This window comes from Apodemus sylvaticus, chromosome 1, assembly GCF_947179515.1.
Source record: "Apodemus sylvaticus chromosome 1, mApoSyl1.1, whole genome shotgun sequence".
Lineage (NCBI taxonomy): Eukaryota > Metazoa > Chordata > Mammalia > Rodentia > Muridae > Apodemus > Apodemus sylvaticus.
In genome coordinates, this window is record NC_067472.1 from 16,809,171 (window position 1) to 16,951,994 (window position 142,824).

General features: G+C 49.8%; 1 protein-coding gene across 9 annotated transcripts; it reads right to left on the minus strand.

Moving 5' to 3' along the window:
* Positions 1 to 10,173: 10,173 nt before the first annotated feature.
* Positions 10,174 to 89,812, minus strand: Pax2 (paired box 2). Of its 9 annotated transcripts, none has more exons than XM_052172304.1 (11): positions 89,755 to 89,812; positions 85,894 to 86,062; positions 85,070 to 85,267; positions 58,499 to 58,584; positions 56,693 to 56,812; positions 50,894 to 50,962; positions 30,620 to 30,795; positions 28,135 to 28,261; positions 13,161 to 13,262; positions 10,922 to 11,008; positions 10,174 to 10,428 (listed from the first exon to the last, which is right to left on the minus strand). In XM_052172304.1, the coding sequence occupies exons 1-11, from the start codon at positions 89,795 to 89,797 to the stop codon at positions 10,307 to 10,309; spliced, it is 1,299 nt and encodes a 432-aa protein (XP_052028264.1). In that variant the 5' UTR covers positions 89,798 to 89,812; the 3' UTR covers positions 10,174 to 10,306. The 9 variants fall into 9 exon arrangements, with proteins under 9 accessions (XP_052028264.1, XP_052028260.1, XP_052028259.1 ...); XM_052172298.1 differs by having other exon boundaries at positions 10,308 to 10,447; positions 85,894 to 86,059; positions 89,755 to 89,797; XM_052172297.1 differs by having other exon boundaries at positions 10,308 to 10,447; positions 89,755 to 89,797.
* Positions 89,813 to 142,824: the final 53,012 nt, after the last annotated feature.

The following is a 142,824-nucleotide window of genomic DNA, read 5'->3' on the forward strand; positions in this document are numbered from 1 at the left end:
GCGATGACAGGGCTGTCTAGCGTGCACTTAAGCATTAAATGACCAATTTCTGTCAGACTAACTTCCCCAGCCTCCCCATCCCCTCCCCTGCCACCCACCCCCTGCCTGCACCCCCTCCCTCAGCTCTTTGCACTCTGAGTTTTTCAGCAACTGATGGCTCCTGGTTCATTTCTGTGGAATTAATTGGTCCCTGAATGAATTCTGTTGACAGGGCAATTTATCATGTGTTTGGGCTGACAGTGCTGGTGTCGGGGGTTAGGGGGTGGGGAGATAGACTGGGAAGGGGACTGAGATGGGGGAGGAGGTTCTGGGTTCGGGTAACTATTGGCTACACATAAGGGCCCAAGAGGCACAAGTCTAAGGGCTTGGGGTACCATAGAGCACCCCAATCATGGCTCCATCCTTTGCTACACATCTTGGTCCCACAAGCTTGAAAGGAAGCTCCAAACTGGAGAGGAACTGTCAAACTTTGGCTTCACTTCAACCCTTCCATCACTTAAAGTTTGGGTGCTTTCATTGGGAGAACTTGGTATGGTATTGCCCTATACTAACCCTAATGTCTGCTACAGGGCTCTGAGAGAGAGAGAGAGAGAGAGAGAGAGAGAGAGAGAGAGAGAGAGAGAGAGAGAGAGAGAGAGAGAGAGAGAGAGTTAAACATTCTCATGCACTGGAGTAGCCAAGGGCTGATTAGTCTCAGGGTTAGCAGGCTAGTCCCCAGGGAGTTGGGCGCTCAGCCGGCCTGGCTAACAGGGACTGCTGGGACCAGCTAATTAGGGTACTGTGGACAGGTAGGCAATGGGGAGAGGGTGAAAATGTAGTTGGCCCCAAATAGCTGCTTCCTTTGTCCTCCTCCCTAAAGACCCTACCTTGTACCCTTAAAGGTCCCCTCAGGTCACTCTCATTTGCCTTAATACTTATATTCTTGATCCCAGAGACCTCTAGGCAGACTCGAGGAAGAAGGATAGGAAAACGCAGATGGAAAATGGGAATGGCAATTCAGTCCCCTTCTGTCCTTTGCCTAGCTGACCTCCATGAAGCCACCAGAGCATACTAGAACTTCTCCTGGACACAGAAATTGCTAGAACACCTGCAACTAAAATGGAGAAGTGGGAGAAAGACCTGTAAGTTGTCAGCTTTTATTAGGAATCAGAGGTACAGAGAGAGGGAGGAACTTAACACTCACACTGACCTTGTGGGTGAACTTCTGAGTCTCTTCTGCCCTTGACTCTCGACTCAGCAGAACCATGTAACACATGGTGTCTGCTCTGCTTCTAAGTCAACATGTGTGGATGGGAAATCCTGTGTAAAATCCTTCTTCCACACATGCGGGCAGAGGCCATGTCCAGGCCCCTGGCAATGGACAGTCGTGGTGTCCAGATAGGTCCATGATGATGCTGGGGAATCGGTTCATTAGGGAGGTCACATAAAGGATGGAGACACGGTGGGAGGGTGGGGGCTGGGCACGGGAAGGGAATGAAATCCTGGGAGCCTCGACGTTGTGTCATAAAGGATGGTACCACAGTGAGCCAGAGATCGGCCACCGGACTCCTGGTTCTTCTGCCCTTGCAGATTTCCTTTCCAATCTCTAGAAGAGAATTCCCATAATCCTCTGGCTTCCTCAAGGCTAGATCCAGCTTTGTTCTCTTCATCTGAGAGACAATCCTGTAGGCCAGAAGACCCTGTCACAGGGATTGCCTAAGACCACCAGAAAACACGTATGTTTACATTAGGATTACATTATGATCTCAACCCCCTCTCCAACCCTCCCCTTACTGTGCCGCCTTTCCTCCCCCCCCCGCCCCCCCCCTAGTGTTCTGTAAGCCCCACTTACTGCCTGGCAATAGGCTCCACCCACTGCCTGGCAATAGGCTTCACCTCATTCATTCAAGCTTCTTTCCACTCATCCCTCATACCCACGTTGGCAAGTTTGTCCACAAAGTCCTTAGCTGGAAAAGCGTCCATTTCCTGAGCTCGCTGACCACACCACCTGGCCACCGTTCTCCCTTTCAACTTTTCTAAGGATCCCTTACATTCTGCCCCCTACGTCCTCAAGTTCCTTACCCTACACCAGTGCTTCTCAGCTTGTGGTGGAGACCGCTTTGGGGGTCAGAAGACCCTGTCACAGGGGCTGCCTAAGACCACCAGAAAATACGCATGTTTATATTATGATTCATAACAGTAGCAAAATTACAATTATGAAGTAGCAAAGAAAATAATTTTATTACTGGGAGCCACCAAAACATGAGAAACCCTAATAAAGGGTCTCAGCATTAGGGGGTTGAGAACCACTGCCCTATTATACCCTTTGAGAACACACTGTGAGGTCTGCGCACTCAAAAGGTCACCAAATGTCTCCTTGCAACAAACCTAGTGGCCCCTCAACCGCTGCAGAATCAAAAGAGCTCCATTTGACTTCCTCATGAGGCAGTCGTGCTTCCGTGCCAGGGACCTAGTTGTGTCTTTACTTTTATTTTCTTTATTTTTTTATTTTATTATTATTATTATTATTATTATTTTTTTTTTTTGGTTTTTTGAGACAGGGTTCTCTGTGTAGCTCTGGCTGTCCCGGAACTCACTCTGTAGACCAGGCTGGCCTCGAACTCAGAAATCCACCTGCCTCTGCCTCCCAAGTGCTGGGATTACAGGCGTGCACCACCACCGCTCTGCTTATTTTCTTTATTTTTAATAGACTCAAAACTAGACTTTGAAAAGTACACTCAAGTCCAACTTTTGCTTTGGCCTCACCCACACTGCTCTCTTTTAGAGACGACTGCTTCCGTTAGAGTTATTTTGCTTTCATATATATATACATATGTATATATATGTGAAATATATACATATGTGTATGTGTGTGAAATATATACATATGTGTATATATGTGAAATATATACATATATGTATGTGTGTGAAATATATACATGTATGTATATATGTGAAATATATACACATATATGTGAAATATATACATATATGCATACATGAAAATTTCTTGCCTTCTCTTGCATATAATGTGTCCTCTGTTTTTAATAATAATAATAATAACAACAACAACAACAATAATAATAATAATGTAAGCTTGTCAGGGCCTGGAGAGATAGCTCAGTGGCTAAGAGCACCTGCTTTTCTTGTGGAGGATGCTGATTCCCAACATACACATCAGGTAGCAACTGCCTGTAACTCCAGCTTCAGGAAATCCAGTACCTCTGCTGTCACATATTGTATGTATAGGCATTCACATATTAAGCATAAAAACAAACAAACAAACAAACAAACAAACAAATAAATAAATAAAAGTCCGTATAGCTTTGCCATATCTCCGTCCTGGCTTCCTTGAGAGACCATCTGATTTTCAGGTTGTCCCCATCCCTCTGGCTTCCCTGAATTACCAGTTTCACATCCTCTTCCTCCTTTCACAGTCTCTCCTTATGGCCTTGCCCATGCCATTGGCAGATCACCCTTCCAAAGAGCAGACACATAAAGCTATTCTTTCACCTGTAGGGAAAAAGAAACTTGTAAAAGTCTTAAAAGGGTTTCATGTTCTCAGAATTTCATGGTCAGAGCTTCATGGTTGCAAATGACAGACCCAAATACATTTGTTTAAACCCCTGTATTGGCTTCTGGCTCTGGACACCCCCAAAATAGACCTTATTTCAGATCCGGCGGGATCCAGAAGTTTGAATTGCATGTCCAGGGCTCTCTGGGGTTACCCCATGAGCTCTGCTAGTCTCGGCCTGCTTGAGTGAGCCTCCCCTACAGACAGGCAGTCCCTGCACAGTGACACATCGGAGGGGCTTCTTATGGCTTCTGCACCGTTATCATTCCAGCCCACAGTCCAGGTGGAGACCCTCATTCCTCCAAGAGCCAGTGACAGCCCTGCTGAGAAAAAAACACTTTCTTTCTTTTTCTTTGTTTCTTTCTTTGTTTCTTCCTTCCTTCCTTCCTTTCTTCCTTTCTTTCTCCTCTTCCTCCTCTTCTTCCTTTTCTTCCTCCTCTTCCTCTTCCTTTTCTTCCTCCTCTTCCTCTTCCTCCTCTTCCTCTTCTTCCTTTTCTTCCTCCTCTCCCCCTCTTCCTCCTCTTCTCTCCTTTGCTCCTCTTCCCCTCTCCCTCCTCCTCTTCCTTCTTGTCTCCTTCTTCGAGACAGGACCTGCATGTCCTGAAACTCACTATGTAGACCAGGCTGGACTTGAACTTACAGAGATCTGCTTGCCTTTGCTTCCTCAGTACCGTGATTAGCGGTGCTGTCTTCTGGAACCTTTTTTTAGCGACTCAGCTACTCCCTCTTTGGCCACTCTCTTCCTTCCCTCACCTGTTCCTAGTGCCTGCCTCTACCTCAAGCCTCTTGCTTAGACATTATTTTCCCACATCACCTCATTCTTGTTTTTCTGTCGTGTTTGTTGAACAGCCATTGTCTGTCAAGCACTGTCCTTGACATCCCGATGGACACCTGCCATATAATAAACACAGAGTTGCCTGTATCTCTTTATGCTTGCATTCTATTTGCAGATGATAGGAGATAGACAAACATAGCACAGCCTGCTGGGAGTGGCACTGCACACCTTTAATCTCAGCACGCAGGAGGTAGAGGCGGGCAGAACTCTGTGAATTCCAGACTAACCAGGTTTATATGGAGAGTTTAAGGCCACTTGAGGTTACATGGTGAGATTTTGTCTCAAAAGCAAAGAAACAAAAGTCTAACTTCCCAGGTCCCATTGAAACAATCTGAGGAGGCATGGAAGCGAACAGAGAGCGTGCGGCGCTGTATAATTTGTTTATTTATTTATGTCAGCACAGCAGATTAAACCTTTGGTCTTATGTGTATTAGGCAAGTGCTCAACTACCGAGCCACATCCCCGGTCTCTGTGCGCTGCTTTATTTATTTAAGGTGGTTAGGAAGCCTCTCTGATGGGTAACACTGGGGTAGAAAACATTAGGAAATGAGAGAACCAATCATGGGCTTATCCAGGGGAAGAATTTTCCAGGCAATCAAGTGTGTCTTCAGCAGACAGGAGGCACATGTTTGGTATGACTGACACAACCCGCAGGCCAGCAGAGAGAACAGTGAGCCGAGAGGGCTGTAATGGGAGGGGACCCTTGGTGGCCGTGAAGGTAGAGCGTCAGTGAGCAGCCAGAGAGTGGAGAGCCTGGAGCTCAGGCAAGACTCACTCTGAGCAGCGGGTTGGGGTGGGTGAGTGGAGTGGGGATGGGGGTGCTGGGGTGCAGGGGGTGTGGGGAGGGGGGGAACAGAGAATCAAGTGAGGGGTTTGAAGGAGCAGAGTCATGGCCTGAGTGGAGTTGGGAGGGTCCTGACTGCCACTGGGAGGCGAGCATGGAAGCAGGAAGATCAACTAGGGTTTCTTCCTTCCTTCCTTCCTTCCTTCCTTCCTTCCTTCCTTCTTTTTATTTCTTTCCAACTTCTGGTGACCCGGACAGTATGATACAGAGCAGAGAATAGGAAATGGACTTATTTTGGGCATTTTTTTTCTTTTCTTCCAAGACGGGGTCTCACCCCTGGCTGTCCTGGAACTTGTTCTGACTGCCTATGCCTCCCAAATGCTGGGATGAGAGGCACGCACCACTACCGCCGGGCTCTGGGCCTGTTTTTAATGGAGACTGATTTTGCTGGTGGATCAAACGAATGAATGTGGAATGAAAAAGATTGGAGTCTGGGAAGTTTGGGGCTCTCGGCTTGAGCACCTTATAGAACAGATACAGCTTGACTGATCCGATGAAAATCAGGGGATCCTCTCTGGGCCTTCAAGAGGCTTCACCTCTCCTGGGAAACAGCCTCGTTTTCTCCATGCTGCCTGACTCTGCTTTGTGAGAAAGTAAGAGAGATTGGCTCGGTGTGGACTTGGTCCGATATGCTGTGTACATGGGCAGGATGTGACTGGGTGACCCAGCTTTCTTAAAATGGCAGGTGCCATTTTGACATTCTCACCAGTATCCTAGGTACCAACTAAACTACTTTTAAGGTTCATCACTCTGGGATAGTCTCATGTCTTTACCCCCAATGGTTTGCCTAGCTTGGGCACTTTCCCCCACCCCTCTATTAAACTGTTATATTTGGTGACCTCACTTGGGAGTCTATGCCAATGAGATGGGGCCTGGCTAGCAGGCAGAATTCTAGGGAAAGCAAAGTGAAGCCGGAGAACAAATCCTCTCGGTGATTGGATGGGTGGAGGGGCTGTGGTTAGACTAAGCAGCTGGCAGAGACTCCAGAACATATTTGTGGGCTTTCAGGCTGATTTCCAGAGGAAACCAATACTCTAGGAAGGAACGTTCTCTCTGGAAACAGCCGCTGTAACAGTGTGACCTCCGCTGTCTACGTCAGTGGGAGGGAGACCAGAAGTAAACAAGACGAGAGACTCTGAGGGTGTTCATGAAAATGTCTCTGGCTTTCAGTTTGATGTTTGTTCATCAGGGAAAAGCAGGTGCCTGTGTGTTTGGCGAAGGCAGCATCTTGATAAACCCACTGAGCCTTGGTCCAGCCCTGTGTCCTGTCAGCTTTCAGGAGTCCCCTCATTGGGCATCAGATGATCAGCAGGAGTTCTGTGCTGGGTGTTTGGAAGTTCTGAGTAGGCATTCTAGAGTGTATGTCTTCTAAAGGGCTCAAAATGTCTTCCATTTTCATTCATAATGTACACAAGTACATTATGGGAAGTGTAAATAAATAGATATGCTTAGATTTGGAGTGAACTTCCAGAATTCTTTTACAGATGTGTTAGTACAGCCAAAGAGTTTGAAAGACTTTTTTTTTTTTCCTTTCAGGAGACTGGAGGCCAAGAGGGGAAGCACCAGGCTGGGTGAGGTAGGATTGCTACTCCTTGGGAAGGAGAATGGGGATACAGGTGGGGGCAGGGGGGGGGAAGTTGATGGTTTGCTGTGTTTCCCCCTAGTGACACGATGTGGATAAGCCTGGGTGACAGACTATGAAGATGCATTAACTGCTCTGGTGCAAGGCATGCTGGGGAGGAGGAGGTGTTTGGAAGGCACTGTCCCAGCCAGGGTAGATGTGTGTGTGTGTGTGTGTGTGTGTGTGTGTGTGTGACTCTCTAGTGTGCTTAACATCAGATCCTGGAAAGTTAGAGTCTTTCAAATGGGCAGTGGCTGAGAAGGAAGATTAGCTACAGAAACTTCCAGAGTTGAGCAGGAAAGTCTCTCAGGGCAGGGGGCAGATGAAAGCTGGGTCATCAAGGCTGTGCTGGAAAGGAAGAAAGAGACAGAGTGGACAGGAGACTGAAGAGACAGACAGGGGCCATTTCTAAGTTTCTCCAACAGAGTATGATCATCAGGGACAATCAAGAAATCATTTTTTTCCTAAGCATGAACAGAAACAAGGAGAGACATACAACCTTCACTCTCACCCAAACTCAAATACCAGGTGTTTAAAAAGATCAACAACACATTTCCTTCTTCCCTGACACATGGATCCACACAAAAGAACAAAAATCCTTTTATATGGAGGAGCGGACTGACCCGCCCACTCACATTCCTCCTCTGCAGGGGCGAGGGGGGGGCACCTCCTAAACTGCTTTTCCTCTCTAAGTATACCCAGACCCTCCACCTGAGCCACTAGTCCCAGCAGCTGATGGAGAGGTCACCAGGCAACATCTTGGTGGTCCAGAAGGTTCCATGAGCCAGCTCTCAGGGTCTAGAAATAAACGCTGCAAAAGAACCTCTGTGGTCTCTTACACATGACACACTTACGATTGTGCCAATGAGCAGCTGAACCCACCGTGGCATCTGCCACCAGTGAAGAGAGGGCCCCAGACGTCGCTCATTCTGGGAACCTGCGCCCCTAGGTATGGTCACAGGACACTAGCAATAAGGCAAGGCTGATTTGGTAGACAAGGCAGTGTCAAAGTTACTCTGAAGTTCTGGAAAGCCAAAACTTTTTGGCCTAAGGCCTGGGTAGGTTGGAGAGGGGTAGCGCTGAGGGACAGCTACTGACAGAATGCAGTTACCAAGGAAATATCCATTTCTAATTCGACTTCCTCTCAATTCTGGGCCTAAACGCCCCTGGACTGAAACTGAACTCTGTCAGTGAGGTCAACCCGTGTGAGGACAGGCCTATCCCAGAGGCAGGGAGAGACAAACCTGGAGCCATGGGGAGGGACATACAAAATTTTTATTATTATTAGTTATTATTATTATTATTATTTATCATGTGCACAAGAAGAAAAAAGAAAAGAAAGAGAGAAGGAAAGAAAAAAGAAAAAAAGAAAAAATAATCAAAACGAACCGACACGTTGAAAGTGGCGGAGGAGCCCGGAACTTGTGGAAGGCTAAGCCTTATCCTGGATTCCGCGCTCCTGGAGCGCGGCCAGCTCCACACAAGACTGGGCTCAGGCTGAGCCTCGAAGCTGGGACCTCGTCGCCCTCGCCAGCCGGCCCTAGCCACTGGAGCCCAGTCGGGCGCCCGCAGTTCCCTTAGATTGTTCTCTTTTCTAGCTTTCCTTTTCAAGGCTCGAAGGGAAACGCAATCTGGGCTAGGACTCCAAGCCTTTTCAGATTTGTTCAAGGATTTTTATTTATTTACTTATTTATTTATGTACTTATTTTTTCACTTTTATTTACTTTGTTTCTGTTATTTCGAGTCGTCACGATCCACGGTTGAGGAGACATGCAGGGAGCATCGCCGCTACCGAGAGAGCAACTACAGGGAGGGGCGGGATAGGGTGGCCTGGTCGGGCACGTGGGGCGTGGCCACAAGGGGCCAAGCCCCGAGGTTGGCGCTGCCACCTTTGATGTAGCCTTGGAGGCCTGGGGCAGAAGGGACGGAGACAGAGACAAGTGAAGCAGAGAAAGAGACACAGAAGGGTCGAGAGCAGCAGAGAAAAGGGGAATGAAGTGGGAGAGATGGAGGGCGGTGAGCGCGAAAACACGGAATTACAGAGAAACAGCCAACAAAACAGGCGAGAGGTGTCCACGCGACCATGTTCGTCATTTTGCATAGAGATTTCTTTCATAATTTTTTTTTGTAACGTAAAAAATGCCCCCCTCCCCCAGGACGTGCTGTGCTTTAGTGGGCATGTAGCTGTGTCCCCCCTCCCCCCCAGCGAGCGGCGACTCTCACAGCACGGACAGAAGGGTGTATCTACAGGCAGGGTGGTGGGGGAGGACAGGGACTCTATGGTGCCCGGCGGGGCGGGGCAGAGAGGGAGGAGATATGTACAGAGAGAGGTTCGCCTCCACAGCACACACCGTCTTTCTACAAAGCAGCCTGTTGGGTTTTTGTTTTGTTCATTTTTGCAAAGACCATCATCATATTAAATAAGTGTAGACCTTTTTTCTTTCTTTCTTTCTTTTTTGCGGCTCTGTTCAGCTCCTGCCCAAGGGAAGGTGGGGTGGGGTGGGGAAGGAATGGGGCGGGGAGGCCCTGGTTTTCATCTTGGGGCAGCTCGGTTGACAGTTCCCTCCAGGCTCCTTGCGCCCGCAGGTTGGGAGTTTGGGATGGGGGTGGGGTGGGGGATGGGCGTGGGCAGCACATTACTGATGGGAAAGAGCAATGCTCGCAGCCGCAGCCTGAGGACACGGTTCCCGCGATGGCCCCGACGTGGCTGCGTGCTTGGGACCAAACACAAGGTGTCGTGGGATGAGCCAAGGAAGCGCAGGAGGGAAAAGTGAGAGGCCAGCAGGTGGAAGAGGCGCTGACGTAGGGGCAAGGCGGGGCGGAGAGTAGCGTCACTGCAGGAGGAGATCCCGGGCCCTGGGGAACTCGGCAGTTCAGGTGGATGAGCTCAGTTGGCGTCTGCTCGCCTTGGGTACCAGCCTTTGAAAACGCTGTCGCCCCAAACGCTGTCCCTCGAGTCCGACCCTTGGTCCCAGCGCCACCGTCTGGGGCGGGGCGCAGACAGAAGGCGGGATCAGCCTGGCTTGCACAGGGGGGTGGGCAGGATTTCCCCCCAGGGTCTCGCCGGCGGCTCCTCCTTCAGCACAAAGTCCTTTCCTTAGCTTCCCTCGCTCAGCTTCTCCAGCGAAGCCTCCCGGCTCCCGGGCGTCCGAAGTGGGCTGCCCCCGGGTGGGCCACGCTGATTGTGTGTCACAGAAACGCGTCCGGCGCGCGGGCCAGAGGTGGGCGGGCTGCCGGGCGGCGCCGCGGTCCAGACAGACGGGCGGGGAGGGGCGACGGGCGGGGCTGGGGCCTGAGGGTCCCACCCGCGGTTCCACCTGTCCTGTCTGGCCATCGACAGGGTGACGTGAAGGGCTGCGGGGATGGGGGGATGTCTCGAGGTGGGGTTGGGACAGGGACGGTGGCCGAGAGGCAGCGCGTCGCTTCGGTCCTCCCTCCCTCTGGGGTGGGCGGTCAGACGGGGACGATGTGGAGGCCGAAGCTGTCTGCCTGAAGCTTGATGTGGTCCCCGCGGTAACTAGTGGCGGTCATAGGCAGCGGCAGCAGCGGCAGGGGCGGAGCCCCGGGGGGCGGCACTATAATAATAAGGGGAACCTGGAAGTTAACACAGGAGAAGAATGGGCTGGGTGAGAGGACAAACAGGAGAACAAAAAAGGAAAGAAAAGCAAAGAAAAGCCCTCCCCGGGTCCAGCGGGAGCAGGCCTGGAGGACTGTGGCTCAGCCCCGAGGCTAGATGCCCAGGAGGAGTGCTGCGTCCACGGGGCGGGAGAGGGACAGGACAGGTGACGCCCGGCTGCGGACCCGCCAAGGGGTTCGACGGCCACTGTTGGCTAAGAGCCTTCCAGTGATCAAGAAGCGGGGGAGGGAAGAGGCTGGAGGCGCAGGCGTCCTGGAGGGATCCCCAGGACCCAGCGCTGCTCTAATGGGCCTGTCTCCCTGGCCCATCCGGGTGCCCAGAATTGGGGTGGTCCTGAGTGGGATCCGTATCCCGAAGCAGCCTGCGCGCCCGAGCTGGCCGAGCGGGCAGGCGACCTTGGGAGCCGCCGGCCTGCCAGGTGGCGTACTCACTTAGTAAGGCGGGGTTGCTGAATCTCCAAGCCTCATTGTAGGCGGTGTACTGGGGATGGCTGTATGGGTTGCCTGAGAACTCGCTCCCTGTGGGAGGGCGGGGAACTGGAATTAGAGGCGTTCAACGTGTCCAGTTGGCCTCTTCTGTCCTGTCCTCACTAGTCCCAGTCTTGGGTGTTTCAGGAAAGGGCCCCTGGGAGCAGGCCAGAGGCCAAGTAATCCACGCTCCATGCTCCGAATGGGGACAGCCACCATAGTCAAGACGTATTCAGATCCCTGCACACCTAAGCATGGAGGGAATCTGTGGGCAGGTTTGTGCCTGGGCTCCCCTGCGAGGCACTGATCGCTGCCAAGGAAGGGGTTGGCTTTGGTCTGGCTGCTCCCACTTAAGTAACTTGGGAGCTGAGAGCTTTTACACTGGACACTTGCTTTAGGGATTCCACAGCAGGAAAGAGGGGGAAGGTGGAGAAGGAAGGCTCCTGGGACACTTTGTCCCAGAAAGCCCTAAGAATGGCATCTCAGAGCTGTGCCAAAGCTAGGCAGGTGGTAGTGGCGGTACTCTCCTGGGAAATAACCCCTCCCACTTTTCCCTCCTGAGGTTCAGTACAAGGGCCACAGCACAGGGGCGGGGGTTGGGGTGGGGGAAGGAAACTGCTGGAATCCACTGGACTGCCCGCAGGCTCAGGAGCAGTGACGGTGGTGGAGGCCACGGTGGGTAGGGAGCCCTCGGGAGCTACCTCCCTCCCTCCAGCAGGAGAAAGGTCAGGCCTATGGGTTTCCCCCTCGCCCTTTCTCCTGTGTGATGACCCCAGACTGTTTACAGTGATCCCTAACCGCGGGTTAAGTAGAGGAGAAGGGGCCCCACTCCAAGAAGGAGCTGGGTGGGGGTGGGGGGATGCAGCCACTGGAAAGCCTGTTTATTGACGAGGAGGGAAAGCATGCGTGCAGCAGGATAATGAGCTTCTGAGCTCAACTGTGACCAAGAGGAACTGAGCTATCTCCTTCCCCATCGCTAATGAAACAAGTGTAATTTCCTCATCAGCACTAGATTCTGTTTAACGACTCCCCCCTTGCCACCATGAGCTCTCTGCGGTTCCCCTCATCCCTACCTCCCTGTAGACTCCCCATCCCCCACCTCCCCCTCTTTCCTCACCCCCCCCCCCACCTCCCTAAGATCTCCTCCAGCCTCCACCTGCTCACTGCTGGGATCTTACTCCAGAGCCACTCCTTGCTCCCTTCCCCCCACCAACGCCTCTACTTCCCTTCTCCCAAGGGTGAGCCCCAATCCCTTCTTCCACACCTCCAGCTTCTCTCAGCCAGCTGCAATGGGCTCCCTAGTTTCTCAACCCCATCTCTGCTTACTCAGGGCTGTGCCCTGATGAATGAGGCCGGTCGCCCTTTCTGTCCTCTCTTTCCCCTTCTGCCAGTGAGGGTTGAACTTGAGGAGTGGGGCAGACAAAAGGGCTCCAGAGGCAGTGGGCCGCAGGCTGGGAGAGCCTTGGCCACTTTAAGGTGAGGGGTTTTGTGTTTCTGCAGAGAAGAACTTCAAGTCTCTTTGACTTTAAGCCACTTCCATTGGGGTGAAGGGCGGAAAGGATGGTCACCAGGCTGTAAGAACAGCCTCTGCCTCCTGAACCCCAAACTCTAGCCCAATGCCTCTCAATTAAAGGATACACTAGAGACCCAGAGGAGCACAGAGGGCCTGGGTCATCTGAAGAGGTGTAGAGGAGTCGTTGTAGCTAATTTGTCTCTCTTGTTCCCTCCTATCCTCCCTCTACTTTGAGACTAGCCTCCTTCTCTCTCTAGATTGGGATTGGTTCTCCACAGTGGGCTCCTCCCCTGGCTTGGTGTGGACCAGCATGGCTTTGTCTGAATGACTGCCATGCCCCTGAAAATGGTCCTTGGTTCCAAGTTTCCATGGAAACCAGGGCAGGCTCTTCCAGGCAGTGTCAGCTAGCTGAGTTAGACTGGGGTACTCAGGCGGGCACAGGCTTGGCCGGATGGGTGCTGAAGAGGGGCTATAACCTAAGGCTGTGTTGACAAGGGGACATTTCTGTATGGTTCCTCCTTGCATTTGCTTCCAAAGAGTCAGCTGTGGCCATAGACAGACAATGGTTTGCAGGACAATGGCTCATTGGTTCTCCCCACCCCTCCCAGCCACAGACTACAGTCCTTTAGCAGCTTCCCCACAGCTTAGTCACCCCCACCCAGAAGAGACATCTACAGCACTGTCACCTACCAGGCACCATTCCTGCCAGGGTGGAGGTAGGGTAGCTTCCCTGGCCAGTGGGGGGCACATGAGGGGGGTAACCAGGTAGAGTGGTGCTTGTCATGTCACGACCTGGAAAAACAAAAAGGGGAAGGAGTGAGGCCTGGAAGAGAGGGGCCTGCCTCAGTTCGTCCTGGGTGCTCTAGGAGGAGGACATTCTCAGAGAGGAAGGAGATGTGCACCTGGGCAATCGGGCTCCTGAGTGCCTGGATGTGGATCTAAATGGCTAAGTGTGTGTGTGTGTGTGTGTGTGTGTGTGTGTCTGTGTGTGTGTGCATGCGCGTGCATATGCCTCTGTTTTATATTGTACATTGTGTATCTGTGCATATGTGTGTGTCTGCCCTTGTCCATATCTCCAAAAGCCTCAACCTAGATGGAGATGGGAGATGACCTGGTTTTACTCCTTTTCCATAGATGCTTGGCTATGATTGTTCTAGTGGACCTCCGTCATGTCTACTCTCCTCTACGTCCCCTCTTCCCTAACCCCTGTTTTTCCCTCAGGCTTTGAAGACACCCCACTACGGCCTTCTACGAGGGTAGGTGCTTTATTCTGAGTGGAACAGTAGATGCTGGAGCCATTAGGGCTGGAAGACAGGGGACTAACCAGTGGGCTATTTTGCTATGATTGTAAGCATTTACATGATAGAAAGCCATCTCTGAAGTGAACCAGGAACTTTGAGGACGAACAGATCAAACAAAGCTCCAATGTGCAGAATTTGCTCCCCCTTCCAGCAGCCTCCCTGGAGACTAGACCCCCGTTATACAGAGCCTAGAGAATGGGAGGCAGGCTTTCCTTGCCGGGAGCAGGGAGGAATGGCAAAGCGAGCCAACATTAGGGAAATGCTTGCACCCCAAGACATTTCTTCACCTTAGCTGCATGTGACACACTCCCCTTGCTTGTCTGCCCCCCCATTTCTGTGAAGGGGACACCTGCTAGCATACTCTAGTCTTCATGGACAGTATTTGCTCCTTCCTGCCTCCCACACACCCACACACTAGACTCTGGCCTCTTCTGGGGCTCATGGTTCTGCTGTCCTTCTCACCAGACAGTCATTCTGCTCCTTATGCCTCCATCTGACCCCGAGAAGGCCAGGTGTGGCTGGAGGACTTCACAGCACTATGCACATCTCCCCTAGTTCACTCCTCCAGCCGCCCATGAGTCGGATCCTAGTCATGGTCAGGTCTGTGGGACTTTGCATGGCTATCCCACAGCACCTCCCCTCACCACTGTCCATGTGAAGACATCACCTCGTTCACTCCTCAGACATGTGAGCTTTCTCAGCCCCATCTCGACCCATCCTTCTCTAAGAGTGCAGAGAGGCAGCTTAGGCTGTTTCATTTCTCCCCACAGTCTGAGCATCCTCAGTAGCTGACCCTATTGAGGTAGTCACCTCAAACTCAGCGGGAACAAAGTCAGACCCATCTGCTCCTCCACCGGAAGCCCGGTCCTTTGGAAGATGTACCTAGAACTTCAGAGCCCTAGACACAGCCTCCCTCCCCTGTCCCTTCCGATCTGCAGTCGACTCTCCTCATGTTCTCTTATGGTCATCTCTATTTCTCCGTCACATTTATGTGACGTTTCACTCCAGAGTCCCGGCCTTTGGCTTGCTGCAGTGGTTTTTCTTTTCTCGTATTCCTGCCTCTACATTCTTCCCTCTTACCAATCTAAAACTTGGCCACTAGCTCTTTGGACACATTGCTTTCACAGGACCACCTCCTTGTAAATACTGCCATTGAGTCCCTGTAGGCTGCAGTTGGATGGAAACAACGTTGCAGACGCTCGGTGCCCCCCTGGGACTCCCCCACCTCGGCTTCTCAGTGCTGGCTGTTTCTGCCTCTCTGTGTAAAATGCCCGAGCTCTGATGTGACCTTCCCTTCTCTCTTGCTCATAGTTTTTTCTTACAGCTCAAGCCTCAACATCCCCATCCTTCTACTCATCTCGGATGTTTCTTTCCCATCACGGCTCCCATGACATCCGTGTTCTATGATTGACATCATGCATTATCAGGTCTGCTGCTTCATGCCAAGGCTTTCATTTTCAAACAGACCATAACTCACTCAAGGGCAGGACCCACATTCTGATCTGTCCTGCAGAGTTGAGAACACAGCTGACTCTCAATAACTGCTTGTTGATCAATTCTTACCCCCGCCCACACACCCCATTGCATGCACAGCCAATTCCTGATGGATTATAATAGCTTCCTAGTTGTTTCACATGTGTTGATCTATACAGAGAAGCAAAGCTAGAATAAAATGTGCTTGAATATTTTTCTTTAAAAAAATCAATTGAAACAGGCCTGAGAGTTGGCTCCATGGTTAAGAGCACTGGCTGCTCTCCCAAAGGACCCTAGTTCGATTCCCAGCACCCACATGGCAAGTCACAATGGTCTGTAACTCCAGTTCCAGGGGATCTGATACCCTCTTCTCTCCTTTTTGGATACCAGGACTGAGGAACACACACACACACATACACACACACACACACACACACATACGCAGGCAAATCACCTATATACATAAAAATAAATAAAAGTTTAAGAAACTAAAAAATAAATAGAAAGAATTTTTAAATACAGATATTTTCAGTTATAGATTCCCCTCTGCAGTGATAGGTTGACTCATCATGCAAGAGGATGATTTCCTTTTTGACCTGTGGAGTGTGGTTAACACCTTAGGTTTTCTGAAACTCACTAGTCAGAGGAGAACTAGCATAGAGGAGGTCACTTTCAAATTCTAGGCAGTGGAAAAATCTGCATTTGCTTTCTGCCTGTTATATTCTGTTTTGTTTTGAGACAGTCTTGTACCCAGCCCAGGCTTGCCTCAGACTTGTGATCCCTCTGCCTCAGACTCACAAATGCAGATGAGCATGCCACCATGACTTGTTTGTGTTTGCTTTGTTGTAGCTTTCCTTGTACTGACTTTGATTGCCAATAAAAAAAAAAAGTACGCATCTCCTGACCCAAAGTGCACATTGAGAGGACATACCTATTAGTTCCTTGAGAGAGATGAACAATATGGCATTTATTGGTCAAAGGAGACCTAGATGAGAAAGGGATTGTGGGAGATGTGGAGTTTTGAAGCTAGCGAGTCATAGAACTCAATTCCTCCGGGTCCTGTGATCTTAACATTTACAAAGCATCCAGGAAGCAGAGTACATCCCTCCTCTCCTTCTTTACCTGTTTTCTCTGATCTCCCTCTATTTTTTTTTCATCTTGGGCATCATGCCTCTTTGTTGATGACAGAAAAATGGAATGCATTTGAACTTGATCTTCACTGCCACTATAACTAGTTGAACAAAAATACCCTATAATGGAAGGTATTCACAAACAAACAAACACAAAAATACAAAAACAAAAAAAGCTTAACTACATTTAGAAGAGACAAAGAGAGGGTGGGCGGCTCAGAAGCTGTTTTCTCCCAGCTAACTTGGAGGCAATCCTCTTGCAAAGTTTATTCCCACAGCTATCTCACCTGCAAAATGGTATGTTCAACTTTCAGCAAGTAGACTTTGCCTACTGAGAGCCGCTCCCAGAACAGTTGGTTGGAAGGCAAGTTTTCAAATTCTACTTTTTATATATATATATATATATAAAATGTATCTGCAGGTAGTGATTTGAAAAATGTCGGGGCAGAGGCCCATGTGAGAGAAAGAAAAAAGCATTAGAAATGTTTAGCGTTTGTCATACGTGTGTGTGTGTGTGTGTGTGTGTGTGTGTGTGTGTGTGTGTGAGTGTGTGGTCTGTCCTGTAACAGTGTCACCACAGAGAGGTACCTGTTCGGGACCTCTGAGTCAACAAGGTGCGAGCCACTGCATACAAAACATGCTCAATGATTTCATTAGTACACAGCTGACACCTGAAGAGCAGGGAAAAATTGACCAAAGTCTTGCCAGAGCCGTATATTCTCCTGGAACGCCATTGTCAATAATGGAAAGTGTGCGATGCAGGAAGTTTTCAAATTACTAAGACTGTCATACCATCTGCCCAGCAGCGATCTTTGAGCAAGCCTCCTTCAGTAGGGAATAGCAATGGGAGATGGGAGAAGGGACCCAGCGCTGGGTGCAGCAGTGCTACAGCGAGATGGGGGCAGGAGGACTCTGAAACTCTAAGATGGCTCGGCCATCTCCTTTACACAGACAAGCAGAATCACAGAAACAGGAGAAAAGCCGCTTCACAGCAGAGCACGTCAGTTATAAAACATGTGCCATTCCGTGGAAGACAGGAAGCAGTAAAACATTTCCTTTACTCACTGACAATGCCAGGAACATAAAAACAGTACCAGGGATCAAAGCGGATAAAAACTCAACGTTACTAGGAGAGAGTGGGCATTTCATGCTGCCTACTTGCTTTCTGAGGTTGTGAAGCTTTCAAAGATGAGTCTTCTGGAGGACCACACCCTCATTTTAAAGGTAGAAAGATGGAGACACAGAGGCATAATGACTCTCCTGTGATTCCACGGCCAGTAAACGATAGCACCACCATTAGAAGCCATGTCTATGCCACACTGCCTTTAACGACAACATGGACCCAGATTCTTCCCCCAAAGAGCCAACGAGAAGGTAAAGTTTTCCAGCAAGCAAAGCCTCTAACCACCGCATTGCTGTTAAGATGACGCAGGGAAGGAAAGGGACACACGGAATGAACAGGTGCGTGGAAGGTCTGTAGTAAAACTCTATGGGGTGTCGTCTTCAGCTCCTTTGAGACTTTTCTAACACCAAAAGCATCCCTGAGAAGCAGGAGTAGTGGAGGATCTTAAAGTACCCAGAAGTGTTGGAAGAGCTGCACTTGGTGAGATGTCTTCACAGTTCAACTGCAGGAGTCCCTGAAGACTCCAAAGCCAATTTTTGCAGCAGTTGCTCCATCTGAATCAGACAGTGCACTTTCGTCAGGCATTCCTTAGCAAATGGGCCAGAGCAAATCAACTGTTCTGGAGGCTTCTAAGTGCAGCCTCTCTCCAAAGTACAGACAGAAGCAAAGCGCCAGACTTTATGGAGAAAGTAGAAATTTTGAGTCATTGGATCATGTGTGCACCTTGTTGGGTATTGGGTCAGCAATCTCTCTGCTCCTGGTCTCTCTAGAATGCACTGAACAACTGTCGGGTGCTAGGCACTGCCTCCAGTATCTTACATGTTGCCTCCTTTATGTCTTTTACCAGTTCTCTCAGTTGACCTATTTTTAATTCCTGATTTTTTCAGATGAGAAACTGAAACACAGAGGAGTTAAGGATTATGGTCCAGGTTCACAGATCATCCACAGAGGAGTCTGTACTACAGAAGTCATAGACCAGGAAATTGATACTGAAATGATATCCCCAGATACGACAGACCTTAAAACGGTATTTGGTCTGGGAAAGTAACCTGGGGTTATGCTATACAATCTGTCTTGTGAGACAACATCTTAGGCTGTTTCATTTTTTTCTTTTCTTCTCTCTCTCTCTCTTTCTTTCTTTCTTTCTTTCTTTCTTTCTTTCTTTCTTTCTTTCTTTCTTTCTTTCTTTCTTTCTCTCTTTCTCTCTCTTTCCTTTCTCTCTCTTTCCTTTCTCTTCTTTCCTCTCTCCTTTCTCTCCTTTCTCTTTCTTTCTTCTTTCCTTCCTTCCTTCCTTCCTTCCTTCCTTCCTTCCTTCCTTCCTTCCTTCCTTCCTTCCTCCCTCCTTCCCTCCCTCCCTCCCTCCCTCCCTCCTTCCCTCCCTCCCCCCCTCTTTCTTTTTGAGGCAGGGTTTCTCTGTGTAACCCTGGCTGTCCTGGAGCTTGCTCTGTAGACCAGGATAGCCTCAGTCTCAGAGATCTGCCTGTTTCTGCCCCTCCAGTGCTGGGATTAAAGATATGTGCTACCACACCAGGCTTAAGACTGTTTATTTCTTGTGTGTTTTAGCTTGCTTCATTTTTGTACAGTGGGGGGAGGAATTTGAGATTGAGGTTTACAGATCTGATAAGGCACCACAAATATATTTCAAGAGACCCATAGAAAACTTACTTATTATCATATACACCTCTTCCTGAGTAGAAGGTACACTTAAAAATTGTGTTTTCAGAACTAGAGAGATGGCTCAGTGGTTAAGAGCACTGATTGTTCTTCCAAAGAACCCAAGTTCAATCCCCAGCACTCACGTGGCCACTCATAACTGTAACCCCAAGAGCTGACATCCTCATACAGACATATATGCAGACAAAGCATTAATACATATAAAATAAAAATAAATTTTAAAAAATTGTATTCTTGGGGCTGGAGAGATGGCTCAGTGGTTAAGAACACCAACTGCTCTTCCAGAGGTCCGGAGTTCAATTCCCAGCAACCACATGGTTGCTCACAACCATCTGTAATGGGGTCTGATGCCCTCTTCTGGTGTCTCTGAAGACAGCAACAGTGTACTCACATACATAAAATAAATAAATAAATCTTTTTTAAAAAATGTGTTCTCAAAAGTATCCATTATTCCAAAGTGAATAAGTTATGTTTATAAAACAAACAAACAAACAAGAAAACCTCTGCTCTTTGGTATAAGAAGCTGATCTGTGTGCAACTACTCAAATAACATTAATAAAACTATATTTGAAATAGCAAAAAAATGGGCTGGGGAGATAGCTCACTAGTTAAGAGCATATACTGATCTTCCTGAGTTCAATTCCCAGCACCCACATCAGGATGCTTCCAGCTGCCCTGAGCCAGAAGGCTGAGCACCCTGGCCTCCGTGGGCAATGCATTCATGCGCATGTACCCCACACTCAACATACACACATACACATGATTAAAATAATAGAAATATTTTAAGAAACAGCCAAGTGTGAAGCATCAGACTTCTCCCCCAGACCGGGCCAGTGCTAGCATTGAGAAGATCAGCGTAGGAAGAAGAAGGCAGAAACTGCTGCTAGTTATGGCTTTTGCAACTAGGCTTATTAGACACAGATTTATACGGCAGAAGTTATAGCCACGGAGTTTAGAGATGCTTTTTCTTGGCACCTTTCTCTGAAAATAAGCATTTTTGCTCTCCATTTGACACCGTGCAGGGCCCTAAGGCAAGAAAACATAACTCTTGTTTTACTATCCTCTCCACAAGTTTGTCTGCCTCTCAGAAAATGAGGTCTTCAAGGCTGGAGGTCTGTGCTTACGTGGGACACGAAGCATTTATAATATACACAAGAATATAGTCACCAACTTTTTAACTGCTGCCTACATATATTTTATCTTTGCATTTGCAAGTTGTGTGTAGTACATTAAAGCAGTGATCTTTGAATCTGCTTTCAAGAGACAGGAGAATGGTTTTCTATCTATTTCATTTGGGGTCTTATTTCTAGGACTCCCAGACTCTCCCAAAGTTTGCCTTCTGGAACAGAGCCCTGTGCCCATGGGAGGAACCCACGGAGACCCCTGTTTTGGGGTCTACACTCAGCCCTAGGCTCTCCTACTCCAGGCTCCAGCAGAGGGGGCTGTGCTCATATTCAGGATGGCTGTAGCAGCTGAGTGGCTGTCCACTGACAGCGGACCTTCGTCCCAGGTTGTCTTAGGCAGAGGTGCTAGATCTGCACGGGCTCAGTGAGGTCTGCCCCTTGACCACAAACATCTGGGCACAACTAGTCTGACTGTTTCCACCTCCTCCCCTCACACCAGGCCTTTGTGGGGCTGTGTACTGCAGCACAGGGACCCCCAGGAAGGGGCTTCCTTTTGAACAGGGTCATGAATGAACTGCAGCCTCAGTCTGAGAGAAGGCTGGGAGAAGAGTGCTATTGAGTGTGAGTTCTGCACACTCAAAGGGCCGTGAGGAAACTTGGCTCATTTACAGAGGTAGAAACTGAGACTCTGTAAGAGAAATCTCCAATACGCTTCTCAGCTTGCTTCCCTGTCCTGTTTTCTCTGACTCCAAGTGAAGCACGGAGCTGAGCAGGGGCTGGCTGGCACTGAGGAGGTTGGGCCAGGGACTTACTAGTCCATTGCACAAGAGACCCTCATGCTGGGTGGCAGAGGGTAAGCCTGTTTGCACAGTCTCCTGATACTCTGGGTCTCCTAGGTCCTCTCTGGCTTTATTTTGTTCCCGGAGAGCAGAGCGCGCTGAATTGTCAGCTCTAATCCTTCTGAAAGCATAGCGGTTTTTCAGGCGCTCTGTGTAAGTGAAACCCTAATCCCAAGGAAAAACCGGCTGCTTAAGCAGCCGGAGCATTAGCCTGCTTTCGGAGCACACACTGGATTTCCTCTCTGCCAGGCAGCACAGCCACCACTGGGGAGGAGAGTGGAGGATTGCAAGCTGAAGGCAGCAAAGCCCTCCCAGAAATGACAGTAGCTGGTGCAAAGCTGGGGTCAAAAAAAAAAAAAAAAAAAAAAAAAAAAAAAAAAAGCAGTGGCTTATTTATCCCGAGGCGACAGCTACGGAGGGCCTTCCTGTCACCTTGTAGGTATCTGGTTCTTTGAGAAACAGGTTTCAAGTCTTGTCTTGGTGGCTTTAAGGCCACTAAGACACTTCTGAGCTATGCCTATGACATTCCTCAGAGCTCCACTGTTCACAGTTCTGGCCATTCCGGGGAAGGTTGTGTTAGCAGCCTTTTCCTTAGGCAATCTCTTCTTAGGAAGTGCCTAAGAGCAGAGTAAACAAGTTAAGTATTGGGGGCCCTCTTTGGGCTACCCCTAAGCTTCTCTAAATAACATCTGGTATCATTGTGAAAGGTTTTTCCCTACTTCCCTTATTGTGAAAACAGGGCCTTTGCCCAGGCAGCCCTCTGTAACCTGGGTTGGGTACTGTATGCACTTCAAATAAAAACCATAAATTTGTGGAAAATGTTTTGATTTGCATTTCGATGAGCCTGTCTCCCTTGTCACTAAATGAGTCAGGGAGAGTATGTGAAGAAGGAAAAGTGTTTGACACACCCCAAATCTTGGCTTTTGTTTCATGGATGGAAGAGATAAAGAGAAAGGAAGACTCCACGATGCAGACCAAATTCCAGGAAAGCCACAGGACATGTTTGCTAAGAGTCCCCAAACTCTTGTCTTCTCCCCCATGGCTCCCTATGTGGCCCCACTGTCAAATTGTGTGCTTCTGCCCAAGCTCACCCCTGGGGAGGCTAGCCCATCATTCCCAGGATGGTTGGCAGGAACAGACAAGGGTCTGTGTTACAAAAGTTCATCTTTGATTCTACCTTAAGCTGGCCTGCACTTAGTCCCAGAGTGGGTTAATGTCTCTTCTTTTTAACATCTTTCTCCTCAAAAGGTAGACTGGATTAAAAAAAAAAAGAAAGAAAGAAAAGGAAGAGTCTCATCCAACGCCTCCTTAAGCGGCTGGCCCAGGGCGCTGCATATCTGTCAATGTCTCATTGCTATGGAAATGCCTCCATAATGAAATCACAGTGAGGTCTGGGGCTGGGGGTCCTTAGGGATGCAGCCAGAGGCCTCAGAGGTAGCTAAAGAAGGCCTTACCTCTATGTCTCGGGCCTTCTCAGCCTAGATAGAGGTGTAGAAGAAAGCCCTCTGGCTTGGCTTGGTTGCTATGGGTGTGGGCTCTCCTACTGCCACTTGTCTGGAGCTGGCCTCACCCTCTTCTTTCAAGGTTGGAGGGAAACCCTGATGCCTATGCCCTAAATTCCTCCAGCTAATCAGAGGCTTTGAGCCAATAGACAGGAGTAGGAGACTCCCAGCCTCTTTCAGAAACATTTCAGAGCTTTTATTGCCTTCTCCTACCCCTAAGGGGCTGGCCAAGGGCTATGTGTTTATTTTATGGGGGAAATACAGTTGCATTGGAAAGGGGTTGTTAACTACAGGAAAGGGGAGGTCCCTGGAGGCGCTCAGGACTCTTTGAGTAGACAGAGGTTTCCCAGGGTCCTCAACTCTATCTGGCAGAGGGCCACTTTGCTGTGCATTGGATGTGCAGGCAACCTGTGCAAGCCGATGAGCTGCATCTGAATTTGTGCCAGCATTGCTTCCTCTGACTCCCAGGGCTCTAGGGTCACCTCTGCTCTTTAGCTCTGGACCTGGGGTCTCCAACCTCCCCACCTCTGTTCAAAGTTGACAGTTTCTACATCCCCTGTCTGACTTGGGCACTGTCCTCTTGGGTACCATCCACAGACCCTTCCTGGACCTGAGTTGTAGCTTCCCTTGAAACATACACAGCTACACACAGTGGAGGAGGGCACGGTCCTGATCATAAAGTTTCTCATATTCAGTATTATCCAAAATAAATAAGATTCTCTACTGAGAAGACTCTGAATCTGGATAAGCTAGGATAAACTCCCCCACGCCTCCCTTTCATCCATTGACCTTTTGAGTCTCCATTATCCTGGGTCCAGATCTGGCTTAAAATAAAAGTTAGTCTTTCTGTTGGATCTTTTCTTTAATTGATCTTCACTTTGGGGTATTCCACGCTAGCTAGTCCTTGGGGATGCTAATTGTCCTTCTGCTAACATCCCCTCACGATGGCTCAGAGTCACATGGAGTGTGGAAAGTATTCTATGGTGAACTCATCATCTACAGTAGCTTTGTATTTGTTTTTCTCAATGGGAGTCCTTTGCATCTTGGGTCATAAGATGCCATTACAGAGATGGTCCCACATCAACCCAGCTGGCACCAGAGTGAACCATTGCCCCACAAGTGTACCTTCTTGGCTTGAGGTTCCTGCAACTGCTAATGACAAGAACTTGAACTTAGATCTACATCTGAGTTTTCATGTCTTCATTTCTCATAATCACACATACCCCCCTCCCGCCCCGTCCTTTATTTCCCTGGGTTGTGAGGGAGAGCCCATGGCTTTCCAGTTCCTAGATAATCTTGTCTCTGTCCTGCCTCTATTTTTCTTGGGTCCAAGATCACACGCCCTCTCTGATGCATTATACCTCAACATTCTTACACTAGGTTTACGTCTCACAGTGTGAAACTCACTGTGTCTCACATCCTGCTCTGACTCTGGCTCCAGAGCAAGGTGTGGCTGCACATTAACTGCCCCTCTGTTATATTTTACCCAGCTCTGTTGTGCTAAGCTTAGTCCCTTGTCTCTGGGGGACCAGCGTCATTCCCCTCATACCTCCGAGGACTGCATTTGTGTAAGGCTTGCCCAGTGCTTGGCAGCGGTGCCCACTAGAGGCCAGTGAAGCCCGCTCTATGCAGCTGCTCTGGGGACACGTGTGTTCTTGGGAAGCACTGGCGCTTTGTGAGCCCCAACTCCCTTTAGCACCAACTCAGCCCATGACTTCTGGGAAGGAAACTTGCTGTCTGCTGTTGAACAGACTTTGCCCAAGCCAGGGAACCCTTGAACGCCCCAAAGCATCCCTCAGTGACTCGGGGATCCTAGACCTTGTTTTCATCTCCTCCTTTCAGATTAACATCACCTTCAGGGTCTCTGCAGCTCACCTATTGCTGCAGCCCGGCTGAGGTCAGAGAGGAAGCCATAGGGAAGCGGGGCTCTTGTTGCTACTGGTGTTGGGAAACTTAAGAAGTGAACGATACAGCATTCACTTGTAGTAGAGGCCTCCCTGTAGAGTCCCAGACCAGAGGGTCTGTGGAACACTTAAGGGTTAAGGCCATTTCCCTGTGGGCTTCCTTGAAGAGAGTATGAAGGTGGTTGAAGACAGCTCCAAGAAACTGCCTTAAGGAATCCGGAGGCCAGAGTGCTCACCCCCGCCCCCGGCCCCCGTTTTCCCAACTAGTGGGTCCCATTTTCTTTATCACTTAGTTGAGAGTCGGCTCAGTTCCAGACCGGCAGCCTAGAGCAGTGGGCTGGAGCAGAGACACAGCCTAGCTAGAGTGGCCCAGCAGCAGAGGGGAGCGTGGGTGATAAATTTAAATAACCAGCTTGACTTGGCAGCTTGCTGAGTTGTGATGCAGGGAAATTAAAATCTCGGCGGCCGAAGCTCCAAACACTACCCTGAGAGATCAGTGTCCGGCCTTGGTTCCACGCTGGAAGCCGTGGGGAGGCTATCAGGCTGAGTCCTAGCCTGTGGCAGCCACCCTTGCCTGCCATGTGATTAGCTGTGTCCTGGCCCGCTGGCTCCCGCTCTCCCTCCACACAACAGTTCAGGCTCCTGTCTCCTCTCAGTCCTGACCTTGTGGAACAGCTGTATCAAGTGGCTGGTGAAGTCTGAAATCAGCCTCCAGTGCCAGGAGACGGCAGGAATATCAATAAGGTCTGGCTTCTCAGGTTGGCTAAGGCTTTCCCAGCCAGCTTCCTTAAGACCTATTCTCTGGGCTTTAGCTTTTAGGGAGGAGGATGAGCTGGGTACCTGAGGACTTGTAGAATTCCTTGGCACATCCAAGGCTCTAAACACACACACACACCATGGTCTTGCAGCTCCCTGATTTAGTACCCATGAGCCTTCACTCACCTAAATACCTTTTTTTTCCTCTGCTGAAATAAGCTTTTAAAGAATGCTTGTGAGTGGGGATACAACGGTTCTTAACTGAAGCACTTGGGAGGCAGCAGGATAGCTGAGAGTGGGCAGTCTGGGACGCGGAGGGAGATTCTATGGGGTGAGATCTTTGGGAAGAATTCCCGCAGACACACCAAGAGTCTCTCACCTCCTCAGCCTGCTTGGAGCCCCGTTCTCACAGATGTCAACATCTCTCTAGAAGAACTCACCCAAAGTTCATTTGGGCTGCCTGTCCTTGGTACACAGCTTCATGCTTCCTTCCTATCCCAAAAACCACCAGGCTAAACCTGTTCCCAAGACGGCCCATGAAGTCTCTGGGCAATACCTGTTTCTCACCTTGACAGTACCTCCAGCAAACTCTGTCTGTCCCCTCAATAAACACATCATGAATCATTCATCTTTAATAGATTATGCAAATTAGGAGGACATAAAATCAACAAAGATCAATAGCTGTAGCCGTTTAATTGCCAGCAAAAAACCATCTTAAGAATGAGCATAATCTGCATCCCTTTCTCGAGTAATGGCGCTATTAATCCAAACCCTGGATCTTGGCCTAAGTGTAGAAGAAATCATTCCCTGCCCCCCCCCACCCCCTCCCCTCCCCCACCCCCTCCACACTTCTCTCTTTTTTTGGTAATTTCCAGTTTCTGAGCTGGAGTTTCCCCGTCATTACCACTGGTGAACAGCTCCGAATGTTAATGGCGCTGCTTTTGTTACTCCTCGCTTGATTGAAATGTCGCATACAGATTGAGATGTTACTGCTAACTTGCCACCTGGGAACGTCAAGCTGGGTCTGAAATGAACTTTTCTCTCACTTGGATCCAGATGGATCAGCCGGAGATGTTCCCAGGCCGAGCTGGGACCGTTCCAGGGCCGTAGGGGGGAGACTGATGGGGGCTGTTCAAGGTGGAGGCGCTTTTCCACATTAGCCCCCAGTGACCCCTACAGCAGGAGTCCTGCCCGGAAGAGCCATGTGTCCATCCATCCCCGGGAAGTTCCTACCTTCTGGACTGCGGCACTGACTACTGAGAAAAGTCCTTCTTGCTGTTTCACCACTTTTGAGAAATACCCACTGCATCAGAAAGCTGGCCCGGCTTGGGTTAGACGATCAGAGAGCAGCTATATGGGGCTTTGGAAAGCTCATACCCAGCCTGATGATCCGAGACATGTGACATCAGTGGTTCTCAACCTGTGAGTCTCGATCCCTTTGAGGGTCACATATCAGATATTGGATATTTATATTATGATTTATAACAGTAGCAAAATTACACTTATGAAGTAGCAACAAAGCTAAGCTTATGGTTGGGGGAGGTCACTACAATACAAGGAACTGTACTAAAGGGAGGGCTGCACCGTTAGGAAGGTTGAGAACCACTCACTGGTCTAAGCTATGAACTAACTCTGAGGGTCTTCCTAAGGACATCAATCTCCAAAAGCCTAGACACTCTTTGGATTCCTAGCTAAAGACTACGACTCTGTGTTTGCGGGACACAGCTGTACCAAGATATCATTTCAGGAGAGCATAGGAAAGGTAGTGTTCTCAGGAGCCTCCTGAAGTTTGGGTGATTACTTTGAGCCCACCTTAGCCAGAGCTGTCCTCCTACCCACACAAAGTTACCAAGTCACCACCCTGACAAATCACCACAGAGCCCTCCTAGATAGCCTGTTCTCTGTCTTTGCCACTGGCAGTGATGTTGGCTACCTACAGCCTTCCTGTCCCATCCCCAGGCGGTCTCAGCTCACTCTCTGGTAACGCCTCAGTGTCTCCCAGGCCCCACTGAGACCCTTCTCAGTCATCCTGTCTCCCAAGGTAGGAATGGCACATTGGCTTTAGTGCCTCCAGAATAATTGGGTGAATTTTAATAACACCTCAATGTGTGTCTCTCTTACTGGAACACTTTCCTGGCCCGGAAACCCTTCTACTGTGCCAGGGGCCTTCTGAAGCCGGCACACGAAGCTCTACATGCAGAAGCATCATCTGTTAGATCTCCCCCGCATCGTCACTCCAGGTACCTCCATAACTCTCATTCCTGGAAGGTTTGGCCAGGGTGCCTCTCCCTTGGCCAATTTTGACCTCTCCACAATCCAACTCCTTTCATTGGCTTCCTCAAGGAAGCAGTGGAAAGGCTACAGTAACTGTGTTTCACTCTACAGTTTTCTTACCACACCCTCAGGTCCCAGGCCACAGGCATACAAGCTTCCTGGAGAGAGGAAAGCAAAGTCTGTGGTGCTCTTGGAGACAGAGGAATATGAAGGCCAGAGACCTGGAACCTCTCAGCCACTTTCCCCAGATGGCCTATTTGCCTTAACATTCATCTACACAATCCTAACCAGACGACTGGGGAGAGAGGAAAGGAGTCAAGGACAGAGAGAGTCAGCAGCTGGCTCCTAGCCCCTTCCTTTTCAGAATGAAGCCCAGAACCCTGACCACAATGTTTCTATCCCTACATCGGCGCACATCTGTTCAGGAAGACTCTCTCTCTTTCTCTCTCTCACTCTGCAGATACCATGGCAGGGGGCCCACTTGTCACACTGGGGCCCAGATGGCATAGACGGATGCGCCCCCACTGAAAGCAGTGCCCCCACCCCCCCTGGAAGCCACCTTACCGGTCACGACAGGGTACGTCTGTGTGCCTGACACATTGCTGCCCAGCTCAGGGTTGGTGGATGCAGATAGACTGGACTTGACTTCATCAAGCCCAGGGGTCAGGGCTGGGAGAGAGTATTCATTCCCCTGGGAGGAGAGAGAAAAGTGACAGCTCTCTATTGATGCGTACACAGGGAAAGATGCAGGGTGCAGATGGAGAGGAGGACCCCGGAGCCCTCCCAGATGGGGTGGAAGGAGGTGGCTGGGTCGGGCAGGGAGATGGGGGGGAGAGTTTGGTGAGAGTGGGGGTGAGCCTGATATGATGAGTGGAGATGCGGTCTGTATACTGGGGGGTGGACTACGCAGCATCCCTAAAGCCGCATCCTCATCTTTTGCCTAAGATGCTCCAGGAGGGGCACAGCAATGGGGATCCCCTTGCTGAGAAGAGTGGGGTGCTCAAGGTCCTCTGAGTAGGGGCTGTGGCGGACAGAGATGGAGCGGGACACATGGCTGAGGTAGTAGTTGGGGGAAGGACCTAGTGGGGCCTCCAGCCTGGCACTGCTGGGTTGGTTGATGGGGTATGGGCGCCCCTTTTTAAAAAACAAATAAAGACAGCCCCATGGGCCCTTTGCACTCTGCCTGTGCACTGGGGTATGAAATTGGGGAGGGGGAGAGTCCACATGGCTAACAGAAGGGTAGGAGGGGGCCAGCCATTGACTCTGAAAGGGTGTCCTGCCCGAAACACTTGGGTAATTGCCTTTTTATTGCAACTACCACCAAGCCAGACCCCGGAGCCGGGCAGACCAGGAGCCTGCACAAAGCAGGAAAAGTTGCTCTGATTAATATTACGTTAAATTAAAACTGATTTTCTGCTCTTTCGGGTCCGTTTTTTTCCCTTCCGCTTCCTGGCCCCCCCAGAGGACCCCCTCCCCTCCTTGGCTGGACGGGATTGCCTCGTCATTTCCAATTCCTTCTCGTATTGATCTTCCTGTAGAAATCAGTTTTGTAATTAGCTGCAAATTAGGCCTTCTACTGGGGGTGAAGCTGCCCCCTGATTTATCACCAGAGTAATTCGCTGTGATCGGAGAGAAATTAAAATGAACTCAATTAGGCTTCGGATTTGCTTTATGGGCCCTGCTCCGAGTTTCAGGGGGAAAAATGACTGTGCTGGTGTTTAATAGTCTAATGAAAGTAAATAAAGGTTATTCATTGTAATACAGCCAGGGACTTGGGGAGGGTGCACTGAGCCTCCCGCCTTGGCCGGCTCCTCCTTTGTTGGTTTATGGCTCAGGGCACCTTAAAAAGACTTTTGATTTTTGTTTTATGAAGACAAACAGCTTATGGGATAAAAGGACGGGCGGGGAGAAAGGTGAGAGGCTAGGGGCTGTTGAAGTCTTAAAGTCCAACTATGCTGTGTGGGGCCTGAGGCAAAGCCAGCGTACAAGTGTGTGTGTGTGTGTGTGTGTGTGTGTGTGTGTGTGTAGGGTGAGTGTACACACAGCAGACTGTATTGTTCTGCAGTTGGAGGCCTGACCTACGCCATATTTGTAGGCTGGTTGGGGGCTACATTGATGTGTGCTCTACGGTTACTGAGCACCCGGCCTGAGAAACATGTGTATTTATGGGCCCGGCAGAACTGTTGGGCTATGTAGCGTGTATTGTGTGCGGTAGAAAGAGCAGGTGAACGGTGGTGGGAAATGGGAAGTCTTTCTTTAAGTTTTAAGATAAAAAGCTTATTATAGTGCGGGGAGAAGGGCATGCCAAGTCACACATGTGCAAACCAGAAGGCAACTCTGTGGAGTCAGTTCTCCCCTGACCCTTACATGAATTTGGGGACCAAACACAGGCTGCGGGGCCTGCAGTGTTGGCTTGCAGTGCCATTACCCACTGAACTATCTTGCTAGTCCCGAGATGTGAGGGCTTTAGGAATCTGTGTGTGGTATGTTTTGCCGATGTAGTGCATGCTTTGGCCTATGTGGTGTGCTCTGTGCTTTTCTGTGTCTGTGAGACTTGTGGGTGGCTGAGACAGCTGCCAGTCAGCCTGGGTTCACACTGGATGGATGTATCGGGGACAAGGAGGCAGGCGTGGGTGGGCTTTCTTTCTGACATGGAACAAGAGGATTTTCCACAGACTTTCTGTGGGACCTGGTGGGGGCAGGGCAAGGGTCATAGTATGAGGATATTTTTGACTATCCCATACTAGGGTCACAGAACGCCAGAGCTGCAATGGAGGTGGGGGATGAGAGATGACACAGCGCCCTTCATAAGGAATCGAAAACTTTGAATGGGGACAGCATTTCTGCTGTCATCCGCATCTTGCCATCTTTAGTGACTGTATACTGAAATTATTTTTCTTAACCGTACTTTAACGTCTGTGCAGCCATGTTCACATGGTGCACATGTGGAAGCCATACGAACACACGCAGTGTTGTTCATCTGCTGTGAGAGGGCCTGGCTCTGCCCCGTTCCTTTCTGCTCTGGGCGAACAGGAAGTTCCTCTCTCACCTGTTCTGATTTGATGTGCTCTGACGTCTGGAAGACGTCGGGATAGGAAGGGCGCTCAAAGACTCGATCCAAAGCTTCCAGCTGCTGCTGGGTGAAGGTGTCGGCTCGCAGGTGCTTCCGCAAACTGTCCACACCACTCTGGGAGTCTCCATTAGGGACAGAACCCTCAGATACATCTGGGAAACACACAGACACTTAGGTCATGAGCACCAGGCCAGCAGAAATAAGGAAGGATCCATTGGCAAAGGGTTGGGTACTTGGCTCTGGCCCCTGGGACCTCCCAGGTCCCTGGGAGCCTGCTAGGCTTCCTTTCTCTAGTTTACAAGATAGAGGAGGCTAGAGGCCTAGGCCTAAAGGCCTAGGGGCTGGCCCTTCCTCAGAGAGAGTGGGGAAGCCAGAACTCTGAAAGAGCCGGGGAGAGAGAAAGAAGGGAGGGCAGAAGGCCTGGGCTGAAATGGAGGTAGGAGTTCCCATGAGGCTGTCTCCAAGGCTTTCTTTTCCCAGGGCCCCCCATCCCCCAGCCTGAGTCATACTAGGTGAGGAGCTGGCTTCTCAGATATGCATTACTGTGGAGAATTGAACTGGGCTCAGATAAATTTCAGTTCCACGGATTCCAAGGATTGAAAATCATCACATCTCTAAGCAAAGTATAACACAGAGTCTGGGTGAAGTCATTAACTACTCCTGGGGAGGAGGGGCCCTGAGAGCAAAGCTGAGGGACTCTGGTTGGGCTGGACACAGAGCAGGAGGAAAGAAGGGTCAGTCGGAGGGGCTGCTTGGGCATCCACATGGTCAGACTCCGGAGAGCATGCAGGCGGCTATGACCCGGCACTCTTTCCTCCTTGGATGCTCGCTCAGGCTCAGACTCAGGCTCAGGCTCAGTAGGAGCCAGCTCCTGGAACCCCTGGTGTCCACCCAGAGTCAAGGCTTGCTCCATGGAGGAAGGCCTGGTCACCACTGGAGCCTGCTACCTGCCAGAAGCAGTCTGGTCTCAAATCTCCACTTAGGCCACTCATTATCTTGTTTGGCTCTATTTCCCCTGTCCCTGACTTCCAGTGTTTGGCCACTTAGATCTTTTAGAGCACTCTGAAGACAAAGAGTCTGTCCTAGAGCCTCTTTGAACCCTCACTTAGCAACTCTGTTGGCCCTCCAGCCCCAGCCCCAGCCCCAGCCCCAGCCCCAGCCCCAGTCCCAGCCCCAGCCCCAGCTCCAGCCCCAGCCTCAGCTCCAGCCCCAGCCTCAGCTCCAGCCTCAGCTCCAGCCCCAGCCCCAGCCCCAGCCCCAGCCCCAGCCCCAGCCCCAGCCCCAGCCCCAGCCTTAGCCCCAGCCCCAGCCCCAGCCCCAGCTCCAGCCCCAGCCTTAGCCCCAGCCCCAGCCCCAGCCCCAGCCTTAGCCCCAGCTCCAGCCCCAGCCCCAGCCCCAGCCCCAGCCCCAGCCCCAGCCCCAACCCCAGCCCCAACCCCAGCCCCACCCCCAGCTCCAGCCTTAGCCCCAGCCTGCTATTTCTTGGCTTCCTTCAAACCATGACAAGCTAGGGAGCCTTGAGCCCGGGGCCAGCCTGTGCTCTAGGCACCAGGGTGTTCCTCTGGGACTGTTATATATATCAGTTTATAGGTGATTATATGATATGATATAATCAATATTGCATTATATACAGTAACACCGTACAGTATCATTTGGGAGACCATAGAAAGTATTACATATTGATTAACCTCAATCTACAGCCGTCCTCTCTCGCTGGCCTCCCAGAAGGAGTAAAAGGCACTGCTTTCCAAAAGGACCTCCCATCTTCCCACCATACTGTTCAGGAGGAGAGAGAGAGAGAGAGAGAGAGAGAGAGAGAGAGAGAGAGAGAGAGAGAGAGAGAGAGAGATGGAGAGGTAGAAAGAGAAAATATGGAGAGACACACAGAGGCAGAGAAGGAGAGAGAGAATAAGTGAGAGTGTGTGTGTGAGAGAGAGACAGACAGACAGACAAAGACAGACAGAGAGACACTAACACCAGCCTGAGGTGGACAGAGGTGCTGCTCTGGTGACATTCTTATGTTCCTATAGATGGAATTACTAGGTCTGGTAGTTGTGCTTTTTCTGCGTGGTTCTGGAACCATTAATGGCCCTGTAGGGGGACCTGGAATACTGTATACTGATTTTCCCCCTTTGTGTGAGTGTTCTCTAGGCATGTCCATGTGTACGTCATAAACACCTGGATTAAATAAAAAAGGATCTGGATGAGTTTAAATAACAGTAAGAATCTTTTTAAAAGACTGTGGGCACATGAGGAATATGAGCCCCCCCCCATTCCCTTTTTCCCATGAACCCCCCTTTCCAGGATGTATGCATCTCCCTACCTCTACGGTCTGTCACTGTCTGCATGTCCCATGTCCCATGTCTCTGCTTGCAACCCTTCTCCCTTCTGGGGGAATGCTGTGCTGCTAGGAGTAGAATCAAAGGTCTTTGTATCTATTGCTCTACCGAAATGGGCCTAAGGAGTAGAAGGCACATTTGTCTGTGGGCATGTGTTCAGATATGCGTGTGTGAGCACACACGTGTGACAAGATGCTTTTCATGCCTCGGTGTGGGTTTGTGTACATGCTTGTGTGTGACTTGCCTCACCCTGTGACCGTGTGTGTGTGTGTGTGTGTGTGTGTGTGTGTGTGTGTGTAGGAGCTGAACTAAAGCTTTGTCCTCAGGTCACCGGCTGGAGGAGTCTCTTTGCCTTCATTTATTCAGGGGCCCTTCAGATCTTGACAAATCTGTCACTCTAAATTTGCGAGAGATTATGGCGCTCTCTCCCCGGCCCGCAGAGAGGTGATATATGATATCTGCTGCCCCTATTGATTGCCTGATCTGGTGGCAGAGGCCGGCGAAATGAACTTGAAATGAACATCATGCCTCAACTCATTGTGCGTATAATACACTACTTAATCCCACATTTTTCAGCCGCTATGGAATTCAATTGATCAATCATGTTCCACTGATAGTACTGTTTTAGGGGTTATTGCTGCTCCCTCCGCTCGCTGACCTTTTTATTTATTTATTTTTCTGTACACACAGGCCCTGGTGGTAAGACAGGTTACAGAGGCGGCGGAGGGAAGCTGGGGAGGGCTGGAAGGGAGAGAAAAAGGAAACCCTCTGCTGGGAGAGGTGGCGCCCTCCGGGAGGTGGAGGCGGAGGAAGAGGAGGAGGGTGGGGGGAAATGGGGGACGACCGGGGGACCGGTAGTTAGAAAGTGTTAGTGACACAGGGCCACCAAGCTTGCAGAGAACACGGTTCCCAGACCTCAGACTGGAGAAATCCCGAGGGCAGTCCCAAGTGTGAAGAAAGGTGAGGTTCTGACCAGCAGCAACGAGTAAGGTGGGGGAGAATCACGGCAGGAGCGGGGTGGGGGCAGGGTGGAGAGGGGGTGTCAGTAAGTGAACTACAGGACAGAGAGAAGGCAGACAGCAGCCCTCTTGGTAGGGAGACAGGGAGACATTCCTCTCCAACCTAGTCACAGGTCTGCGCTAGGCTCTATGACAGGGATGGTACCCGTCCTTTGGGAGTGAAGAAAGGGGGAGGAGCCAAGACAGAGAGGGCGGGCGGAAGGAAGGGAAGGAAGTGGGAGGGGCCAGGAAGGTGCAAGGAGGTGGGAGATGCTTCTGGAAGAAGTCAGCAGAGAAGCAGAGGAAGGCAGGTAGAGGGAAGAGGGAAAAGGAAGAGACCTTCCATACCAGCAACTGGAAGGCGCTGGCCAGGGTGGGGACGCTTGTCAGAAAGATGGAGCCTGGCGTTGTGGCTGGCCGGTCAGCTATGGAAAGCAACCTGGAGCTAGCAGAGGGTGAACTGGAGGGCTAGGAAGGAGGAGGAAAAGAGCAGAGTAAAAGAAGAAAGGGAAGCCATGGAAGAAAAGTGTAGGAGAGGGGAGTAAAGGTAACACCCTTCCAGAGGTTACAGGAAAAAAAAAACAAAAAACAAAAAACAAAAAAAAAAAAAAAACGCTTAGGCAGACTGCAGAAGAAGCCAGGGCAGGGACCAGCCCCAGTGTGAAGGGCTATCTGGCAAAGTTGCAAAACTACTGTCGGAGGCAAACTTGGGTCCCGACCTAGGTTTCTGAGTGAGGGTAGTTAGGTAGCATCAATTGCAAGGACAATTCCCCACCCAAGAAGCCAGGTTCTGAGCCCCTTGTGCAGGGACCATGGCTGACGCTTGTCTGCAAGGCTGAGCTAGGCATGGTACGTAGCAGGTGCTCACTAATAGTGACTGGATAGTGACTAATAGTGACTGGATAGTGACTAGCTGACTGAATGAGTGGATGAGCTCTCCCAGGTGGTATTCAGTATGAGACCCCTGGCAGACACTTTCTAGCCTGGCCAGAACCTGATTGGTCCAACACAAGGACATCCAGCCATTTCTGGTCAGTCCTGTTAGACTCTGGCAGTATCAGCTCAGACCCCCAGAAACTCTCCTTACCTCAGCAACACCACCCATGCATCCACAGTGCTTCAAGTTAACAGAAACCACTGTTCCTGGTTCAGGGGTTACTTAGCCTTGGAATCAGAGCAGCCACCCAAAGCAGGTGGAAGAAACCGCCCCAGGACAGGGCTCAGAGTCTACCTTAGAACTCCCTGTACTAAGAAGTCTGGATGGAGGATATAGATAGTATCTGTAAATTCTAAACCTTCTGGAACGATCCCTACTTACAATATTCTTTTCAATGTTCAGGTCATGCTTTTAAAGAAAGGTTGGCAAAATATGGTTGCTATAGGCTTACTAAGTCCCTCTCGGTGCTATGAGAAGACAGTGTACTGGGCTAACAGTCACTACCAATGGCGGATTTGATCCTGCTTTTCCCTGGCCCCTGCCAGACACTAGGACCATACAACAATCAAGAGCCCTTTGGATTGAGGGTGTGGCTCAGTGGGAACATTTACATAGTATATTTGGGTCCAGTCTCCAGTATGGTATAACACGCAAACAAACAAAGTAATAAAAAGAATTCTAAAGCTGTACATGGTGATACATGCCTGAAGTTCAGAATTTAGGAGGTTCAAGCAGGGAGGATATTGTGAGTCCCAAGCTAGCAGGGACTGTCTAGGGAGACCCTGTCTCAGAAGACCCAACAAGCAAAAAGCAAGGCGTCCGTTCTTCAGAGCTCATTTAATAACCCTTCCAACAACGCTGTGAAATAAATACTGTGGTACTCACTTTACACATAGGGAACCAAGACAAAGAACGTTAAGTAGCTTGTTAAAGAACACACGCGTAGTAAATGACAGTCAGGGTTTGAGTCCAGGTCTGACATGAGAGCTTGCCTCTTAAATTACTTTCTTCTGTAGCCCAGGTACTAAAGCCAGGGTCCAGCTGAGAAGCACTTGGCCCTCTTCGGGGTGCATCTCCAATTCTGCTCTGGCATTTTTCCTATAGTGAGGCTAACTCTGTGCTGTGTGCTGACTAAGTGCAGCCTGCCCAGATGTCCCGGGCACTAAATTTATTGTGTTATAGCTGTAGAACCTAGTTAGGTGAGTGGGAAGAAAGAGGCCAGTTCTCATAACTGGGAAGTAGAACTTTTAGGCCCATGGCTATTCTAGATGCTCTTTCTACTATAGTGTGATTCTTCTCAAAGCGCGTGGTGTCACCGCAAGCCCTGTGTGGAGCACAAACTATAGATGAATTAATTAAGCCCATAATATCTTCTCTGACTCCTTACTTATTGAACGAGCCTCTGACACAAAGTCTTCATAGATCTTGAGTTATTCGTCCCTCTAAACAACTCTCCAGCATAGGTAGGAACTGTAACCCCCTTCAGCTTCTGAGAAAACTAAGGTTCAGAGTCACTGAAGTGCAGGTTACATAAGGGCGAGTGGCCAGCTCCAGAGCATATTTACCAGAGAGCCCAGCACAAGAAATTTACTCAGCAAACAGTTTAGCTATAGGCTAAAATGGCCTGGCCTCCATGTAGAGAAAGACAACCGTGAGTGCAGAAGGATCATCTTTGCTGAAAATATCGTCCCCAACATGGTCACAGTGGCTACTTCCTGATCACAAGCAAGTTTACCTTCTTTCTGTCTATGCTTTCCCATGCTGTCTAGGGATGCATCACTTCCTGAATCTTAATTTAAACTATCTCAGGACTAGCTGGGAGCTTAGTGATAGAATGTACACTCAAAGCTCTGGGTTCAGTTTCACACATACATATACTCATGTGCACTCGCGTGTGCACAAGTGTGCATGCGCGCACACACACATACACACATACACACATATGTGTACACATCTACACATAGTACATGCAAAAATAAAAGAAAGAAGGAAAATGTCTTACTGTTCCATCTGACCACCTCCTGAAAAATCTTATTTTCTCAACACTGTTCACCCCATCTGTTGCTGGAGCAAGCCCCGCCCCCCCAATACCCGACTCCAGGCCAGAACCCTCAGTCTAGGCAATCACAAATGGGACTTTCCAGTGAGATCTCAGGAACATGGTGAGTGAAAGTCACCAAGAAGAGATTGATTGGGCTATGTGCTCGCCCAAAAAAAGAGGTAGGTTTGGGGAGCAGTCTAAAATGAGTTTTCAAAATCATTTTTATTTTTACTGCCATGTATGCGTGCATTTTCTTTTTCCTGTGTGAGAGGAAGGCCATGAGAATGCAGGCGTCTCTCTGAAGCTAGAGTTGCAGGCTGTTGTGAGAGGTTCAGTTTGGGTGCTGGGAATTGGACTCTTAAGAAGTCCAGAAGAGTGCATGCTCTTAATCAGTGAGCCATCTCTCCAACCTCCAAGAAACATTTTAACACAGAATAAAACTATATCAACTTTAGTATTATAATTTTTTTTTGAGAGGTGATGTTCAAACTCAGGGCCTGGCATGGGCTCAGCAAGCGTGCTAGCCCTGAGCCATAGTTTTCTGAGCCCAAACACAAAGGTGCACTGGTCATGGGAAACCAATGGCGTGCTTTTACTTATGCTTATTAAATCTGTTCAACTTTACTAGGTTCTTGCTATCATCATCATCACCATCATCACCATCATCACCATCCTCATCATCGGTTTTGAGATAAAGAAATAAGTCTCAGAGAGCAAGTTGGTAAGTAGAAAGCCCGAATCTGAAGCCAGAGCATACCCTTCTTCCTAGTAAGCCACGTCTTCTGGCCAGTCTCACTACATCCATCCTTTAACCACTCATGGTCTGCCCTCTTGGCAGACCCTAGGTGCTTGTCAACCTCTGCCTCTAACCCCCCACAGAGTACCTGAAAAAGAGGTCCCATGCAGCCAACTTTACGAATGAGGAAACAGCTCTGGAAAAGTTCAAAATGTGCACAAGACCCCAGGGCCGGCAGGAAGCAGCCCCTGGGGAAAAGCCGAACTTTAGCCTCTGTCAGAAGACTCACCTCAAGAACTTGTCTAGGAGGGAAGGAGAGGGAAGAATGTGGAGGGAATCCTAGCCAAGGTTTGGGAAGGAGCACTGCATCTGATCCTCTACCTCATCTCCACATCCCTCCCCGCAGAGGGCTCACCCCCAGCTCGCCCCCCAGTCTCCCCAGCTGCCAGTTGCTGCTGTTGCAAACTCAATTGTTCTCCCGGTACTGAGGCAAATGGAGTCATTAATTACCTTCTATCTGCTGGGCTGAGTTCAGAATGCGATCAATATCCCCTCTTGTCATTCAGGGCAGCCCGCCCGTGCAGCCCCGGCCCCACCCCCACAGCAGTGGCACAGCGGGACCTGGATGAGGTTTGGGCTGCCATGTGGGCCCTCCCATCTGATAGTGGAACAGGGAATGGGGTCGCTCCCCGGAACTGGAGTGCCTTTTGTATTTGGAAAAAAGATGGAGGGACGAAGGGATGAGGGACGGAGGAGGCTGAAGGAAGAGGGAAAAAGACAACAAGAAGAAAGAGGCCCAAGGGAAGGGGTCCAGATGCAAAGAGAATGGGAAACCAGGTATGGAAGAGAGAAGAGGCTATGGGAAGCCTGGGGGAAGGGAGAAGGAGGGATAGAAGGAGAAGGGGGGAGAAAAGGGGACACTGAGGATGTGGCACCTCATGCTTTCCACCTCAAAGTGACAACCTTGGAGTCTGGTCTTACCATGAACCCCAAATCAAGCCTGGCAGTCATGAAGAAGCCCCTGGAAAGCTGGGTGGGCTGAGACACGCCTTTAATCCCAGCCCTTGGGAGGCAGAGGCAGAGGCAGGCAGATCTCTGTGTGTTTAAGCTCAGCTTGGTCCTCAGAGAGCGTTCCAGGACAGCCAGAGATGGCATAGCGAGACCATGCCTCAGACACAAAACAAAACGACGAAAAAGAATCGCTTGGAAATCTGGACCAAAGCTTCTGCTCTGGGCCATGTTAGGTCTGCTAGCACTGGCAAACCCCACAGGCCACAGGCAGCTTCTAGACAGGTTCACCACAGGGTAGAGGCTGGGCTGGCTGGTAATACACCTCAGGCTTGCTATGCCCACCCATGCCTGCTTACTTCTGGGGACTAGAGACCCTAAAACAAGGCTGGCATACACGTCACGCCCTTAAGCCGAGATTCAGCCCTGGGAAAGGTATAAGGTCCCCAGATCTTGGCCTGTTGTTTGGTTCACTTTTGGGGGGACCTTGGACAAATCCAGCAAGCTTTTCTGTTTCCACCTCAGATACAGGATCTCCCTCGGCAACAGTGTTTTTTTTTTTTTTCTTTTTCTTTTTTTTTCTTTCTCAGTATTCCTGTACTCTCCATCCAAATCTCTGCCATAAAAATAATAATAAATAGGGGGCTGGAGAGATGGCTCAGCGGTTAAGAGCACTGACTGCTCTTCCAGAGGTCCTGAGTTCAAATTCCAGCAACCACATGGTGGCTCACAAGGATCTGTAATGTGGATCTGAAGACCTCTTCTGGTGAGTCTGAAGACAGCGACCGTGTACTCACATACATAAAATAAATAATTATTTAAAAAAATAATAAATAGAGCCAGACTCTGTTAATGATACCAAATACTATCCTCAATATGTACACATGGGTTTAATTATTAGAACAGTGGCAATTAGAACAGATTAATAAATTAGAACACCCAATTTATTAAGCACTGGGTGTAAAATAGACACTTGTGTAAGAAGTTTTACTATGGTAACACAGTTGATTTTTGTAAGAAAAACTTCCTTAAAAAGGAAGCTTCTATTATTAAACCTATGTCATAGGTAAAGAAACCGAAGTTTGGAGGCTACGGGACTTTCCCAAGGTCACACAGAGGCAGCTAATAAATGACTGAGAAGGCAGAGCCAGACCACAGTGTGTGTTGTCTCTGGAAAGTGGGCTCACAACCTGGGGAAACAGAGGACTTTCAGAGAGAGGTGACTTCCTTATGGCCTACAAGTGTCAGAGCCAAAAAGTAAACTCAGTCACATTGCCTTTCTTTACTGAAATCTCCTTAAAAGTTAAAGAACAAAAACAAAACCCACTTGATGTCTTCACTCAACTGTCTCTGAAGGCAGAGGTCCCGCTCTCTCATCTTTGTAAACCTAGCACAGGGCCTGATACTTGTGATCTCAAATGTTGACCAATTTGTTCAATACAATTCTAAAAACAAAGATGGGTGGATCCTGAACCTGCCTCTCCGCCACATTTCACCTTTTGGAAGGAAGAAGGAGTGAGCACAGGGGTCGCAAAGAGTGTCGGGAAGATGATCTAGGGTGATTCCCTCTTAAGAGGTTTAAAATCAGAACAGAACAAAACGCAGCCCGGGAAAGGTAGGCAATGTTTCTGCATGACAGAGATGGTCGCTGTCCTATCCCTGCCAGGGGGGCCTTGACTTTGGTCAAGAAAGAAAAATGGGTTAAAAGGAAGTGATGGGAATCTGGGAAGAAACCAGTCCTGTCTAAAGCTGGCAGAGGAAGAGAGTACTGGGGGTGCCTCACAAGCGGAAGGAACATGCGGGAGACTCCATGTCAAGAGATTCTAAAGGAAGATATAATTCCACAGAAGACAGATGCTCTGAAAGATGAAATTCTGCCTCCATAGCTTAAACAATCAACCAGATGAAGTAGAAGGACTGGGAGAAGGAGGGAGGGAGGGAGGAGAAGAAGGGCGTTTGAGGAAATCACCGTGGCTGCACACGGCTAAGCCTTAAAATATGATGAGCCCAGAATTTAGAAGGCCATGTACATCGAACAGTGGAAGATTATGCAGCCATTAAAAAAATCATGTTTTCAAGGAATATGTAATGACATGTGAAAATGCTACTATATAATGTTAAGTAAAACTAGCAAGGCACAAAGCTGTGTGCATAGTAGCACTCCAGCTTTAATTAAGAATTACATATCTAAAGTTCCACACGCATAGGAGGAAAAGGATCCAAAATATGCCGAATTTCAACACTGGTTATCGCTCAACGAGGAGGTTATGGATTTTTCTTTTTAGAAACATCGGCTTGTCCAAATATTTTACAATAAACATGTATTGCACTTATGGTCAGGCAAAAGCACCAGCCTTCCATAAAGGGCACAAAACAGATGGAAGGGGGGACCGTAACCAGGGAGAGAGATGAGAGAGCACAGCCGGCCAGAAAGACAAAGACTCAGAGGGGCTGAGACAAAGCAAATGAATGAGGAAAGGGAGACATGTTAGCTCAAACCCGGGGAAAAGAGTTGTGGAAGGAAAGGAGAGGGGAGAAGAGAGGAGGGGAGGGAGGGAGGAGAGGACAGGAGTGGACAGGAGAGAGGAAAGGCAGAGTGAACTCCTAGCTTGCCTTTGTCTTGTAGGGAAAGGAAACAATCCCCAGGGAGGACCCAGGCTAGCCCTGAGCTGTCCCCATGAGCTAACTTTCTCAGGTCCCTGTTACACCTCAGGACTGTGAGAGGTAAACCCAGGATCCTAAACCAGCTGTTGCTGAGGCCTTGAGCCCGGAAGGTGGGGGTTTCAGAAGACTTTACAATGCATCCAACAGCTTAAGGCTTTGGATATTTTCTGAAAGAAATGGTCGCACCAGCGATGTGATGTGCAGGGACTAGAGAAGAAACTGTGATCCTCTGGAACCTGAATGCGCTCGCAGAGGATCAGCTGTGGCACATTAAACTTGATATCGATGCTTAGATTAAAGGCCCGCCCCGCTATGATGGCTCGCCCAATTGCCCTGGCTGGAAGATCCAACTCTGTTTTGTTTTATCTTTTAAAACATTCTTCATAGCTTTCCTGGCGTGAGTCACGTTCTGCTTGTGTGACGGGAGGTGCACCTGCTGATGCACGTCTGCCCCTCAGCGAGATGCTAAGCCTCCTGAGGCCAAGAGCTGCTACGCTTACCTTTGTACTGAGTGTGCTTTACACGGCAGCAGGCAGTGCTTAGACTGATATTTCTTCCTTACCTGATTTGTTAAGAAAATCATATGGATACAGTGAGTGTTGACATTTGACGAGGACACTCCCTCCGCTTTCAGAGCTGTAACTGTTGATGACTTTTGAGTTCAACAGTACCTAAAGCACTTGGGTACTACAACTGGGAGTGGGTCTTCACTTGTCTGCCACATGATTTTCTTTATTTAAAAGGAAAATATTGGGGCTGGAGAGATGGCTCAGTGGTTAAGAGCACCACCGACTGCTCTTTCGAAGGTCCTGAGTTCAAATTCCAGCAACCACCTGGTGACTCACAACCATCTGTCACAAGATCTGACTGCCCTCTTCTGGAGTGTCTGAAGACAGCTACAGTGTATTTACATATAATAAATAAACAAATCTCTAAATAAAATAAGAAAGGAAAATAACAACAAAAAGAGGAGGGAGGAGTGGAAGAAAGAGGAGGGAAAGAAGGAGGAGGAAGAGGAGGATGGAGATACGGGGAATAAACAGCCCATAAGATTGCTTGGATGATGTCAGAGAAGACATCCCTGTGACTTTCATCAGAGAGGTAAGAACCTGAACCAACGAGATGGGAGAGCAACAGGGGTAAATGGAACGCCCTATGTTTAGTTTGAAAAAAAAATCAATTACGAGAGTACAGAATGGGTGGACCTGGCTGGGTAGCAATTGATGTAAAAAAGATCTTGAGGTTTTCGTTGACCATGAGCTTAATATGAGCTTGAGTCTGACACGCCTGCTAAAAAATCGAATGTAATCTTAGGAGACGTTAGGAGTGTGGAGTCTCCAGGCGGGCGAGGGCCAGTGGTTCCACATTAAGTGCTTGGCCTTGGCTGGACTGTCCCTGGGACTCAGTGTTCATGAATTCAGAGATAGGTGGCCAGGATGGTGAGGGAACTCCCTCAAGGGTAGGAATTTAATCATGAGGAAAGCTGAAATCCATTCGGGGTTCAGCCTAGAGTTTGCTGAGAGCTTGGTAAATAAGAGTGGAATGATGGAGGGAAGGGGGAGAAAGGGAGGGAACGGGAACGAGGGAGGGGTGGAAGGAGGGAGAGAGAAAGGGAGGGAACGAGGGAGGGGTGGAAGGAGGGAGAGAGAAAGGGAAGGAAAGAGGGAAGGTGGAAAGAGGGAGAGAGAAAGGGAGGGAAAGAGGGAGGGGTGGAAGGAGGGAGAGAGAAAGGGAGGGAACGAGGGAGGGGTGGAAGGAAGGAGAGAGAAAGGGAGGGAAAGAGGGAGGGGTGGAAAGAGGGAGAGAGAAAGGGAGGGAAAGAGGGAGGGGTGGAAGGAGGGAGAGAGAAAGGGAGGGAAGAACAAAAAAATATATCAAATGGAGGTCTTTTTATCACCATCCACTATTCTACTGGTAAATGTTACGAACTCTGAATATTTTAGCTGAGAAGAAACCAAGATTGTGAGAGATACGGTAAATACCTAAACGTCCTACATAAGGTGGACTTCTGTCCTATGCCTGTCCTCAAAGCAGAGAAAAGCATAGCTGCGAACAGAGGCGTTTTTCAGCTACACCCACGTCCATGCACGGGCTGTGGCTCAGTGAGCAGAGTTACAGAGAGAACAGAATAGGCTCTGTGGTAAAGGTAGGCAGACCAGTGACCCCTGAGGAACCTGGGATTCTGATCTGTAGAAATAGCCCAGGGGTTAAGAGCACTGACTGCTCTTCTAGAGGTCCTGAGTTCAAATCCCACCAATGACATGGTGGCTCACAACCATCTGTAATGAGATCTGATGCCCTCTTCTGGTGTGTCTGAAGACAGCAACAGTGTACTTACATATAATAAATAAATAAATCTTTAAAAAAAAAAAACCCCGAATCTGGAATTCTGCCTTGTCCGTCTCCCAGTCTCTGGCTTCCATCCACATGGGAGGTGTCCCTGGAAACAGTCCCTGGAGCACGCCCTATGGCCTACTCACCCTTATTCTCATCTCCCTGAACCCCTCCTGAATGCATAACCATGAGGCTCAATTCTTAATGAGTGGCCACCTATGTGCCCTGTGAAGCCCCGCCTTCCTGATATAGCCTCAGCCCAGCCTGGTGGGCACCAGGGCCCACACTGGCACAAAGCTCAAAGAAGAAACCCGTGTCTTCAGTCCCCTACCTTCCTACCACAGCAGCTCCATTGACTCTCCGGTCTGAAATCTGCCTGAGAACAGAGGGGTAGTATAAAGGGTCATTTAGGACCCTCGGGGTTACCATCCAACCTCTAAGAACAGAGGAAGCCTAGGGCCCCAGAACGCTTTCTTAGCCCAGCTTCTTTGCCCGTTTTGAGCCGTCAGCGGGCTTTCTTTTGCACCCCAGGAAAGCACGCGGGTTACCCACTGCAATGGCACAGCCAGCCCCAGAGTTTGCCACCTGTGTGAGGAAGTTGGAGATGCTTGGTGAATAGAGATGGAGGAGAGGAAGACAGAAGGAAGGGTGAGCACGTGCAGGTAGGTAGTGAGGGAGCAGACAGATCCACTGGAGGGAGGGGTCTTGGGTGTGCGATCTTGTTGGCTTTCCCTCAGAGCCAGCGGGCAAGAGGGGGCTCATGGAATGAGCGATTCCTCTGTTGGAACCCCAGCAATCCTTCCACCCCTCTGGAAGGAGCTGCGGCTTTCTGTCTAGAACAACCCTCAGTGGGCTGTAGTCGGGCCACAACCAGTTAGAAACCTCTCTGAAGCTAAGAGGGAAGGGGGCTTTGTTAGCTCTAAGGACACAAGCAAGGCGAAAAATTACATACCAGGCCGCCCTAAGTATGCTTGTTTAGAGAAACTGCTTGCATTTATGAAGTCTTTGGTGCGGAAAGCAGGGTTGCAAATGACTGCATCAGAGCGACAGTAAAGGCCATTAATTTCCTGTTATGTTTTCCTGTGTTGGGGGCTTTATTAATTTAATTTTACACTGTCGAACAACAGCGAGAGCTGACACTGCCACACCGCCACGGTTGGGGTTTTCTTTTTGTGTGTGTAGCAAGGCTTTGCCTGACATGCAAATCAAGGCTATTACCAGAACCAATAAAGATGTGTGGAGGGAAGAGGGGAGGACTGAGGGGGAGGGCAGAGGAAAGAGCAGCGGACAGCAAGCCAAGGCCATCCCCGGACAGTTTCTGCCTCATTTTGTGCCTGGTATATCCTGGATGCTCTGGTATCCTCCACAATCAGTACACCCCCCCTTCCCTCTTCTCTCCCTTCTGTGTCTTTGTGAACCCTGTCTGTCTTTTTCCGCTGTCCCAGCTTCTGGCAGAATTTGAACGCAAACTCAGGGTGTGTGTGTGTGTGTGTGTATACATGTGTGTGCATGTGTGTATACGTATGTACACACATGTGTGTATGCGTGTGTGTGCATGCTCATGCATGTGTGTATGTACAGTGTGTATGTGTGTACATGTGTGTGCATGCAAGTGTGTATGCATGTGTGTTTGTGTGCGTGTGCATGTGTGTGTGTGTGTGTGTGTGTGTGCACACGCGTGAGTTGATGTCTCATCTGCAGGTCAGAATGAAGGTACTTTTTCTCTCAGCCACTTTCTCCCCATAGTTCCTGTTCCCAAAAGTTAAGGGTCCTGCTTAAACTCAGGGGACAAACACACACACACACACACACACACACACACACACCACACAAAAAAACCAAACAAACCACCATTACAGTATAAGAGAAAAGGGACTGGTCAGGAAGAGCAGATTAGTGGGAGTAAGAAAACATTATGGGGTGAATATAATAACATACATGTACAAGATGCCATAATGAACCCCATTATTTTCTATAACTAACATTTGCTAATAAAAACGAAAACTATAATTATGGAAAAACCAAAGCTGTGGGCTGTGGCCTACTCACCTGTTCCTAGTGCCCATGAGCATGAGCCCTGTGCTGTGCACAGAAACAAACAGGTCTGGAAAGGCAGACTCTCTTAAGTCCCTCTGAGATCTCTCATGGCCTGCTCCTTGTTGGTCCCTTATTTCCTTTGAATTCTCAGAGGAAAGACAAAGGTCTCAAACCATCTTCCCCAAGAGACTACACTAGCTGGCCTCAGTCCTCAGTGAGACCACATGGACACCAGCCAGCATCAGAAGAGGTAAATCTCAAGGAACCTTAGCAGTACCACATTCCAGACCCTTTTGTGGCCACGTCCTCATTCACACTGTCCAAGACCATCCCCAGTATGCCGACCTGGCTCCGGCAAGCGGCTGCCCTGGGTGGTCCACAATGTCTGGTTCAGTTTTCCACACAGCCATGCCTCCCAGTACCCACACAGCCAAGTGTGTGTGCTGACCACACCCCGGGGCGGGGTGGAGGGACAGAGATGGCAGGCTGCAAGGAGAGAGAAGGAAAGAGGACTCCTGGAGACTCTTCCCAAATACATCTCGGTATCCCCCTGTCCCAGCATCCCAGGCTCTTTCTGCCTGCAGCCTGTGTGTGGTGTGTGTGTGTGTGTTCACGAGTGTGTGTACTCGTGCGTGTGCGCCAGTGTGTGCATGTGCTCCTGTATGTGTGTGCTCATGTGTGTGTTCCTGTGTGTGTGCTCATGCGTGCGTGTGAGCATGTCTCCCTCTGTCGCTGGCTCACTCATTCTCCTGCCCACACTTTTGCCTTCTGGACCTGCTTGTCAGACTTGGAGAGGCTATTGGATGGAATCCAGCTCTTCCGAGGAGGAACTCGCAAACTTCATAAACTGCATTTGCTCTCATGCAGATTCCTGGGGTTGCGTTCCTCTGACTTCTCCTTCCTCCCCCATCTTCTCTGTCTCTATCATCTTCTCTGCCCCTCTATGCACCTAACACATGCATACATGGGTGCATAGACACCCATACACACATACATACAAACACACATACACACATATACACATACATACAACACATACACACATGTACACACATATACACACATATAGACTGAACAGAAGGGAAGGGGTACACGTTCTACTCATCCAGTCACGGGAAAAGGCCACAGACAGGGGTCCTCCACAAGCCTCAGGGAATGCCCACGCCCTATCTCCAGTGGGGATGAACACAAAGGGTCCTTTGAAGCTGGCCAGCTTCGGGGAGGGAGGGAGGGAGAGAGGGAGGGGGGATGCTGACATTTCATAAAGATGACCAAATGGGGAACCACCTGGAAGCCAGGCCACAGGGCTGCTGGGAGAGGAGGGAGAGAAGGCCGCAGGCCTGCAGCAAGGTGAGCTTTGTGAGGCCTCTTGTGTGGTGCTGTCAAGGTCAGCAGGTTTGGGTTCATTGAAGGGTCAGGATGGTTTGAATTACTGGCTCTGCTGTAACTGGGCTCTGAGGCTCATGACTGACTCCTAGCTCCTGCGCCAGGCCCCACCCTCTCCCAGCCTGTCTGGCCTTCCCACCACAGTGGGCCAGAAAATGACAGTCCCACACAGTTCCAAAACCACCCGATTCTGAGGAAGGTGGGTTGGGGAAGGGTGAGCCCCCAGGCAGCAGGGCCCAGAGAAAGCTCTGAGCATGACTACTCCCGCCTATGTTCACAGTCTGTTTGAGGGTGGGGGTGGGGGTGGGGTGGGGTGGGGGTGGGGGTGGGGGTGGGGGAAATACAGCAGAGCCGAGGCAATGAATTTCTTGCTTGATGCTCTCTTCCTGGTAGTTGGGAGGGGAAACCGCATCAAAATCCAGGACTGGAAGCCAGTGACCCAGGAGAAGATGAGGAACGGAAGCCATTCTGATTGGACAGGTTCTACCATGGGAAGGCGCGGAGAGCTCATCGGCCTTTGCAGAGAATGCTACACTAGTGTTCAAGAGCAGAGACACAACATTGCTCTGTGCAGCCTCTTCCCCTGGGGTAGCGACCTCTCTGTTCCGACTTTCTGACGATGGATAGAAAAATCCATCTGTTTTAGTAAACCTCAGGATACTTTAAGCAGATCCATCTTGAACCACAGCAACATGAACAAGCCGGAGAGCTAACCTAACACTTTGGCTTTTATCTCTAGCCTTGAAGTCTACAAATCTGCACCTGTCAGTCCGGGAGAGCCGTGGCTAAACTTGGTGCCTCCCCACAGATAAACACGTCACTCCTGCACAGAGCCCACGGGCATAGGCTTAGCAAAACAATCACACAACCTGCGTTTGCTTCTGAAGAGTCACAGGCTTGTGGCCAACGTTACCCAGAGAGTCGGGCTGGACTATGTGATCTAACTGATCTAGAAAAGAACCTGCTGTAGGCATGGCCAGTCGCCTTTCCTTGGCTACCAAGAAGGTAAAATCAGAACCAAGAGTGGGTGCTCATAAATGAGTTTCTCTCTCTGGAGTCTTTAGAGACATTTGAACTGAACTCTTTCTTGAACCGAATCGTAGTCAGGTTTTGAGTCCTTGCTAGAGATGAATGTAAATCGAGTGTTATTAATGCAGCCAAACCCCAGGGTTGGTCTAGACAGGGCTCTCCATGACTCAGCTCTGTTTTCTGGACTTCCGAGGGACCTGTTGCACCGAAACAGTCTGTGACATGTCACAGGCAGTACACGGCACATATAAAGCCATAAAACTCCAGCGTAATCTACAAAGAGCCTCAGTTTCTTTTTATTCTGGGGTTTGCTTTCTCTGCCTTCAGTTATCTTCAATCTGAAAATGTTAAGTGGAAAATTCCATAAATAAACAATTCACAGGTTTTCGATTGTGTATCTTTCTGAGGAACAAGATAAAATCCTGAGCTGCCTGCTCGGTCCCACCCTGTGTGTGACTCATTCCTGTGTTCAGTGTGTCCGTGAAGTGCCCTGTTAGTCACTCAGTAACTACCTCGGTTATCAGATTAACTCTCAGAGTCCCAATCTATCACAACGATCGTTCTATTTTAGTATTGTTGTTGTTCATCTTGTACTGTGTTGAATCTGTACATTAAACTTTTGCCCATATGCATGGGGGGGGGGAAGCACGTATAGATAGAATTGGGCATATAGAACTCTCTGTGATTTCAAGTGTCCAGCAGGGGTCTTGGAGTGACATCCCTATAGATAAGAGAGGACTACTGTGTTCTCTAAGAAATGAATCAGATAGTGTCCTCCTCTCACTAGCTCACTCTCACTTTTACTCCTTTCCCCTGTGTGTGTGAGTGTGTGTACGTGCCCACATGTGTATGTGGGTCAGGTAGGTACCAGGTGGGCACAGTTGTGCCCAGGCACTAGGCTTATGTTAAGGAATCAGTACAATCTCACTTTGTTGCCCCAACATGTGCGACCTTATTGTGTCTTCTGACCTTCCTCAGTATTTCTCCCAGCTCCTTCAGGCTGTATCCTGTCCCACTGACATAGCATAAAGTCAGTAAAACTTCCCTGTGGCCTTGCCATGCAGGACAAGCTCAGATCCCTTCCTGGGTGCACCAGCCCCTTGCACCGAGACCAAAGGCCTCTGGGAGAGTCAGACTCAGTTTACAGCCTCTGCCTCTCAGGGCTGTTGATAGAACAATTCATCTGTTTTCAGATGGGAGGAGTCCATAGACACTCCTTCTGGGTCAGAGCAAGCCTGCCCTTCCAGCAGTGCTCTCCCCCACAGTCACCCCTAACCTGCTGCCCCAGCAAGCTGTACTCAGAGATCGGGACCAGGCCAGCTCCTCCGCTTCCCCAGAATCCCCCTGGCCTGTCTCCTCTACCACCGGTTCTCTTCCCACAGTTCTTCCAAAGGACAGCTGGGAAGAGCTCGGTGACCAGGGCACGCCTGGTTTCCATTAATGAGATACACGAGTGTAAGCCAGCCATGGAGGCAGTCTACAAAAGGAGGCGATCACGGGCGGCCAGGAGCCGAGCTGCTCAGGTAATTGGTTTATCTATCTGGAAGCAGGGAGAGCAATCTCAGCACAGACAGACTAGCCGTAAAGTCTCTTCCTTAAGGCTATTTCCTTTGTCTTTTCAATTGCTTGCACATCCATGTGAGAGAGGGAGAGAGTGTTAAAGAGAGAGGGAGAGGGAGAAATGTTAATTTGTGAATTAATGGCTTTTCTCAGCGGAATTGTAAATTCAAATGTCACCTCACACGGTGACACCACCGCTGGTCTGCTGAAGAAGCAATGATAAGATCCCCCACCTCCCTCAGTGCCCCTCCCTCCCTCCAAAGATAGCTGTGGAGTGGAACATGCTACTTTTAATTTGCAATAACAACACAACAGAGGTATGCAGTAATGACTGCCTCTTCTACCCTCCCGGCTTCCTGCCCCCCAGTCCGGGTGGCTCCCCCATTTCCTCTCTCCCCGCCCCCTTCCGAAGCATCTCACCTCACTCTGCAGCCCCCACCCACCCCAGCCAGTGTCTGATCACATGGGGGGTGCCTTTGGAATTGACGATGCTGCAACCCTCTCTTCTCCTTCAATAATCAGGGAATTAATGACCCTGAAGTTAAAGTGAGGCTGATACCGAGGCCCTGCCCAGCGCTGGGAAAAAGCCTTCATTGTTTTCAAGCAGGAGGCGGGTAGCAGTGAGGGAGATTCATGGATGGAGATTGAATATGCAATTTTCTTTCACCTTGCCAAGAGCTGCCCCTGGGCTGTGCCTGGCCTAAATTTTTCCTTTTACCATCTCTGCCTTATCCGGCCCTCCCACCTCCCTTCCATTCTTTCCAGAAAATTACCTTCAAAATTGATTTCCACTTTTACAAACAAATATAATGGGAACACAGGAAAAAACTTGGGCCGTGATGAATTAGGGCTGTCAGGTGCTTCCAGGTCTCCTTTGCTTTTGTTTTACTACCCGATCTACTCTTTGTTTTTCCAAGGGCTAGAAAAACTGCCCCCATCCACTGAGCGGCTGACCCTCTGGGCCACCAGGCCTCAGCCCCAAACCTCTGAGGTGGCCCATGCCGGAAGTGATGCAGGCGCGGAGACCAGTTAGCATCTAGGGCTCCTGGCGAAAGCCTGTGCCTTTGCTCCAGTTGGCTGTCTACCCTCAGACCCATTCTCTGACATTCTCTAGCCAACCCACCCGCCCCCCAAGCTATTCCCCCTTGACCCCCACACCGTGCTCCCTCTAACCCTCATACCTCTTAAAGTCCAGACCAGGTGTAAACCTCCACCTCCTCTAATGTGGGCAGGATCAGTGTATACCTCAACTGGAGTAAATAAGAGACAGACAAACACTGAGACATCCCGAAGGACAAGCAGGCAGATCGGGGGCCAGACCCCCAAACTGGGAGACCAGGCCCCTCTTTAAAGAGATACAAAAAGTTCTGAGCTACAAATCACACACAGCCTGAGTGGGAAGTAATTCTGCCTCAGTGTCCCTAGTCTCGGGGCCCAGCCACTCCCTCCAAGGAAAGGGTTGAGGACTGCCTCCTGGCATGCCGACAGATGTAGGCTGATAGCATTAGGCTCTTGCGCTAAACTATAAGCAGGCCCGTGCTAAGAGCACGGACACTCAACATGCCTAGGTCTGACTTAGGACTCTGCCTGGGTACTGGTGCCAGCAGGTCCATAGCCGTACAGTACTCTGTCCAAACAGGCACAGTACCTAGAAAACTGCATTCTTTCTCAGCATTGACACTCCACACCTCCTTACTCCCAAAGATCTCAGAGCAATATCACACACACACACACACACACACATACACACTTGTGTAAACCGTAGAAAAATAATATATAGTTCAGAGAACAAGCACATATTCTCCAAGGCAAATAAACAAACTTGCATTTAGGATTAGAAATGTGCACAGAAAGATGGAGGGAATCAGGGCCTTATATTCAAAAGAGAAGGGGACTTTTATAGTTTCATGCAAAGAAAACTCTGGTTGACGGTTTGAAAACAATGACGAGTGGCCCCGCTGGATAACCACAGGGCAACAAGTGAACAGGCGAAGCCCGCTACCAGATCAGCTTATTCCAGAGTGACACGGTGCCCCGCTGCAGTTAGGGTGTCTAGACCCAAATAGACTTCATTCTTTCCCAACTTCATTTCCTTGTGAAATCTTCACCTGCTGAGGAAACTTTTTTTTTAAACCTACATATACAGTGATCCGTCTTCCAGGATGGAACTGGCCTAACACTCTAGGCCGGTGGCTCTCAGTCATCTTAATGCTGAGGCCCTTTAATACAGCTCTTCATGAGGTGGTGACCCCCAACCATAAAATAATTTTTGTTGCTACTCCATAACTAATTTTGGTACTGTTAGGAATTATAATGAATGCAAAAAATCTGTTTTCCAAAGGTCTCAGGTGACCCCTGTAAACAGGTTGTTTGACCCCCCACCCCAAGAGGTCATGACCCACAGGTTGAGAACATGTGCTCTAGACATATAATGTTCTAAAAACCTCTCCAGAAGAGGTAAGGTTCTTCATTTGACAGAGGAGATGGGGTAATAAAATGACTTCTCCAAGGTCACTCAGCTGAGTAGCTCTAGGATTCAAAGCCGGTGTACACAGTTAAGCCAGGGCTGTGTGGAGGCTTTGGCCCCAGCAGGTCTTTCTTTTGTCCCAGTCCAGAACCCCTAAACAGGTGCTGATGGTTTCTGTAACTCAGTCCCCTTATGTCCTCCAAGCACAACCTGAGCTCTTAGGGATTTCTAGGAAGACACTAACTAAAGAAATGATCGGTGTTTTCCAGCAACAGCAGCATCCAAAGCAGAAGGGTGCTAGGACAGGCAGTGATGGGACTCAGCCATTTGTGGCCGTGCAACCTACCCTGCCTGCAAACGCACAACCACACCAGCTTGACACGGCCCCATTGCACAATTCATTGTGCACCTAATTAATGGATGCAAAACCATGCCCCCTGCAAGTTCACATATACCAACACCCGTCCCCCAAGATCAGCAGGCTCTCACTGTATGACTTCACTTGGACTTTTGGATGAGTTATAAAGTTTCTCTGTGCTTTACCACCACCGCCAGTGGACAGCAATGCTAATTAGGCTGTGGCTGAGAGCAGCGGCGGAGGGGGGTGTGGGGGGGATGGTAAAAGACATGGGCTTTCTGTGGTTGGTTTTGTTTGATTTCTTTCCAGGCTGGGGATCAAACCTAGGACCTTATGCCTGCTAGGTAAGCACTTAACACCCCCAACCTCACTTTCATTTCTCAGTCTGATTATAGATAGATTGGTACCGCTCTGTTTTCCAGCCACAGGAGCCGAGGTGTATAACATTCATGGAATTATGTTTCTTTAGATTCCCAGAGAACCAAGCTTTAATATACCTGCCCATAAGTGTAGGTTGGAAATGAAGGTTTCCAGGGTATTGAGGATTTCTCCTCCTTAAACTGAGAGACAGCCTCATACATAATTTCTTTCTCTCTCTCTGGTCTTTCTGACAGGGGTCCTGGATCCCTAGGAGGAGGTTCCAACCTTCTTGAGAACCATATTTCTCCAAATACAGTCTGGGCTTTTACACATTCCCACAGGCCAGGGGTTGGAAATCCCAACCCAACCCTGAGTCAAAGCCGATTGGCTCTCAGTGAGCATCCCCGTGGATGTGAGTGCCACTGATACAGATGGTACTGTCCACATTCCAAGGGCCAATGCCAGCAACATTCTGGGTGTCACCAGCGTGAATACCAGTAATTATTGCTGAGAAAGCCTTCACTAATGCCTGTGTCACATGGCAGTCAGAGCCCTTGCTAGGGCCCATCGCCGTGACATAGTTAGAGCTAAAGAATAGGCCACAATATGAGGTGGAAGGGCAGAGGGACACCCAGCTCGCCTCAAGATATGACACTTCTAGGGAGATGTCACCACACTGGAGGTCAAAGGAGTGCCAACATAACTGGTACATTTAGGACTATCCCAGAGAAAATGTACCTGATCCCCTTGTCCCCCTGGGGTCTAGCCCCTGGATATATATCTCTGGTCTTATCCCAACACCCAGCAGTCCCTCCGATCAATATCCATTGTACCCAAAAGACCTGGCCGGAGAGTTGAAGGACATACCTGGGTGTCTGTATGGGCACCCGAGGTGCCTCCTACAGCGACGGCAAGGACTGGCCTGCCAGCTGCTTTGCTACCTTGGCCTGACTGCAGAGTTGGGCTACATCATCTTGACACATAATTATCTCCCCATTCTTAATCATCTGAGCTGCTCCCTAATGCAAACTGGGCCCTGCTGCTTGGAGGCCTCTGGAGTGGGGGAAGGGAGGAGTCCTACAGATCTCCCTTTGTGGTCTCCTCTCCATAGGCTCCCATCCCAGCTGCGTTCCATGGGTCAAGAGTAAGATAGTGGCTAGGGAAAGCTGGCATCCCTCCCAGGCCCAGCTTCTGAAGAAAGGACAGCTCCTGGGGTTGGTTAAAGAAAAAAAAAGAAAAGGTAGAGACAGGGTAAGAAGCCCCGCCCCCACCCCCACCTCCCCAGGTTCCTGATGCTTCTTGTAACCTGGTTAGGCCTAGCCAATGAGCCTCTGAGGCCTTCACTATCCCTCACCTGAAGACTGCAGCTGCTTCCGGTGCTACCACACCGGATGGATGCAGTCCCCAAGCCAATCCTGCCCAGATACACATACGGATATAGCAGAGCCGGCCCTCTGGCATAGCAAGGTCTTGGTCACTTCCCGTGACTCTGTCCACTCTGGGCTGGTTTCTCAGTGCTCTCCTTCTGCCTACTCAGCACATCCTTGCTAAGGCCACCCTGCCCTTGCTGTTCATAGGCTCGATACGTCAGACAGAACTTCAGGCTAGCCTTGTCCTTAACAGCCTTCTCAGCCATCACCCGGACCTTCCTCAAAGAGCATCCTTCCTGGCAGTGAGTTTCCTCCCTGCTTCTTTCCCCCTATAAAGGGATGTCAAGATCTCCACTTTGCCATACCTGATGGCCTACTCCTTGGATACAATGTTTAACATATGGCCTAGAGGACAAGCTTCTCTCTCTCTCTCTCTCTCTCTCTCTCTCTCTCTCTCTCTCTCTCTCTCTCTCTCTCTCTCTTTTTCTACCCCTGGCTGTCCTGGAACTCACTCTAGACCAGGCTGGTCTCGAACTCAGAAATCCACCAGCCTCTGCCTCCCAAGTGCTGGGATCAAAGGTGTACACCATCACTGCCCGGCCGAGTATAAACTTCCTATGAACAAGAATCTTATCAAGTTTGGCTCAGGGACCCTCTGTACCAAGCTATTGTCCTAACTGACAGGCAGAGAGAGTCATTGAGTTGAACTGACTAAAAACAATGGATGTAAGCAAGAAGTGGGGAGAACATCCCGTTCCTGACCTCACTGGCTAGCCCAGCCCTGGGTATCCCCAGCCTCCCTTCACCACCCACGAAGGCTCAGGCAACAGAAGGCACACAGAATGTTAGCCTCAGTCCAAGAAGGGAGAGCACAGAAGCGTTCCCGTGGCCTTCCGGTCCCCCTGGACACCTCACACGCTAAACAAGGCAGGTGGCTAAAGAGAAACCCTTAGGGTATGAGGCAGACTCTACCAAGGCACTCAGGGTGCCAGGGAGCTTGGCTGAGGCCTACATGTCAGAAGCTCCAGGGAGAACTGGGGCTCTGGGTTTCTCCGGTAGCCTCCCCCTGCCCATCAGGGGCTGCCGCCAAAACAACCACAATGAAATTTAGTGAGTGGCAAAGGCCGTGGCAGCCAAATGGGTTTGGATATTTTGGAAGAAGGAGAAATAGAGCCAGACAAGCTGTTTCCCTGTGAAACGAGACCATTAGGGCTTCTGGCAGGAGGCCAGTGCCAGGTCATCACTGTCTTGCCAGGACTAGGTCTCTCCTGCACTGTGTCCCTTCTGCTGGAGGCCAGGGCTCATAGGCTGGCTTCCCCCTGCCTGGGTCTGGAGAATCCAGACTGCAGCTTAAGGAATGTCAGCTTTGTCTCTGACTCTGTTCCTTAACCCCCTTGAGAGAGCTTGTCTATGCTTGGGATGACCACGGACCCTACTCTCCGACCGGAACATTTCTGAAGGGGAAAGGGGGACACTTGCCTGGTTCAGGTGCAGTCACAATAGGCAGAAATTGTGACTACCTTGCACGATTGGAACATATGGTCACCACCCCCTTAATGTTTATCTTTGTTAGGTTCTGTTTTATGGAGAGTCTCTTCAGGATCCTATACACCCTACAAAGACCAGAAGTTACTACTTCCCTTGCTGAGATCCTGAGGGACCTCAGGCCTGAGGTATTGCTGTGTGTTCATCTGGGTGCCCAGGCCTCACACACCAGAAGAAAACTGGCTAGTCACGATGCACCACAAGCGCCGCAGTTTCTGAAAAGCACCTGTCCCATGCGTACACCTACCAGTCTCCCCTCTAATTTTCTATCATCCTGTGTCCCCTCTTAATTCTTCATTCCTGGGTCTATGTTACCCAAGGTACTGGCTATCTCTTGAGAGACAGGGAAAGGCAGGAGAAGTGGGAGTCAGAATGGTGCCCACTCTCATAACAAAGAGCATCTCCAGGCCCCATGTCCGGCTACCCAAGTGACTTCAGTGGGAGCAGTGTCCATGTATTACAGAGAAAAAAAAACCTCAGGGTCGTCCTTGTCTGTATCAGCTGCTACCTTCTAACCAAGATCAAGTGAGGCCAAAGTAGGCTGGCCTTTCATCCCCGGGTCAGATACCAGCTGTCTCCTCAACCTCTACAACCTTCTCAAGGTAAACAGTTGATGCCACTCCTCCTGGCATCCCACAGGGACAGCTGGGGTGAGTCCCAACAGAAGGTGAGACCATTGGGGCTGAGCAGATGGTGAAGCTGGTGGCCCCACCAGCAGCCTCCTCCCCCTCTCCGGGAGCCAGCAGGGCAGTGGGGGTACCTAGGCTCCCATGCTAAAACTGATCTCACAGCAGAGCAGCTGCAAGGCCCGCAGAAACCGGAGCTCAGAGTCCAAGGACAAAGCATGCAAAGGGGGAGCCAGAGCTCATCCTCCTCCTACCTTCCTCTCGTTTCCTCTTCTCCCCGTTGGAGCGAGGAATCCCCAGGATCCCGTTGATGGAGTAGGATCCCACTGGGTCATTAGAGGCGCTGGAAACAGGAGGGGAGGCCGTGCTGGGAACTGGATGGAAGAAGGAGAGACTATCAGGAGAGCAGTTGAGACTGACGCCCCCAGGCAGGGACAGACAGGCCCAGAGGGCAGAAGGAAGGACAAGGAGCTCATATTCTCTTCCTTCCTCTGAGGCTTGAGGGAGGAACCACTCCCACAGACAGACACTGCAGGCTGTCAGCCCAGCCTGAGGAAAGTGGTGACTGGTCAACCCAGGCCTCCTCTGCCATCTGTGGCATTGACTGGTCCCTCAAGATGGATGTAGTATAGACCCAGAGACTGCCAAGATGATCTGCCTGGAAAGTAGATGAGGGACCTTCTGGATGGCATGGGTCCAACTGTGCCCTCTGGAGCCACACTCTTCCAATCCCACCTAAGCCAAAGGTTGAACAAATCCTTTGAATCAAACCCCAGCTCACTGCTTCTCAGTCTCCTGGGTGGAGTCTTTACCAGCCCTGATTTAGGGTCTAGGGATCCCTAAGGTCTGTCTTCTACACTTGGGGAGACACAAACTTCTCTCAATGTTCTCTGGCAGCAGCTCTCTCCCAGCTGCTCCTGGTCTTCAGATCACTGGAGAAGTTCGTAGTTCCCTCTTGGGGAACCGACTTGTGAACACATCCACTATGCCATGATGAGCTCCGGTAGATCTGAGTACAACCCTCCTGCCAGCACACGAATCCAGACCTAGGGAAACGTGGCTCATGACCCCAGCACTGCTGCACCAGCCAATTCTATCTCCTGCTGGTCAGGAGAGAAGGAGACCAAGAAGTTAGAGAGAGAGAGAGAGAGAGAGAGAGAGAGAGAGAGAAAGTTGCAGCAGAAGTCAGAAGTTTTGGCAGGCCTGGGCTGTGTCTCTGGGATCCCGTGGAGGGCTACGAGGTCCAAAGAGACAAAGAGCAACAAAGAACATGAGGCAGAGACAAAGAGAGAAGAGGTAACAGGACAAGAGAAAAGAGGCTAGAAGGAAGGATGGAGAGAGACAGATGGACAGGTCCACAGCCATATTCATGAGGGGAGGGAAGAGGACTGGGAAGGAAGGGAGAGATGGGAAGAGAGAAAGATCAAAGGCTGAGCTGAGCGTGTAACGGGAAGAGTGTTTGCCTAGCATGCGTAAGGCTATGGGCTCCGTCCCTTCCTCTGCTACAGTTGTTTTTAAAAGATCTCCTTATAAAATTTATGTGTACATGTGCATGCGTGTGTACATGCCTGAAGAGGTCAGGGTGTTATCAGATCCCCTGGAACTGGAGTTACAGGTGGTTAAGAGTCTTGCCTGGTGTGGGTCCTGGGAATCAAAACTTAGGTCCTCTGTAAGACCAACACATGCTTTTAACTGCTGAGCCACCTCTCCACCCCATCCCCCCCTGCAAAAAATATGTTTTTTTTTTAAGATGAACTAAAAAAGTAAACACAAAAGAGTGTGGGACTTATGGAAGGATACAGAGGGAGAATGGATCAGATAGAGATAGAGGCTGTTGGAAGCTCAGAGGCAGGTAGTTGAGGGGCAGGGGGAGTACAAAGGGGAGGGGAGACAGATTGAAGAGGCTGTGTGGGAGGTACTGAACTAATACCACCAGAGAGGCCCTGGGGAGGGGGGAGTGAGTAGGAACCACGGGCAGCCCTGATCTCCCCAGACTAGACAGTTCCCAGGCCTGGGCTGTGTTTTCTGAGTTGCTTTCAGTCTTCCCTGAGCTCTCTTACCGATGGTGTGGCCAGGGGCAGTCACTCCTGTCCCTGCCCCATCCGGCGTTGGGTGGAAAGGCTGCTGAACTTTGGTCCGGATGATCCTGCAAAGGACCACAACATTGTCACAGGTCACATGTCAGGCCCAGGCTTCTCCTGTCTGTCAGAGGGACCTGCCCCTGCCTTCCTACCCTCTCCCTCGGCCCTCCTGTCTGCTCTGAAATTCACTTAGCACAGCTCTTGACAGGGGTGGTCTGCACTCTCTGGTGCCCTGAGCACCAAACTGAACTGCAGCTTGAGTTTGGGCAGCAAGGATTAGGTCACAACCAAGTGGAAAACTGTCTTTTCTATTTCCGAGGGGTGAGTGCAGAAAGAATATCTTGTATATATGTATCACCTGTCAATTAAAAAACCTACGGCCTATAGGAAAGGGTAGAATAGAAGATGGGACATTGGGGCGGCAGAAAGAATTCAGGGATATAGCCAGGCACGGAGATTCACCCGGGAAGATGTCACAAGCCAGACACCTGATACCTGAGCACGGATAATCAGTTGCATGGCAGAACATAAGTTAAAAATAAATGGGATATTTTATTAAGTTATGATCTAATCAGAGAAGAGCCTGGCTATATGGCCAAGGTATTTGCAAATATGTTTTGAGTCTGAGTCTTATTTCTGTGAGCATGGGGCTGAGAGGAAGAACTTGGATTAGTGCTCCACCTTCCTCAGACACCCGCCCTCCCCCCCCCCAAGTACCAGGGACCTCCAGGTCTGGAGGTCTTTTTAGCCAATTTTCCAACCAGGATCATATCACAATCCTCCAGAGCCCAGGGAAGGAGCTTCCTCACATACTGCAGCAAGGAGAGAAGGCAGAAAGGCAGGGACCGAGCCACAGATGACCCCACAGCAAACAGCACCTGGTCCCCACACAACCTTCCTCTCATCCGACTGGCTTACAGCTTCCTTTTCTTTCCTACTGGTCTTACTTGAGTCAAGACTTCTTTACGGGACTAGTTAAGGGGCATCCTTGTACACCCCCAGGAAATAAAGGAGCAAGTCAAACCTTCCCCGGGGGAATAAGTCCTCCTGGCAAGAGTCCAGAAAAGTGTGGCTCTCCATAGCGCAAGGCACCGAGCCCAGTGACTGGGGAAGGATTTTCTCTAAGCCTCCCACCCTGTCCAGCTCAGTTTGTTCTTCCCCACCCAGTTTTCCCATCCCAGTAGGTTGCAAGCTGTGAGTCTTTAGCTACTGATCACTTATAGGCACATAAACAGGCACTTAATACAGGCATAGTCTTCCAAGGCCGCAAAGTCGGGGGAGGGGGGATTTATATTTAAAGAATGCCAGGTATCCCAGGGAAGTGGAGGAAGAAGTGATTGAGAAGAAGGAGCCTGGGATTGACCCAAAGCAGAGCTGAGCTGAATGGGGGTGGAGGACTGCGAGGGGGGTGGGATACAGAAGGTAGTAGAAAGTATACCAGGCTGTACAACAGGGACAGTGCTGGTTACTGGGTTACTGTCATTAAGAAGCCACATGGCTTCACATTAATCACTTTTGTCTTTGTCCTTCCTTTTTCCAACTTAGGAATAAAAGGCTCACAGGCACACAGCATCTCCAAGGTCTCGGGGGTGGGGAGTGGGGGGTAGTTAACAAGATTCTAAGATGAACAAGATAATGGGGGGGAGGGGCATTATACACAGGTGCTGGAGGGGGATGGAAGATTAGTGGGGAAGCCAAGGGGGAACACAAGGTGGGGCTTGGTGCCTAGACCCACAGCCAGAGGTAGTGGGGTGTGCTCAGGAGGGAGAGGAAGTGGGGCCAAAAGGTTGCATCAGATGATATGAGCAGCCAGTTCCCACTCATTAAACTATTGCGCATCGCTATCATATATAATCCATATGACTCATTTACTATGGTTGATTCTTGAAACTTTCAAAATAAATGCTGTCATCTTCATTTTGCAGATTGGAAACCAGAGCAGACAAAGGTGAATGATTAGAGCTTCCTTAGGACCACGCTACCGGTTAGGGTGGCGTCTCAACTCAGTCCCTGGATTGTGTCTTCTGTTACATTGTCACCTTCCCTTGTCACTTAAGAATCGATCCTCAGAGGTCTGAAGCCATGAGCAGTGCTCAGACTAGAGGAGACATGACCAAAGTGATTGATCCCAGGGAGGTAACAGGTAGGCATAAGGTAGCAAGCAGGTCTCACAAAAGCATCTTCAGGACTGTGAGGGCAGAGAAGCGAGGAAGCATAGCCACGATTTGGTAACTAAGCGGTGTCAGCCCTGGCCCTAAAACACTCCTGTGTCCCTGGAGGCTTGGTGGTACGCGTCGTTCTGGAGGATAGGGATGCAGAAAGGTGAGTGGCTTAGGAAAATGTGTGATGTTGGCTCTGGATGTGTGGACTGGGCAAGTCCAGGTATAGCTGGCTCATCAGGAAGGAGTTTATTAGTAAAGGGGCATGGAACAGCATGGGAGGATGTAGTAGTGACTACAGGTAGAACCAGGTGGCCTGACCTAAGTGGACTGAGGAAGACATGTTAAGATTTAATCCACAGTGCCAAGGACAATGTCAGAAAGTGCAGGGGACTAGGAATAAGAAGAGACATTTATTTGGGGATCAGGGTGGCCATTGGTGGCTTTGAGGAGAAATGACTGAGCCAGGCAGCTGGAACAGGATCCTGGCAGAAGAGGTGCAGGGAAGGGAGGGAGGGGGCGGATCTCTAAAAGATGGCTGTGGTGTGGAAGCCAGAGGATGGCCTAGCAACCACAGATGTAGGGAGGATGATTCAGGGCAGAGAAGAGGAGGAGAGTGAGGTTGCTAGGGAGACTGTAGAAGGGAGGAATGGGCTGGGCAGGGAAGAATGATTGGGGACTGGAATGGAGGACCAGGGCAGAGTTAGCCTGACACACGTGGACCTTCAGAAAGGAGCCTTCACAGCCTTGCAGTCTCAGAGTCAGAAGGGGGAGGTCACCACGGGACAGACCGCAGCAGCCGAGAGCAATGTGGCTTCACCTTCAAGACAGACTAGAAGGATGCCAAGCAGCTGTTCCTACACAAGCTTCCAGGGTCTGGTGGACCTGCAGTGGCTCTGCTTAAAGGCTGACAGGTCCTGGTCTAAGGAGTTCCAGGACGGGGGTTGGGGGACACAGATAACGGGACTGGCTGGTGGAGTTCCTGTCTTGATTACCAGAGCCTCTGACCCCCGAGGCACTGATACAGATTTAGCTGAGGCAGCTAGTGATGGAAAATCGCTATGCCCTGACAGCAGCTTGGTGGTGCATGGGAGAGAAGTTGGGCAGGGTGTCTGCTGTGAGTTATTAAGGCTTTTGGTGTCTATCCATGACCCCAGGCAGTGGGTGCCTCCCAGGTCCCAGAGCTGATCACAGGGAATTCAAGAATCACGATCGTGAAAACCCTATGTTTATCTTTACCCCCTACAGTCTGTGCTCACCCCAATGTGGAAGACCCCCCCTTCCTATCCAAGCCGGCTTTCTGACACAGGATGCTCTTTCCTCCTCCGTGTCAGTGAGAGCTCACCCTTCTCAACGCTTTATCCTGCTCCCAACAGGGACTACTGGGATCTCAGTGTCTCCCCAGGGTGCTTTGTACAGCTAAGGGAATTCAGGTTTGGTTTGGTTTATTTTTTTGAAGGATTTATTTTATTTCATGTGCATGAGTATCTGCCTGCATATGTGTATGTGAACTTTGTGCATGGATGGCACCCATGAAGGACAGAAGAGAACACTGGATTCCGTAGAACTGGAGTTCCAGACAGCTGCGAGTGCTAGGGAGCACATCTGGGATCTTTACACAAACATCCAGTGCTCCAAGTCACTAAGCCATCTCTCTGTCCTCTGATTTGTTCTGGTTTTGTTTGTTGTTTTGAAATAGAGCCTCACCTATATAACCTAGAAATACCTCGAAGTTGACCCCCCTGCCTCCCAGGTGCCGAGTGATAGCAGTTTAGGTCTATACGACCGCACCTGGTCTAGTGAGGGGATTTGGGATTTAACTCAAGGCTAGGTCACCTGAGTCAGGATCTCAGCTCTGTTTCCTTCTTCCTGGGATGTCCTTGGACATTTCTCATTCCTTTATCTGCAAAATGAGATAGTACTACTGTGTACTTGCTATGGCCGTGGTGAGGATTATGAAGGATAATTCATGTAGAGTGATTAGTGTGCTGCTTGGCTCTGTGAATGTTAGCTGTAATAATGATGTTCACACTCGTGTTATTATCCCTGTGGGTGACCTCTATGCCCAGCTGCTTTCAATTTAAGGGCTGAGCCAGGTACAGGCAGGAGGCCTCCCTTCTCAGTATGCCCGGACTGGATCAATGAAGGTACTACATAGGAAGACACTGAGAGGATAGAGAACACCCCCAGCAGGGGTCACGGCAGTCAGAAAGACTTCCGGGAAGACAGACTGGGGACCGGACCAAGTTCTACCTGCATGCTTTGGGAAGGACCATGGAGGATTTGAGTGGTGACAGGTGTGTTGGGAGGGCTTTAGAGCAAAGATGAAGCAGGTAGTAAGGTCACCTCCCCTTTGGTTAAATTTCCAGAAGACCTCCACTTCCTCCCATGGTGAAGATCAGAGCAGCCTCAGGGGGCTCTGTGAGGCAGACAAAGGTGTGTGCTTGTGCGTGTGCGCGCGTATCCCAGCAAGCCACTTAAATTGGCAAAGAGATACCTCAGGCTTCCACTGGGAGCTCAGCTCCTGCTTGACCCTTCCCCTGCTTCTCCTCATTCTCCCATTGTTTCCTCTGTTTTTCTTCCCTGTCTCTTCATCTCTGTCTTTCTCTGTCTCTCTGTCTCTCTCTCTCTCTCTCTCTCTCTCTCTCTCTCTCTCTCTCTCTCTCTCTCTGTCCATCTGTCCATCTCCTTGCACCCTGAAGTCCCACTATGGCTCTGTGAGTTTATCGATTCCTGGGAGCTGGGGAAAAGCGGGAGGTAGGGCTGGGGTGCAGGGCTCGGGGATGGAAATAGAAGGCTATAAATTATTTGTGACAGGAAAGCAATAGTGGCAGAGTGCTGAGCACAAGTCCTGTGTCACTATTAGATTCCTTTTAGCCTGATGACACTGTAAAAAAGGTTAAGTGTCTGCTGGAATCGTACACCTGGGGGGCCGGGTTGGCCTGGGAGCAGAGCAAGCCACTGAGAGCAGGTATATCAATTCTCTAGGCCAATAATATTCCTCTCATTGATCGCCACGCAAAGTTCAAAAATCTCATTACAGCCAGGCAGACCGGGAACTTTTTACAAATCAATAGAATGATATAATGTATGTATACTTAGTACAAATGTATCTATTCATCTATCCATCCATCCACAGTCTGCCTCAGGGTTTCCAAGTTAGCCTACCCATCATATTATGTTATGTTATGTATGATACTATATTGCATTGTATTATATGGTAATAAATGGTGTGCAAAAACTTCCCCTCAGGTGGAAACAAGAAGCAGTCCTATTAGCATTGAGATGACCTCAGACAGCTCCCCTTGAAAGGAGGAAGGCTTAAGGTTGGTCAGGATTACCAAGAGACAAGCTTCCCCAGACAAGGCTGTAGTGATTAAAAAGCACTGTAAACTGAATCTTTCCTGTGTGAGAGGCAATGTTCTAAGTACTTCAAACATTTCGTTTGTCACACACACACACACACACACACACACACACCCAGGAATCCATCCTGCAGATGGCCATAGGCCATCTATTCAAATATGGCAAATCAGAGATTTGAATTCAACTAGGCAAATCCCAGGGCTCACACCATCAGCTACTCAGTTCTACAGCTGCCAGAGAGACTTACAAAAGCACCGACTCACCAACTTCTATATCCCATATCTGGTAGTCTGTTCTTAGAAGCAAAGGTTAAGAGGCTCCCCTGAAACTCACTATTCCTCACCAGAATGTGGGAGCAATGACATCTGTTGGAGCCCGCTGCTGAGAATATGTAAAGCCTGGATCTCCAGGAGTGTCCTCGTGCAATCTTACTCACTGGCTTAGAGCTGAGTGTCCCCCCCCCCCCCAACTTCGGAATTGTCCCCTCAAGGAACAGCAGGCTGCCCCCAAGCCTGGTCATGTCATTGCTTTGCTCGAAGAGCCTTACTAGTAAAATGTCAAGCATTGACACATGTGCCCTATGTACATATATAACCCAGTGTAGACTGCTTCACTCCAGAGTCTACAGGACATACTTCCCAGGCTGCAATTTGTAAAGCAGGATGGAGGATGTTTCAGACTAGCTAAGCTGAATGCCCTCCTTAGCCAGATAACCAATAAGAGGGTGGGGTCTGCCAGTGACTTCAAGCTGCCTGGCTATCATAAGCTGGATTACTCTAAAAAACAAAACTATATTTGCTTCAGCAAAGGATAGCTTTTCTAACAAATGCAGGCGATTGCTTCATCTCCACTCTTTGAACAGTGCCCATGTTGGCCAAGTATCCCTGGCTCATCCTTGAGGCGAGCCAGCTAGGGACTTTTCCTAGCAGATCCTCAAGCCAGATGTCATAGATCACTCAGAAAGCTGCTCCCTCTCCTGACAGGGTGCTTACCCCAGAGGGCCTGAAGGAACTGAGTAGCCCCTTCATATAGATCGGAGGCTGAGATTTACTTTCTCCTTACATGAGGACTCCAGCACATTCTGCCCCTGGCCTCCCCGGTGGCCACTTGGGGGCACTTCATGCACACCCTCCCTTTGTAGGCTGCCCTGCCGTTTGTATAGTTTAGAGGTGTTGCCCAGGCTCCTTCAGTGGGTTTTAGTTTAAACAATGAGAATACCAGTGAGGTGAGTCAGGCCATTCATTCTGTATAGCTGAGAACAGGCCTTTCCATTCCAGCTAGAACAGGACACAGCTAGAACACAGGTCCTATGTTATGAAAGGTCTTCCCTTTCATAGCATCAAAAGCTCTTAAATTATGCATATACTATACATACGGGTATAGTATATGCATAATGCAATATACATATATGTGTATATATGCATAATGTATTATGCATAATGTATATGCATTATGTGTGTATATGTGTGTGTGTATATACACACACATACACACACATACATATATTGAGGCAAAGAATGGTGGTGCTCATATAGTCTAGGCTCACATCCCCTTTTTTGCTGTTTTTTGGGGTTTTTTTTTTGGTTGTTTTTCAAGACATGGCTTCCCTGTGTAGCCCTGGCTGTCCTGGAACTCACTCTGTAGACCTCACACTAGCCTGGAACTCAGAGATCCACCTACCTCCACCTGCCAAGGGCTGGTATTAAAGGCATGCACCACCATACCTGGCTCCAGGCTCACATTTTAAACCCATTACATGTGTGCCTCAGGTTTGTCTCATACTTTCATTCTTCCTGTCTCTGATTCCTGAGTGCCTGGACTGTAGGATCGCTCAACTGGAAGTTACGCATAAGCTCCAAGAATGAGAACCCTTCCAGAAATCTCACAGAAGGGTGCCCTCAAATGAGGGCCCTGGAACATCCCAGAATCCCCTGGGCATGGGCTAAATACAAACCCTTTGGTCTCTCCTTCCTCTTGATAAATTAAAAATTCTGAATTCTGTAATCCGAGAAGATGAGCCCAAGGCAGGGTGTGAGGGAAGCACCTGCTAGTTGTGAGTAGGAGACTCAGGAGAGGTCCCAGGGCATGAAGATGGTCCCCTTACTCATATCTCAGACCACACTACCCTTCATCCAACTCCAAGCAGCAGCCACCAAAATTCCAGAAACTATCATTTTCTCTGTAGAGACTAAACCTCCAGGTTAAAAATAAAAACAAAAAATTCAAAGTAGTTCTTGTGCTTTCCAGGATGTCTGACTTCTAGCTGTTTCCTAGACACGATGAGATTTCCTGCACCAGCCTTCGAAGTCTGGCATTGAGGGCAATAACCCTTCCACTGTGTGTCCCTGGGAGCCCAGGCCAGACACAATTTACCAGGTTAGATGGGCCATGGGGCTGGCCCAAGGGGGCAATCGTGGTGGTTTCTGTGATGAACAGTAAGCATATGGATTGATTTAACTTCAAGATATGCATAGGTCTAAAAATTAAGGGGCAATGTGTTTAACTAACCATTTGGAAACCAGTCTGTAGTGCATGCCAAGCCAGAGCGTGACCAGACTACCTCCTCCCGTCACTGGTCCTGCCCTCATCTGTCAGGGCTTCCGGCTAAAGCTGGGGTCTACCAGCTGTTCACCCCATGATCCTGCTGGAAGAGGCTGGTGGCTCAGGGGCTGCCGGATGGAACGGTAATCGGTCCAGCTCTAGGCTCACTACTGTGATGAGTCTCCCCTCTGCTCCTGTCAGTCCTCCCTACACTTCCATGAGCATGTAACATCCCTCTGTAAGCAGAGGGGAGCCTGCAGGGACGTTGGGCTTTCTGGTGACTGCCTGGTCTCTCTACCTCTAGCTCTTGTCACCTCAGCTACTCACAGATTCAAAAACAAAACAAAACAACAAAAAACAAAACAACAAAAAAACAATCCGTCCGTCTCTTTCCTGAAAGAATAGGCGCTTCTTCCTGTTATGCATAGAGTCAGACTTACTCAGAAAGCTCTCCAAATCTTCCCCATCTGCCTCCTGCCTCCCAGCTTTCCAGTCAACCCTTTTCTGTTCCTCTTGTCCCCTCAGGGCCCAGCACAGGGCTGAATTCTTTCTTTGCTTATCCAGTTTAAACAGAATCCTCCAGGGACTCAGTTCAGCAAGGACAAATGTCACAATTCCTTTTCTTACCATTTAGCAATGAACAAGACTAGCTATAATGTAAGAACTTAATAACTATCAAATTATTAATATTATTGGAACAGAAGAATATTATGAGATACTGTGGGCTAACACATGCACTATATATACCACGCATTGTCAGAAGTACTTTACATGGACTTTAAATTTTAATTCTTGCAAGGTATGGTGGTGCATGCCTTTAATCTCTGCAATCAGGAGGCAGAGGCAGAGAAATCTCTGTGAGTTCAAGGCCAGCCTAGTCTACTTAGTGAACTCTAGGACAGCCAGAACTATGTAGAGAAATCTTGTCTTAAAAGTAATGATGATACAAATAAAATTTAGTTTTTGTGCACCTATGAAATACCTGTAGGTACCTACGAAGATTATTATCCCCATCCTTTAAACTGGGGCTCGGAAATATTAGCTAAGTTGTCCAAGTCACACTCCGTAACAGATCCAGAATTGAAGCGTGGGTGTCCCACGTTAGAGTCCACTCCACTAGCCACTTGTTAGAAAAAGTTAGTCTTGCCAAGAACAAATCAAGATCCAAGTTTAGACTTCACTAGAAGAGCTGCGAAGAACAGCAGTGAAAGTCGTAACTCTCATTTGTTTCAAAGTTTTTACTTTTATTTATGGAATGCTAGTGTGGCAGATCAGCTGCCAGAGTAAGTTCTCTCTTCACACCAGCGTCTCTCTTTTGACTAGGGTTTGGGGCTTGAGCTCAGGTCATCAGCCAGGGCAGCAGGTACCCCTTCCACCCAACCACCTTGCAGACCCCTATCATTTATTTTGTATTCACTATAAAAGAGACACAGTACACAATGCATTTTCTCACTCAAATCCTAATCACTGCTCTATCAAACAGGCCAGTTCTCTGTTCTATCTTAGAGGCAACCGCACGGCTAAGCAGCTCCAAGGTCACATTCTTAATATCAGATTGCTTTGGACCCAAGCCTGTGACTTCAGTATCTGAGGGCTGCATAATAGGATCTCCTCTGGAAATTTCTATATTAATAATGCTTTGTGTCTATTAGCTATCTGAGCAGGAACGATTCTCTTTGTCTTTCCACATACATGATTTGGACAACTGAGCAAACATTTGTAGGCGACTAGCAAAGGTTGTATGTGGCTGTGATTTGAAACATGCTTTCGTCCCCCATGCATTTAATAAGTATCATGTCTGTGTTGCAAACAAACCATAATTTGCAAATCGTGTACACAATCCCATGATGATCCTGCGTGCAGATGTTTCTCGGCGTCTACATTCTAGAAAACTATTTCTGTGATGAACACATCTTTATATTCATATCTAATGCATTGATCTGAGATTTATAACAGTGAATATACTTATCAAAAGCGACTTCATGAATATCTGTCAAGTTATGCCTACTTCTGTTAAACACATTCAGCTACAGTGAAACCCATCGATGCTCCCTTCTCTGGGTGCCTGAGTCGTGCACATCACAATCCTGTCTTCACATTGGTCCACGAGGCAGTATTGATGTGCATAAATGTGCATTTGTATACCTGTGTATCTCCCAGTCTGTGGCCAGAATGGGATGGGGGTGGGGGACGTGGAAATGAGAGAATTATTAAATGCCAAGTAGATGTGCAATAAATTCCATTGATTTTATAAACTCCAACTTGTCTTCAGTCCCCTTCCATTCTTTATCCTGGAGGCATTGCAACAAAAACCTATTTTAAATACCTTGGCCTCCCTCTCTTTCCCCTCCCCAAAAAAGTGTCAATATTTTATTTGGATTTTTAACTTCGCTCCATAACAGTTGTTTGACCTCCTGACTCGTGCAAGTCACATAAATTCTGGGACTTTATTCAGGAGCCATGTTCCTGCTATTGAATAAGCAATTTGGGAGGGTGAATTAATGACTTGTGCTGTTGCTGGAAAGTCCCTGAAGAAATATTAAAATTGCTTGCAGACTGAATCGATACTCAGTGAACACCTAGCAAGAGAGGGCTTCGGCTCAAAACGGCCTTAGAGGGAGGAGTCAGAGGGGAATTCCTGCACCCAGCCTGGAGATCTCCCCCCAACCCCCCACCTGTCCCCACCGTCCCTGCAGCTCTGTCATTTTCCATAACAGCGAGGTCTTATTAAACCCCAGCCAGGATGGAGCTGATTTGTCCTGTCTCGGGAAGCAGGCTCTGGGGACAGTTTACTCTTTTAGTAGCAACCAGAGCCTTGAGGCCTTATCAGAAGTGATGGTCTAGATACGTCCACCTGCTGGACAGGGGGCGGTGCTCCATCCTGGCAGCTGTACTGAGCTTGGGGACACTGTAGCTCTGACTGGGCATGCTGAGGGCTGGACGTTTCAAAGCTGACCCTACCAATGCTTATCATTGCTCCACGGGCCACCTCGTCCCAGGCTTTGTGTACGGGTGGCCCTGTGGGGTGGAGAGCTTGAACTGTGTCTCGGGTTAGCGTGTGTGACATTGTGTGGACACATCCCAGCAACTCGCCTCAGGTTTGTTTTGGTTTGTGGTATTGTATCGAGGTGACTGCTCAGAGGAATTTGAGTATTGTTGGGTGGCAGTGTCTGTTTCTGCTTTGAATTATTGTGTTCATTGATCATATCTGCATCTCTTTATTCATAGTGTATGTCTCAGAGATTAGGTTAATGGGTGTCTCCTTGGTGACGTGGGCTGAGTAATGATGCTGGATCTGGGTGGTAGTTGTGTGATTCAGTAATTACATTAATGGCCTTCTTCTTATAGTTGTGGGTGAGAGGGACAATCCCTTCTGCTTTTTTTTTTTTTAACCTTCCTCTGACCTGGCCATTTGTACTGCTTTTTCCAGAGAGAAAATTCTAGAGAGGCAGGACAACTATCCTCTTGATAATAAAGTTTATATGTCTACTCTCGGGCAGGAGAGTTCTGACTTATCCATACCGGTTCAGGTCTTGATCTTACCCTCCCTACATCTACCTATCCAGGGAGCAAAGCCCCAAGGCCAAACAAACACTCTCCTTGTGTAAAGTCTACAACCCAGCTGGGGATCAGGGGCCAGGTGGGGGAAGCACCACCATGACCTAGAGCTCCCAGAGCCTCTGTTCCTCTTCTCTCTGTGGTGCTGTCCCAAGGCATCTTTTCCCCACTGTGACTGGATGATATGGCCCAGTAGAAGACAAGTGTCATGGAAGAATTACAATTACAGCTGCGACCTACCACCATGGCACAGGGTCAGTGCTCTAAGCTTGAGTATAGGTTTGCAGCAGGGTACAACAAGGCGAAGAGATTACTCACATCTGCATTGTCTTTGATCCAAAGTAAATAAGAACAGTAGTGTAGTAGATAAATACATGGCTTTCAGCACCACTCCTCTGTGGGTTCAAATCCTGGGTCTGCTACCTACTCTGTGACTTTGAGCAAGTTATTTTACTTCTCTGTACTCTGATTACCACATCTATAAACACTGCTGCAAAACACTGTGGGGATTTTTCATTAGGCTTTACATCAATTAATATGTTATCTTACTTATACTGCCTTACTGTAGCAAGGGCTGGTTAGCTTAAAGTATAATAATGGTGCTGCTGCTGATGGTGGTGGTGATGGTGATGGTGATGGTGATGGTGGTGGTGGTGGTGGTGGTGGTGGTTATGGTGATGACTATAAATGTTTGCTGGGTAAAACAGCCCTGAGATTGGCCAAGTGTAAACAAGTAAGCAAGTACACTAATGCACATAAAATCATAAGGTCAATCAAGAGGTGTATTGTGTGTTTTAAGGAAAGAAGTTGGATACCACTCCTCTGGCTGCAGGGGGGGTGGGGCTCCTCCTCCTAGGTTGCTTGGACCATGCAGAGGTTGGGGATTGATCAAGGCAACAGCTGGCTCTGTTCTAACAACCAGGAAAAAGGGAAGATGGCGCCCTCGAGTAGGTTCACAGGTAATTGAAAACACTCTGAGGGCGACATAGTCCCCCCACCCCCACTCCCCACCCCGCAATGCCAACTTAACTGATTTTAAATTTTTTCCTAGGGCTAGGGATACAACTCAATGTTAAGCAACTGTCTAGTTTACACAAGGCCCAAAGCTCAACACCCCCCCCCCCCAGCACTGAGTTAACTTTATAATAGAGAAAAATGGCCCTTTAAAAGCTAATTTGACTACTAGATATCCAAAAAGAGGCTGGAGAGATGGCGAAGCACTGAAGAGCACATACTATTCAGGTCTTTGCAGAAGATCTGAGTTCAATTCCCAGCACCCATGTCTGGTGGCTCACAACAGCTGGAAAGTCCAGCTCTGGGGGACCCAACAGCTCTGGCCACCAGGGGCACACACTCCTGTGCCCTGTGTCTGTACTCCTGTGCACACACCCACTTACACACACATAATTAAAAACAAAAGAGATCTTAAGGTATCTGAGAAGTAACTGGTTAGGCACTTGAGTGTTCACTGAACTGATAGAGGTCACTGAACCAAAGGCAGAGAATGCAAGACCGGGTCTCAGCCTCATTTCATGGGATTTGCCACAGAGACGAGAGACACGTTATCCTCAGTTAGGACAACTTTGGTTTTCACCTTGTTCTTGCTGGACACCAAAAGAACAGAGGAATATATCATTATCCAGTTACTTTGGATCATTGTATCAAATAGACAAAGCCTGAAGTAATTTTGCTTCCTAAATTCCTTTCTTAAAATACTTTTCCCTTGTGGTGGTGCTAGCTGTAGAGGCTGCAGAATCCCCCATCCTCCCGGGAGCACCCAGCTACAAAGGCCCACACTTGACGGATATGGTTTGAGCTTAACCATACGCTTGCTCCTCGCTTTCATCCTCTGTTTTCTTGCCTTTCTCCCCCCACTCTTCCTGGTTGCCTTCCTTCTCTCTCCCCGCTATGGCATTTAAGAACCAGGAAAACCCTTCAAAGCTATCACCTGAAGACTTCCCCCACCACTGTCTCATTTATCTCTTTAAAAACAAAAATTACAAATGCAAAGAAGCACAACTTGGGAAAATGCCACGGAGCCTGGAAAATGCCACCCTCCAAGTCCTCAGACAACAGCCAGCTCATCCCAGAAGAGGGCATGGCTGTGCACACGAGCGTGCAAACAGGCACGTACATATGCACACATGTATACAGGCTGGGCTTTCAAAGTGGACAAGGAGGCAAGTCCTTGACTAACTGTATTCAGTTTTCAGAGACCTGAGTCACAGAGATTCACCACCTGCTGGAAAACATACAGGGTCAGATCACTTCCTGACTTCAGCCGGGTTCACAGGATCCCGGGAACCTCACCAGTGCTCTCGATGCCAACCCTACTCATAAATATCCTTCTGGCTCTTTTATCAAACTTTCTTTTTTTTCTTTTCTTGTTTTCTTTTAGACAAGGTTTCTCTATGGAGAAACCTAACCTAAACAGGCCTTTCTTTCAAGATGCTACTGCCTCAGCCTCCTGAGTGCTGGGATTACAGAAGTGAGCCAAGACACATGACCCTTCAAACCCTTTTATTTAAAATGCTTCAGTGCTATACACATACAAACCAGAAGACACATATTGACAAAGGCTAAAACTAAAAATGCATACTTGATTATTACTATTGCAATAAGAATAGTACATTTATTGATTCCTTAATATTGGCTAGGTGCGATTCTAAGTAGATTTGCTGCCGGGGTGGGGTGGGGTGGGGTGGGTGTGTTCATTCAACCCTCGTGAGAGTCTGTAAGAGATTTAAGTGATGATCCCTACCTTATATGACTAGGGAAACTGAGGTACAGAAAGGATTAGGAGGTTAGCCAGACTCAAACTATGGCGATTTCTCCCTGGAGCCTCCCTTTTGCATTGTGTTGTAGAGCTTTCTGTGACTTGCCTGGCACACAGGATGTGCTCAGCAAGACATCTCTGGATGGGTGATTGGAAGGGTGGGCGAGTGACTGGTCATGTCTATTAAGGTCCTTTAGATGGCAGATTCCCTAGTGCATGCCAGGCCTAATGGACACCCACCGGGAGGTTATTTGGATGGAGCCTCTTCCATTGTATCCAATGGCTGAGCTTGTCCAGACACAAACTGCTGCCACCCCTGTGCCTAGCCCAGGCTCCCTTTAAATCAGAAACCAAACCCAGCGCATCCAAGATATTTCCTAACCACCACACTATGCTTCCTAGAATATTTTCCTTTGAAATAGGTGTCTCCTGGGTACACTGGTTCTGTGCCTGAATGAAACCAGAGAAAGCAAATCAACCGGGTGGACATGCTAAATCACTAGCTCTTTGGCATCCTATGGGCAACTAACATAGATGATTGACTGAAGTTTTTTGATTTTCCTCCAGATGCTTGGGCGTCGCCATGGTCATTAACCTGCTTGTCAGCAAGTGCTCATGCATTCCCAAGATACAAGTGAACACTAAAGAGGAAAAGAATAACCCAGAATAAAACAAGACTAAGGAGGGCCGGAGTAGCAGTTGTTTGCAGAGTTCAGGCAAGCAGGCGGTGTTCCAGGAATGGGTTACTACCTCGGAGAACCATTAGAACGTGGATCCAGCTCACAAGAGACTCATGTGTTTAAAGACCTTTAAAGACTCTCGCGCGGCTGCATTCTTGACTGTCTGCAGAGCCAATCAGATCCCTGCACAGGGAGCAGATCAATCCCAGAATCCAGCACAATGAGCAGCCTGCCCTCTCTCTACACTGTCAGGATGCCTTGGGCCCGTGTACTCCCCCCCTCCCCCCTCCCCCCGGGATCTCCACCTACTGTCAGTCCAGGCTGTAGATTTTGCTAAGCTTGGTATAAATCTGGTTTGTGACTTTGTACACAAGCCTCTATTTGTGATTTAACGCTCTGCCTTTTCTCGTCCCTCCTACTTCTATTTCCTTTCCCTCTCGAGTTTTAATGCTATTTACAACTTCCTTACTCGTGGTGCACCGTAGCTATTTTTCAGTGTCTCTAACTGATATACCCAAATGATTTTTCTTACCTGGGTTTTCTTCTCCTCTCAACTTAATTTATGTTTTAGTAAGCAGGAACTCATAGCGCTCCATTCAATAGCATTAAGGGTTTCTGCTTCCATCAACGGTATCACGGTACTAAAAGGCTCATTTGTGGGGGCCATGTGTTCATTCTTATGAGCCACCAGCTCTCTCTTATGTGTAAAAGGCTGTGTGCGGGCGGGCAGGCGTGCATGCATAACGTCCTTCTCCATGTGTGCCTCTACGCTACACTACCCTGTGACAGAGCCACTTGCATTGTCAGGAAGGACCCAGCAAAACCTCGATGGAGACGGCAGCTGACCCTCCAGGCACTGGAGAGAAAGCTGGACTGTAGGCCTTCCTTTCCTGTTGACATCTTCGAGTTCTTTAGGAACAGACTCGTAGATGCCTCCAAACCCTCCTCCCACACCTTTTTTTTTTTTTAACCACAATTGCAAGGGAGTCTTATGGTGACATTTTTCACAAACAAGAGTTTGTTTGTTTGTTTGTTTGTTTGTTTGTGAGGCACTATTCTTACAGTAGGAAGGTTAGAAAACCAAGAAAATGCTTTCCTACATTAGTGGGTTGTCTATCGTCTATTTCTCCTCCTTAATTTTTTTGGTAACTTCTCCTCATGTCTAATTGTATTTGACCTTGAACTCCTGCCTTTCCCTTCACAACAAAAATTTGTCGCACAGTGGACAGCACCTGCAGAGTTACCTAGCCTGGCAGGCCCAGAGGCTGGTCGCCAGAGACCCGGAGAGCATCAGCCTACTCTTGGAAATAAATCCCATTGTATTTGCATTTTAATTTTCCACATAAACAAAGGCTCAGAGTACTCGCTTGGGCAGCATCACTGGACGAATTTAATTAGAAATGAAAAGTTTATAGGGCCCTCTTTAATGCGATTAATGCTCAGTTAACATTTATCACACTCGTATGCCGGAATCGCCTTTTCTAAGCAGCCGCTAGCCATGAAATGAATTTCTCTCAACTTTTTTCTACCTACCCTGAGAGGTCATCTCTTAAGAAGTCTGCACGACCTTCTAGAGTGTCTCCCTAGGGTCAGGAGTTGAGGTAACAGGAGTGGAGGAAGAGGCAGATGTTGTATGTAGGCTGGAGGGTGGTGGATAGAGAGTGAGGGTGACCCCTATTTCTAGAAGGGAGTGAGGGTGACCCCTGTTTCTAGAAGAGACTGGACTAGAGGCAGAGCTGTGCCCTCTACAGGAGACCAAGCACCAGGCCCAGAAGGCTAGCTGGAAGCCTCAGAGCTGCCCTTCCTCCTCACCCTCCACCCCCCCCACCTCCCCCCCCCCACCTCAGGGCTTTCTGCGGCCATACACCAGGCCGGGGCCAATCAGTGTCAAGGCATCCGGTCCTCCCCTCTCTCCTGCTGTCTTCCTTCTGCTGCCTTTTCTCTCTCACCTGGGAATTTGCCAGGTTTTCCCTCCCAGGACCATGGCGGAAGGAATCTCCTTCCCTCTGGCTTTCTCAGAAGTCAGACAGTCACAGTAAGTGGAAATCTGGCCTGCCCTTCTCAGAAAAGCAAAAGAGTGGGGAACATGACACCTCCATTGATCCCTGGAGGAAAGGTGGCCTCCCTTATCTTATCTGCTTCTCCTCACTCTTCAATCAGAATCAACTCCTCACTCTTCAGTCAGAGACTGGCCTCGCCTACCCATCCATCTAACCCCAGGAGGAGGGAGGAGCTTGGCGGGCGGCGCACGCTGCAGATGATAGCCGATAACCATCCTGACCTTTGGTCTCATCTCTACACAGCCTGCCTCTGAGGTTACAGGTAAACACAACCAATGCTGTGGCCACCAGTTCACCTAATGCCACACGGGTGACACGCTTGCCTCCAACAGAGCCAGTTTGCACTGATCGCACGCGGGCCCATACTGCCAGATACAGTCGTGCCTACCAATTGTGTCAGAACCTTTTGTAAGCCTGACCTGATCCTTAGCTATTGACCCATTAGGACATCTACTGTCCCTTTGACCCTGCGCCCGCTGGGGAGCATTCAGTAACATCCCAAACAAGCAGACTATCCAAGTGAGGCCAGGGATTCTTGCTTTGGGATCCCACAGTCCAGCAAGCCAGAAGCTTTCTGAATAAGCATGATGTCAGCTCTCACTTCGACAAGACTTGACTTCTGAGATGTCCCGGCAATGCTAGGCCAACCGCCCAGGCTATGAAAACCAGGCAAAGCTAGAAACCACCAGGCACACATTCTCTAAACCAAAGCCACACAGAGGCCCATCATATTCTCTGAGGTGGAAGTCAGACAAAGGCTGGCAGAGTAAGGGTCAGAATGAGGTACATGTGCCTGATTACCTCAGCGATTCATCAGATCCCGACACTGCTAGAAACGCTCCTGAGCCCCTTCCCTTGCCTGGAAGGTATGGGCATCCGAACCCTCAAAGACTCCAGTGCCAAGAGGGAGCGCCAGAACCAGGAAAGGCAGCCCCAGGACTAGCTAGCCACCATTTGCTTGAGCTCTTTAACGCCCTTCCTGCTCTCTCTTCCAGGTCCCTGCATCCTTCCTCATGTTTCTCTGCTGTGCCTGCAAGGTGAATACTGCTCGCTTTCAGTCAGCTGCCCTGCTGCATACCTTGCCAGGAACGGCCTGGCACGTCCGCCCAGCTTTCTCTGCTCCATTGCGGAGGGAGCTCACCATGGTCAGACCTGCCTGCCTAAAAGCAAGCAGAGCAGGAAGTCCTGAGCAGTGTGGCCCTACACGCCAGATAGCTCTATTGTGGAGCCCGAGAAGGCGGGGATTACCCTGCCTTCTCCTCGGCCTCTCTCTTTTCTTGGGCTTGCCAACGGCAGCACAACCATTGCCAGGATATGCAGAATGCTAAGGGGCAGGTGGTCATAGCCGTGCTCATGTTCCCATAGCTGTCTCTTGGAAAGGATCAGGAAACTCTGACCTTGAGGATTTGCCTGCAATGTCGCCTCCTCCGCCCCATCCTCGTGTCGGAAACATCTCCCCAGCTGGCTTCTCCTTCTCTTCCTTGCCGACTCTGGGCTTCTGAGAATGCCACCAGCCTGAACAAACAGCTACCCCGGGCACTGGCTTTCTCTAGCCGCATCTGAGATGGTTCAGGGAACCAAATGCCCTTACGTAGACCATGGCGCTCCAGTTCCCTTCTCAACTGCTGTGTTCCATTCCCAAATACCATGCAGGCCAAGGAGGCTACCAGGCCTCTTCAGCCCCTCAGTTTCTCACCTCCCCCATCACTCTTGCAGTCTGCCTCACACCTGCCTGCCATCCTCCTCAGGACTCAGCTGCTCCTCCTCCAGCTAGAGAGAGCTCTAGCATCCTCCGTGGACACCCCAGGAGCTTCTGTGCTGAGGCGTAGGGGAAACGCTGGCTCTCTCGCACTTACACTGAGGTCACAGCTCTGTCCTAGACCAGAGATCACTGTGTAGACTTCCAACCAGAGGCTGCCAACTGCTGCCCAAGACAGAATCAGACCCAAAGTGCTCTTTATTTGGTTAGCACAGAGTTGTTAAAATTTGTCTTTTTTGGGTCCTGCAAGGAAACCCACCAGGTAAAGACTCTTGCCCTGCAAGCCTGAAAATCTGAGTTCAATCCCTAGAACCTCCAAGGTCGGGGGAGGGGCTGGAATGGGTAAAGAATTTGTTGTGCAAGTGTGTGGACCAGAGGAGTCAGATCCAGATTCCCCCAAACCACAGGATGCTGAGCAGGAGCTGTGGCCCATGTGCAATGACCAGCCCAGGAGGTAGAGATGGGATTCCTGGAGCAAGCCAGCTGGCAAGACTAGTCATCTCAGCAAGCTCTGGGTTTGACTGAGATACCTTTTGCCAGTAAATAAGGTTGAAAGCTATGGGGGGGGGGAGCTGTTTTCTGACATTAACCTTTGGCCTGTGTGCACGTGCACATACACACATTGTGCACACAAACAGAAGAAGGGTAGAATGAAAAGGATAGAATCAACTCCCAAAGTCATCCTCAGACCTCATCATGTACAACACACACTCAGACAATGGTAAGGGTAAAGACCATCTCTGTATCAATGTCTGTAGGCTGGGCCCATGCCTCCAGTTCCTGTACACATCCCTGCTCCTTTTCCTGCCAGTTTCCCTGAAAACATCGGTGTGTGACCCTTGTGGGACGTGCATTTCCATCACTGTTCTTGGTGTGCACAAGTCTGGACTTTGGGGCTCCATTTTCCTTACCCCGCCACATCCAAAGTCAAACTCCAGAGTAGATGACTATTTTACTCCCAATCTCTCTCTCTCTCTCTCTCTCTCTCTCTCTCTCTCTCTCTCTCTCTCTCTCTCTCCTCTCTCCTCTCTCCTCTCTCCTCTCTCTCTTCCCCCTCTCTCTCCCTCTCTCCCTCCTCCTTTCTTTCCCCCTCCCCCTCTTTCTCCCTCCCTCTCAACACAAAATATCTTCTCATCGCATTGTCCCTCAAGAAATACAAGAAGAGACTAGAGAAATGGCTCCATGGGTAAGAGCACTGACTGCTCTTCCAGAGGTCCTGAGTTCAATCCCCAGCAACCACATGGTGGCTCACAGCCACCTGTAATGGGGTCTGGTGTCCTCTTCTGGAATTCAAGTGTACATGTAGATAGAGCACACATATACATGAAATAAATAAATAAATATTTCAAAAAAAAAGAAGCACAAGAAATCCTCATACTTCCATGGCTTGAAGATAAGCTGTGGTTTCCTGGATCACACACACCACACACACATGCATGGGCTCAAGTGTCAAAATAAGGATGCACATATGATCACAAAAATCTCCATCACAAAGGGGGAGCCCAGCAGCCAAGGTCTTCATATTGGGGTTAACTGGACTTATTGAGATTTGTAATACAAACAAGTTTGATGGAAAAATTGGACCCAAGTCGTCTAAATTGTGAAATGCAATCATCTTTGGCCAAACTCTATGACTGTGGCCACTGCAGTTAACCAGCCAAATGACTGACTTGCTGATTAACCACTCGAGCCAAGGACAAAGTGCCCAGCCTTGCACTGTAATGGCAGGTCCCATACTGGGGACCATTTTCTTTGTTCTTTTGGCCTCAGAGCCCTGTACCTAAGAATAGATATGGGTATACACAGACACACAGTCTCCCACACAGACGTTAACAGCTTTTACCCCTATAGGCCATTGTGCATACATTTTGCATACAATTCTAACTATACCTTGATAGCATCGAATCCAGAAAATGTGATCCACAAGAGAAAATCATCTCTGCCCAGTGGTTGACAGATAATCCAGGAGACTTAACTTCTCTCCAACCACTGTTACCCTTGCTTGGGTCCCGCGGATGGAAGGCCCTGGTCTTCAGGTTTCAGGAACCCTTCTGTGTCCTCTGGGTGATTCATTGTCCGTAGCTGCCCCTACCTTGTGAACCTGAACTCTGGACACTTAGTCTGACAGGGAAGGAGGTATGACAAACATTAAGAGTCTAGGCAACTGGCAGAGTGAATGGGTCCCATCTACTGGATTCTTTTAAGGACACGGAAAGTGACTTCTTAATGTATACATTCTCCTTTCAGTGGAAGAGCTGTATGGCATCAAGGAAGGGTTCAGGGGAGCCCTGAGCTCTAAGGCCCTGCAGAATAGCCAGGTCTGCACCTGAGGAAGCTGAGAGTAGATACTGGGCCCCTGGATTAAAATGCTCCTTCATCAGTTTTGCTGAGAAGACTGATAAGCAGGGCCTCCATCTCCTCTGGGAACCTCCTCTCCAGAATGCACACTTTGGGAGGAATGACTCATCTGTGCTGCGTACCATAGCTGCTTCTCTGTCGAACGCTAAGAATGTTCTAGCCTTCAAGTCTACCCCATTATGTTGGCAATTGAACCACCTCATGAGCATCACAAGCCCCTTCCCCAGCTGTCCTCCAGGACATGTATCCCACCACTCTAAACATCCAGCGTGGCCTCTCCTTCCCAAGGCTGACTGCACAGCAGACCCTCACCTGTGCCTGTGAGCATGCCGAGCCCCGCCATCCCTGCTTTCCCAGTCTCTCCTCCAGGAACCCTTTTCCCTTCTTAAGAAGCTGCTCCTGCCTGGCACCATCTCCACTTGGCTAATTCCCCTTGTGGCCCCTCTATTGAACTGTTGTGTTGTCCATTTCCCTGTGACAAGGGCTCTGGTTACAGAGTTATTGATTGGTTTCATGCAGACAGATGGGCCCTTCCTGGCTCCCATCGAAATCCCTGGCTGTATGGGCTGATTGTTGCCTCTCGGGTGTAGGATTGCACCAGAGACCACCCTCCACGCAGTCTCCTTTGCCCGGGCTGTGGATGGTAATAAATGGAGTCAGCCTGAGCGACAATAAAGGCAATCGAGTAGGTTACCTGTGCAGACACAAGATTTATGCCTCTTCATATTTGATGTGATTGTTTTATTGAGTTTTCAGAACAGTTGAGACTTTATTTGTTTATTTTGGGGTTCCCCCTTTTTTTATTCTCTACATTACCTTCTAAACCCAATCTGGAGTTTTTATTTTTTAGGATAACCCCCTCATCTTTACTTCTCAAACGTTGCCAGCTGAGGTAGGAACTCAAAGCAGCCAACCACTGAAAACCTACGCCGTCGCCTGAATAACCACAATCCAGCCAACAGGAGACAGTCTGGCCCAGAAGTCTATCACAGCCTTCAAAGTTCTATTCCCAGATCCCACAGGGGAGGAGAGAACCAGTTCCCACAAGTTGTCCTCTGACCTGCACTGTAAGCACTGGGCTAGGTGTACCCCAAACACACACACACACACACACACACACACACACACACACACACACACACACACGTGAAATGTGAAGCATTAAAAACACAAGAAACAGGTTAAGGACCACACCTGTTTCACATGCCTGTCTAAGGATTGGTGATCAGGACAGCAGAGACTCCCACTGGGAAAAAAGTGGCTAAACACGGCTTTGAGACAGAAAGCACAGAGAAGAACTTGCAAGTCCTGCCTGAGGCCTAGAGCCCCAAGACATGTTCTCTGCCCTGATCTTTCTCATTCCTCTTTGGGATGAAGTCTTTTTCTTAACTCACTGACCCATCCTAGCTCCTTGTCTTGACACCAAAAGTAATGGCAATGCAAGCCACTGCATAGATCTAGAGATGTGACAAGCAATGTCACCCCCTGTTCCAGCTCCCATGCCAAGCTTGGGCCAAGTAAGTCAAATCTAAGTGACCTAGGTCTGAGTTCCAGAGGCAGAGACAGATGCGCTGGTTTAGGATAAGTTTTCAGAATTCCCACGGCTATGGTTAGTAACTATCAGCTTACTTGGAAGGACAACTGGTAGACCACTGCCCACTCTCCACCAGACCAATGGCAAACACTTGTGAATTGCTTAGTGGGGAAACGGGGGGGGGGGGGGTACCAGCTGGCATTGCTTCACATGGCACTGAGCTTTCTTGAAGCCAGTGTTGCCACAACCAGGAAGAATGCATGTACTCACTTTAAGGCAAATGGACTAAGAAAGAAAATGGGGAGTAGGAGGTGATTGGCAAGCCCTAAGTGTCCACTGCAAAGATCTAAGGGTACAGAGTCTGTGGCCCCCAAAAGTATTGACTTGCCTCAAGCATCGTCTGGCTTGAGATCACACCTGAGGATGTAGCCTTAACCCTACACACCATGCTTTGCCCAAGGCAACACTCCAATCTGAAGATCGGTGATATCATCAGGACAATCCTTCCGGCCTTGTCGATAACTCAACCTGATGAGGCCCTTTCCTCCTTTTAAGGTACACAGATCTCCCATCTCTACTCTGCCCGTAGGTCATTTCCCATGCCAGGTTTCAATCTGAAGTTACCTATTTACAGTGTCCCCAACAGAGTGTCCCCAACAGAAGCTGAAGCAAGGGCAACTCCGCACTCAACACTAAGTAGCCCGATATTTATAATGACTCAATAAATCCCATGAGCTGCTCAGAGCTAAGACTTTAGCTGGTGGCCTCCAGATGTGGATGGTTCACTACCACACCTTCGGCCCAGAGAGGCGTTTCTCTGAGGATTTGCCAGGGTGGAGAACTCAGGTTGGACAGGACCAGAGAGTACCCAAACCATTTTTAAAGCATCTAGAGTGATTTAGTTTAGAGCCATAATGACATATTTCAAGTGTGGCGACAGCATCTGTTTGGGGAAGGAGAAGAGGAAAACCTTTGGCTCGGGTGTTCCTTTAGAGCAGGTTGTAGACGTCCTTTCTAGCCAATGCTAGCTTCTGAGCACCTTTACTCGGGACATATATGTATGTATACATACACATACATACATATGTACTAATGATAACAGCACCACAGAAGGGCATCCTACTATCCCCAGAGCTCTGACTTCAGCCACTCCCCACTTCCCAGAGCACACACAGGTCATTCTCAAGGTCCTTCTTGCAGTGACTGAGAATTCTCAAAACAGAAAGACCCAAGTCCCTGGGACAACCAGCACCAGCAGCAATGCCACACCTTTAATCACACATCTGCATGACACATGGCTCCAAAAGAACCTTCCCCTTCTGCTTCACCCACTGGAATGACACTGATGTCCAAATGTGTCCCAGTGACACACTGGGAAGCCCTAGCCAATCTTCCCAAAGTCTCAACCATGGGAGGATTCTTCCCAAAGCAAAATTTAAAATAGCCTGATAGATCCCATTGACAAAGCAAGCTTAACTGCACAGCCAGGGCTGCCCATGGTGCTGGCTGGTGGCTTCCGGGTTCCTAGGCTTACGCTCCTTTTTACCTTCAGCCATGCCTACCCGGAAGTGCTTCTATCTCCACACCCAAAGGAAGCCTGTGTGTATCTCCAGTGATAGTATCCTGTTCCCAAGAGCCTCTGTGGCTCTCAGAGCTGTCAGGCTTGGGACCGTTCTTTCCCCTAAGCTCACCACACAGCAGCTAGTCGATTTTCTCCGGGTTGGGTGGGCACCCTTCAGACCTCTGAAGTTTGATCAGAGTTTCAGGCTTGTCCTCCGTGTTCTATGCTTTAGGATGAAACATCCTCAAACTTGTACCTAAACCAGCTTTAAAAGTAGCCCAGCTATCCGTGGATACGTGCTGTAGGGGTAGTGACCAGGGAGGGTGCCAGGCAGGGCTGCCAACACACTCCACTCAGAAGAAGCACACCACTGAAACTGTCCGTCTTGGACTCTCCAAAAGCTTGCCATTCCCACCACAGACAATAAGTGTATCTCCAAAATGGCCCCCAGAGCACCACCACCCAGCCCAGTGACATTACTCCACCCCCGCCACTCTTGGCTTAGCTACTGTCCTCTAAAGAATTCAGCTCTATTCTTTGCAAGGACCACAAGCAGTCATTAAGTGGCTCAGGAGAAAAAGAAAAGAAAGGAGGGGAAAAAAAAAAACAAACAAACCAACAAAGTGTTGTCCGCTGCCACACCTGCCTCAATACCTCCCCAGCCTCTTGACTTATAAATGCAAAGCACCCATTGCTTCCTCAGTCCACCCAGTGTTTATCTCCAGCTCTTTTGGAAAGTGAATGTCAAACAGCCGCGCATTTCCAGTACCTGGCTGAGCCAGGCCCGGGGAAGCTGGAGGGTTTCGGAGGGTGTATAATTAGCTGATCAGTATTATGTTACCCTGTTCATAACGGAATAACCATTTTAATACAGATGGCACACACTGGGATAATTTCCGGGGTCGCCTTGCCGCACGTTACAGCAGGAGTGTGGCAGAGGGAATCTTCTTTAGCCAAGGTACATTCTACCAGCTAATTTTACCTGCTGTTTTCAGGATGATTTGGGATAATTCCACATCATTTGCAAAGGATTAAAAAAAAAAAAAGGTAGGTGATGCTAGGGCAGAGAGAGGTACCGGGTGAATTATTAGTTGTTCTGATAATGGGCCTATGAAGCGTAGGAAGAATAACAGAGGGGAAAACTCTCAGCTGTCTCTTGATTTGGGGGTGCCTGGGAGGTGGATGCCTGCCTCTGGCTGGACTCTGACTTTTACAGTCCAGAGTCTCCCACACACAACTGTTGAAGCTGCACAGTTCTGCGGTCAGGAAGCTGGTCTGGGTTTGAGGGCTTTGAAGTTGCCTGAGCGCTCTGGAGTCACCCCAGAGAGATGCCCTGGCACACACTGGATGGGGTGCATATGCGTAAAGCATGACCCTGTGGCTTCCCAGACCCCATATTGGAAAGACCTGGGGACTTAGAAACTCGAGTGTTCTGCAAGTTGAACTGAGTAGAGCCTGCGTGGTCCCAGTGTCTGAACCTAGCATTCTGGAAAAGATCCGAGCCTCCAGCCAGGCAAGCTTAGTGGTGGCAGTATCTCCCAGGAGTCTGTCACAGGGACCCAACTCTCACTCCCTGCCTGGCATCCCAGCCCTTGGTCCAGCTCCTCTACTCTCTGCCAAGTCCTGGCTGGTGGCTGGCATCTGCTCTGCAGACCTGGATGCCAGTGCTTCTGGGCCGGAAATTTGTGTGGCGCTGGCTAGCAAGACCTGGGCTCCTGGGAGGCAAGCTTTGTGGGAGTTGGCTGAAGGGTAAGGGAGCCAGGATTCTGGCTGCCCCTGGGGAAGGGTACGTGACTTTAGAAAGAAAAACTCTGTTTGGAGGCGGTGAATAGACAGTGGTCATTTTAAAGACTTTGCTATGGGCTGTGAGTGTCTCTAGATCCTGAGGCGGGTAATCTTGGAGTCTTAATTACCACAAACACTTGGATTCATTTCCAGGACACTGGTGGGAGAAGCCTGGCAGGGAAAACTCAGTTTTGAATTGGAAAGGTCTGTCTGTCTGTTTGTCAGTCAGTCTGTCTGTCTGTCTGTTTCTGCTTCCCAGGTTTATTTACCATGTCCAGAGGACTTCAGGCTGGGACCTGGAAAGGATGGGTGGAGGCTAGACAAAGAGCCGAGAGAGGTCCTGGGAGATAGCCCAGTGAGGCAGGAGTAGGGAACTGAAGGTTGCCCTCCAGGCCCAGGGGGATTTTGCTCACCTGTTGATGGATGAGACGCTGGGAACTGTGTCGTTGTCGCAGATGCCCTCAGCTAGCAGCCTGTCACGGATCTCCCAGGCGAACATAGTCGGATTCTGTCGCTTGTATTCAGCAATCTTGTCCACCACTTTGGGCGTTGCCACCTTGGGCTTGGAACCACCAATCACGCCGGGCTTGATGCTGCCAGTCTCGTAGTACCTGGGCCAGGAAGGCCGTCGGGGTCAGCAAGAAGCCGGTGGTGGCAAGGGCAGGGGGGGTTGCAAGCTCCAGAGCTGCTAAGCCGCTCTCCCTCCCTAGGCATCGGCGTGAAGGGAAAAAGGCCCTGTGTAGCTGAGTGAGACTCCAGAAGGCGCTTGACTAGGGTGGGAAACTGGCGGGCGAGTGGCTGGGTATGCACAGTGGATAGAGCAGGCATCCCCGGGAGTAGAAGGCTGCCCTTCCACTTGGGAAGCAGGGGAGAAGGACCCATGCTGGGCGAGCTGACCCCACGCGAATCATGGAGTTCCTTCTGACCCTCCTGAAGTCTTCCCAATGTTGCCTTTTCTCATCTTGGGACCCTCTTCCTCCAACCCCATCCACATCGATTAGCTGCGGGGGAAATCCCTCCTTTTCTGAATGTAGCTCTTGGAGGCCCTCGGAGTTGGTTTACGTTGGCCAGACCCTACTCCGCCCTCATTCCAAATCCCAGCCATTACTTCAATGCCTTTCTGGAAAGGGGCAGCGGGCCCTTTAGATCCTTCAATCCCTTTCCTTCCTATCCTGTCTGGCACCTCGACTTTTAACTAAAACCTCAGCTGGGAAGGGAGGCGGCACCCGGCCCTCACCTGCCCAGGATTTTGCTGACACAGCCATGGCTGACCCGCAGCTGCCGGGAGATGTCACAGGGCCGCACACCCTGGTGGGCCAGCTCCACGATGCGCTGCCTCACCACGTCAGGTAGGGGCCGGCCGTTCACAAACACCCCCCCGAGCTGGTTCACACCCCCGTGCCCTGCTGGGGAGAGACAAGAAAAAAACACAACACCCCACACACAGCAGGGACCGGCCATTAGTCAGGGTCCGAGGCCCGGCACGTGCGAAGGGAGCAGGCAAAGCTAAGGGGCAGATCCCAGGACTGGGGAGAAAGGTGGCTTGGTGGGCGGTCTGGATAGAGGACTCGGTATCAGAACCCCCGCTAACTGTAAGCGCGCAGATGCTGGGTTAGGGAAGAACCCGCCTCTCACACCGGTGCTCCGCAAAAAAGAAAGTGTGGGAAGAGTAGAGAAGCCAGGAGGGAGAGAGAGAGGGAGGGAGGAGAGAGAGAGAGAGAGAGAGAGAGAGAGAGAGAGAGAGAGAGAGAGAGAGAGAGAAGAGAGAAGAGAGAAGAGAGAAGAGGGAGAGGAGAGAGAGAGGGGGGGGAGAGAGGGGGAGAGAGAGAGAGAGAGAGAGAGAGAGAGAGAGAGAGAGAGAGAGAGAGAGAGAGAGGGAGAGAGGAGCTGAATAATGGAGAGGAGAGGAATAAAAGAGGAAAACTGTCAGGAGGGTGAAAGTAGGGAAGTGGGGAAAGGAAGGGCCGGGCGGGCGGGAACAGCACTGCTGCTGACTGGGAACCCGCTTGCGCCGCAGGTTTGGTGCGGCTTGGGTTTCACAAGGGCTGGGAGCGAGATGGATTTGGAGGGTCGGGGTCTGCTTGACTGGGCTCAGCGGAGTCTTCAGCATAAAGAGGGACTAAGTCAAACACTTCCCTTTCACCATCGCTGCCTACCTCTTTCTTCCTTCTCCCCTTGTCCCTATTTCGTACTGTTTCCTCTTTCCCTGTTTTTTTTTTTTTTTTTTTTTTTTTTATTTTTTTTTTTTTTTTGTCTTTATCGGGAGTTTTTTCTTCCCTTTATGTTTTCGCTCTTCAGGTGTTTTGAACAATATTTTCCCTCTGCATCTCTAATGTCTATAGTGGAAAGAAATCCAGGTGGAAAAGGAGCGGCACACTAGGCGATGGTGCGGGATCGGCTGCGCTCAGAGACCGCGAGGCGGCGAAGAGTCTCGCTCTTACCCGCAGCGGCTGAAAAATGCCGTCTGCTGGGGTTCGCTTGTCTACCACACAAGGCTAGTGCCCCCACCCCACCCCGAGTCTCCCCCGAAGGTGGCAGGATAGGAACTGCACCTGCGGACTTAGGACTCCGGCACTCCGCGTTGCCAGCCTAAGCCAGTTCGGGATCCTCTGACCTCTCTCAGACCTCGGCAGCTGCCTACGAAACCCAACAGTAGGGGCGGTTGCTCCAGCGGCCAGAGCCGAGCCCCTGGTTTCCCGTCCAGCTGGGCGAGGGCTCCCAACCTGGAAGCCAAGAAGGCCACCGGGTGTCAGGCTCAAGGCTGCTGCCGGGTGCCCCATTTTCCACGGCCTAAAGCAGCTCAGAAATCCTGCACCTAGAGCGATTAACCTGCAGCCGCAGTTACTCAGCAATCCAGCCGCAGATACTTCTAGCAGCAGAACCAGGCCAAACAAGGTCTGCAACCTGCAGCCACTGCCCCATGGTCTCAAGCGAGTTTCGGAGAAAGCGGGCACATATCGTGCCCCCTTTAAATCTCTCCCATCTTTTTATAGGGAGAACAAAACAAGCTTGGGAGAAACCCCTGGACAGAGGCCTCTAATCGAGTGGCTCCGGGGAGACCAGAACCTCTTATCTTACAACCCTTATCCCCATGGTCTCCCCATCTTTGGTCCCTCTCCCCCCACCCTCTGCTCCCTACAAACCCGGACCATCAATAATTTAGGCCCCGGGAGAACTCGCGTTACCGGTATGAAAAGGCGGCAGCTGCGGGAAGATTAAAGATGAATAATTCAGCCTCACCGGGCTCCGGGCCCGGCCCCTCTGCCCCAATCTAGGGGGTGAGGATTGCAACCGGGCACCGCCCGAGTTCAGGGCCGATGGGCTGCGGAGGATCTGTGCGGAACCGGGCCTAGAATGCGCAACTGCCGCTGGCGCAGACCCGGGCTGTAGCCGCTCGCCCGCTAGTCGGCCGCCTCGCTGGCCCACGCAGAGCCTGTCTCCCTTCCTTCCACCACCTTCTGCTCGCCTTGCTCCCCTTTGGGTTTGAAGTGGTTCCCTGTCACTGGCCCCGACTGGCGGGTCCAGGAAGCAATCCTCAAAAAATCCCCGAGTGATGCAGCGGCAGCAGGGCCGAGGCAGAGACCGGCCGCCTGGGTGAACCGGTGGGTGGACTGTGTTTCATTCCCTCCGAAAAAGAGCGAGGCTTCCCGGCCGGCTGAGAGATTCGCACGCAGCGGCCCGAAGTCTCGCGTTTGGGTTTCCTTTACCTAAACATTATTTAGGGAACTATATTTTATTCCAGGAGTTTTTTTTTTTTTAATCATCCCATGAAGCTCAATATGTGCTTAGGAAACAAACAAAACACGGCTCCCTCTTCTTAGATCGCATTTTAAAGCACAAATCAGTCTAGGTCTCAAAGTTACCTTGTGGAAAGTTACAAATTATCCTTAATTATTAATCTATAGATGGGGAGGGCTTTTCTACTTGGAATATTATTTATCTTTTTAAGCAAGGGAAAATACCTGACAAATAGTTTTCCAAGCTAAAGACCCGCTATGAATTAGATACATTCAAATATCATTACACTACTTCCCTATTTCCTTTTCTCTCCCCTCACATCTTTTTAATTTTCTTCCCTTGATTTTTCTCCCCTCTTGGTTTGATTTCTCGTTCCTTTCTCCTCAGCCTTGGCATTTGTCTTTCTTTTGTTCTTTCCCTCTTATTAGTTTCATTCTTGCTGACCCCCTGGCCAGGGCGCTGGCTGCGTGGTTCTCGACAGAGAGGGGAGGCAGGCAGGGGGTGCTGGCCTGGAAGGGTCTACCTCTAGCTCTCTCCCTGATTTCTTCTCAAAATCCCTCAGTGTTTTTGTTTTTGTTTTTTTGTTTTTTTGTTTTTTTTTTTTTTAGAACTATCCCCTCTCTGGGCAAAATAAAAAAAGTGACCACCCTCTCCTGCCACTCCCGCGTTCCTGGCTAAAAGGGAAGTGAAAGAGGGGGAAGAGGTGAGGGTGGGAGGACGGATGGGATGTCTCAAAGCTGCCCCCAGGAAGCCTTAACTAAGCTGGAGGGAACCAGAGAGGCTGAGAACTGATGCTCACAAGGGGGGCCCACCCCCAGGATCTTCACCACAATTGTCCTGACTCCGAGGCTGCCCAAGCTAGGAGCCTCCTCCTGATTACCCACAACTCTTAAGTTTGAGGAGGGTAGAGATGAGGGAGGGAGGAGAGAGGGAGAGAGGGAGAGAGACAGAGAAGAGAGAGAGAGAGAGAGAGAGAGAGAGAGAGAGAGAGAGAGAGAGAGAGAACAGTCTGAAAACTGCTGCCAATTAGTCCTTCAGTCCAGGGCAAAGGCTGACTAGGGAGAGGGTGGCTGGAACCGGGGCCCAGGGTTATGGGTCCCGCGAGGTAAGGAGGAGCAGGTGGAAGAAGCCGAGGGAGGTGAGACACTAGGGAAGGTAGAAAGGCAGGCAGAACGTAAGCAAAGTGGCCAAAAACACGGTAGCTGAAGGCGTGAGAAACACTAGGTAAGAGAAATACAGCGAAAGGAGGGACGGGGAAAGCCAGTGTGGCCTCTAGGGTGAGACCTAAGCGCAGGGGGCCGGGCCGCGCTGGGGCTACACGAGGTTAGAACCGAGACAGGAGCCGGGCGCCGGTACTCACGGTGCATCGCGGAGAAGGGATCTGCTTTGCAGTGCATATCCATGGGGAGGCAGAGGAGCGGGAGCAACGCGGCCGCCGCCGCCGTGTCGCCTCTCAAACTCAACTTCAGGACTTGAGGAGAAAAGGAAGGGGCGGTGGGGGAGGGAGAGTGAGCGGGCGCCCGGCTGCTGGGGGGCAAGCGAGGGCGGGGGGCGCCGCGCTGCGCTCCACGCCGGGACTTCTCCGGGCCCGCTGGGCTTTGCAACCGCAGCGGCTGCAACTTGCCACCGTTGGGGCACGCGGCTGGGCAGTCAGCAAAGCAGCCCCCGGGCGACGGGCTGGACCAAGGGGCACTGGGGGCGCATGGCTCGCGCGCCGGTTGCGGCCAGAGCTGAGGCCGGATAGGGAAGACGGCTCACTCAGCTCCCCTGGAACCGGGTCGTCCGAGAGGCTCTGAACCAAGAGAGCTCAGGGCGGGGGCGGCCCGAGGGCGCCAGGAGGGGAGCCGGGCCGCTCCAAGTGCCGGCGAGTTGGCGAAGTTGGCAGAGAAGTAGCAATCCCCGGGATGTCCAAGCGGGCGCCCGCGGGAGGGGAGCGTGCGAGCCGGCCCCCGCCCCCGGAAAAGGCAGGCGCAAGCCGCGGCGACCGAAGGGCCAGGAGGGAGGGAGGCAGCCTGGGAGCCAAGCGGCGCCCGCAGCGCTGGGCTGGCCCCAGGTGGGTTGCGGCTGCAAGAAGACTCGGCCGGAGACTGGAGCCTGGGCTCCCGGTGTGTGTCTCTCTAAAAGCTGCAAAGCCCCCTCCAGACCCCCTCCTCCTCCCCGCGCCGGGAGATGGATGACTTGTCAGACAAAGGCAATAGATTCCACCACTCTGTGATTCGCCAGCGCCGGAGCCCCGAGCTTCTGCAAGGAGGGCCCCGCGCCTGTCACTCCGGTGCCGGCGAGGGGAGGGCCGGGGAGGGGGAAACGGGAGGGAGCAGCGGGCGAAGGAAGAGGGAGGGTGAGGAGCGGGCCAGGGGGAGGAGGAATGGGAGCCCCGGATTAAAACTACACTGAGAAACGAAACTCGCCAAGAAGATAAACGTTAGATAAGGATAAAGAGCGGCCAGCCTAATGAATATTCAGGCAACCACAGAGGGCCTCCGAGCGCGCTGCGCTCCGAAGCCGGCTCTCAGCCCTAACTCGCCCAGCCCTGCCATCCACCGGCCAATGCCCGCAGATCCCAGACGCCCGCGAGTCCGCATCCCCCGTCCTAACTCGGCTACCCTTGCGCTGAGTTCCCTTCCGCTTCTCCCTGTGTCTTCCTTCCTCCCTCCCTTTCCCTCTGGTCCTTCCCTTTCGCCTTTTCCTCCTGTGGTACCTTCCCATCCACGCACGCCTGATTCTCATTCCGGGGCAAAGTGCCCAGCAGTTTGTCCCCTCCCGTCCCACACGCGGTGGCGCGCACCCCCTCCCCGGAGTCTGGGCAGCCCAGACGCCTGGTTTGGAATCAAGCTAGAGGCCTCTGGCTAGAACCCACCTGCCTTGGTGGGACCCAACGGATGGCAGGAGAGCCAGGGAACTTGGCACCTGGACCCTCGGGTAGCTAGGGAAGGGATTGTGCCGGGAGACGGCGCGCAGCGACTTGAACGCGGCAGCGACAGAAGATGCAGAAGCCCCAAGGCGGGACCAAGGCGTTCTCTCTCCCCGGCTGGGGAGAAGAGGAGGCTATGAACGCGACTGAGCGCCGCCCGCCGCTAGCTCTGCGGATCCCGAGCGAGCGCAGCTGGCGCAGCACGCCGGCCTGGCCCGGCTCCTGCCGGAGCCGCTGGCCCAGTCTCTGCAGCCTGGCCCGCACTCGCTCCCTTGTTCGCTGGGGTCCTCTCGCACGCACTAGGCGAGAGAAGCCCTTTGTCTCCTAACTGGTTAAGTACAGAATATCCGGGAGATCTTTATGAAATATTTTCCCTCGTCTCATAAATCATCTTGGCACTTCAGCTGATGTTTTAACTCTCTCTCCCCCCCTTCGCTCCCTCCTCCCAGGCTTCCCTGGGTCTGAGAAAGGGCGGCTCCAGGAAGCTCAAGCTGCGAGACATTGCTTTCTTGCCCGGCAGACCCTAGACTCCTTGGCGGTGTCTGCAGCTCCTGCAGCCCAGAGGAGGGGCATTGAGTGCAGACGGTGCCCCTGTCCCTCTAGCGAAAAAGCCTTAGCAGTAGATGGTATTGGGGGAAGCACCCACGAGACTCAACCCGTCTCAGACTGACTCCTACCGGGCATCTAGAACTGCCCGCATCCTGGGTGAGTTTCAGGCCAGGATCAGCCACACGGGATTCTGAGCTTTTCCTTCCTTGGGGAGCTGCGTCCGTTGTGATCTGGGCCTTTGCCCTGTCTCTTGGAAATTCCCGACTAGATTATTCCAACTGCAGGATAACTGCTGCAAAGTAAAAAATTAAAAAATAAAAACAAGCCATCTCTCCATCTGCCCACCACCACCCTGTCCCCACTTTCTTTGGGTTGAGGACTAGGTCGCAGGAGGGTAGGAGGCTCAGGGGTCCTGTCGGGAAAGCCAGTGCCTTTCTCTCAAGGCCTGCAGATGGCGCTCCCGGGTTTGCTTTGGCCAAATCTCATAACCTCACAACCTCAGCAAGACGCACTAACTTCGCATAGGGAAGGGGAGGGGGCGGGGAGGAAAACAGAGTTATTTTGGCCTAAAAGGGTCAGCTCCCATGCTGGGGAGCTAGGACCTCTCGGGTGGTAGTAACTGCAGTAGCCTTAGCTTCCTTTGAAGAAGTAATCAGCCAAAATTTGAGGCGGGGAGCATTCAAAAGAGTTCATACAGAAACTCTTGTTGAGTGCATAAGTTAAGTCTTGGTAAGTCTGTTGAGGAAACAAAAATCAGCTGAATCCCTCACTCCAACAGAGGTCCAGAGTCCTCTGCAACTCAAATGTGGTTTTGTGTTTCGCATACTATCGACTGTGAACCTAGACCAGGGGTATTTCTCCATAAGGATGGGAGTGGGGTTGAACTTTCCAATTTGTAAAGAGAACAATTCAATTCATAAAACACTATGGAAGTTGCACTCATGCGAGTACCAGTCACACTCATCCTCTTAGGAATGAGGGCTAGTGATCATCTAATTTCTACATAGCTCCAGAAGCCCTGACAAGCCTTCCCTTCCCTTGCTCCAGGGACAACAACACACACTCCCCCCCCCCCCCCGCCCCCAAGTTTTCCTGTTAGCTTCCCAGCCGGTTCCTGGGTCTAGATAATCAAAAAGCAATCTACCCTGCTGCTTTGGAAGCCCCACTAGCCTCTGCACAGCTCTCTGTTTGGACTTCAGAATGAAGGGCTGACTTGTAGACGTCCCTCCTCACTGGCCTCTCCTGACTCCCGCTTTCCTGTTCTTTTTCTTCTTCTATACGCCCTAACAGAAGGGGAAAGAGTAGGAAAAGAAAAGAAGAAAGAAGAGGAAAGGGAGGAAAGAAAAAAAAAGAAAGAAAGAAAGCCAACCCCAAACACAACCAGGGCTGGACCTGTCAGGGTTGGTTGCTTTTCCCTCATCTGACTCTAAATGAACCTTTTCTCTCTAGTGTTTTCAAAGCAGCCCTTCAACACACACACCCCAACCTAGGGGCATTTACACTTCAAACAAGGCGCCCGCCTCCCTGCGGAAATTTAAAGGCAAATAAACTTTTGGGGAGTTGCTCTGATACCCATCTCGGGATTTGCTTCATTAGTCGCCTCTGTGCATCTGATCTGCCCAATAAATCTTCCTTGTGGATCTCAGTTCCTTCGCCTTCTCTGCTGCCATCTCTACCATGATCGTTTGGCGCCGGCGACCCCACTCCTACTACCTCCCTTCCGAAAGCCTAGGGTCGAGATGGTTCTTCCCCGGAGCAGGCCTGCTCTGCCTGTTAGGTATGCGGGAGGCCTGCGGTCGTGATAAGAAGGCCCTCTGTATATACTTATGCAAAGTGTCCCAAGCCGCTTGTGACTTATACCCCAGATTTCAATGCGTCTCTGGGCGGATCATGCGTAAGTAAACTGAAGGCAGAAATCCTGTCTGCCGCCCCTGCGTACCCAGGTCCCTTTTCTGTATTCATTTGCTGGGGGTGACATAACTGCCTCTCTTCTGCTCACAGGGTTCTGACCCCGCGACTAAGCACAGGGTCTCGAACAGTTGTCGAAGGTGGCTGTGTCACCGAGGACCTGGCAAGCCCCCCCCCGCACCCCCACTCCCTCGGCTGCAGTGAAGCATCCAGCTGTGCCCCTCCCCCCGGGGCCCTGCTTGTCTTTCTCCCTCTACCTCCCGGGGAGAAGCGTGGGGAGCTATGGCCTTAGCTCTGAGGGAGGGGATTAGAAATTCCGAAATTAAGCATACCTCCCTAGGAAATGCTCCCCACAGCGCAGACCAAATTAAATGCATTAAAGTTGCGGGGGGGGTGTTGTTTAGCATGAGGGGACAAAAAAAAAAACACTAGTCCGAAGGAAAAGAAAGCAGGATCGAATGAGGGAGAAAGCGAAGATTGATTAGCTGCTGGGCAGCTCAGCATCGCTTCCGTTTGGAACTCACCATCTCCACCAACAAAAAAGAAAAGATTAAAAAGTTCTTACAATCAAACTCTAGGTCGCACACCCGCGAGCCACTTGGCCTCGGAGTGGACCCTTGGAGGGCGTACTCGAGGAGTCCAGGTCCCTGGCAGTGGGTGAAGGCTCCAAGGGCGGATCTGCCCCGCCAGGCCGGCTCCCGCCAGGCCCCTCCCGCACCCCTCCCCCTGCCTAGCCGGCTTTCTGGTCACATTGGAGGATTTTTTTTTTTTTTTTTTGGAAGAGCTTCTGGTACAATATGGAGCACCGTGGGCTGCAATTTCACACTCCACAGCACATTCTCCCTAAAGCTACTTTTTTTTTTCATCCAAGACCCCCCTAATTTCTGCTTCCTCGCGCGCTCCCTTTCTCCCTCCCTCCCTCCTGCTCTCTTCTTTTCCCGCCTTTGTTCCCAATATTTGGACACCCCACAAGAATCCCGGGGGTCCTGACTGCCAGCTGGCCCCGCCCGCGTGCTCCGTTGGTCCTGATGAGGCGGCGCACGTGCTGAGCCTTTTTCCTTTTTGGCCCCTCCCCCCTTAGCCCTGCTTCCCTTCCTAAGAGGACCTAGCAGCCTCTCAGGCCCTTCACAGCCCCTTTGAGGGGCAACGACAATACAAACCACTTGGCCACCAAAGGGGCCTCATACTGGCACGGGTCAGCCAGGTGGCGGCCTGTGGACCACTAAACTGGTGGGGGTGGGGGTGTGAAAAAATAGTCAAAACATGGACAGCAGGCTCACAGGGTTGGAGTGGAGAACTATGACCAAACAGGAAAAGTTTGTTGGGGGAAAGAATCAAGGAGACCCCAATAATCCCGCCAGACAACCTGACCCCTGGCTCAGACCGGAATAGCACGGGTACTAGCCCCAGGCACTCATGAGGGGCCGCTAACGCAGCCATTCACCCTACAGCCTACAAGGAGAAGTTGCCTCTGCCTGCATAGTCTCTTTACTCAGCCCAGTTTACTCACCTGTAAAGTGGGGACAATTGCACTTGTCCACTATAGAACCCACCAATGGACACTTTGAAAAGCAAATATTGCTATAGTAGAGGAAGGTGTAATTGTCCAGCTTTCTGAGCACCTGACACCCTCAAAGAGGGAAAGGAGGAATCTGAGTTTACAGGCTGCCAGAAAGGGGGTGGGGGTGGTGTTTTCCACCCTACACCTACCCCATAAATGTCCTTGCTTTCCCTCTGTTTTTCTTTCCTCTAACCCTTCTTTTCTGACTCCCGCCCCTTCCGTTTAGACTATACCACACCCATCCAGGTTTCTCTTCATCTCTTTTGCCACTCCTCCAATCCTACTTCCTGCACTCCCCCCCCCCCCCAGTCTCCTGTAACCGCTAGATCAGTTAAACTTCTCACCCACATCCCCAACCATCAGGTTAATTGGGACCCGAGGCGTAGTCCCCTTTGGGCCACTCCGCAAAAGCCTTTGGCAGAGGCCTGAGAAGGAATCCCGTTCTGTCCGGTTCTAAACAAAGAGAGTTGGTCCTCCCAGAACCTGCAGTCAACTTGCCAAAGACCGAGTAGAGATGAGACAGAGCGCAGTCTAAGAGGAAGCAGACAGAGGAAGGGGAGAAGAGGTGACAAAACGGACTCAAAGTGGGTGTTGAGACCACCGAAAAGAGACCTGTCTCTCTTGAAGGCCTGCTAAGGCTGGCTGGGCAAAGCCGGTCTCCACCGGGCCAGCTGTCCCCTCCTCCTCAGAGCCTGGGCGAGAGAGTCCAAGGGTGGCTGAGTGTTAGTGGGGAAGTAATGATTAACCCTCTTCGTAGCCTGCTGGAGCCCAAGGCTCACCGGGCTGTGGTGGAAGGAGATTGTACTGACTGATCCGGGACGTCCCCAGCGCCACCCGCCTCGCCACAGCTACTACAGGGACCGCAGAGGGAGGGGACAGTAGGTAGCAAGAGGCAGTTGAAAGGCAACTGAGTGCTGGGTGACTCCAAATGAAGGGAAGCCAGGGGTGGCTAAATAGCCAGGGCGGACACGTCGGGAAAGGAAAGGGCCGAGTGTGCCCTGCCACGCCGGGGAATAGTTGGAGAGGGGCGGGAGCACCAGGGCAGAGTTTCCCCGGGAGTTGCGAGCAGACACCAAATCTACTGTCTCGGATCCATCCGCGCGCCGCCCTCCTTTCCTCCTCTCGCCGCAGCTGTATGGACGTGAGGAGCAGGCGGAGCGCGCCTGAGCCGGGAGCCGGTAAGGCAGAGCGAAACCCGCCTGCGAGGCAAGGGAGGCCTTGCGGGCAAGGCCACCGAGGCTGGGGAAGGGCTGCGAGGTGGCTGAAAACAAAGGACCGAGAGGAGGGGAGAGAGGACCCAGGGCAAGAAGGGCAGGCTGAGTTGGGGGAGAGGCCCTTGGAAAGCGTCTCTGGAGGGGAGGGAGGCAGACCAGGGTTTGTACACGCCTGCCTCAGCCACCGAGCCTTGCTTAGATGCCCTCCGGGGATCTGACCCGACGTCCTGTGACCTCAGGTCACGATGGGGGCTCTAGTCCGGAATAGAGGCAGCTGCGGGGTCGGGGGGGGGGGGGGTTGTAAGTGTGTGAGCTTGCAGGTGACGGATTGGACTGGGAAGAGATAGGGAGGGAAGATCCCTGCTAAGGATTAGATTTCTGCTTTTGGTGCTGCAAGCCTCTCTGCCCTCTGTTTTCTGCAAACCAGAGCATCTATTCTCTCCAACTTTGCTGGAGCAGAAAAGGGTTTTTTTTTTAAGGGGCCAGATCAAGTTCCTTTTTTTGGCCAGAAAGGGAACTTGGTTTGAGACTTTAAGGGTCGTCTGTATCCAGGATTGTCTCTTAAATTTCTGCCACTATCCCTAAAAAGAAAAAAGCAGCCCAAAGTGAATCTCAGATAGAAGGGAGCTCAGACTCGGGAGTTCTCCCCCACCCCCAGCCCCCACGTCTAGACTGGCAGTGAGCTCTAGATAGACCCGCGGCTAACGAATACATTGATGAAACTGATTAAGGAAAGGAGAAAAACCCTTTCAATGTCTAAATCAATTAGGAGAATTTCTAGTATGTTTCTTTAGAGGCAGAACATCTCTTGTGAGGTGTTTGAGTGCTCTAAGGATTTTTTGAGCAGTGATGTTTAGGCAAACAGCTGTGTTCCATGCCGGGTTGAGGTAGAAGCCCAGGTCCCATTTTCCAGTGCCTCCCCCCTCCCCTCTCAGCCCTCAGCCCAGGCTGCTCCCAGCCGAGGCCGCCCAGCCTCTTCCAGCAAGGCTGCCAATCAATCTTGCAGGTCAACACAGCAATTAATAATGGGGTGAAGAGGCCCAGAAAGAGAGGGAGGGAGGTGTCAGGCTGTGTCTTCCCCCAGGCTCTGAAGACCCAGTGAATGGATCCGGGGGAAGGAGATCTCTGAGGGAGACAACGACCCCATAACCACCACCACCACAAAACCCGGGAACTCAGTGGGAATCTGAGAATCCACTCTGGGCCTCACAGGGAAGAGGCAGAGGATCACCTATAGGGAGCCAGAAAGCTGACTGGAGATTGGGACAGGGCAGAGAAAGAGAGAGGCTCTCGTTTTACACCTCGGGTGTTGAGGATCTCAAGGAGCTAGTTGCCAATTGACCTTCCTTTATCTTTTCTTTACCCTCTCCACATTTGTTGTTGCTGCTGCTTAGAATCGAGTTAGGGAACGCAAATAAAACCCGCATCTCACGTAGACCCGGCTGGAGCGCTTGCGCAATTGCTACCGTTGGGCCATTTGCTGGCTGCCTCCTCTGCTCTCTAGTAGGCACTGTCAGGTTGAACAGCCAGACTGCAAAAGGCCCATAGGGAGCCACGGGAAGGGGTGCGGGGAGGGGGGAGGCACAGGGCACTGAGCGAGCTTTGCAGCAGCAGGGCAAGCCTTTGGTGGAGAGGGTGAAGGCAGAGGATCGGGAATAGTGGAAGAGAGAAAGAGGAAAAAGAACGCCAAGAGGAAGCTTGCTTGGCAGTGGGGATATTGCGAAAGAAAAAGCCGTTTCTCCTGCCTGCTGCCTAGCTTGGCAGCTTCCCCCCCACCCTGTGCAAACTGTGCCTGCCTGGAGTGCCAGCCTGGCCCCAGGAAAGGAAAATGTCCTGCAAACCTGGGCTGTAGCCACTTGCCTAGCCTATTGGGTGTGCCTAAGGTAAGTGGGAAGGAAGCACCTGGTTTCTTCTAGCGTCCTGCTGGTAACTTGGAAATAAGGACCCTGACGGGATCACAGATCACGAGATGCCTCCCTGTTCTCCGCCTTTCCTTCCTGAGGCACTGAGCAGGGAGCCTGCTTGCAGGACTGCGAAGCCAGCCTAGGCACCTTAGTCTATAAGTCAGGGAGAGGCGTCTACAAAGAGGAAAGATGGATGTGTTCCGACCTGAGCCAAAGGGCCCTGGGCAGGAGGGGCAGGGGCAAGACAGATCCAGAGAGAGTGAGGTGGAGAAATGCTGTGTAGGAAAGGAAAGAAGGAAGGGGGAGAGAGGCTCTCAGAAAGGCTCCTCCATTACGTCTGTCCTTGGGCTGCATATTTATACGGTCGAGGGGGTGCACAGATGGGCTCTCAATTGAATTCCATCTTCAACACCATCAGAGATTGATTTTATACTCGCTTTTAATTTTGCCATAATTAATTAGATCATTACAACTGTTTGCTATTGATCTCCCTACTTAAACCTCTGAGTGGAGGGTCTGCCCAGAGTCCTAAAAGCCCACGAGGCCACACCTGACAGTCACAGGGGCTCAGGTTTTTCAGTGGGGACAAGGCCTTAGAGAAGATTGGGGACAGTTCAAGGATTGAGCCAAGAAGCTAGGACAAGAACTGGCGGGTGGGGGGGGGTGGCGCAGGAGGGGCAGGAGCACCTGAATTACCAGTTGAAAGAACTGAACTTGAGCTGGGGTCGAGGGGTAAGGGAGAAATGATAGGTGCGGAGTGAAGAGAAAAGGCCCCAAGTTAGGCCTTGACCTCTACAGAATTATTTGGAAAACTCTGGAAACCTGATCCAGAGCTCTCAGTCACTACCAGTCTCAGCTTGGGGATTGGCGCCCCACCCTTGCTCCACACCAGGACACCTAATGGGCAGTCACAGCTGAGTTGGCAGGTCTGGAGAGAGGGGGAAGGGAAAGAAAGGAGAGCGCCCTAACAGCTCTTTGGATAGTCAATTTCAGATTTTTCTCCCCATCCAGGTCCCCTGGCGCCTGCCTGCCATTTTCCCCCTAGGCCTCCCTTGAACTTCTCTTGATTTTTTTTTTAAACTTGTGTGTGTGTGTGTGTTTGATCCTCTACCTTGCTGCTCATAACCAAATACTCAAAACCTCGTACATGTATATATGTATATACATATATGTATATATATATACACACATATATGTGTATGTGTATATATGTGTATATATGTATATATATGTATATGTGTGTGTATACCAGAAATTAAAGCCTACCCAGTGTTTCCAACTTGAGGAAAGTTGTGTAAAATATTCATGCCCAGAGAGAAATCAGAATGACCAAGTCCTAAGCACTCCACAGAAAGGAAAAGTCAAGTTCTGCAAAGGGAAGTTGTAAAACTCCTGGGTGGAAAGTTTTCAATATAAGATTTAGAGGTCAGCAGGAGAGGAGGCTCTAGAGGCCCCCAAAGAGGAACATCCACTGAACCTCTTCCCAGTCCTCACAGTCGCCCGCTGGGGGCCATACCCGGGGAGGAAAGAAGAGTGAGACCCACCCACCCTCAGCTACAGAGTCCTCATCCTTCTCCCTGATCCAGCGCCCCCCTCCCTGCCCTCACACCCACTCTTGGCTGCCACCGGTCCTAGGTCTTACCTGCTCGACCTGCACACTGTTCCATGCTCGGCTCGCTGCTGCCCTGGCCTGGGTTTTGCCTCCCCGGCTCCTCCGCCGCCCCACAGTCGGTCTCGCCTTGGCCGCGGCAGCCGGGAGATCTGGGAGCAGCCACCCGCAACGGAGTGGCTCAGATAACCGCGGCTGCCGGCCGCCAGGGCGGGCTGTGCGCTCCGCTCCGATCGCGCACTTGCTCGCACACCCGACCGCCGAGCACAGCCACCGGCCGAGGCGCCGTGGGCTCTCCCGGCCGCGCACAGGCGCGCACACGCACCGAGGCCCCCAGCCCTGCAGGCAAGCCAACACCCACACCCTCGCTACCCAGAGGCACCGGAAGACCAAACCTCGGGTCTAGATGCTGGCAAACCCTCTTACCCCACCCCCTCATCTTCACAGTCACACGCCCCCCTTCAAATTGCAGCCTGCACGGCCTCCGGCCCTTGCCTACTCTCCAACTTTGTGCGAGTCCCCTTCCCCAAGACTTCCCAAATTCACCCTGCCAGGCTCTCAGCCTAGCTTCTAAAGCCTACAAAAAAATGCACTCCAACTTTTGCGGACCACACAGTCGTTCCCTGAAGCCCCCATCCCTACTGCGTTCATCCTGGCGCTGCTCCCTGACTTCAGTTCAAGCCCGTCTGCTCTGGATCCTATTTTCTTCTCAACAAACAAAAACTTTAGGATAAAAGGAAAAAGTCCTGATGTCCTTGAAGAGAAATAGTGAGGACCAAAGGGAAGAAGGAAGGGTCCTCCCCTCCCATATTCATTCCGCCCCCATTTGAACTCAGCCTTTCTCCAGTATTATGACGCCCCCCATCCCCCACCCCCGCCCCCAATTTTTTGGGCCTTCAGACTCACACCCTTTGAACCACACTGGTGCTTTCTTCCATGATCAAAGGCCCACTTTCCCTGGCCCAACAGCATCCCCTCTCAATCGGGAATTTACATCTCTCCAACTTTGACCATAAATTCTGTAATTCTCCCAGAACACAGTTTTCTTCTATGAACCTGCTTGTACTTCCACTTCTTTTAGAGGCACACGCATGTGCCCCTCGTGCACACGGAGGTGCCTTCCCTGGGGTCCCTTTGCCTGTTTATTCTGTTTTATCTTGCTTGCACTGGGACTTTCTCTCTTAGAACTGTGTTCTCATATCCTGAGTGCCTGTTCAGGATAGCACTGGCCAAGCCCTGTGTGCAAGTAGAGGTTTATGGCTCTCTCTCTCTCTCTCTCTCTCTCTCTCTCTCTCTCTCTCTCTCTGTGTGTGTGTGTGTGTGTGTGTGTGTGTGTGAGAGAGAGAGAGAGAGAGAGAGAGACAGACAGACAGACAGACAGACAGACAGACAGACAGAGAATGTGTCCTGGGAAGAAAGGATTAAGGCAAGAGCTGTGACTGCCGTGACTCAAGTCCCACTGACCCTTGAAGTTAACTTGAAGTTGATCCCTGGGACTCCAACCCCCTCCACTACAGAGATTGTACAGCCAGAAACAGGAAGCTGAAGAGGCACAAGGAGCCACAACACCTCCAATAGTGATAGTCTTCTGGACAAATCATCATCTCCTCATTGACTCTTTTCTTTTCTAGCAGTACTGGGAATTGAATTCAGGAATCATGCCATCTAGGAGCTCTACCACTGTTAGATGTGCAGGTCTCAGGGCTGGCTTCCAACGTGTTTTGCTTCAGACATTAGATTTCTTTGGTTGTTGTCTTCCTCCTCTTCCTCCTCCTCGACCAACAATGATTTTCTAATCCAAATGCACAAAAATGTGTAAATGTTCTTTTAAAAACAACAACGACCTTCACTGGCCATGGTGGTGCACACATTTAATCTCAAGACTCAGGCAGCAGAGAAAGACAGATGTCTATGAGCTTGGGACCAACCTGGTCTAGGTAGCAAGTTCCAGACAAGCCAGGAAAACACACTAAGACATTATCTAAACATAGTTTTTCTTGTTATATACAAAGAAATATGTCCATGGCTTGAGTAGCAGAGCAGTATACACAATTAAAGTCTAGCTAACACACACAGCCATCACATGATCACTTGGTTATTGTAGGAGATGGAGATGTTGGCTTATAATCAGCTCCTTACTGTCACCTAGGACTGCACCCAGTCACACACCTTTTAAAAAAATGGTTTTCCACTTGTTCTTTGTGTGTGTGTGCATGTGTGTGCAAACGTGCATACGTGCATGCATACATGCATGTGTGCAAACTTGGTACGTGCAGTCACACAAAAAAGATCATGGAGTGGTCAGAGGGAAACATACACAGGAGTTGGTTCATTCTCCTTCACTAGTGTTTGAAGGGATCAAACTCAGATGATGATGAGGGATGGATGCCAAGTGCCTTTAGCCACTGAGTCACACTACACACACAAGGTTGGTGGTGGTGATGGTCTTTCTCTTGTCTGCAAGGGATCTTTGGATCTTTCTATCTAGTTCTGGTTGGTCTAGAACTCGTTTCCTGTTGAGTAGGCTGGTCTTGAACTTGAACTCACAGATTGCCCTGCCTTTGCCTCCCAGGTGCTAGAATTAACAGAAAGTGTCCACTGGCGCCCGTGGGTCTTGCCCTGTGGAATCTCCCCTTCCCTGCACAGCTCTTGGTGTCTGAGATGGTGAGAGCAATCCCTGCCCTTTTCACAGTGTTCTTAGGAGACAGAATGTGCTTAGATGGTTGTAATGTCCAACCACACTTGCATCAAGTATTCCTGTCCCTCCTGGGACCAGGAGTTGAGACCCAATCTCTGAGACACACGGGTAGGGAACTGCTCACTGGGAAATGGGGGCTTTTTGAACTGAGATCACACAGTCAGTTTTCTTGTTCCTAAGCAAGTGCCTAAAGGCAGGATCTAGGGCTGGGGCAGTGCTAGGGCTAGACCTAGGTCATAGAGAAGGCAGTGGAGGTTACTGTGCTAAGTAGCTAGTGCGCATAACTGGGGGATCTTGAAGAGATTGAAGGCTTCCTAGCTTCTGCTCTTCCTCCAGACACCTACAGAATGACTTCAGTCAAAGGTGCCCTGTCCTTTGGGTCCCTCTGGTCTCCCCCCCTCAGGTCCTGTCCCTCTTTGTCCACCAGCCCTCACTCCTGTGCCACACTGTCTCTGGGGCCCTTTTGCTCGTCTCTGGCCCCAATTGATTGAAAGTCTCTTTCAGGATCTCCAAGGAGTCACAGGAAAAATGATCCGCCAGCCTATTGATTCTTCATTAGAATTACATTTTCACGTCTGCTAAATTGGTTTTAAAAGCTTTTTCTGTTGTTATTGTCTTGTCAGACCCTGCGGTCCAGGGCAAACCAAGTTTAAATGTTGTGGCTTCTTAGGGAGGAAAAAAAAATCACCAGGGCCTTTCTGCAGTACTGTTTTCATGATGACAGCTGTGATTGGGCTTAAGTATCTGTAGGGAAAGGGCCTCCGAAGAGGAGGCTACCCATTCCAGGTTGAGGCTGGCTGGTAAGGGATCTGAAGCCCGGGAGGAAAGATACCAGAACAGTTTTTTTTTCCCTCCTGAAATTAAATTTAGTAGTAGAACGTATGATAATTGCTTCAGGGACAAGAGGGAAGATACAAATTATAAGGATTTTTCTGTTATCCTGATCCCTTTGAGATGGAAGAGGAAAGATGGAGAAAATACTATTTTTCCTCTTTAAATGGGTGTTTGTGTGTGTCTAAGTTTTTGTGTCTTGCTTTAAGTCAGTGCTTATGCTCAGTTACAAGAACTTTGGTTATTATTATCCTCTGGGCTGGCCAGGGAGGAAGAAAGAGAGAGGAGAGGAGAGAGGCTGGGTTATGATAGACTAGGAGGTCTCCCCCCCCCCCACACACACACACTCAGACTGGGAGGTGGGGCAGAGAGAGAGGGAGAGATATCAGACACCAGGGACTGGGGAGGGGGATGAACAGGGATGGGCAGGCAGTGGAACGGAAAGAAGGGAGGACAGAAGAGAGGAGAGACAAGAAAAAGAGATAAAGTAGGAAATGGGGTGGAGACAGAAAGGGAAATATACAGAAGGGAGGGAAAGAGAACGAGGAGGGGAGACACAGAGACACAGAAACAGAGACAGAAACAGAGAGACAGAGACAGAGAGACAGAGCAAATATATCAGGGCAGTCTAGGCAGCATGCCCTGCCCCTCCCAAGCCCCCCTTTCCTGGCCTGGCAACTGGCAGCACTGGAGTGGGCACAGGCGAAGACAGAGCTGAGGCAGGAGAGCCGAGTGTCTCCGTGATGTGTTTATCCCCTAATCAGTTCATTAGTTATAAACAACATGACATTAGAAGTTAGGAGGCAGTTGATATTAATTTTTATTTAACTAGTTGATGTTTAATCCGTCACGCCAGGCTGGGTAGCAGCGAGAAAGATCTTCCTGACACAAAACCAGTTAGAACTTCATAAGGCGCAATCAGTGTCCGTGCCTGGAAACAAACAAGAGAGACACGTACACACATGGGGAGAGAGAGAGAGAGACAGGCAACCCGCCAGAGGCTGAGAGAACCCGGCAGGCAGGGAGAGACTAACTCAAGGCTGGAGCTGGTGAAGAGTAAACTAGGGGACCTCTGTGCAAGAGGCCGGCAACCCAAGACCTGCACCTCCCATGGCTGGGGCAAGTCCCGGGGAGAGTCAGACCAGGGCAGCAGCAGGGGCGGTGGTGAGCTTGGCCGCTCCAGCCACCAATGCTTCTCAGTGAGGACTGCTCCGCTGTCTGGCAGCCTGGCGGGAGGCCAGAGGCTAATGTGCCAGTCAGACGGGGTCCCAACTCCCAGGATTTGAGGGTGATAACCTTCTTTTTCCCTGCTTCAGGAAAACCAGGCCAGGCAAGAAAAGAAACGGTGTGGGGTGGGCGGGCAAGGAGTTTAACAAAGTTTGCGGCGGCGGACTGAGCAGGGGGCGCACTCTGGGGTGCAGGCAATGACAAAGAGCGGGGGAAGGGAGTTATCGCTCCGGGGTCTGCGGGCCTGAGAGGACTCTCTCTCCCTGAGTTCGCTGGTGTCTCCGGAACATTCCAGCAAGCAAGGCTTGGGGCCGGGATCTGGCTGGGATGCTTCTGGGTTTCTGGTGTGACTGTACATGCCAACGGCTGTGGTCTCTGGCTAAGTCTGGGTTAAGCCCGCCCCACGCCCCCCCCAACCCCCACTGCGCTCCAGCACAAAACGCTGGGCTTTTTCCACCTTCTCTGCACGTACTGGCTGGGTCACGGCCCCTGCTCAAGCAGGCGTGGGGGGGCCGGGGCTGTAGTTTTCCGCTGTCCGGTAGTCGGGACAGTTTGGAGGGACAGACTCGAGCCGATCGCCTCCCCGTTTGCATGTTAATCTGCTTCCACGGCGAAAAGGAAATCGCTGAAATTCCGAAGAAAATTGCCTCTCGCCAACGGTTAATAGTTAACTCAGACAGGAAAGTTCCCAGGGAAGGGTGAAGCCCGGACGAGAGGCGTAAGGGAGGCTTCTGGAAGGCGCCCAGGGAGGCCCGCAGCCTAAGCCTTTCCCCAAGCTGTCCCAGCTTGGCCCTGCGCGCCTCCCCTCCTCCGGCGGCGCGTCCCGCACCCCGTAATTAGCATCGTTAAGTTCACAAAACCCTTCCTGGGAGAAATCTGTCCCCTCGTTCCGGGGCTCGGTTCAGCACCTGATTCCGTCGAGTGAGGCGAATAAATCACCCTGGCGGCGGGGGAGCCGGACCCAAGCCCGCCAGACGGGGGCCCCTAGGAGAACGAAAAAGTGAGGAAAAAACGGAGCAGTCGGGAGAGAACGTCGGGAAACCGTGCGAGCTTCGTCCAGGGACAGCGAAGGGGCCGGGAAGGGGAGTCCAAAGAAAGAGAGGGACCCAGAAAGAGAGAAGAACAGAGCAGGAAAATGCAGACGACTGAAGAGAGGCAGAAAGAGAAAGAAAAGCGAACAGAGAGGGAAAGTGAAAGGGGAAACCAGGAGAAGGAGCGCTAGAAGGAGAGAGCGGAAGAAGGGAGAGAATAAAAGAAAGAAAAGAAGCGAAGGGAAAAGAGCAAGTGGTTTGCTGCTAACCTTGACAGTGGCCACCGGCCATGGAGGCCACAGCTGGGGAGCTCAGGATGTGTGGGTGCGTGTGTGTCTGTGCTGTGTGTGTGTGTGTGTGTGTGTGTGTGTGTGTGTGTGTGTGTGTGTGTGTGTGTGTAAATGACATTCTGAGTCCATGGCAAGTGAAGAAAACATGAATATAAACGACACGGGCTCTTTTTAGAAGTTGTATTGGGCGTTCCTGACTTTCGGCCAGGCCTGAGATGGGCAGGGACAGGGTAAAGAAGACAGAGGTGGGTAGAGGACTCTTTCTGCCTCTCTTTAGCTCAGCGCCCCTGGGTCCCCACAGCTTGGGCTCTGTAGCTCTTCAGCGGGCCCTTGGAGAATTCCCTGTGGTGGATCTGGACCGTCCAGGCGGGAGAGACAGGCCACAGCTGTGAAGGGGGGAAAAAGCTACGCGGAGAACGGCGGCGACCTAGCGCCAGCGGAGGGCGCATTTCCTAGTTCCGCTCCCGGGACTACTGAAAGGCTCTGTACAGATCCCGCTTGCTTTGGGGTGCCTGGGCCAGCACTGGCAGGGGGAGTGAAGACGCTGGAAAGAGGAAAGAAGTGGGAAGGGGAAGGGAGAAGAAGGAAAGGGGGAAAGAGGAAGAGACTAGGGGTGGGAACACCCACCCTGACGCTTTCTGGACTCTGCATTACAAGCTTGGGCTTTTCCTCTCCAAGGAAATCCCGGAAGTCCGAATAAAGACTGGGACCCCCGCGGGGTTGCTAAGGGCCTTTATGCCAGTGTGACCCAAAGTAAGCAAAGTCTGGCCTGGCAGCCTCTGGATGTCAAATGAGCAGGAAATTTTCCATCCTTAGGGCCTCTAGGTTGATGAGATCCAGCCAACTCCACACACACACACACACACACACACACACACACACACACACACGCCCAGTCTTCCCTCCTAGCTGACATGGGAGAAAAATAGTCCTTATGGTAGCAGATGGGCTGTTTAGTCACTTACTACCTGTGCAGGGGCACAGGGTGTTCGGCTGGTGCTGAAACCTGAGGACTCTTAAATCGAGGGGAGAGGAGAGGTAGCACTGAGCTGGGACAAGGCCAAGAGGCAGGCCATCCCATCATAAGCCTAGGTCTGCACTGTGCTGCACACTGTGACCACCGATGTAATCCCACACTGGTCCCCTCTTAAGAATGAAACGTCTGAACGTGTCAAGATGGGGAGTCTCAGCTGGGCTTGTTGCTTCATACCTTCAATTGCAGCTCAAAGGAAGCTGAGGCAGGCTGATCTCTGAGTTAGTGCAAGGCCAGTCATAGACGTCAGGCTACACAGTGAGACCCTGTCTGTCTGAGGCTGATGATGGGTGTGTGTTGATAGGTTGACTGGGACACGGGGGAACATAAGTTGGTGTCAGAGACTGCTTGCTGAGGGTTATGGGACCTTACAAGATGATTAGACCTGAGCTAAGCCTGTTGATGTAGGCCTCCTATCCCAGCCACTCTACAATTTTTAAGTTTAATTTTATGTGGATGTGTGTACTACATGCATGCAAGAGCCCAGAGAGGTCAGAGGGGTGGTCAGAACTGTTGGAACAGTAGTTATAGGCAGTTGTGAGCGATCCTGTGGGAACTGAACTCTGGCCTTACAATTGCGCCTTACAAGAGCAATCAGAGTTTTCAGCTACTGAGCTGTCATTGCTGCCCAGCCCAGATGCTCTTGAAGTTGAAGCTGCAAGCTGGAAAGTAAGTCAGGTAGTAAGACCCTGTCTCAAAAATGTAAAACCAGGGGGCCAGAGAAGCTGGGGCCATAACTCTGGGACACATTGCTAGCATCTGTGAGGCCCTAGGTTCAATCTCCTACACAGAGAGCAAAAGGTTACTAAATGTACCCTAAGTGCTGGAGGTTCATATTTCCTGGGCCTAGAGAGAGAAAACACAGGGAAAATCAACAGCATACCTAGTTGGGGAACTGGAAAAACTATCTATCTATCTATCTATCTATCTATCTATCTATCTATCTATCTATCTATCTATCTATCTATCTGTCTGTCTACCTACCTATCAACCTACCTATATCTATCTACTTATCTCTCTATCTCTCTATCTCTCTATCTCTCTATCTCTCTATCTATCTATCTATCTATCTATCTATCTATCTATCTATCTATCTATCTATCTGAAGCCATCCTTGTAAGGGGAAGGGCAGAGTCAAGGGCAGAGTCAAGGGCAAGAAAACAGACAGGGAAGTACCAGCATCTTTCCTAAGTTTTGATTTTCCTTTGCGGGACATGGCATTCCACTGAGGGATTTTAGACAAGGGAGTAACAAGGTCTGGGGAGGAAAAGCCCTTAATGGAGGTATGCATAACAGGCTGGGGGTGAGAGAGAGCAGCAGAAACAAGGCATGCAGTCTTTGCCTAGCAAAAGACATAAAATCTCCAGGCAGACCAGCCTGCGGGAGCCAGAGATGCTACATGGAGAGGTAGAGGTAAGAGGCCTGCACACTCCGGAGGAGTGCTTGTGTGCACATGTGTTTGTGTGCACAGGTGTGTGTGCCAGGATGAGATGCTGAGGAAAGGTCCACTTAGGTTCCTGAGGAAACAAAGTATTTTATTGAATTTCATTTAGAGTGTGTATGGGGAGCACGCACATGCCATGGAGAGAATGTGGAAATCAGAGGACAACTTGTGGGAGTGTCCACTCTGCCGGTGACTTGGCAGCAAGCACCTTAACTTGAGCAGTCTCTCCAGCCATCGAGGACTTCCAACTCTGCTTCCTCCCCAGTACCTTTCGCCACTCTCCACTGCACTACCCTGCCCTTTAGGAGGCAGCCTCTCAGAACAATGCATACTAATGAAGAAGAGGGCTTGTCACGAATCCCAAAATGTCAGAGAAGGCAGCATCAAGAGTGGGAAATGACAGGGGCAGTCCTGATGTAGGCTCTTCCTTCCTCGGATAAGGAGCACACCTGCTATGTTGTCAAATGCCTTGAACACATGGTGCCTATATATGATGCCTATATGTTCACATCTGTAAAACAGAGCCCAGAAATTAAATAAGTTGATATATCCATATATCCTTGGCACTTATTAGCTCATTTCCAATCCTCTCAAGACTCAGACTTTTCTTTTCTCTTCTTTCTTTCTTCCTTCCTTCCTTCCTTCCTTCTTTCCTTTCTTCCTTCCTTCCTTCCTTCCTTTCTTCCTTTCTTCCTTTCTTCCTTTCTTTCTTTCTTTCTTTCTTTCTTTCTTTCTTTCTTTCTTTTCTTTCTTTCTTTCTTTCTTTCTTCCTTCCTTCCTTCCTTCCTTCCTTTCTTTCTTTCTTTCTTTCTTTCTTTCTTTCTTTCTTTCTTTCTTTCTTTCTTTCTTTTGAGATAGGGTCTCCCTATATCACTCAGTTGCTCAGTGTCAAACTGTCAAGTTGCTCTGGTGTCAAACTGGACATCCTTCTGTCTCAACCTCCAAGCAGCTGGGATTACAGGTAAGTGCCACCATACTAGGCCTCAGACTTCTTTATGCTGAGCACAGGACAAAGCCCTAAGCGTGGTTACAACAGAACAACTAGGGGGTGCAGTCACTTCAGAGGTGGGTGATAATAAACAACAGAGACAACTAAGATGCACAGGGATTTTCCTTTCATCTTCACATGCATTTCTGTGTGCGTGTGCGTGTGTGAGTGTGTGCGTGTGCATGTGTGTATGTGGTTTGTGTGTATTTGACATGTGTATATGCATGTTTTAATGTGTGAGTGTGCACATATGTATGTGTGCCTGTGGAGACCAGGCATTGACATAGAGTGTCTTCTTCCATTACTCTCCACTTTATTGAGGTGGGGTCTCTCAGTGAATCTGGAGCTCACCAGTGCGAGCGAGCCCAGCCAGCCAATGTGCTGCAGGGCTCTACTCACTAAGCGCTGGGATTCCAGATGGCATCCACACCACCTGGTTCTCACGTGGGCTCTGGGGACGGAAACTCCAGCCTTTGTGCTTTAGTAGCCAGGGCTTGGTCCACTGAGCAATCTTCCCGACCCCTGACCTACTATTATCAACCCCATTTTACAGGTGGAGAAAGTGAGGCACAAAGCACATTAGTAGCTTTTCCTCTATCACACTGAGCAGGTGGCACAGACAGGCTCTCTAGCCTGAGAATGCTTCTGAAGCCTACAGCTCTGAGCTTCTGTCTGTGTCTAAGAGGACTTCCCTTGGGACTCTTCTTTTGGGTGACACATAAGAGCTCCCTTGCACCTTGTGTCCAGACTTCACCCCACTCCCCATTATTCTTCTCTATACAGAGGTTACCTAAGCCTGGAGACTCAAAGCTGGCTTCTGTGACATCGCCAGCCAGACCCCAGTCAACCCACTCTCCAAGAAGTCTCCTCTGTCTTGGGGGGCCTCTTTCCCCAGCCAGGCCCTGTCTCTGCCTAGGATGCCCTGGGACTTGGCCTGAAGCTTCAGTATAGGCAGGTGAGGAACTCTGTATTGCATGGCAGTGGGGCCTAGTGTCTGACAAGGCCTCATCCTCAACACCAGGCATAGATAAGAACACCTAGGGTCTAGGGGGGTCTCAACTTTTCTAATGCTGTGACTCTTTAATACAGTTCCTCGTGTTGTGGTGACCTCCAACCATAAAATTATTTTTGTTGCTTTTTTATAACTGCAATTTTGGTACTGTTATGAATCATAATGTAAATGTGTTTTCTTTTTTCAAAGATCTGATTTATTTGTTTATTTATTTTATGTAGCCGGGAGGTGGTGGCACACGCCTGTAATCCCAGCACTCTGGGAGGCAGAGGCAGGCGGATTTCTCAGTTCAAGGCCAGCCTGGTCTACAGAGTGAGTTCTAGGACAGCCAGGGCTATACAGAGAAACCCTGTCTTGAAAACACCAAATCCAAAAAAAAAAAAAAAGAAAGAAAGAAAGAAAGAAAGAAAGAAAGAAAGAAAGAAAGAAAGAAAAGAAAAACAATCTATTTTATGTATATGAGTACACTGTAGCTGTCTTCAGACACTCCAGAAGAGAGAGTCAGATCTCATTATGGATGGTTGTGAGCCACCATGTGGTTGCTGGAATTTGAACTCAGGACCTTTGGAAGAGCAGCCAGTGCTCTTAATCGCTGAGCCATCTCTCCAGTAGCCTGTAAATGTGTTTTCTAATGGTATTTGTCAAGCCCTGTGAAAGGGTCATTTGATCCTAAAGGTGTTACCACCCACAGGTTGAGAACCCCTGCCCTAGACTGACCTTGATCCCTTTACCCCAGTGCATGACCTAGGTTGCATGTGTAGAGCTGCAGGGAGTTGCCCAAAGTCCCTCCCCAACTGGAGCCTGCAGGGACACGCAGACTGCTGAGAATCCCACTCAAAGTCCTGTTCTCTCTACAGACTGGGTTGTGTGACTACCAACAGAGCTGACCTTAGGGAGCTAGAGGATGGCACCCCACATAGTCTCCTACCAGAGCTCCCTTTGCTAAGCTGGAAGAAGTCCCTCACCTCCTCGCTGGCAAAAGACCAGAATTGAGGAAGCTCTAGAATCATCCAGGCCTCTGGGGACCATTCCTGATTCGTTTAACCCACCCAGCTGGAAGGGAAGGAATAAGTATGTTGGGATCCTCTGGCCCATGTTTCTGGAGGAAGTTTCTTCTTCTTCTTCTTCTTCTTCTTCTTCTTCTTCTTCTTCTTCTTCTTCTTCTTCTTCTTCTTCTTCTTCTTCTTCTTCCTCCTCCTCCTCCTCCTCCTCCTCCTCCTCCTCCTCCTCCTCCTCCTCCTCTTCCTCCTTCAGCTGAAAGTTGACCATTCCCTGGCAAACAAATGCTTAACACCTTCTTTCAAATGACCTTGGAGTTCTGTAAGACAGTTGCTGTAGTCGAGCAAACAGCTATTCCCACAGAGCAGGCACCATGGAGCAGAAACCATTTATGTACTCCTCTCGGGGGTCTGCCTTTACAGCTCACAGTCTAGTCTTGAAAATCTTCCCTAAGATGGACAGGATGTTAGGCATCGTGCCAAATCGTTCAGAGCCGACACCAGGGATGAAGGTGACTGACTGGATGGATGTAAATTAGAGAGAGGAAGTGTCTCTCTTGCATCTCCCTTCCTCCCCCCTCCTCACCTTTCTCTGCCAAGGAAAAGTGTGTGTGTGTGTGTGTGTGTGTGGTTTTGCGGGAGAAGGAAGCAGTCTACAGCATCCCTGAAGCGAAGCTTTCCCTCCTAAGATCAAGTTAGTCTTGATCTTAGTTTCTTCATCTGGAAAGCAGGAAGCCAGCATCCTTAGCTGGGGAATCTGAATTCGCAAAAGCCCCTCTCATAGCACCTAACATTCAATAGGAGCCTCAAGAGTGTCATTGCCTTGATCATTCGCTTTTCAAGGATGCATCTATGTCACCTGCTCTGGGTCATGAGCACTCCTAGACACCTGTGGGAGTTGGGAACTGGGGATAGAAATGTCGGGGCTTCTCTAGCAGAGCGCCTCCGCCTGCCTCGGCCTTTCTGTGGCAGACTTGCTGCCCTCCAGGGTGTGGCATCCAGGATTCGGCTAGGCAGGTGCAGGTGCGCAGGTCAGACCTGGAACCTGCAGCTCTTGGTCGTCTCTGGAGGCATGGGTGACAGGCATGTGATCACTGGGGGACTCTGCAAGCTGCAACCCGCATCCGCGGGAGACCTGGCCGCCGCCCACGCGGAGCTCGCCCGGTTTGCTGCTGCCCCGGGCCTCACGCGGACTGCGTACTCGAAGCCTCGCTCACCCGCAGCCCGCCCTGCCCGCCGAGCGCCGGTGCTCGATTAATAATCATAAACCCCCCGCTCACCCTCCTCTTAAAATTAATAACTCTGTAATTAGAGTCATTTCAGGAGCCTCCGGAGCCTCCGAGGCCAGCAGGGCCGCCGGCCGCCCCGCACCGTGGACAGGAGGGAGGAGAGGCAGGGCACGGGCGCGGCATCTGCAGGTACCGAATGAGAATTAAAATCTCTCTCGCCAATCCAATACACTTTTTATCAGCCATCTATCTGGGAGCCGGGCCCATTCATCATCCGAGGCATTCTCCCTGAAAACAAGACCCATTCAGATTTTATACAAATTATCATATTTATCATCGTCTCCAACTCCGGAGTAACATCTCCGCAAAGTGTCTGCGGTCTCCCCGGGGAGTCGCGCGCCTCAGAGCGCCCGAGCGCTCGCCAGTTCCCCCCCACCGACTCCCTCCCAGGTCCCTCCGGAGTCCCTCCCACCTACCTCCCTCCTTCCCGCCCCATCCCGGCGCTGGCCTTTGATCCTCTCGGGTTCTCCAGCTTCGAGTCCATACTTCCCACCAGCCCCTCCCAGCTCTTCTTTCCTTATCTCTCAGCTTGGCCTTTGATCTCCTCTTAGCTCCCACTCCCCCCAAAACACACACACACACACACACACACACACACACACACACACACTTGCTGACCAAGGCCCTGTGGCCTATTGGCCTGCCCCGCCAGCCTGCCCACCCTCGCTTCCTCTCTGTGTCTTAGTTCCTAGCTTCTCTCTCTGGTTTTCCTCCATCAAAGCCCAGGTCATCTCCTGTCTCCCTGGGAAAACTAAGAAACAAGAAGGCCCCTCTAGAAGGACTGCCTAGACGGCTCTCAAGGATGAGGAAATCTTCAGAAGTGGGGCTCACACTAGCTGATTGTAGGGACCACCTGTGGCCCCCATCCAGAAGCCAAAAGCAATGAAGCCGAGCTACATACATGCCAGACTTGTTCACGAGTGTGCAGAAAGCCAGCCTGGCTGCTACAAAGGTTCCCACACACATCAAACAAGAAAACCTCCACCAACCACAGCCCCACCACACAGACCCTGTGCAATTCTCTGACTATGTATTCATAGTGCCACATTCTCACACGGCCTCCCATTGCATAGTAACACACACACACAGACACACACACACTTATATGCACGCACGCATGCATGCACGCAGGCACGCACACACTTATGCTTAAATAGATCTCTGCACACACACATATTCCAGTCACCTTCGTATATAGACACATACTGCACACAACTTCCCAGTTCATGCACAGAATTTTATGTCACACCCACGGTCCCCTAAATACTCACAGACATGCACAGACAGAAATGCACCAGTGCAGAGATCTGCAGTGCTTTCTCCTTCCTCAGATTCTCACCTCTGCCTCCCTCTCCTCCTCCTGCCTCTTTCCTTCCTCCCTTTCCCCACCTCTTCCTTTTCCTCCACAATGATATCCCTTTAGGTAGGCACAGATCCTGTCTAGCAGTCCCAGAAACATGTCTCCTCTGGGTGGGGGCAGTTTCCCTATACCTGGTTGCCCATTCAGCCCTTGGAAGAGGCTCACTGGCTCTGCTCTGATCCACAGGGGTTAATGAAGCATCACCAGGTAGGAGGACTTACTCAGACTTCAAGGAGAAGGTGACATGCATCCAAGAGAGAACAACAACATTCAGAGTACAGGTTTCTGACAAACCGCAACAAGAGCTGCTTCCTGTGTAGGCCTCAGTCCCGGGAGCGATGCTCTAGCTCTTCTGGGAAGATCTAGTCTCCAGTATGGTATCGATGTCTACTTGACCCAGTCTGTTCTCAGTTTCCTGTCTAAGGGTGGTCTCTGCTGCTGTAGAAGAGTCTGAAGTTGTGTGTAGACTCACAACCAACAGGCCGTTGGTTGGCTTGTTCATTCATTTTATTTATTCCTTAGTTGTTAATTCCAATGCATTATTGAGTGCCCTTTCTGTGCTAGCTCAGGGACTGGTATGACAAACATCAGTGGATAAGAGTTAGGGAGTTTGTTAAGCCTTTGTGGAGAATGAGTCTAGAGCCGCGTGTCCTCCCGAGCCGGTGCCGGTGCTCAATATGGTGACCACTGGTCACATATGGCTATTGAATACTTGAAAATGTGGCAACTGTAACTGAGGAACTGTGTGTGTGTGTGTGTGTGTGTGTGAGAGAGAGAGAGAGAGAGAGAGAGAGAGAGAGAGAGAGAGAGAGAGAGTCTTCATGTGTGTCTGCTTGTGTGAACGTATAGGTATGCATGGGTTCTTGGAGGATGTTTTGCACATGTGTGTTTGTGCCTGTGGAGACTGGAGATCAAGCTCTGGTTTTTGAGACAGGTTCTCTTACTGGCTTAGGTTATCAAGTAGGTTAGGCTGTGAGCTGTAGTAATCTACACCTCCCCCACATTGATATTGCCAACCTTTTTATTATATTGTTTTATAGGGGTTCAGGGAATCAAACTCAGGTCTCCATGCTTGCAAAGTGGACACTTTACTAGCAGAGTTATCCTCCCAACTGTAGGGGGCTGATTTTTATTAATTAATGCAATTGATATATTTGATATAATTATGGCTAATGGTTACTAACAGGCAGGTTAGTCTTTATCTTGTTAAATCTGACAGGATGCAAGTGTCAGATTTCCCTCCCTTCTTCCTGAGCTTTGGAAGTCCTGTGGGTGTGTCTCTGAGAAATAGTTCCTTTTCTTGTTTGGACTTCCAGTTTCCTAAACGCTCTAAGAATGCAACTCTGGGCTGCAGAGATGGCTCAGCAGTGGAAAGCACTTGCTGCTCTTGCAGAGGACCCAGGTTCGGTTCCCAGCACCTACATGCTCATGCCTGTCTGTGCTTCCAGTGCGAGGAAATCAGACACCCTCTTCTGGCCTCCAAGACACTAGACATTCATGTGATACATATACATACAGGCAGGCAAACACTCATATACACACGGAACATTAAAAATATAGAGACTTGGGCTAGAGAGACGGCTCAGCGGTTAAAAACACTAATTGTTCTTCCAGAGGTCATGAATTCAATTCCCAGTAACCACATCCTAGCTCACAACCATCTGTAATGGGATCTGATGCCCTCTTCTGGTATGTCTAAAGACAGCTATACTGTATCCATGTGCATAAAATAAATAAATCTTTAAAAAAAATAGAGAGACTTAAAGCAAGAAGACAACCTACTTACTCATGCATGAAAACCAGACAAAAATCTGCATCCCTAAAACGTATTCATTCTGAACCTATAGATAGAATAGTAACTCCTTGCAGAAGAGAAATAATCTGTATCGCATACTTATTTGGTAGCAAACACTATTTTTATATGGCCTGTTGAACAGATCTTACCAGGAGTCAAATGTAAAAGGAAGGGTTATTTGAGAAGACAGTAGAAAGGAGCTGTGGGACCACAGGAGAGCAGAGGCCTCTTCATTTAATATTCTGTGATACTGGGCATGGAGTCCAGCTTAGGGCATGCAAAGGCATGCATCATCCCTGAGCGCTCCACCCGCCCTGGAAGGCCTCCATAACACACAGGCGTCCTTGGTTCTGGACGCAGGGCTGAGATGTATCTCAGATGCAGAACAGTTGGCTATAGCACATGAAGTCCTGGGAAATAAATTTCCAGCACCAGAGAGAAAAAGATCATTGCCATGCAGAAGATGGGACAAATAATGGCAAGTTGTCTAGTTTTTTAAAATATGGTTTGGCTGGGTGGTGGCACATGCCTTTAATCCCAGCACTCAGGAAACAGAGGCAGGTGGATATCTGAGTATGAGGCCACATGGTCTGCAGAGTGAGTTCCAGGATGGCCGGGACAACCCAGAGAAACCTTGTCTCAAAAAAACAAAACAAAACAACAACAGCAAAACAAAAAACAATGAGAGATGGCTCAATGGTTAAGAGCACTCTCTGCTCTTCCAGAGGTCTTGAGTTCAATTCCCCCACCACATGGTGGCTCACAACTGATCTATCCTGGGTTCTGATGTCCTTTTCTGGCATGCAGGTGTACATGCAGATAGAGCACTCATATACATAAAATAAACAAGTCCTTTAAAAAACCAAACCAAAATAAAAAAAGATTTGGTGGCTATTTACTTCTTCATTTGCTTTTGGCATTTTATGCAGATGATCTCTGGTTTCATATAAATTAAACATGTGTTCTACCATTGAGCTGCATGCCCAACCAGAAAGACTGGTTTTTTATATGAAAAGTACTAGAAACTAGCTCAAATATAAAAGACAAGCAATCTATTGGGCCAGTGATCAAAGGACCAATAAGCAAGGAGAGTCCCCGCCATTTTGTTTACTGGTTAGAAGTCACTGAAAGCCCAGTGCTGTGGTGCCTGCCAGTGATTCTACCACTTCGGAAGTGGAGGTGGGTGGGAGAATCAAGAGTTCAAGGTCATCCCCAGCTGTGTACTGAGTTTGAGGCAAGCTTAGGCCACAGAAGACCCTGTCTCATTGTTTTAGAGAAAGCAATCCTAATGTGTATGATTAGAGCTGAGGTAACCAAGTTAACTAATGCTTTTCATCAGAATGCTTTGCAGCCCTAGCACAGAGAAGAGGGTCTGTTCACGGACATGGAAAGATGTCCAAGATAACAAGAAAGGAAGCATGAAACAGGTGTGCAGCATCCCTGGGGCGTGAGGAGGCGCATTCATTCGTGCACATTCTCATGGTCCTGCATAGATCAGAAGAAACTGGCTGCTTCCATGAGAGTAACGTGGATGGAAGGACCGTCTCTTTCCTTGTGTGCCCTTTGGCATATTTTAAGATTTGCATTTGTCTCTTGAGACAGCCTCTCACCCTGTCGCCCAGTCTTGTCAATGTACAATCCTCCTGCCTTGGCCTTTTAAGCATTGAGATTACTGGTGTGTGCCTCCATATTCGGAAGAATCCTTTCCCTTTCTCACTAACTACACGATGTGCTTGAGCAAACATGGCTGCAGACGTGTTGCATCTTGGGCCACATGTTTCTAGATTCTGACCCTCCTGGGCATCTTTTTGAAGCAGGCATGGTTGACTGAGGTTCATTTGGACTGAAGCTTGGCCGATGCTCATAAGCTAGTGGCGGAGCTTTGGTTCTAACCAGGGAAGCGGCGCACTGCCCTTTCTCAGAAGGAAGGAAGGGCGATGCCCAGGCCAAATGTCCGCATGGACAGAGAGCATGTTCCAGGCACTTCCACACGTCTTCCAGGTAAGAGTTAGTAGTCCTTAAAACAACCTCATGGATTAGATGCCATCATTACCCCATTTTGCAGATAGGGAAGTTGAGGCAGGGAGAGCAATCCAGTTATACTGGCCAGAAAGTGGTTGAGTTGACAGCCTTATATCTGTCTGCGTGTTCACCCACAATACCTTTGTCCTTCTGCCAAGCCTGGTTAAGACCAAATGAAGTAGAAAACCCCAAATTCTCCATCTTTTTTTCCTGCTCTAGGCATCTATATTAATCCCATCACCCTGCACACGACTAAGGGAGAACAGGCAGGCAGGCATTGAAGGAACTTTCCAGACCCCTTCAACCACATCCATGCTTCCATTGGCCAAAGACTCTGGCAGGATCCAGATCAGGGAGCCATCCAAGGGCAGCCAGAGACAGCCTAATACAAAAAGATAAGTTTGGCAACTAGGTGTACACGTTGGCTTTGCCTAGGGCCCAAGTATTGCCGTTAAGAATTGATTTTACAAACGTTTAAAGGTACTTAGGACATGTGTGATGCATTCTAGGAACATTATTAGTGTATTAATTTCCTCTTTCTGCCATTAAAGAATGCTACCATCTTTTTTTTTTAATTTGTTTTTTTTTTTTCGAGACAGGGTTTCTCTGTATAGCCCTGGCTGTCCTGGAACTCACTCTCTAGACGAGGCTGGCCTCGAACTCAGAAATTTGCTTGCCTCTGCCTCCAGAGTGCTGAGATTATAGGCATGCGCCACCGCCCGGCTGCTACCATCTTTTTAAACATTTTATTTTATTATGTGTACACGCGTTTTGTCTGCATGTATATCTATGGGCCTCAGGAGGGCCTAGTGCTTGAAGAAGCCAGAAAAGGGCTTTGGCTCCCGTTGCCACTAAGCCCTCTCTCCAGCTCAAATTGTGACCATCTTAAACATTTCACATTTGTTATCTTACATTTTGGGGTTCTGAAATGGAAACTGTGTTAGTGGGGCTTAACCCCTTCTCAAGGGTCTGGGGAAGAATTTGTTTGCTTGTTTGAATCTTCTGGAAGTCATCCATTTCCCATAGGTCATAGTGGCCTCATTTCTGCCTATGAGTCTGTTCTCAGCTCTCCTTTGATAATGTGTGTGTTTTTCTCTGTGAAGATCTTTCTAGCGGCATAAGGCCCAACCAGAAAACCTAGGATAGATGATGATGGTGGTGGTGATGGTGATGATGATGATGATGATGATTACTGACAGGGTCTCACCATGTAGCCCTGGCTGTCCTGGAACTGTATATGTAGATCAGGCTGGCCTCACACTCACAGAGATTTACCTGTCTCTGCCTTCCAAGTGCTGTACAACCCAGGATAATGGATTCATCTCAGGATTCTTAACTTTAATTCTAATTTCTAATTTTATGTGTATGAGTGTTGCCTGTATATATATCTGCACCACATCTGGGCTTAGTGCACAAAGAGGCCAGAAGAGGGCATTTGATTCTTTGGAATTAAAGTTATAGGCAGTTGTGAGCCATCTTGTGGGTTCTGGGAACAAAATCTAGGTCCTCTGTAAGAGAAGCTAACCTGAGTTGTCTTTCCAGGTCCTAATCCCTAGATTTTTTATTTGTTAAGAACACTGACTGCTTGTCTAGAGGCCCCGAGTTCAATTCTCAGCAACCCCTAGATCCTTTTGTTTGATTGTTTGTTTTTTGAGACCGGGTTTCTCTCTGTAACCCTGGCTGTCCTGGAACTCATTTTATAGACCAGGCTGACCTTGAACTCAGAGATCCACTTGGCTCTAATCACACCTCTCTGTTTGTTTTGATCATTGTTAGGGCACCAGCTATTCATACTCTCACCATAGCAAGTATTAACTCATCCAACCCCAGTGACCACTCTGTGAAATAAGTCCTGTCATCATGCTGCAAACAGTGATCCTAAGACACCCAGAGGCTGTGAGACCAAGGTCACAGAATTAGCACACAGAAAAGTACATGTAGTCAAGATATGTCCCCTGAATCTGTGCTTTGAATCATCACATGTGTGGGTTGATAGACACTGATGTTCTGCTTCTGCAGGTGCACACTTTGTCAGCTCACATGTCTATACATTTTACACACACACACACATACACACACACATTTTTCATGCATGTGCATTCTGCTCAAATACTTGTGCACTACAGATACAGGTGCACATGCAAAATATCTGAGCACTTACAGCCACAGCCACCCCCATATACACACATCACACTCATGTGTACATGCTCTGAACACAGGCACAGCACACTCATGCATCATATCTCAAGTACTGCCTATGCCTGTATATTATGCATACACAGCAATGATACTTTCGAACTTGATACTTTTGAACTAGTATTTGAACATATCGCCTGTAAAAAGCCACACAATGCCATTTGATGTCTACACCCTGCACATGAAACCGTGCAATATATAAACATATTTTCTTGGAAAAATATCCTGTGCCTGCCCACAATACACAAGTTGTACATGAACACACCCTACAGACTTGTGCTTAGTAAATACCTATGCTCCTATGCTATCTAGATTTACATCTTACCCACACATACATCAGTTCTACACAGAGGCACACTTACTTCACATGCATATCATGAACACACAATGTATATGTCAAATCATCTTGCCCTGCATACCCTATTTCCATGCACACATCATGTAGTTCTCCAGGTACACTCTGAGTACACACAAAGTCCTGCACGCACACCACACACACACGCACACACACCACTGAATCACACATTAAACCCTTTTAAAAATACATTTAATGCACACTTCCAGCAGTTAGAGAGGTATGCAGGAATTCTAAACCCTAACCGAACTCTCTGCTTCACTTAGTACATCACGGAAGAAATAACCTCACAAACAAACATGCAAACTCATTCGAGGTTTGGAGGTGCTTTTCTGCCGGCGTTTTCCACCGATAAGAGTTCTTCTGCTTATGCCCATTTTCATGGGAAGGAGGCTGAGGCAGGAGAGAGGCGGGGCTAGCCCAGGCCGCCCCGCCCCCACCCCGCCCTCAGCCGAGGTGTGATCAGCCCCCGGCACCGTATCCCTCATCCCCAATAGAAAAGTAGTTCCAATACCATGTTTGTTAACTAGGTTATCTAGGCTGTGGAAGATTTTAATGTTGAATTTTATAGCTTTACCACGCTCTGCCGTCCTTGTGAATATTGTAATATTGCATTTTTTACAAGTTACTCTTCTGTTAATGTTCCAGCTAGTAACTTTTATAATCCTCCTCAATGAAATTTTTTTGTATTCTTCCGCACCGTTAACCCCAATGGCGGCGCCTCGGCCCCTGGCAGGAGGCAGATACGAGATGAATTCCTCTTTAATCAGAAATAATAATAATAAAAACACACACGCGGCTACGCTGCCTCTCGCCCCGGCTTCCCTCGCGCCGCCGCCGCCTCTCAGGGCCGCCTGTGGGCCCCGCGGCCCAGGCTCGGGGCGGCCTGCGACAGACGGCGGCGGCGGCTGGGGTAGCGCGGGCTCGCAGCCACCGCGGCCGGCCAGGGCGCCTCCGGGGTCCCGGCTCTCCTCTAGCCCGAGCCCAGCCTCCAGCATCCCGCTCTCCCTGCATCCTCTCTCTGCCGACGTCCATCTGCGTGGGCCTCTCTGCGGCTTCCCGGGCCAAGCACTGTGTTCTCTCTGCTTCCGTCTATGGCTGCCTCCTGCTCTCCAACTCTTTTCATTCAGCTGCCGGCCCCTCCCACTGTTTTGTTTGTTTGTTTGTTTTAAAATCCTACATCTCATTTCCCCTCACCCCAACCCCCACCACCACACACCCCCACCCCCGCACTTTCTGGCTTTATCTGTTTTCCCCCATTATTGCTCTCTGCCCATGCTTTCCTGCCCCCCCCCCAATTCAAATTTTGTGTGAAGAGTGGGAAGTTCCCCAAAGGCTGGACCCTGGCCTGTGGAGTGAAACTGTGGACCAGCTTGGGGACAGGGCTAGCATACATTTGAAAGCCCTCCCTTGGGAACCATAGGAGAAAGTGCCTGTGGGCATACCAAGAGGAGGAAGCCTTAGGAGTGGATGTGGGATCCAGCCCCTGAGTTCAGAGACCTAGGCAGAGCAGTTGGCCAGTAGAACTTTGGTGTAGCATCAGACACATTCTTTTTTTTTTTATTAGATTTGTTAATTTTTATTTTATGCATGTATGTATGTGTACCTGGGAAGGTCAGAAGAGAGCATTGGGTCCTTTGAAACTGGAGTTATGGATAGTTGTGAATCTCCATTTAGGTGCTGAGAATTGAACCCAGTTCCCTCTCAAAAGCAGAAACTGCTCTTGGGTGCTGGGCCATCTCTGCAGCCCCTCCTCAGATGCGTTCTTCTTCTGAGTTCTGTCTAATGGAAAGGAGACACCAAAGAGGTAGGAAACAAACTGAAGACCTGAGATAGGAAGTCTCCAGCTAAGCTGGAGTCTTGGTGGAGGAAGGTTACTTACTGCTTTTGTTCTGAGGTGAATGAACTGACTTCATTGGCAATGGCCCAAGAAAGCATGACCTAAGACTTAACAGGAATTTTTTTTTTCTCCAACAAACATTTGTTGAATACCTACTATGTGCTAGGCCCTGTTCTAGACCCTGGGAAGACAATGACAGATGGAAATGGTTCTTGACCTCTTGGGGCTTGTAAACTAGCAAGAGCTACAAATACTTAAACATTATGCAAACATATCTCTAGAAACTAGAAGCACTGCCAGGGATCCCTGGGCTACATCATTTATCCCTTGGACCTGATTTGCAGCTCCAGAGTAATAGTCCTGTCTTTCCCCGTCCCCCAGACCTATGTTAACCATATACACACACATCTCCATTACAGAGAGTGGAGCCCCACCCAAGTGAGGTTTTAATCAGCCCCTCTTCAAGACTTTCTTCAACAGAATTTCCTAGCGTCTCCCAGATCTGACCACTACAGCAGTCTCCTACTTCGTCATGCAGAAGGGATGATGGTCCCACACGTGAGAACAGAGGTGCCAACATCTGGAAAGCAGAGTCTCAGCTCAGCCGAACATCTGGAGCGCTAATAGCAGGAGCTGCCAGTGGGTCCGGGATGCTGGGTTCTGGAAGGGTGTAGGAAGTGGAAAGACTTCCCTGTCAGGACACTCAACGTCCTTGGCTTCGTGATACTCATCCCAGAAAATCCACCTTAGCAAGATATAAATGGTACCGGGCCCTTTATGCATCCCACGCCTGTGCCATCGGCATAGCCCCAGGAACAGAGTCCCCGTTCTTGTAGGAAAGGGTTAAAAGGCCTTGCTTCCTGGCTCTTCCTTTATTAACCAGCCTGCAGAGTGCAGGTGGGGGTGGGGGGAGGTATTGTTAAGTGGGGTCGGGGAGGAAGGAAGGAGGGGAGGAGGGAAGGTTAGGGGAGCCAGCGCGCCGCGCCTGTGCAGAGCACGGAAGCTGCGAACGCCCGCGACAGTAAAACATCTGTAATGTGCCATTCGCCGCTGCTCGCTGATTGCTCATGGATTAAAGATTAAAATCTCGGCTTTGGCAGATGGGGAGAGAGAGGAAACTCTTACGAGCACGTTTTGCATCTGCATTTCATTCTGCTCTGTTCCCTGCGCCACGCCTGGTGGCGCCCGCCCTACCCCGCCCACCCAGCTCCCGGCTCTTCCAGCGCGGCTTGGCTGGCCAGCAACCCCTGGGGCGGCCAGCCCTCACCCTGTCCTTCTGACGATCTGGACTTGTGCCTCTCCTCATTTTCACCTAAGGTTTCCACTTCTGGTCAGGGTGATCCCTTCCCTGCCCTGGCCCACGCTCTTCACAGGTCAAGGTGAACCTACCCAGAAAAAGGATACGGTCCATCCTGTTAGCTGGGGCAGCAGTCCTGTGGCCAGCATGGTACTGTCTGCCCAAACGGGCATCATCCTGCCGTGGTCTTTCTGTGCTTGAAGGGAAGTCATTGTGGCCTACCCAGCTGGGCTCACCTGGGCAGCTGGTCTGCCCCAGTGTTTTTCAAACTGAGGAGCTGTGGAGGCAGGGAGGGGAACAAGGGAGGGATGAAGGCAGAAAATGCATCAGGGATCCTTCCCACTTTTAGATAATCCTTGTAAATTAGCCTGGTCCTAGCTCACTAAGGAGTAGCTTAGGCACCTGGGGAAGATCCTCTTCTCTCTTCATTTCCTCTTCTCTACAGGATGTGTTCTTAACATCAAACTTGGTTGAGGAAGAAAACCCAGGCCGACAGGATTAGAGACAAAGGACTTTCAGAAAGACAGAAGGGCATTAGAGAGACCAAAAAGGGACAAAAAGCTGCAGAGTGTTGTGGCAGATGCTAGCACCTGCATCTGATGGCGGGGGTCAAGAGGGAGGACCAGGAGGGGGGCTGCCAGGTTTTCAGGCTCCCGGTGGGAGGAGAAGGGTGTTCTAGGGTATGCAGAGGAAAAGCTAAAGAAGAATGAATGAGAGGAGGGTCGCTGTGGCAGATGTAATTAATTACAGCATATTAAAATGTTTGTTTACAGAGATGAACAGCGACCGAGGTCTGATGGTAATTAATTCACAACATTTCCCAGTACTCTTTGAGTCTGAACCCTTGGAGGATGGGGAGGCTTGGGTCAACTGAGCTGGGTAAGGTGCTCCCACCCTTCTCTCTCTAGGGATTAGAGCCTGGCATGGAGAGGGTGGTGTGTAACCTCAGACTTTGCCCACTCCAGCCCATCCTACCTTGTTCCTACCTGGGGCATTCCAGGCCAGGAGGATGGGTGATCTTTTTCAAAGCCACAGATAGTTAGTGGTAGAACTGGGTAGGACTGTGGTCTGGGCTACCTGGAAAAGCATTCTAGGCCAGAGGAATATCAGGGAATGATCTTGGGTAGAGATGGTAGCGTAGACAAAGGAGAAAGGGGCGTCAGAGCTAAAGAAAAGGCTGGGGAAGAGAAGATAAAGGCAGGCTTCTTCCCTGAGAGTTGACCAGAGGCTAGCAGTAGGATGCATTCTGCATTCGGGAGCAGTCGGATGGGTTGGCATGGTTACCAGAAAGTGGTCCCCCATCTCCACTGCACTGCCCTGGTGCATGATGCACTGTCCCACAGCAGAAGCAAGAGCATCCTCAACCTTGATGCCCAACAGTTTAAAAAACTTGGTGACGTTAGGGAAAGAGTGAAACCTCTCCATGCCTGGCCTTCCAGCCTTCTTTTTTTTTCCTAGTCTTGTCTTTCTCTCTTTTTTTCTTCTGTTTTACACTTTTTAGAAAGGAGTTCATTGGAGCCTGGAGAGATGGCTTCCCAGTGAAGAGCACTTGCTGCTCTTACAGAGGACCCAGGTTCTGTCTCCAGCACCCACATAAATAGGATTATTTGAAACCCTAGGTCCAGGGGATCAGACATCCCCCTCTGGCTTCCTCGAGCACCAAGCGTGCAAATGGCACACAGACACACATGAAGGCAAAGCAGTCAAGAGACATAAAATGAAAATAAATAGATCTTTTTAAAAGTAATTTATTAAAGTTGAGAACTATGTCTTTGGAAAAGACAGGTCTGTAACCAAAGTTAACACTAGTTTCTTTTTTAAAATGTTCTCTTAATGTTGTGTGTATATGAGTGTTTTTCTTGTATGAATGTCTTTGCACCATATATTTCGGTGCCCAGGGAAACCAAAAGAGGGTATCAGATCCTTTGTGTCTGGAGTTAAATGGTTGTTAGCCTCTGTGTGGTGCTGAAGATCAAACCAGGGTCCTCTAGAAGAGCAACCATTGCTCTTACCAGTGAACCCGTTCTGCAGCTTCCTTTCCTTTGCTTGGGACAAAGTCTTAGTATTGTCACCCAGGCTGGCTGTGAGCTCGCTGTAAGGCCCAATCTGGACTTGAAACTTGATCTTTCTGCTCCAAGGGTGCCTGGGCTCTCGCCCACTTCATCGGTCCGATGCCCAATGTCTCTCAGCACCAGAGAGCCAGCCACATTCACAGTAAACATTGTTAGTTCATTCATTCATCTGCTCATGAAGAAGTCTGTTGACATGTTGCTGGGAAGATGAGGGGGCTTTCAGGACTGGAACTAAGAGCAATAGTTGAGGCTGGAGAGATGGCTCAGTGGGTAACAGCACTGACTGCACTTCTGAAGGACCCTGGTTCAATTCCAGCACCTGCATGGTAGCACGTAACTGTCTGTAATGACAGTTCCAGAGGATCTGGTACCCTCACACATTCGGACAAAACATCGAGGCACATAAAAATAAATAAATCTTTTTAAAAATACAATAATGACGGCTCAAAATAATGTCAGTGGTTGACATCACAACAAAGTAATGTCAGTGGGTTACAGGGGAGAGCAGAGGTAATTGTGGCGAGGGGCTGGGTATGTTGTCAAGATGTTGGAAGTCTGGCCCATCTCTCAGAAGGGACCCCAGAGAGGCTTCTCATCAAGTGGACTGAAGAGAGGATACGGCATTTTCTTCTAGGCTGTTCCTTCTGCATCAAATCCCCTCCAGTGAAGAACACAGTAAAGAAGAACCTGGGTTCAGGTGAGCCAAGAAAAAGCTAAGGAAGACTGAAGGTAGCACTGTTCCCCACCCCATCCCGCCCCACCCCACCCCATCCCGCCCCCACCCTGCCACCACCCCGAAGGTTCTGGCTTGGAAAACTGGAGAGTAGACTTCTCTGTGGATGTGCAAAGGTATGAGACAGGATTGCTGGGGGTAGATGGTGACAGGAATATGGGTACAGGTGTGTGTGTGTGTGTGTGTGTGTGTGTGTAGATATGCCAGCACACCCTTGGGTGTCTGTGAGTGCTCATGGGTTAGGAAATGCAGAAGGGCTAGGTAGTATACCTCTCTAGGCCCATTTTACCTCCTCAGATAAAGTGGAAAACTGGCCACCATGACCGGAAGTTAGTGTCTGGCTCCTTCTGACTTCCATAGCCCTACAAGCGTGCTCTATAGTCTGCCTGCCTCATGGGTGAGAGCCTTAGGGCTTGGTCCTTAGGGCTTTGGAATAGGGGGTGTTTATGGTCACTTGCATAGACCCCATGGACTCTGGCTTTTCATCACAAAAGAGAAGTTTCTTGTAAACAAATACACAGGCGACAAAGCCGAAAAGAGAGACGAGCCAGAATAAACGACACCACACGAGTTAACTTCCACCAGGCAGAGCGCTCTACGTGTTGCTTTCTTTTTTTGATTCAGGAACAGGGGCAGAGCAGACGGAGACCCACCCGTGCCTGCAAGCGCCTCTCCTTCTCCACTCCTTCTGTCTCCAGATCCCAAGCCACCTGGCCACAGGGCCGCTGCCGCTCTTCGGTACAAATCCCACACCACGTAGAGGAATTTGGGGGGCGACCTGAAGGACCAGGCGTGCTGCTGGGGCGCCGTGGGCCGGCTGGGCAGACAGCAGGGCGCCGGGAGGAGCGGTGGAGGGAAGGCGCAGAGGGAGGCGGGGCGGAGCTGTCTTTTCCCATCAGCTGGAGGATTGTTCCCGACACGCGCAGGCCCTGCGGCGTTTCTGTGTCAGGGAGTTTTGCCGGCGCCGTGACCCATGCGAGGGGGGTCGGGCTCCGCGCGGGGAGCGGCCAAGAGTGACCAGCGCGGCCGGCCGCATCATCACCACCTGGCCGGGTCACTGCTTTGCTCTCTTGCCCGGAGCCTCGAGGAGCGAGGGAGGGCTCCCGGGGATGAGGGAGGACACCGGTTTCTTCCAGTGTCTCCTCCCCACACCCCTTGGGGAAGGTCGAGGGGAAGAAACAGTTCCCACACCAAGGGAAGGAGCCAAAATCAGCACCCTGGCCTTGCTTCCTTTCTTCGGACTGGAACTGGGGTCGGGGTCTTTCGTGGTCCTGGCTGGAGATATTCTAGTTCCTTGAAAAGTAGAGAAAGGCGCGGCCAGGGAATGCAATACTCGAGGGTGACAGGTCCTCAAAAGAGATACGGAGGAACTGATCCAGCCCCAGGTTACCCCAAAGTCAAAACTGTTCAAATTGGACTGGAAAGCACCTGGAGGCTGTGGGGGCGTGTCTATGCAAATTAGACGGTAATGAAGTCGTGGGTGGCCGGTTTCAGGAGCTGAGATGAAGGGTGGAGGAGGGGCGGTAGAAAGGGCGGGCGAGCTCCTGACCTCTTCCCCCAACCCAATGGTCCCATCTGAAGTCTGCCGGCTCCATCTTCAGCACTTAATGATTTTGACGGGTCCCACCCGCGCACCATCGGGGCTTTTGTGTCTGCCAGACCAATGCCCCCTCTCCTGGGCCCACCCATCAGTCACCCGGAGCTCCAGCTGTTCCCAGCCTTTGGAGAAACCTCCGCCGTCACCACTACAAATTGGCTCTCAACAGCCGCTTGGAGACCCCTTTTCTGCCATTGTCTCCGGACAAATGGCCTTTCTCCTGCACTCTGCTCCTGTAGGCCCAGCCCAGACTGCCTGCTGCTTACTGGAAAGGGGGATCGTTGAGTTCTTCTAGGAGGCACTCCTGACTTCCTTTTCTAACTGGTATAATCTAGCCAGGCAGGGCCAGGAAAGGCCACCTGACAGCCCAGGACTTCCTGCGTCTTGTCTTCAGTGGGCTTCTTGAGGCTCGAGTCAACTTCTGTTTCCTTCCTCCGCCCCACGAGCTGGAGAAGTCTCACTTGTTGACTGAACTGAATCGGGAAGTAGGAGGCAGGGCTGGCTTGGTGGGTAGGGCATGCAAGCTGGGAGCCCGGGATCCCAGGAGCCATCAGGACCAAGCACAGCGCCAAGACAATTACATGCCTAGTTTTGCTGATTGCATTAAAATCATTAGAACGAGGAGGGATCTGAAAAACATATATTAAGGGGGAGAATTAGAAAGGGTTTTGGAAGCCGGGCCATGCCTTTAATCCCAGCACTTGGGAGGCAGAGGCAGGCAGATTTCTGAGTTCGAGGCCAGCCTGGTCTACAAAGTGAGTTCCAGGACAGCCAGGGTTACACAGAGAAACCCTGTCTCGAAAAAACAAGAAAGGGCTTTGGGGACCTGCACGGGCATTCCCAGAGTGGATCTGGTGCCATCATCCGTAATTGTGTTCTGCAAACAGTCACTGTCACAAAGTGTCAGTAACCTTCCCGTCACTGTGCTTTTCTCTATTTCCTTTTCTCCTGATTGCTGGATCCTGACTCGCCCCACCCCCCACGCCCACCCCCACCCCCACGCACACATCTTTTGCTCTTTTTCTTGTTCATGTTTGTCTTCCAGCGCTGGTGCCCTAAGTTATATTAAGTGAGGAGCCAAAGGGGAGGCAGAGGAGGGGATGGGAGGCAGGGTGTGGTGCATACCTTTAATCCCAGCTCTCTGGAGGCAGGAGCAAGCAGATCTCTGTGTTAGACACCAGCCTACTCTACAAGGCAAGTTCTGTGTAGACAGATGTTGTCTCAATCTACAATGCAGTTTGGTTTTAGGGGTGGAAGAGAGATAAGCCAAGACACTCGTATTGGGTCCACGCTTGCAGTCAAAAGTGCATCTCCTAGTTGGGCAGTAGTGACTCATATCTTTAATCCTCTCAGGAGGTAGAGACAGGTGGACCCATGAGTTCAAGGCCAGCCTGGTCTATGTAGCAAGTTTCAGGATAGCCAAGATTACAAAGAGAAACCTGATCTCAAATAACAACAATAACAACAACAACATAACAAAAGTCCATCTGTACTAATATCAGAACCAAGGCAGCAAGCAGCAGAATCCAGACTGTGCTGTTGGGGTATGAATGGAGACTACAGTGGACCTGACTAGAACGTGTGCGCGTGCGTGTGTGTGTGTGTGTGTGTGTGTGTGTGTGTGTGTGTGTGTGTGTATGTGTGTGTGTAAGAAAGCTGAATACAAAATCTGCATAAGACTCCATGGCCTCTTGTGTGAACATTTGGTTTCTGTGGTTTGTGTGTGTGCATGCACACAGGCTTTGTCTCTGCTGGACTTTGATTCTTAATATGCCTAATCCTCAGTGGACATTGACCTGGGTTCTAGAGCGCAAGCACAGAGAATTTAGGATCTCAAGTAGCACTGAGTGGACTGAGCTCAACAGAGGTGGGCTCCGGCCTGCCTACGTTGGGCTGTGGAGAGTGGTGTAGCTATGGTGAACGGGACTCTCTGGTTAGAGGCGTGGTGGAGAAAGGATGGGGCTAGTAGGGGTGGAAAATGGAATTGCCAGCCTGGAATGAATGGATGGTAGAGTTTCTCTTTTGTAACCGGGAATAATTAAGACAGATGTGCGGATGGATTAGCTGTCCTGCAAGGTCAGGAGCGGATTGCCGGATCACTCTATTATTTTGCTGCGCCACAGCTACCCGGCTAACGCCTTTTTCATGATATTTTGAACATCCGCACAGAAAAAACCAAGTGAGTGCTCGAGAGATACAAATGGATCGTTTGGTGGAGAAATCCGTCTTCGTCACCGCCGCCAGGCTGGGATTAATGCGATTGAAGGCCCCTCCAGGCTCCGCCAGGGAGACGGGCTCAGGAAAGCAAGAGAAATTGGTTTGTACCCCTGGGAACACGATTGATGGGCCAGACCCTCCAGGCTGGGCTGGGCTGTGGTGTTCTCTGTAGGGCTGGGGGCAGGGAGTCAGACTGGAGGTCTGGTCTTGGCCTGGGTGGGGCTCTGCTCTGAAAGAGCTGCCTAGCCTGGCACAGAACCTCCCAGAGCTTACTTTGAGACTGTGGATATGAGGGTGGGAAGATCTCAGACTGGTCACTGAGGTGAGCTGAGGGACTTTGAGTAAGAGTCAGAGAAAAGTAATATGTTTTCCAGTGTCACCTGTCTTTCATGAGTGACTGGGGGCTGGCTGTTAGTTCCCATCCAGGAACTGATGAGGACAAGAGAGCTTGTGGTCTGAGCTGAGTGCTGGGTGCTTTGAACATGTGGTTTCTAGGAAACCTCTGAAAGGCAAGTTCTGGTGGAGTCATTGCAGCCTCAATGCTGGGCTTGTGAGATAGAAGTCAATAGCAGGGGGTGAGGTTGGGACCCCTTAACATGGGGGAGCTCACCTTTCCAAGGGTGATGAGGGTGATGTGTGTGTGTGTGTGTGTGTATGCGCGCACGTACCCAGTAGACCAGTCTGGCCTGGAGCTCAAAGAGATCTTCCTGCCTCTGCCTCCAAATGCTGGGATTAAAGCTCAACAGAATATGGGTCTTAAAGGATGTGAAGGAGGAAGTGGGAGCTGAAGGCGGCTGGAAGAAAGTCCGAGACTTTACAGGATCTCACCAGCCTGATGAGGAGACAAGGGTCTTTCTTTTGAGGAGGAAGTGCTTGGCTTTGTTGTTATTTTATATTTTACTGGCATTTTGCTAGCATGTGTCTGTGTACCATGTGAATACTTGGTACCCCTAAAGATGAGAGGAGGGTTTTGGATTCCCTGGAACTGAAGTTTTGAATGGTTGTGAGCTGCCATGGGGGTGCTGGGAATTGAACCTGGGTCCTCTAGAAAATCAATCAGTGCTCTTAACCACTGAGCCATCTTTTCAGCCCTAGAGACAAATAGTAAGTATGTGAACCTCATTAGGAAAGGAAGGGAGGGAGGGAGGGAGGGAGGAAGGAAGGAAGGAAGGAAGGAAGGAAAGAAGGAAGGAAGGAAGGAAGGAAAGAAGGTGTGTAGGAAGGAAGACATATCTGTGTAGTAAGAACTACAAACACTTAAGGGAAGTGAAAGCGCTCTCAGGGGGTGGCCAGAGAAAGCTTGGGGAGCTTGGGTACTTTGTGGGGTTAACTTCACCTCACTTTAGCACTGAGGATGAACCCAGGGCTTCACATGCTAGGCAAGTATCCTGCTGCTGAGCTCCAGCCCAGACTGGTTTGTTTTGTTTTTTTACTTACTACGTCATGGATGTGGGAACAATGTAAACACTAAGTGTTCCTTATTGTTCCACTATCAGTCTGTAAATATTTCTTCTCAGAAGCAGCTGCTGGTATCGTGTGTGTGTGTGTGTGTGTGTGTGTGTGTGTCTGTGTGTGTGTGTGTGTATGTGTGTGTGTGTATGTGTGTGTGTGTCTGTGTGTGTGTAGGAATATCTTCCTAAATGACAGTTGATTTTATATGTTGTTCATCGTCTTGGTTTTTTTTAATAAATTGCCCCAGAGTCTGCCTCAGATGGCCCCATGCTCTCTGTTTTCCTAACAGTGCAGGATGCCGCTGTGAAGAGCTGTCGGTCACTTGCTAAGTCAGTCCTGACATATACTCATTGTTGCCAGTTTCCCGTGTGCTGTACTGGATACCAGGGTGGTATACTTGAAGCCGAGCTGCGGTGGGGGTTGGGTTTTTGAGGAGAAGAGAACACAGATGTAAGAGGAATTAGGGGGTAGAGATGGGAGGGGCTGAAGGCCTGGTAGGTCCTGTAGAGACTGCCCAGAAGCTAAGTCAGGAGGGGCTTGGGGCCAGCTTTAGTTCTGTCCTGTGATTTTATACAAGTTACTGAATCTGTCTTTACTCCTCCTCCCCCCTCAGAAGAGAGTGAGGATAATATGAAATTCATTGATTTGTTGTAAAGCTAAAAAAAAAAATTCCTTGACTGTAGGAAAATGGGTGAGCATACTCTACAATAACAGCAGCAATTATCCCTGGGTAGTTACGTTTGAAACGTTTTGTGTTTTCTTTTCAATTTTCTGCATTATCTGTGTTATCTAAAAGTTCTTCCGTGTGCATGTGTTATGCCGTCGACCAATGAGAAAGAATATGGACTAGATGGTAATGGCAGACCCGTCGGAAAGTTATCCAGAGACACCATCATAGGGGCAAACACTTGGTCATGACTACTTGGCAGCGACTGCCAGACGAATGCAGGCGGCCCGAGAGCACATCAAATGGAAGACCTGGATGAACTGGGGATGTGTGTTTGCGGGGAAGCCGATCAGCGGTGCTGGGGGCGTGGGTCTCATTCCTCCCTCCAGGTACTGAAGCAGTACAAACCCTGGCCGGGCACCATGCCTGGCCCTGGAGACACCACGCCTGGCCCTGGAGACACCATGCCTTTTGGAGCTTCTAGTGAATGGAGACATAAACTGCTTCTATGAAATGTTAACCCAAGAGCAGTCCAAGCTTTCGGTGATCCTGTGAGGCCTTTGGCCTAGTCATGGAAGTCAGGCAGGCTTCCTGGAGGAAGTGTCCCCTGCGTTAAACGGAGTTGAAGTGCAAACAGGTGCTATTCGAGCAAAGAGGTAAAGGGAGCGTGATCCAGGAAGAAGGACTAGCTAAGCGAATGCTCCAGGGGCGGGAGGAAGCCTACCCGAGAGGGCGCATGCGCAGAAATCAAGGACTGGTTGGAGATGCTGCTCTGGCCGCTATAGTCACACAAGGGTTTAAACACACACACACACACACACACACACACACACACACACACGATACTCTCAGTCTTGTATTTTCAGCAGCCTGTTAGCTGGAGAGACTGGAGACATGGGTGTCAGTGAGGAGACCGCTGGGAATTGAAGGTGGTGATGTGTTTGAAAGGAGAGGTGAAGAAGAAGGAAAGCATGGGGAGAACAGGCGAGAGAACAACTGGACTTCTGTGAATGGGCTGGGGGGGGGGAAGGGGGGCTCTAAGGCCAAGGTGAAGACCTTAGTCAACCACCTGGAGCCATGGATAATGAGGAACTGAGGATCACCGCTCAGATGGAGCGCTTGCCTGGGTCAGGCCCTGAATAACTCTTAAAGCAGAACGAATCCACCAACATTCTGCCTTCTTTCACTACCACCTCACCTTAAAAAGAAAATGATGCTGGGCCGTGGTGGTGGACATGCCTTTAATCCCAGTACAGAGGCAGGAGGATCTCCGAGTTCCAGGCCAGACCAGCCTACAGAGCAAGTTCTTGGACAGCCATGGCTACACAGAGAAACTCTGTCTTGAAAGAGAGAGAGAGAGAGAGAGAGAGAGAGAGAGAGAGAGAGAGAGAGAGAGAGAGAGAGAAGTGTAGCTTTAAATTTTTTTCAAACCTTGTTTTTAATGATGGTTTTTAAACAATTTAACCTCCCTTGTAGGCCACTACCTACCAGAGGTAGTGGGAAAGAAAGGATCTGGGGAAGTGGATCTATTTAGAAAGGTTCTTTGGAGCATCTCCAGTCTGTGTTGTCTGGAAATCGGCAGTTCAGTTCACAGGTTGGCAGTGGCAGCTCTATCCACTCGCAAACACTTCACAGATACACCAGCAGTCCAGTTTGATAGAGTTGGGTTAGCAAAAGCGGTGATATGACGTGGCAGAGACAGCCAGGCCTCACCCTTGGCTCGAGTCAGCAGGAGGAACACCAGGAGAAATTCTCAGCTGTGCCTCTCTCAGCGAATCAAAGACCAGAGAAGACTCGAGACCCACAAGTGCTGCACAGCTAGCTCTGTCACTGTCCGCCGAGTCCTACTTATACCCTCCAGACATCATGTGCCCTACATGGGTCTTCCCTCAGCATGTTCACCCAATCAGCCCACATCCACGGAAGTGGCAAGAAACTGCAGCACCCCACCAGAAGGTTTTGTTTGGTGTGTTTCTCTCTGTGGTGTCCAGACAAATGCAGCTTAACTATACAATGTAAGGCAGACCAATACATGTTACATTGTTGCAAAAGATTCATCACATGTCCTTTCACATGCTTGCTATAGCAGAATATCCTCTCTCCTGTGTCTGCTTCAGTGAAATGTTCCTTTAAGAGTCTGCCTTAGCCTTTCACACCTATGTCCACGTTAATGAAATGTTCCTCATGTGTTTGCCCCAGCAAAACCGACTTAACAAAAAACCCTTAAAGTTTCCACTTCAAAAAAGAGAATATTACTGTGCGTGTGCGCATGATGCGTGTGAGTGCAGGCACACATGTGACCACAGTAGCTATGCAGAGGTCAGAGGGTGACTTTTAGGAGACAATTCTCTCCTTGCACTGTGGGACTCAGGGTCTGAACTTGGGCTGACAGGCTTAGACAGCAGATGTTTTTACCCACTGAACCATGTTGCAATATCAATTACTTTTTGTATATTTATCTTATTTCATTAATGCAGTTATCCCTCGAGGAGAGGAGGATTACTCTCAGTAAGGGTCCTGGCTGGCCTCAGTATCTTGATATTGGTGGGGCTTATGATAACAGTAGAGGTTTAGGAAACGCTACAGTAAAAGCAGCAATTGTCGGGCAGTGGTGGCTCACGCCTGTAATCCCAGCACTCTGGGAGGCAGAGGCAGGCGGATTTCTGAGTTCAAGGCCAGCCTGGTCTATAGAGTGAGTTCTAGGACAGTCAGGGCCATACAGAGAAACCCTGTCTTGAAAAAACCAAATCCAAAAAACCAACCCCACCCCCCCAAAAAAGAGCAGCAATTTTACCTTTGGGTAGTTAATTTATTGTTGTTGTTGTTGTTTTGAGATGGGGCCCATATAGCCCAGGCTGGCCTTGAACTAGCTATTTATCTGACCTTAAACTTTTGGTCCTCTCACCTGCCAAGGTCTGGAATAATAGACCTGTATCATGTCAACTCTCAGTGATTATGTTTTTAGACAGCATAGATGATCAGACAGTGAGACGAGAGAAACAAAATCCTTAGAAGTGGGGCAGGGATTTACACCAGCATTCTGGTTCCAGAGGATGACCACTAAGCTACCCTGCCACAGAACTTTATTGGGCAGGAGAGGATGTGATGAAGTCTGTGGCTTTGAAAGATCAATCTGGTGACCATGAGCAGGATGGTTGTGTGGGAGAGATCAGCTTGGAGGCAAATGGGCAGGAGAGTGCAAAGAGATGGGGGGGATGGGTGGATGGAGAGACCACTGATCGTTAACCAGAGACTGAGCAAGTTTGTAGGAAACCCATCTCAAGTGTGTAGACTTATATTTTTCAAAAACTTACTTTAATAAGTGTATGTAAATGCTTTAACCCCCCCCCCCTCTAGCCCACCACCCACCAGAGGTAGTGGAAAGGAAAGGTTAATAGGGAAAAGGAGGATGTGTGCCTATTTAGAAACAGTTCTTTGAAGCAAATCCAGTCTACACTGTCAGGATATCAGCAGGTCAGTTCCCATGAATCAGCAGATGTAGTTCAATCCACTTGCAAACATCATTCATGAATCAGCCACAGGAAGTTTGATCCAGCAGAAACCACAAGGCTCTGCCAATCCATCCGAGTCTGTGGAAGTGGCAAGAACCACTGGAATATCACCACAAGTTCTTTGGTGGCATTTCTCTGTATGAAGTCATGACAGATGATGACCAGAAAAGAGTGTCAAGGTGAACCAATACTATCCAGCACCCTCCACTGTCTGTCGGGCTCTGTTTACATCCTTTCCAAACATTATGTGTTCCCTCAAGCATCTGCTCCAGCAAAACATCACACGCCCCTTTTCCAGGCTGCTCCAGAAAACCACCACCTGTCTGTTCTCAGCAAAACATCCTCCCACATGTCTGCTCCAGCAAAAACATCCTCTCAGAAGATGGTTTCCAGAGCTGGGCGGTGGTGGCACACGCCTGTAATCCCAGCACTCTGGGAGGCAGAAGCAGTGGATTTCTGAGTTCGAGGCCAGCTTGGTCTACAGAGTGAGTTCCAGGACAGCTAGGGCTACACAGAGAAACCCTGTCTCAAAACAAAAAACAAAAAAACAAAACCCCAAAAAACCAAAACCAAAACCAAAACCAAAACAAAAAAAAAAAGGCAGTTTCCAGAAAAACATCACATGGCACAACCAAAGAAACCAGAAATTTCTACTCCATAAGATCTGGAATGTGCCACTATTCCCTGCTCAGTATGTATGTATGTATGTATGTATGTATGTATGCATGTATGTATGCATGTATGTATGTATGTATATATTAGTTATTTATTTTTAATTATATATGTGTGCCTTTCTGTGTGTGTGTGTGTGCATATGTGCATTTGTGTGCATGCAGAATCCTTAGGTGTGGCTTTTGCTGGAGCTGGAGGGCAGGCAGTTGTGAGCTGCCTATTTTGGGTGATGGGAATTAAACTTGGGTTCTCTGGAAGAACAGTACGGACTACAGGCTCTTAACTCTTGAGCCAGCATCTCTCCAGGCCCCACAACATGCATTTTTAACCTCATAGGTCCGTAGGTCAGAAATCTTGCAGGTGCAGCTGTGGTCCCTTTCAGATTCACAGAGCTCGGTCTTTAGCTGGTCAGAGCTCTCTTTTGAGGTGTTGGGAGAAAGACTGGTCACACTCATTCCCATTGATGGCCAATTTCCACTGCTTTCTCCCTGCATCCTATCAGCTGTCAGCAGGAGAGTCAGTCGTAGATTGCAACATCCACTATCTGGTCCATTTATGGGTCCCCTCTGTCCTCAAAGCCAGAAACAGTGTGCTATTCTGTGCTTTGAAGATCCCCTAATTCCCCTCCTGCCAGTTGTCCCCAAGGGTCACTGTGACCCCCTGCCTCAGATCATGTCCTTTGAGCCACATGTCATAATCACAGTGGTGATACCTTCTGGTGAAAGTCCCGGGACAGATTTGTGCAAGAGTCTGTGAGTCTAAGAGTCTGTGCAAGGACAGGGCCACATGTGTTCAAGTGTCTTTAAAGTTGGGTGGGGAGGGAGACAAGAAGAATGGTGTAAGGCACAAGGGGACCTGCAGGCTGGGAAGGCATTAACAACAGCTCTGGGAGAGCAGTAGGCAGGACAGGAGCTGTTGAATGAGGTGGACCTCCAGGGAGATCCCCAAAACAAGAAATAGGCATTCCCTCTCAGCAGTTACCAACTCCCTCTTTCTTTATTTATGTATGCATTTATTTAATTTTAAGCCACACACACAGAGTTAAGATTATGAATCACATGACAGTGATTTTCCGTGGGAAACACTGGGCAGATCCTGGGCCACACAGATCAAGATTTCCAGTCCCTCTTTCCCAAAATTTCTGTGTTCCTACCCAGTTAGTAGGTCTCTGTAGTTGGCCATTATTTGGGTATCAAGCACCAGAGATTAGTTTTGTTTTGACTTTAACTTCATCTGAATGGCCATCTAATACGTACTCTTCATTAAATAACTTAAGGCATAACTCAGTGATGGATGATAACATTCTTGAAGCCTTGAGCCCAATCTCCACCATCAAAGAAAGAAAAAGTAAATAAAATGGTGTGTGGGCTGTTTGCTATACCCTGGGTACTATATCAACACTGGGAATGACAGGGTAAATAGTCAAGGTGCTAGTGTAGGCAGCATGAACCCTAAGCTTAGCCCAGAAGGAGATGATCAAATGATCACTTCTATTTGGAAGGTACAAGGTGACCCGGGGAGAGTGTGGACAGAGGAAAAAAAGAGGGTAATGACCAAACCTCGGGGGAGGGGGGATGTGGTGTGTGTGTGTGTGTGTGTGTGTGTGTGAAGGAAAGCATAAGAGAGTCGGTGTGTGGCAACTGAAGAGTCAAAGGCAGAGAGCTCCTGGAGGGAGGGAGCGGTTGCTGGCCTCGCCTGTGTCTGAGAGGTTAATCAACGTGTATTTATGGAGTACCTGATCTGTACAAGGCTAAGTGTCTGGAGAGGAATACAGAGCGGTATAAACCTCCCCGTAATAATGATCTCTAACATGCCTATAGAGATAAGTGAAGGCCCTGGTGGGGGCAAACACCATAAAACTCAAGTATGAACATGTCATTCTCTGCTTAAAATTTTCCTATGGCTTCTCGTTAGCATCAGGATGCTTAAAATCTTCCTATGGCTTCTCGTTAGCATCGGGACTAGTACCAAGGGCTCTCATGGCCTCTCTGGCCCTTATGGTCTGATGCTGTGGACTTGGGGAGCCCATAGGTCTCATCTCTTTCCTTGTCATTCTAGCTAACCTGATATCCTGACCCTTCCACACACACATACACCTTGTTCTGCTGCCCTGGGCTCCACGGCCTTCATATATTCCATTTCTCCTGTTCAACTGATTTCATCCTCCTCCCTAACCCTAAAGAGTCTCAGTTAACTCTGCTTGCCCTCATCCACGCCTTAGTACAGTGGTGACCTCCTCGGACGAGCTTTCCCTGATTTGCTGACTTAAAACACCTTTCTGTTCTGCACTCTGTCAGCTTGTCACATGGAACAAATGTTCTCCCTTTCTTTGTCATGGTGAGTGATGGTATATCCACGTGACAATGGCGTTTATTACAGACTGGGTACCCTTGTGTGGAGAGCAAGGGCTGTTCTTGCTTGTGATTGTCATCGAATTTGCAGCACCTAGCTTACCAAGGACTTGGTAAGTACTTGCTGAATGAATGAGCTTGTGGATGTAGAGTCAGGTGCCCTGTCTCTGAGCCTTGGCTACATGACCTTGGGTACATGGCTTTCTTCACTTCCCTAGGACTCAGTTTCATCGTCCATAAAACGAAGGGATAGATTCTCAAAGGACCTCTCCAGCCTCATGTCCTTGGATTCCATGACTCACACTCGTAAGAATGTCACTGGGCCTCCCGCCAGCACATTAGCACTGATATTAGTAAGTGCTGAGTAAGAAGGTGGCAAATGTCTGCTGGAGGGACAGGACAGAGCAGCAGCACTTCAGGGACACTCACAAATGTCCTGGAAACGGTAAGTAGAGGAACATGGGAAAGAAAGAGTTTTTTTTATGCCTGTGATCCCAGCACCTTCGAGGCAGAGAGAAGAGGGCTTCAAGCTGGAGGCCAGCCTGGACTACATTATGTAGTGAACTCAGGGTCATCCTGGGCTACATGGCAAGCCTCTGGTGCCAGGGGAGAGACAGAGGAGAGACAAAGTCAGAGAGAGAAAGAGACAGAGACTGAGACACACATGCACGCACATGTGCCTCGTCCTGTAGTTTGCCAGCCGTGGGCTTGCTTTTCTCTCAAACTTTAATAAAATGGTCCTTGATCTTAAAAAAATCATTTTTTTAAGAGTAGGAAATGTAGCTCAGTGGTAGAGCATTTGCTTAGCATGAAAACTGCTACAATGTTCAACATCCTTAGTCATCAGGGAAATGCAAATCAAAACAACCCTGAGATTTCATCTCACACCAGTCAGAATGGCTATGATCAAAAACTCAGGAGACGCTGGGCCGTGGTGGTGCACATCTGTAATCCTAGCACTCTGGAAGGCAGAGGCAGGTGAATTTCTGAGTTCGAGGCCAGCTTGGTCTACAGAGTGAGTTCTAGGACAGCCAGGGCTACACAGAGAAACCTTGTCTCAAATAAACCAGAAAGAGAGAGAGAGAGAAAGAAAGAAAGAAAGAAAGAAAGAAAGAAAGAAAGAAAGAAGGAAGGAAGGAAGGAAAGAAGGAAGGAAGGAAGGAAGGAAGGAAAGAAAGAAAGAAAGAAAGAAAGAAAGAAAGAAAGAAAGAAAGAAAGAAAGAAAGAAAGAAAGAAAGAAAGAAAGAAAGAAAAGCTCAGCAGGTGCTGGCGAGGATGTGGAGACAGAGGAACACTCCTCCACTGCTGGTGGGGTTGCAAGCTGGTACAACCACTCTGGAAATCAGTCTGGCGGTTCCTCAGAAAACTGGGCATGATACTACCGGAGGACTACTGGGCATATACCCAGAGGATTCCCTGGCATGCAATAAGGACACATGCTCCACTATGTACATAGTAGCCCTGTTTATAATATCCAGAAGCTGGAAAGAACCCAGATATCCCTCAACGGAGAAATGGATACAGAAAATGTGGTATATTTACACTATGGAATACTACTCAGCTATTAAAAACGGTGAATTTATGAAATTCTTAGGCAAATGGGTGGAACTGGAAAATATCATCCTAAGTGAGGTAACCCAATCACAAAAGAACATACATGGTATGCACTCACTGATAAGTAGATATTAGCCCAGAAGTTCGGAATACCCAAGAAACAATTCACATATCAAATGATGCCCAAGAAGAAGGAAGGAGAGGTCCCCCCTGGTGCTGGAAAGACTTGATACAGCAGTGTAGGGGAATACCAGGGAAGCAGGAGGGTGTTAACTGGGGAACGGGGGAGGGGAGAGGGCTTATGGGACTTTCGAGGAAGGGGAAACCTGGAAAGGGGAAATCATTTGAAATGTAAATAAAGAATATATCTAAGAAATAAAAAAAATTTAAAAAGCAAAGAAAAAAGAAAAAAGAAAACTGCTACAAATTCCATCCCCAATAATAAAATAATAATAATAATTGTTATTATTATTATTATTATTATACATAAATAAATTCTTTTTTAGCCCCCAGAGCCAGAGCAAACTATCATCCAGCAATAGACAACTAACACAGTAAGGCTTATGCTGGCATTTCTTTCTTTTTTTTTTTTTAAAAAAAAAAGATTTATTGGGCTGGAGAGATGACTCAGGGGTTAAGAACACTGACTGCTCTTCTGAAAATACTGAGTTCAAATCCCAGCAACCACATGGTAGCTCACAACCATACATAATGAGATCTGATGCCTGCTTCTGGAGTGTCTGAAGACAGCTACAGTGTACTCACATATAATAAATAAATAAATCTAAAAACAATTACTTGTTTGTTTGCTTTATATAAGTGGGTCCTTTGTCTGCATGCACATCTGCACACCAGAAGACAGCATCAGACAGTTGTGAGCTGTCATTGGAGAACTGGGAACTGACCTCAGGACTTTTAGAAGAGTAGCATCTACTTTTAAGCACAGAGCTCTCTCTCCAGCCCCAGTGCTACCATTTCTTTATTCTACAAATGGGGCACTAAGGCCACGAGGGAGTAAGAATTCACCCAGCATTAGGCTACTAGTGACTGATGAGAAAAAGAACTGAGTTGTTCCGACTCCACAGACCACATGAGCAACCACTAGTTAGAGAAAAAAGGCCCTTCAGAGATGTCCATGTCCTTATTCTTGGGACTAGAGACTATATTGCCTAACTTGATAAAAAGGGACTTTGTGACTATAATTACCTTAGTGAGCTTGAGACCAGTGGATTCTCCAGGATGACCTGAATGTATACAACCCAAGCACATGCCCTTTACGAAAGGAGACAACAGTGTCAAATCAAAAGCAAGGTGACACAGGGCTGTAACCTGGAGAATGAGGGCAGCCTTCAGACGTGGGGCTAGCAAGGACACAAACCCCCTGATACCCTTATAAGGAGGAGCAGGCCCTGCCCACACTTTGACTCTTAACACAGTGAGAATAACTTCAGACTTCTAGTCCACAGGCATTAGCTATGGCCCAGCAGAACAACGATTTTTAAAAAAGTTTTGATAGGTGTGTGTGTTGGGGTGTGTGTGTACATTTCTTCTGCTTTGGGTGGTGTTGGATGTTCAGTCAGCCATGGGTTGAACAACTAACGTGGTCTCACATGCATGTCCGGCACTTGGTCCTGGCTGCTGGCTAGAGAGTCTCTGTTCCCCTCTGTGCAGCCTCTTCACCTCCACCAGCTGATTAGCTTCTCCAGCTGCAGATCTTTTTATATAGCTACTGCTTTACAAAGCAGAGAAGCCTCTCATGTCCTAACCCCACTCTGCGACCCACATGGCATCTCACTTGTCAGACAGATTCACAGGGAATAGACGCCATGAAGTCGCGATGCACGGATCTTACAGAATGTGCAAACTGCTACAGTCGGTGTGTGAATTCCATAAACTAGTGCATAAATTAGAGCAGTGTAGCCAGATTTGGTATCATACGGCGATAATCCTACAACATTTGAGAGGCTAAAGCAAGAAGATTCAGAGTTCTAGGCCATACTTACCTATGGTGGCTGGGGAAGGGCCCCAGCCTCCTTCAAGGAGAGGATCTGTGTTTTAGTGTTTTGTTGCTGCTGTAAGAAGTCACCACAGGCTTGGGGGCTTAAAACAACGGCATTTAATGTCTTACTCTTCTGTCTGAAGTTATTAGCACTGTGTTAGAGTCAAGGTGTGGGCAGGGCCTGCTCCTCATTATAAGGAGGAGCAGGGAGTTTGTGTCCTTGGTAGTCCCACGTCTCCCGG

What these genes read in the sequence shown, in the direction of transcription:
- Pax2 (XM_052172304.1), bottom strand. Translation starts at nt 89,797, where the DNA reads ATGGATATGCACTGCAAAGCAGATCCCTTCTCCGCGATGCACC. An exon ending in CCTGGCAGGAATGGTGCCTG is followed by an intron (nt 11,009 to 13,160) that starts GTAGGTGACAGT and finishes GCCCTCCCACAG; the next exon opens with GGAGCGAGTTCTCAGGCAAC. An exon ending in CAGCAACCCCGCCTTACTAA is followed by an intron (nt 10,429 to 10,921) that starts GTGAGTACGCCA and finishes TTATTATTATAG; the next exon opens with TGCCGCCCCCCGGGGCTCCG.